The sequence below is a fragment of the Diceros bicornis genome, chromosome 8 (assembly GCF_020826845.1).
Source record: "Diceros bicornis minor isolate mBicDic1 chromosome 8, mDicBic1.mat.cur, whole genome shotgun sequence".
Lineage (NCBI taxonomy): Eukaryota > Metazoa > Chordata > Mammalia > Perissodactyla > Rhinocerotidae > Diceros > Diceros bicornis.
In genome coordinates this window covers 20,022,205-20,166,383 of record NC_080747.1, presented here as the reverse complement: position 1 = coordinate 20,166,383, position 144,179 = coordinate 20,022,205, and the positions used below count along the sequence as shown (strand labels likewise).

General features: G+C 44.5%; 2 protein-coding genes across 2 annotated transcripts in view; one reads left to right on the top strand and one right to left on the bottom strand.

Annotated features, from left to right (window-relative positions):
- The first annotated feature begins 42,969 nt into the window (after nucleotides 1-42,969).
- CCDC149 (coiled-coil domain containing 149) lies at nucleotides 42,970-138,181 on the top strand. The gene is made up of 12 exons (XM_058546821.1): nucleotides 42,970-43,051; nucleotides 76,229-76,390; nucleotides 77,906-77,944; nucleotides 91,773-91,880; nucleotides 106,152-106,268; nucleotides 107,094-107,266; nucleotides 107,981-108,053; nucleotides 109,466-109,550; nucleotides 111,803-111,947; nucleotides 120,428-120,504; nucleotides 126,751-126,867; nucleotides 135,454-138,181. Exons 1-12 carry the CDS (start codon nucleotides 43,004-43,006, stop codon nucleotides 135,885-135,887), a joined length of 1,578 nt encoding a protein of 525 aa, XP_058402804.1. The 5' UTR covers nucleotides 42,970-43,003; the 3' UTR covers nucleotides 135,888-138,181.
- A 5,191-nt stretch (nucleotides 138,182-143,372) lies between these two features.
- The window catches only part of SOD3 (superoxide dismutase 3), a 5,412-nt gene continuing 4,605 nt past the window's right edge, over nucleotides 143,373-144,179 (bottom strand). Inside the window, exon 2 of the mRNA XM_058546378.1 lies at nucleotides 143,373-144,179. This exon is cut by the window's right edge and continues 877 nt beyond it. The gene's annotated coding sequence lies outside the window, so the exon portion shown is untranslated.

Genomic DNA, 144,179 nt, shown 5'->3' with positions numbered 1-144,179 from the left:
AATGACCTAGATTTAATAGGACAACACTTCTTGGATCCCAAGAGGACACACTGAACAGACTAAAAGTGTTCAGTGATTGTTCTTGGCATGATAGCAAGAAGATGCTGAGGTTTATCAGAAGACACCTTTTAAATCAAGTGTTCTTTGTCAGTGTCCGTAGACTGGACTTTAATTTCCTTTCAGGTACAGCCGGTCATTGGGAGCTCCCTCTTGTGGCCACATCAGGAATGGAAATCTTTTTCCACCGCCCCCATGCCCCCCCAAAATCAAAATTGAGAAGACCATTTGACCAAGTTGGTGGGTCCAGGATTGGGACCTACTAGACAGCCTACTAGAGAGGCCGCTTTCGGGGAGTCTCGGAGGTTGTGCTAAGTCTTCCCGGAGCCGGGATGTCCTATTGAATCCGTGAAGCTTTGTGAAATGATGTGAATTTTCAAAGGAAATTTCTTCCTTTCTTTTCCTGTTAAACTTCTACCTTAGTTATTTTTCATAAATTATTTGTGGAAATAGTTATTTTATGTTTTATATAAAATAACTCCGTAGTTATTTTTCATTTATTGCTCTGTGAGAATTCCTCGAGCATCAAAGAAACCTTTTTTTTTTTAAGGTTTATTTTTATTTCATTTTATTTTTTTTTGTGAGAAAGATCAGTCCTGAGCTAACATCCATGCCAATCCTCCTCTTTTTGCTGAAGAAGACTGGCCCTGAGCTAACGTCTATTGCCAGTCCTCCTCCTTTTTCTACCCAAAGCCCCAGTAGATAGTTGTATGTCATAGTTGCACACAAAGGAAACTTTTAAGCCTTTGTACTTAAAAGCAAGATTCTTGGTGTAAATTCAGTTTTCTGGAATAAACGTCAATGCAGTGGACGTGGAATTCAGTTTGGAACATGGGGCTGACTGTGTTTAGAGAGAGTTAAGTGAGTTCCCCAGTAGGATCCCCTTCACTGGAATAGCAGCTGGGTCACAAGGATAACTTGGCTACCACCTCATGCAGCTCCTCATTCTCTTAATTGCACTCTAGTTTCAGGAAGGAAAAGATAGCGTGACTTACCCATCAGCTCTGTTTCTTGGTTGTGAAACCACAGGGAGTCTTCTCAGTTGTGGGAACAAAGTTAGGAAAGAAATGAGTTCAGAAGCAATATGTTGAGAAAACTCAACTCAAACCAGCTTAAACAGTATATGGAATTTATAGGCACAGGTAAATGAGAAGTCTAGAGGTTGACTTCAGGTAAGGCTTGACCCAGCAGATCAGAAATATCGCCAAGGATCCCATTTCTCTCTATCTCTCCTCTCTATCTTCTAATGTATAGCAGACATTTTCTGTACTCTGCCCATTTCCCCCCAGCCTTTCCTGAAGGTCACTTGCCAACTTTTCCTATATGTCTGAAGAGTTCCTGCATCTTTCTGCCTGAGGACATTCTCTGTCCCCAGTTGTGTACTCAACAAACTGGAAATACCTAAGAGTTAATACCCCAAAACTGATCCTCAACATCAAGGAAAATATGTTAATGAATAAATATCCCAGCCTACTCACCCCTAGTGGGGTGATTATGAGATGTTCTCTACACCATTTCTCAAAGTGTCCCCCAAGGAACTGAGCCTCCACTGCTCACAGTGGTCTTATTAATCCATCCTTTATTGGCTTCCATCCTTCCCCTGTCTCATGTCCCTACTCCCTCACAGTGCTTTTTGGGATTCCCTCTCCCACAAATCACGTACACCCAAATCCTTGTCTCAGGATCTCTTTTTGGGGGGTAACCCAGGCTTAGAGCAAAGTGCACTGCTTCCAGAAAGGGGGGCATGAACGTTGGACAGCCGACCACAGATGTCACCCTACTGAGAAATCCTGAAGACCTGTGCAAGTCAGAGAAGCAGAAGACTTCCCTTGTGGACGTGGGGTGTTTCAGGGAAGGAAACCAGTGAGAACAAGCGGATCAGAATCTGCAGCAAGACTCCCAGCGTTTCCACAGCGACCAGCACAGACGACGCTGAACCCACTTCATTCTGCGGAGGGCGGGTGGTGGGTGAGGAATGGTGGGAGGCAAGATGGGAAAAGAGAAGACTGTCCATTTTATTCACCAGGGAAATTAGAGACGACAACCAAAGGAGACTTGTTCTAAATGCCGTCTCGCCCCCACCCCCATCACCTGATCTGAGGTTAGTCTGACTTTCCTGACTGTTCCAGACTACACTCACTTCACACACCAACACACCACCCCTCACAATTTAGACAAGTGGTATCCAACAGAAATATAACACGAGCCCCAAATGCAAGCCACATATGCAATTTAAAATTTTCTATTATTCACATCAAATGTGGGAAAAGAAACAGGTGAGATTAATTTTAATAATATATTTTATTGAGCCAACCCTGATGGCCTAGCGATTAAAGTTCAGTGCACTCTGCCTCAGCAGCCTGGGTTCGGTTCCCAGGTATGGAATCACATCACTCGTCTGTCAGTAGCCACGCTGTGGCGGGGTCTCACATAGACGAACTAGAAGAATTTACAACTATACACAACTAGGTACTGGGGCTTTGCGGGGGAAAAAGGAAGAAAAAGGAGGAAGATTGATAACAGATGTTAGCTTATGGTGAATCTTCTCCTGCAAAAATAATCATAATATATTTTATCTAACCCAATATATCACAAATATCATCTTTTCAACAGGTAATCAATATAAAAATTACTAAAGTGATATTTACATTATTATTTTTTTTAAAAACTACTAAGTCTTCAAAAGCCCGTGTGCATTTTACACTGTGGCACATTTCAGTTTAGAGTGGCCACATTGTAAGTGCTCAGTAGCTTCATCTGGCTAGTGGCTACTGTGCTGGACAGTACAGATTTAGAACATAACTTGTTGCTATGTTTGCATTGGGCTTTAGTGTTTCAAAATGCTTTCATAGGCGTATTACCATTTGGTCAACATTCCTAAGAGGCGGATCTCTGCGGTATTATCATCCCCATATTGAAAATACTTTAGGGGGAGGTATAATTAGGGGAGGTTAAGCTATTTTATACCCCTTAGGGGTAGCAGGGCTGGGACTTGAGCTAGGCTCCAGTCCTGTGTGCCTTCCATCACACCACATATATTTCATCTGGGTTCATATCATCTTTTTTCATCCTCTTCCATATCTAGTAGTTGCTAGACATGTTCATTGATTAACAGATGGTATTAGTCAGGATTTATTTGGCCACAAATCACAGAAATGGAATTCAAACTGGCTTAAATCAAAAAAGAGAGAGAGAAAATATTGGTTTATGAAATGAATGCATGTGGTTTCAGGAACAGTTGGATCAAGGGGTAAAAATTGATGTTTTCTGACTCATCACTCTGCTTTTTGTCTCTGCTTAGAATGATTCTTAGTATGATCCTGTAGGCAGGATCGCCCTACAAGATGGCAAAGAGGATTACCATCCTGCCAGCTTGGCATTTTCAATGGAAAAGAGTACCTCTTTCCCAACAGTTCCAGCGAAAGTCCTGTGGAGGAGTGTCATTGGTCTGGGCCCATGCTCATCCCTGGCCCAATGACTGTGTACCAGGACTAAGTCACATGTCCACCCTGGAGCCCTGAGAGCAAGACAGGGGCAGGGGTGGTCCTCCAAAGAAAAAGGGACTAATGGGTGCTGGGCAAGCAGAAACCACAGATGTCCCTCCCCCACGGATCTCGTGTGTCTGTCTTAGGATTTGTGTAACTAGGAACGAGTCTTTTCTGGTCAGGCCCTCCGTTAACTCAAGCCTGGAAAGGAGTAACGCGAAGTGCAGGGACTCTGCTCTGGGATGATCCGTGGATACTCCTCCAGGGACCAGACATCTCCCACTATCAAGCATCACTTCCAAATGCCCCCTTGGCTCTGAGCCAGTGTGACCTGCACTGCACACTTGACAGAGCTTCTGGTGACGTCCTTTGGACAGGACACAGTGCCAGCATGGGCTATGTGATGGCACATTTGGGTAACTGTGTCCTGGTGATAGCCCTCCTCTCATTTCCACCTTCCCTGCCCCATATTAGATTCACACTTCTACCCTCCAGTCACTCCACACAGACCCAGTTCCAGGGCCAATGGGACCCCAGCAAGATGGGCAACTACAAACTGTCTTATCTGGGGGCTGCGTTGCTCCCCACGTGGCTTTCCTTGCCTAGTGGGCCCTGGGATGACTCTGTGGGGCCCAGATATATTAGCAGGATCCCTCTCAGTACAGGTACTCGCAAAGAATTAAACTGACTTAAGAGAAAAGGTAATTTATTGGCTCAAATAACTGAAAAATCCAAGGTAGGCACAGCTGAGCAGAGAGGGCTCAAGCGCTTGTTACCAGGTCTCTTCTCTCCTTTCTCCTCCCTCCTCATCCTCTCCTCTCCTCCCCTCCTCCCCTCTCCACTCTCCACCTCCTGGTTCTGCTCTCCTCTGCTCACTTCTTATCCAGTTGCTAGACAAAAGCCCCAGGATGGGCTTTGCTGGGGCCGTCCTTGGACCAGTCACTGCGGCCAGGGGGTAGAATGAGCTGAATGGCCAGTCCTGGGTCAGATGCTTACCCTGGATGGAGGGGGGGACGGGACGAGGAAGATTCTCCAGATCGTGTAGACTGGGAGTGAAGGACAGCTGGCTCCTCAAGGAAAACCAGAGATCATTTGCCAGAAGAGGAGAGAGTGGAGTCTGGGCAGACAAGACAGCCATGTCCTATGCCCAGATCACAGACTCATCTCTCCCAGCCTGTGGAGGCCTCAGTCTTAACCTGTGACCAGTCACCTATCAGGACCCCTAGCAGACCTGACTCCTGCTGCTGGGCCCCGCAGTCCAGCCCTGCCCTTGCCTGGTCTGTCCCCTCCCCCAGCCCTGGAAGCCAGGGCCTTCCAGCTGATGGCACACACCAGACAACTGCATTTTCCATGAAGCATAGAAAGCCCCAATTCTGAAGGGCTTGCTGCTCTAACCTATATTTTTATTCATTCATTCACTCATTCATTCAGCAACCAGCTTTATTGTATGCCAGCCCTATTCTCAGCACTGGGCATAAGATGAGAAAAACAGACAAGGATTCGAGTTGGGGAGAGAGACAGACGAGAAACACAGAAAAGGGAACAAGATAATTTCAGAGGTTGATATGTTCAGTGAGGTAGAAAAGACAGAGATGGAAGGAGGGTCCCCCTTGGGCAGGGAGGACAGGGGAGGACCCTCTGAGAAGGAAGCAGCCTAGCTGAGCCCTGAGTGACAGAAGGAGCTGGCCTCACACAAAGCCAGGGGCGGAACATTCCAGACTGAGGAAATGGCGGGAGGCAGAACAAGCTCTGTGTGTCTGAGGAACAGCGAGGAGGGGAGTGCTGACGGGACCGTGGGGGCAACACTGTTTGCAAAATGAAGGCAGATCACTAGGGCTTTGGCGATGATGGTGAGGAGTTTAGACTTTTTTTTCCCTAAATGCCAGGGAAAGCTACTAGAAGGTTCTGAGCAGAGGAGTGGTGTGATCAGAGTCACATCTACAGGCCGTACCTCCTGAGGTTCTTGAGGTCTCTGTTTTGAGGCATCAACCCTGACCCCACAAAGGTCTCCACGGAACAAATACAAGTGGAGATCTCCATCGACTCAGAGAAGCCTCGCACCAACTTTGAGGGGGACGGCAGAAACAGAGACCCTCAGGATCAGGGAGACCCGAGCCCCACAGCCTTGCCCCAGCTGAGGCCACGCAGTTGAGTGTGGGAAGATGTGCATCCGTCATATGCGCACTCAGCAGACACTTATTGAGCGCTTACTGTGTGCAGGCATTGGTGGGGCTGTGTAGAGATCAATGGGACATGCTCCACCTGCCCGTTAGGAAGCTCAGGATTTAGTGAGGAGAAACAGGAAAGTCACCTCGCTGGAGCACCTCCCAAGTGCTGGGGAATTAGATCACTAAGTCCTTAGGGTGGAATCCTTAGTCAGCCAGGAAGGTGCATAGAACCCAGTTCTTTCCCCGGGGCTGCAGCGGAGCCGGGAGTTGATAGCAGGTCTGCCTGGCTCCAAAGTGGTTGCTCTGCCCTCCAGATCCACGCATTTGCACTTGAAAAGACTACAGCTCCTGGAATTGCTGACAGAGCAGAACCCTGGGGGTTCACCAAATTTGGGGAGTTCAAGGGATTTTCACCCCACTGGGTTCTGCATTAGGGTGGAGGTACACCCACGTGGAAGTGGGCGGCATGGAGCCGATGCGTCCAGGGTCTCTCCCAGGCCTGTGAGTCTCAAACCACAGATGGCCGATGGGTGGGGGAGGGAGCCGGCACCTGCGGGTCACCTTCGGGAGCAAACTGTCAAAAGCAGTCGTGCCTGAGGCTGACCTAATTTGACAGCGGGAGGCACACGGGCGCTCTCCTTTTCAGGATTTGTTCCAGGCGCTTGTTTCTTTGCAAACCACTCTTTGTGCCGCTAAAAATACTCCTCCAAAGCGGATGCGCAACTGACCGTGACTCTCCGGGAAACAGCCCAGCGCACAAGCATGGAAGCCTCCTCCCCAGGCCTTTGGGCTCAGCGACCACCGGGGAGCAGGGCACGGAGTTACTGCCCTAAGACAGGCAGCATCCTCACTCACATAACCCCAAAACGAATTCCTCCCTAAGGTGTATGCCGATTAAGAAAGACCTCTCAGTCTGTCTGGCTGTGGACAGTGTTACCTGGAAGTCTTTAGCTGAGACGAAAAGCTCAACTCAGACTGAGTTAATCACACACACACACACGCACACACACACACACACACACAGATGAATTTTTGCTCCTCACTGAGCAAAAATTCCAGGGATAGTTTCAGGCACAGCTGGATCCAGGCACAATGGATCTTCAGAATCCGGTCTTTTTTTCGTCTTCTTTCAGTTTTATTTTCCTCTGAGCTGGTTCCACTCTCAAGCAGGTTTTCTCCTCACAATGTCAAGATGGCTGCCACAGCCTCAGGCTTACCTACTCCCAGCTCCAAGCTCATCCAAAAGAGAGCTTCCTTTCCTTGATAATTTTTTCACAGTTTTACTGAGGTAGAATTGATATACAGTAAACTGCACATATTTAGAGTGTACAATTTGATAAGTTTTGACATATGTATACACCCATGAAACCATCACCACCATCAAGATAGTGAATATATCCATGACCCTGAAGTTTCTTTGTGCCCGTTGGTAATCCCCCTTCTCACTCCTCCTTTCCCCTCATCCCCTGATCTGCTTTCTGTCACTTTAGATTCATTTGCATATCCTAGAGTTTTATATAAATGGAATCATACAGTGTGTACCCCTTGAGAGGAGTGGTCTTCAATTACTCTGAGTTTAATTGGCTTTTGTTTTTCTAGTTTCTCAAGGTGGAAGCTGCGATCATTGGTTTGAGACCTTTCTTCTTATCTAATATAGGTGCTTACTGCTCTAAATTTCTCCCTAAGGACTCTTTTAGCAGTGTCTCACAAATTCTATGTTGTGTTATCAGTTTCATTGAGTTCAAAATACTTTCTAATTTAATTGTTAATTTCTTCTTTGATCCACATTATTTAGAAGTGGGTAATTTCATTTCAAACATTTGGGAATTTTCCAGAGATATTTTTGTTCTTGATTTCAAACTTATTTCCATTGTGGCCAGAGAACGTATGGTATGACTTGACTCTTCTAATCATCTTTTTTAGTGGTTGTTCTAGGTAATACAATACAGTCAAATGTCACTTTACAAGGGGGATACATTCTGAGAAATGCATCATTAGTCTGTGTCGTTGTTGTGCAAATATCATAGAGTGTACTTACACAAAGGTGGTAGAGCCTCCCACACACCTAGGCTATAAGACATTAATCTTATGGGACTGCCATCATGTATGTGGTCCATCGTTGATTGAAACGTCATTATGCAGCACATGACTGTGTACCTAGAAGTCTGATGAAGGACAGACTTTTGCTGATATCTACTGGCTGAGTCATTGGTCCGCTTGGCTGTTTAATGTCTCTTCTGCAGTGGATGTGCTCTGGTGGACTTGAATGTACTATACAAAGATATACAGTTATGTCCGCTCTCATGGGACCACCCGCATGCCTCTTCCTCAGACTTTTCTGTTTCCAGGCTTCCAATCTTGCTCCTTCCAGTCCTCTTCTCAGCCACCTAAGTCAAGAGTCAGCAAACTTTTTCTGTAAAGGGCCAGATAGTAAATGTTTTAGCCTTCGCAGGCCATATGTATAGTCTCTGTTGCAACTACTCAACTCCACCATTGTAGTGCAAATGAAACCACAAGTAATATGAAAAAGAATGGTTGTGGCTGTGTTCCGATTAAACTTTTTGTTTACAAAGACAGGCATGGAGCTTGGGGATTTGGCCCACAGGCCAGAGTTGGCTGGCCCATGATCTAAGTCACTCACCATTGCCCATGAGAACATGTATTTCCTTGACTCAACCTCTTAGCGCTCCGCATAAAATGGACGCCCAGATGCATTGCCCCAAGGGAAGGTTTTCTCTCACCAGCGTCTTTCAGGGCCACCACTGACCAGGGCTGTACTGTAGTGGTCCATTTTCCACCTACAGCTACATATCAAGTCAGTGAATCAGTGGACTGAGCTTGGGCTAATTCCTCCTCCTTCAGAGAGTTGTGGGAACCCCACACGAGGTTTGAAGGGTGAGCCCTGAGAGAAGAATCAATGGAGCACTGGTAGGTGACATGAGGATCCGGGCTACTTGTCTGTGAAGCTTCCTTGTGCCCTCTGACCCTGCTTGTGGTCAGGGTCAGAGGTACCATTGAGGTACCATTTCTGTCTAACAATGGTTTGTCACTGGCTCTGCTTATTTCATTGCTTGGTTGATTTGGCAGCTTCCAGCTTATGACAGGCAGTTCTGGTCACATAGTCATTGATGTCCTATCATCAGGTACTCTGTTTCTACCAAGCCCAGTTACGTGCCAGGAGCTGTATTTTGAATGGCCTAGAGTTCTCTTCCATAGACTTCATGGCCTTGTTCCAGAACTCTAGGGATTTCTGCTGTGTCTCTACTATTGGAACAACAGGTTCCACACGGTACTTTCTCTTGCACAGATATTTCTAGTACCATGGGGTTTCTTGGTTACATAGTGCAAATGACAGGGATGCTTATGCCGTAGCCTAGTCCTACTGTAGAGCCCTTGCATGCTCTGGGCCCCACTCAGAGCTCGAAGCCTTTCAGGTCACCTGATGTGTTGGATTGCATCAGTTTTCTCAAGTGTGAGATATGCTGCCTCCAGAACCCAGAGGCCTACCAAGTTTGTGCTTCCTTCTTGGTGGTAAGAGGTCCAACTTCCAAGAACTTTACTTTGGATGGAATGTCCTGGTTTGCCTCAGACCACTGAACATCTATACAGTTCACCAATGTGGCAGGCCTCTGATTCTTTGTAGGGTTTATCTCCCATCCCCTAGAGTGTCCTACTGTGGCATCCATAGTACGTCTTGCTCATTGGGTCCAATTCATATGGTATCATTGACTTAATAGACCAATGCATTGTTCTTCAGGATGTCTACATAGCACCCGTCCCTTCAGACTATATTATAACAGAGATCAGGATCTCTCTGGGGCAAACCTTGTGCATAGCTCCAGGGCAAAACTGTGACCGTATACTCTTATCCATCTCATGCAAATACAAACTGCTTCTGACCCTCCTTCTTGATGGTTGTGGAAAAAACCACATTCACCATATTAATAGCACATACCATGTTCCCATGTTTGTGTTAATTTGCTCTAGTAAAGATACCATATATGGCACATTAGCTGAAATTGGGGCTATTACTTGATTAAGTTTGTGATCATCCCCTTTCATCTGCCATGATCCATCTGATTTTTGCAGGGGCCAGACTGATGATGGGGACCAGCACCCATGCATCCTTTAAGCCTTTGATGATGGCACTAATCTCTGCCATCTTTCCTCTCTCAGGACTAGATAGATGATAGATAGGTAGAGAGGTAGATAGATAGACACAGATATACATATTTATATTTAGAAAACTCTATATAAATATGTATATATTTTTTACTACCATGTCTTGACAGGGGCAGAGGGATGCTGAAATTTTAGGAGCTTCCGCTTGGTGTTTACTCTACGGATTAAGAAACCAATCTGAGGGTTCTATCAATTGCTTAGTATATCCATTCACATGCATTTAACCCAAGAAATGCCCAGTGGGTACTATCATGGCCCTAGTGGACCTACTGTGAAACAGACTTGCCCCAGGGTTCCATTTATCACCTGATCTCATATGTCTGCTCTAACAGTGTTGCTTTATGCTTCCGGGTATCAGCGTGTATTTAGACCTTGTATCCAAAAGCCCTTGAAATCTCTGGGTATCCACCTTCCCCAGGTTACCCAAATTGATGGATGTAGGTCCTTGAGGAAGAACTGACACTTGCTCTGCTGTTGCTGGAGCCACCCTCACCGGGACTTGGCTTCTCCTTCAGTCAATGCGTTCCTGGTCTGAGAAGTGGCACAGGTCTGGAAACTGGGCAAAGCATTATGACTTTCTCCTGAGACAGCTGACCTCAGCCTTTTCCTCATCCATCCCCGAGCTCTTGATTATACACATTAAATGGTACCCTTGCTGGCTGCCCAGCTGTCTTGCCCTAGGGTGGTTATGAAGGCATGGAGAGCTGGGGTAAGCAAGTGTGAGTGTGGGTTGTGTGCTCGGGAGAACTGAGGTGACAGATCACTAAAATAATTTACATTCATAGCCTGAAATTACCCAGATCTTGTTTGGTCCTCACAGGATGGCATTGTAATAAATTCACAAGTTTAGGCTTGGGAATGGAGTCAGACAGCTGTCAGCAGCCTTTAAACAAAACAGGACAGCTTTAGAAGTCACTTTAAAAGTCTTTACGTATGTTAATAGAGGGTCACCAAGAAGGTGAGTTGGGACCATGGGGCCTGGGGCTAAGTTCAGAGAAATCCTTGTTATGGGGTCAGGTTGGGTTAACTAGGTTTTCCGTCATCTCTCAAGAACCACTTTGGCTTCTACCTCAGCAAAGGGAGAAATGACTCAGCATTGATCCAATTAATGTGATAGAAGATACAAGAAAACCTTGAGGTTTATATCTTAGCATCTCAATATCCTAACAATTGTGCCCCAGTTTTTTCAGAACCACCTCTAGAGTCTAATACATACATTAAACTTCCTGCCAACTTCTTGGGTGAAGATTAAAGCAAATCTTCACCCTATGTTTCCCTCTAATTTTGGGGTGGGGTGGGGTGGGGGGGGTGTCATTTACTGAATTCCCTAGAAGAATTTTATCTTTGTTTCTTCAAAAAGGTTCCTTCAAATGTAACCTAGGTACGACACTCTTCCTTTTATTTCCACCAGGGGAATTTGGTCTTACTGTCTTTCATGCCTGGAAGGAGTTATCTGGGCCACTGTGGAGCCACGGGGCCTTCCAGGGTTGCCAATAACTTGGGACAGCTCCTTAGTGATCCAGGCAGTGAGAGGGGAGGTTGGAGTGAGGAAGGCCCATCAGCCTCAACTCCATTGGATCCCCCACCAGACGCTACGGAAGCATTCATTCCCTTCTCAGCTGTCGTCCACTCACCAGTCCTCTCCACATCAAATAGACAGTGGGTGACAATGGGAAGAGGAGCGTGTTCTCTCAGCGGGGGATGAGCACTTTACTGCAGGGTCAGGTGGATCTCGCAGAGCAGCACGGAAGTATCAGTTATCTCCAGTGATGTCATGATCATCTCCTAACAGAAGTTCTCAAATCCAACCTTCTTATAAAATGTCATTTACAAAAAGACAAATGCCCATGATTCCACCTATACGAGGTAACTAGAGAGTCAAATTCATGGAAACAGAGAGCAGAATGGTGGTTCCCAGGGGCAGGAAGTGCGGAGTTATTGTTTAATGGGTATAGAGTTTCTGTTTTACAAGATGAAAAAGTTCTAGAAGGGTTTGGGGGGAGGGATGAATAGGCGGAGCACAGAGGATTTTTAGGGCAGTGAAAATACTCTGTATGATACCATAATAATTAATACATGTCATTATACATTTGTTCAAACCTGTAGAATGTACAACACCAAGGGTGAACTGAGATGTAAACTACAGACTTTGAGTGATTATGTGTCAGTGTAGGTTCATCAGTTGTACCAAATGTACCACTCTGGTGGGGGATGGTGATAATGGGAGAGGCTATGCATCTGTAGGGGCAGGGCGTATATGAGAAATCTCTGTACTTTCCCCTGAATTTTACTGTGAACCTAAAACTGCTCTAAGAAAATAAAGTCTTAATTTTAAAAATTCTTGCCAAAAAGTTCTGGAGATCTGTTTCACAACAAAGTGAACACATTTAACACTTCTGTACACTTAAAAATGGTTAAGATGGTATATTTTATGTTGTGCGTTTTTGCTACAATAAAAAATATTTTAAAAAGTCATTTAAACTTCACCTACTTCCAAACCCAGGGGGCTCCAAGCAATTAATAATAGAATTTTCACATGTATGAATAAAGCCGGCTGTTCAAGGCATGTACATTTGCACACACTACATGTAGATGTGCACACACATGCCCCATAGTACTTCCAGGAGAGTGGAGTTGTGAGCATCCTAAAGCCAAATGGAGAGAAATTGTTCGGGACACTGGGAATCAGTGCTCCCATCTCTGAAGTGGTAAGAAAGTGGAAGCTCTGAGAGAAGGGCGGTCTAGTTGAGCTGAGGCAATTGGAGCAGAGGAAAATGGGATCCCACCAAGAAGAAGATTGTAAAGAGAAAGGAAAGGCCTCGCCCTTCAGGGACCTCCTCATCCTCTAGGATCGCAGGAGCCACGTTTACATAGAGCACTGACCCTCTTCGGAGTTTCAGAGGGTGCATCTGCCGTGTGGGCTTTTGTGAAGACTTGGATTATTAAGATGCAAATTAATAATCGAAATTCCTGGCCCTTAAATGGCACCTCTTCCTGAAAGCCCTCAAAGAGCTCGACTATTTACTGTTCTACACAAAATCCTGCTTTCTCCAACAACACTGTGAGTTATAAACGGCCACAAAAGCGATATAAAAGGAGACATTTTAAATACAGTCACTATCGCAGGTGCATTTGGGATGGGAAATGTATTTGGTTGGATAAATTATTATCAGCTAGGCTTTACCTTCTTCTCTCCCTTTTTAAGCCACCATAAAAACCCAGAGTAAGTTACCATGAAAAGCTATAATAATGCTCATTTTGTTCCCATTTCCTGTTTTTTTCCACTAGACTTGAGGCTCTTTAATATGACTTTAAAATTTTTTCCCATTAATAATACCCTTTCTTTTGGGCTCTGCTCTTTTGAAGTTGTGTTATTATTTCCCTCTATGACTGATTGCGGCATATTTGCTGTTTTAAACCAGCTCCTAATGCATGAAAGCAAATTTTCAAGGGCCACGCTGTCCACCCCAAAGTTTAAAAGCTTCCAAAAATGAGTGAGGATGCATCATCCTGCATGGAAACATTCTGGGGCAGCTTGCCCTGAAGCTTCCTTGGGAACATGCAGATCTGGAGCACGGGGTGCATCTCAATGAGGAGACGTGCGTCTGATCTGTCACTCGACGCCTGCGGTCCTGGTAACCACCCAGGCACGAGCCATCCCCACACGTGGTAATCACCCACCGCGGGGTGTCGAGGGCATCTGAGTCCGGATTTGAGAAGCATGGGGAGCATTAACGCAGAAGTGAGAATTAGGTCAACTCCCCGTGGCAGCTTTAGCCTGGTCTCGCTCATCAGAGGCCCTGAAGGACCATTACACGTGCCTTAGACCCAGCCCCAAACTGAGAAACAAGTTTGTTATCTTAATAAACACAGCTTATGTGGTGGAAAAAATCTGTTTATTGAATGAATGAATGAATGAGTAAATGAAAAATAAAAGAATGATTTGCATTAAACCCCACCACAACTCTAAGAGGTAAACAGTATCATTATCCCCATTTTATAGATGAGAAAACTAAAGATTGGAGAGTGTAAGCTTTTGCCAAGATCGGGGAGCTGGCTCCTGGCAGAGCTAAGATTTAAATCTTTATCTTATTCCAGAGCCTGGGATTCTCCACTTCCCCTTCCAACCTTGTGCTCACACTCATGGGCCCAATTCCCACCTCGAAGTCCACTGGATTTGGGGACGATCTTGAAGTATTTTTACAACTTGGTCACCAGTAAATGAAAATAGTAAAATGGCATGGAATCATAATAACTAACATTTATATAGCACTTATACTGTGTCAGGCACTGTTCTAAGTGTTTTGTGTATACTAATTAATTAAATCTTCACAACCCTCCAATGAAGTGGGGTTAGAATCCACCTTTACAGATGAGGAGACTGAAGACAGATGGATTACTTGTCAGCAAGCGGTGAAGACTGGATTCAGAGCTTGGCAGTTCGGCTCCAGAGCTCGTGCTCACAAGATTTGTGCTGTCATCTGTGATAGAGATAGGAGCTCTCGCATGTTCCCTCTGCCCCCTCGTGGGGCTGAGGAATGTCAGGCCATCCCAGCCTCTTCCCCCCAGCATGTACAATCTCCGTTGTCACTTCTCAGGTGGGGAGAAACCAGGGGAGAGGAATGGCCCTGACATGCAGACGGTGTCTTCAGCCATGCACCTCTGGCATGAGCCTGGCTCTCTGATGCTTGGCAGAACCATTGACTCTGTCACCCACCCTCTGTTCACAACCACCTCTGCTGCCCCTTCTGTGCACCTGCAGGTTTCTAAAGCAACCAACCACCTAAGCCAAGAGCCCTGAGAAGTCTGTGCCCGAATCCCTGACAGCATCTTGGAGGAAAGACCCCTTCTGTCTCATCCTTCTGCCTACTGCCCTCTTCCCTCAGAGGCAGTTGGGTCCTTTCTGCATAATTTGCTACTCTTGCTTAGAGGTGGGTCCTCTCTGCCACCTCAGGAGTTGACAGAGCCAGAGCCCCCTTCCGTGGTTTCAGAGCAGCCAGGAATGAGAACTGTCTACACGGCCCCCTCTCCCAGGCTCTGGGTCTTTAGTATGTGGTTTATGTGTTTGCAGAATGTGTGTGAGCCCCTTGAGACCAGGAATCACATCCTGTTTATCTCAATCTCAGAGTCTAGCACTGACTCTGGCTCACTGAGGTGTTCTATTGACGATCGTCGAATGAGTAAATAAATGAGTGTAGGAGCTCGGTATATTTCCATTACATTGGATGAGGGAGGCCCCCTACCTCTCTCCAGGTGATGACTTGGGAAGAAACAGCTTGGAAGTTTCTTCCTGCACAAGACCAGGCCCCCTTAGGCCCAAGGGGTGGAGCACATTGCGTGCAGGGCTACAGTGCCTGCTCCGGCTACAGTCAGAGCAGCTCTTCTCTCAGCTTTTACCTAAGGAGTTTCTGCGTGCATCAGTCCCAGCAGGAACGAGATGTCACATTTCTGTGGGATAACTGAGGAGAATTTAAATAAGAGGTTATTTACACAGGTGTGGGTAGGGTTAAAGAAAATGAAGCTCTTGAGACAAACAACAGTAGTTGTTCCCCATGTCTGAAGGGGTAAGGTTGGGAGATGGTTCTGGAACCCAGAGGCAGAGAAAGAGAGGTAGAGCTGAAGGAGAGGGACACCAGGCAGGAACACAGGCGCTGCCAACCAGCGGCCTGGCAGGGAGGGAGCTGGGGGAACAAATACCTTGATCTGACTCTTCTTCCATCCTTTCATCTCCTGCTAGCTCCTCCTCCTGGCTGAACCCGAGTGGAAGCAAGGGGGTCTGCTGATGTCATCCTCAGCATCCCAAAGCTCACGGCAGGGTGAAGAAGGCTGGGGTCTTAGTCCAGATAAGCTGCTATAACAAAAATACCCCTAGATGGGTGTCTTAAATAGCAAACATTTATTCCTCACAGTTCTGGAGGCTGGGAAGTCCAAGAGCAAGGTGCCAGCAGATTCAGTGCCTGGTGAGGGCCTGCTTCCTGGTTCACAGACTTCAGTCTCCTTGCCGTGTCCTCACATGGCCCAAGGGGAACAAGAGAGCTCTCTGGGGTCTCTCTCATGAGGGCACTAATCCCATTCATGAGAGCTCCACTCTCATGACCTCAACACCTCCCAAAGGCCCCACCTCATACCATCACACTGGGGATTAGGTTTCAATACACAAATTGTGGGGGTCACAAACCTTCAGTCTCTCGCAGCTGGAGTATAGGTCTAGAGGAGCAAATCAAACATTCAGCCTAGTGAGATGAATTCACTGATAACAAGCCTCCTACTATTAAAAAGGCAACACAAAACAGAACTTTGAAAACCATTAGTCTGATCTGTCTCCCTTATTTCCCAAGTGAGGAAACAGAGGTATAAAATAGGGTTTTGAATTAATCCAAATTGCAAATCTAGAACCCTAGCTATCTGATTGCAAATCTTTGATTTGTCCTCAAGGATATCCTTCTAGCTTTTTCTCACGGACACACTTCAGAGTCACATGCTTCTCTAAGCCTTGGTGTTCGCAACCACTTGCTGATTTTTCATGATAGGTTTCTTAAATCATTGCTATAACCCACTGCCTGGCCTCTCCCATGCCTCTGAATTTACAGTTCCAGTTAAAGTCACGTTCATGAAGGAGGAGGGACCAAACGGCTCTCCCCATCCCTTCAAGCCCCCAAATTGATTTGGCACTCGAAGTCACTGTTATATTTTATACTGTCTTCTGAATCAGTTCATTGAATTTTAGCTGTAGCTATATAAAATCCTCTCCAGTGAAATTATTTGGCCATATTGCGGATGGTTCTGCCATGATCTATCAATGCCACTAACTATCAGCAATAAAAAAAAAAACCTCCTTCCTCTCTTTTCATTGTAATGAATTTTCTAAACTTGGATTGAACCCTAGAATGCACTTTACTGGCTTTTTAATTTTTAAAAGGTAGCATTTTGTATTTTTCTATGAAATACGCAAGATGAGTTGTGGCAAATTTTGAAGATTTCCTATGCTGTAGAAAGGTTGCTGGGGAGATTCAAGAAAGCTTGGCTCCGATTTCTTGGCAGGAAAGGACAGGCTTGAGGAGGGCTCACGGGAGTCTGGTTTGACTTAGATACCTGTGATTTAGTGCAGGTCAGAGGGGTGGAGTTTGTTAAGCACAGAGCAGGTATGAAAATCTGGCTGGGATGATTTCAATGCATTAGTGCATTGATAAAGGGGAAAAACATGGCATAATGTATCCAATGGTCACAAAAATATATATTATGGTCCTGCACAGGCACGTGATTTCCAGGTCAGGTAGGGAGCTGTGGAAGCTGACTTTAGAAAAGCATGACAAAGTGGCTTAGACAGAGGAAGCAGACGGCATCACAAAGAGGAAAACATTCACAGTTCAGGGAGGAAAAGCTATGAGCACATGTGAATCTTAGACGTCACAAATAACTGTGTATTAAAAACCTAAGTCTTAAACTCTAAGAGTGCATCTGGCCTTGACAATAAATGAGATTTTTAAAGCAAATCTTTAGGCTAATGATGAAGGTGGAGTTAATATTAACTTGCTCAATAGGCTGGCAGAGAGGAAACTCCCACCCCTTGCTAGGATAAAGTGGCCACATAGCCACCAGCGCTCTGGTCTTTTGAGAGAGCTGTTGAATATATGTGTTCCCTTCTCAGGGGAAAGCCCTTTAGTTAATCAACAGTTTTTCCTCTCACTGTCTATACAATGGGATATACAATGGCATTTTAAACAATGGAAAGTCAAGCAAAAAGATTTTTTAAAAACCTTTAGAAAGCACTCTCCCTTTGTGGCAACATTTGCATTACTTTTGTAATTAGGGCAAAAAAAATCCAACAAGATATTTTAAGGGAAAAAAATGTTATGTTTGAATGACAGAAAATTTGACATAAAAAGTTAAGTCCTCATTCCTCTACAACCCAGCTAAGTGTCGACCACATCAAAGACACATATGAAGACAACAGATACTCTGTATTAGTTTAGGTTCTTTGGTTGCAAGCAGCAGAAACTGACTCACAAAAAGGGATTTGCTGAAGGATACTGGGGACTCACAGAATCTCCAGGAGGCTTGAGAACTGGCTTAAAAATGGACAGGATTTATCTGGAGGGCTAGGCAACCAAACCATGACACCCACGTCATGGTGATGTCTGATCATAGCACTGGGAAGAGTCAATACTGTATGTTTGTGTCTGCATCTCTTGCTTACAATCCGAAGTCCAAGGAGAAAGTGTGATTGGCCAAGCATGGGTCACGTGCCCACCTCTGTATTAGATCAGGGACAAAAAGGGCCCAGCTTCAGAGTAAAGTTCCCTGAAATGACCATTTCAGTGGCAACTCCCCCAAAGCAGTATAAGATGATTTGGCACAACTCCAAACAGCACATGTCCACTACAGAACCCAAAAGAAAAAAAGAACCAGGTTAGAACTTCTCTTTTCTCAAAAATATTTTATCACCCAAATTCTTTTATATTTTCCCCTGGAAAAGTACTTAGCGTTTTTTTCCTAGAACACTAATCCTCAAGTTGTGTTCCCCAGACCAACAGCATCAGCACCACTTGGTGTATCAGTTTCCTAGGGCTGCCATAACAAATTACCACCAACTGAGGTGGCTTAAAAAACAGAAATTTATTCTCTCACAGTTCTGGAGGCCAGAAGTCTGAAATCAAGGTTATGGCAAGACCATGCCCCTTCTGAAGGCTCTTAGGAAGAATTATTCCTTGTCTCTTCCTAGTTTCTGGTGGTTCCTGGCAATCCTTGGTGTTCCTTGGCTTGTAGTTGCATCACTACAGTCTCTGCCTCCATCATCACATGGACTTCTCCCTGTGTGTCTCTGTGTCTATTCTCCTCTTCATATAAGGACACCAGTCATATTGGATTTAGGGCTCACCCTAATCTGGGCTGGTCTTGTGACCTGTTTTCACCAATAGAATGCAGAAGAGTTGGCAGTGTGCTGGTTCCAGGACTAGCCTTTCAGAGACCTGGAAGCTTCCACTTTTGTTTTCTCTGGGGGGGCCAGTTGCCATGCTGTAAGGAAGATCAAGCTAGACTCCTGAATGATGAGACACCATGGAGAGAGAGAGAGAGAGAGGACACGTGGAGGAGCACTGAGACACCAAACACGTGAATGAATTCTTGGACCTTTCGGCCTAGTCCAGTGCCAACTGAATGTGGCCAAATGACTGACCCCAGCTGACACTACATGAAACTACATGGAACAGAGAAACCAACCAGCTGAGCCCTGTCCAAATTTCTGACCCACGGACTCATGAAAAATAATGTCATTGTTTAAAGTCACTAAATTTTGGGGTAGTTTGTTTCCAGGCAATAGATAACTGAAATATTTTCTAATTCCTCATTCTGTGCTACAGATTGAGTGTGTCCTCCTCAAAATTCATTCATTCATTCAACCAAAATAGGTTGATGGTATTAGGAGGTGGGGCCTTTGGGAGATGGTCAGGTCATGAGGGCAGAGCTCTCATGAGTGGGATTAGTGCCCTTATAAAAGAAACCCCAGAGAGCTCTCTTGTTCCCCTTCCACGGTGTGAGGACACAGAGAGAAGACAGCCATCTATGAACCAGGTATCAGACCCTCACCAGACACTGAATCTGCCAACCCCTTGATCCTGGACTTTCCAACCTCCAGTACTGTGAGAAATAAATTTCTGTTGTTTGTAAGCCACCTAGTCTATAGCACTTGGTTATACCATATTTTTATGGTATTTTGTTACAGTGGCCTGAAAAGACTAAGACACTGTTTATTTTTCTTCATAGCAATTATCTCAGCAAGAAATTACACAATTATTAGTTTATCTGTCTACTGTTGATTATCTGTCTCTCCCTCTAGAATATAAACTCTATGAAGAAAAGGACTTTGTTTTGTTCACCTCAGCATTACCAGTGCTTGGAACCATCCCTGGCCTAATTCAGGACTCAATAAATATTTGTTGAATAAATTAAAACACCAAGAACTCTATTTGATATATGAACCTTACTGATCTACAAAAATCCTATCCATCTTCATGAAAGCATTTTCCTTTAAATCCCAACATCTATTTGCATTTCTCTTTTAAACCAGAGATCTCTATCAGGCTACTAGGAAAACATCACACTTTTTTTTTTTAAATCTAGAAAATACTTTGGGTCAAGATCTGCAGTGCATTTTAAGATGACTTATTACCATTCACTACATAGTGCAAAGCAATCCTGTGGGTAGGTTAATGACAAAGTACCACTTGGTCCCCTATCCTCTCAGGATAGACTTCTCATGCCACCCAGGCCCTCCCATTTAAATACATATGAGTCCCCACTTTTAGGATAGAACGTCCAAGCAGGGCTGATAGTTCCTTTTTAATTCCTGAGATCCCACCAATTTGTCCATCAGGGCAACAGGAGAACAGCCCCCTCTTTGTTAGTCATCGAAGAAGATCATTTTCTAGTATTTTTCCTCCCTGACTCACTGGCCCTCACCATGCATCAGACGTGGGACACCGCCACATTGGGGAATGCCTTCCTCTGAAATAGGTTTACTGCAATTTCTTTCATGCCTGGTTGGAATACAGAGTCATAATTAGAGCAAGGCTCCTCTCTCAGATCATTGCTCTCACGGTTCTAAATTGGTTCACACAATCCCATTTCTTTCTAAATGATCAGGATCTTTGCCTTTCTGACTGTAAAGTGTGAGATTGACCACCGGGTCCCTGACACTGCCCTCTGACTACCATTTTCCCTGGTGTTTTCAGGTATGCTGCCCTATACATTTCATTTTGGGAGCCACATTGCTAGGTTGTAATTTAATTTTTCTAAATTTAGAAGGCTCACGGCCAATGGAAGGGGATTACAGCTTACCAGGAATCCACATTTAAGAAAAAGAAAGTCCTCCCTGGGGATCTGGATTTATTTATGGAGTCTGGGGACTCAAATGAAGACCAAATAGACTTAGCAGCCACGCTTCCCCGCTGCAATTTAACAGTCTCTTAAGCACAAAATCAAACAGAATATAAATAAAGTGGTTCGAGTCTTTCCTGAGTGTCTTACCTTAACTTCTGCTGCCTTCTGTCTTGCTGTCCCCTAGATGTCCCCAAAGACCCCTTCTATCTTCTTGAAGACCTGTAGCATTTTAAGGAGAAACAATCGCATCTCCTGAAATGCTTCCTGATACCTCGGGAGCAATCCAGCAATGCAGAAGGTAGAATTACTAACAGAGCAGATCTGTTGAAGATCTTGATTAGAGAAGGTACCAACTGTGTGCAATACCACTTAGAAAACCTGTTATGTGCCTAAACCTTACTTGGCATTATGGGAAATAAAGAAATGAATCAATTTTATATCTCACTCTCTGCTAGTAAGGTACTTAGACAAGCCATAAAGTAGTCAAGTAGTTCAGAGCACGCACTGTGAAAGTAAACTGGCTGTGTTGTTAAAATGCTTAGCCTTTTTGTGCCTCAGTTCCCTCATCTGTAAGTTGGAGACAATAAGAGTAGCTACCTCATAAGGTTATTATGGGGATTTAAGTGAGTTAATCAATGTAAACAGGAGAGTGTCTGACGTAGTAAGTGATTTCTATTTTCTATTTTCTATAGATATGGATATGGGTATTAATATATATGTGTGTGTGTATATATATATTTTTATATATAGATATCCATACAGTGTAGAAAACACCTATTACAAGGGAGGGGCACATACAGCGCTATCAGAATTCAGAGGCAGGACATTGTTTGCAGCTGCAGGGAACCAGGAGGCTTCCTGGAAGAGTGGCAAAGACAATAATGCTCACTATATATTACATTTGCTTCGCCTACTTCCCAATCCTTTTTTCAGGGTCACGTGACAAGTTCTGGCCAATGGGATACGTGTGAAAATCTGGGCTTGTTTGGTCTCTTCTCTCCTGCTGCAGTGAATGAGAGGCCCCCCATTCCAGATGTTGCAGCTATAAAGGGTAGAAAGGCCATCAGCCTGGGTACCTGAGTGTTGGTGTGGAGTAGAGACACCTCCTTTGACCCAAACACACACAGACAATCCCACAATGGATATGTATCGTAAGCAGAATATAAACCTTTCGTAAGCTGAGCCATTGGGACTTGAAGCGTAATTTGTCACTGTAGTGTAACCTAATTTGTCTTAACCAGGGTTGTGTGTGTGTGTGTGTGTGTATATATAATATTTTATATACATTAGATAATATATAAAAATATAAATGTATATCTATATATGATGGTGGTGGTAGAACAGCCCAAGACAAAGAATGGAAGTAGGGCAAAGTACAGCATACTGGACAAATATTTTTTTTTTTTTTTCCCCCCAAAGCCCCAGTAGACAGTTGTATGCCATAGCTGCACATCCTTCTAGTTGCTGTATGTGGGACTCGGCCTCAGGATGGACAAAGAAGTGGTGCCTTGGTGCGCGCCCGGGATCCGAACCCGGGCCGCCAGCATCGGAGCGCGCTCACTTAACCACCAAGCCACGGGGCCGGCCCTGGACAAATATTTTTTTGATTGGAAAGAAAAACTGGGATCAGATTATGGAGGGCGTTAAATTCTAGACTAAAGATTTACACTTTAATCCATACGGCAACAGGGAACCATTAAGTACGTTTCCTGGGATAATTACACCAAGCAGGTAGCACCAGTGGGAGCTCTTTGAAGAGCAAGAGGCTTTCATGAAGTCCAATATTTTGGTTGGTACCTTCTGGAGCCAGAGGGTCCCTCCCTTCCTCAAACAGCTCAGAACGCTAGAAGTTTGTTCTGTAAGTCAATACCAAGAAGAAGTGGGTTTTATGATCTCTAAGGCAGGAATTTCTACCATGACTCCTAACCCATTTCCATAGACTCCCTCTGTCCAGAGTAGCAGGAACCCACTCTGCGTTTGTTGTTGGAACTAGAACAATGTCTCAGTACAACAGCTTCTAGGAAGAACAGCCAAAACTTGCCTGCTTCCCTTCGCTGAGTAAAGGGCTTAGCTGAGTGAGAGTGTTCCTGGAAATGGAATGGTCTTTAAATACTTCCACAACCAAAAATAAAACTTAAAAAGGAACATATTTGTGCCCAAAGTGGAAAAGAATCAATTGCCTAAGAAAATCAAGAATTAAGGTTTTCATACTTTTTTCCAGAAATACTAAATCTGATTATATTGGTCAAGCTAATCCTAACTACTGTAACAAATAAACCCAAAACTGTGTAATGGCTCAAACATGGTAGACATTTATTTCTTACACAAAATCCCAAAATAGTGTTTCTAATTGGTAGGCGGCTTCTCTCCATGTGATGACTCAAGGACCCAGGCTGCTTCTATCTTGTGGCTTTGTTATCTTCCAGATGCAGTTTCCAAGGTCACCGTGCTAACCCGGATCAACTGAGAGAAGGGGAAAGAGAATGGAGGGTCATGCCTGGAAGCGTGAGGGGCCAGATCTTGAAGTGGTACACATCACTTCTGCTCACTTTCCATTGGCCGGAACGCAGTTATAGAGTCTCCTCTAACTGCAGAATAGGCAAATGTCCTTTACCTGTGTGTCCAGGAAGGAGAGGAAAGATGCTTGGGGAACAATAGCCAGCTCTGCCACACGTGGAATTGTTCCCCCTAAACACTTTTCCTTTTGATATATGTCTATTAAAAGAACGAGTTAGGAAACTTGTAGTTTCTTATTCTTTCAACAGACATTTATTGAGGACCTACTCTGTTCAAAGCACATGCTTGGTGGCTGGGGCAGGAGGGATGCTGAGAAGAACAAAGCAGAAAGTCTCCCTCCAGGAGTTTGTAATCTAGTAGAAGAAAAAAACTATATATGTATAATACAAGGCAGAAAATGACAAAAGCCCTAAGAGAGGTTCAGATAAGGCTTTTTGGAAGTTCAGAAGAAGGGGTAGATGGAGGAGTACGTGATGGGAGTGGGATGTTGTAGGCAAAACATAAGCAGAGGCACAGGGGTAGGTAATCAGGGAGTCTTTATGGCAGGAAGTCAGAGATTCAATTTGACTGGAGTGAAAGGCGTAAGAAGAGGAGAGAGCAAGTTTAAGTTGGAAAAGTGTGTTGGGGTCCAATGCCCACAAACTCTCACTAATCACATTTCTGAGAGAGGATATTCAATCACCTATCCCCACAGTTTCTATTTTTTCCCCATCTATTTTTCATTAGGCAGGTACCCTGCTCCCTTTCCACTTCAAATAATTATAAAGATGATTATGGAAATGATAGCGGTGGCGGTGCTAACGATTAGGAGGGAGAAGAGATTTTGCTTAATTTCCTAATCTACCCAGAAATCTGTCTGTCTCACTCTGAGAAGAATCCTTGAGATCATCATTCGTGAGCTGCCGTGCGTCGATTTCCGCTCCTTGGGAGGCCACACGAGAAAAAGCACAGCAGATTATGGACTGCTTCTGAGAATTGGCAGAGCAGGGCGGCTTGACAACCGGTTTGGGGAACACAGAAGTCACAGAGCAGCACATTTAGGCCAGCTCTGAATAGGACCAAACATCTTCACCAGACCATGGGCCTGAAAACCACTAGTGTTGAGACTGGTTTTCTCCATCCTTAGCCTTTCAAAAAAGCACCAACGGTTAAGAGCTAGGGCACTATGCTAATAAGGGCACTTACTCTTCATTTAAATTAGGCAGACTGACCAGCTAAGGGCAACTTGGTAGATAAGGTTTAGCAATAATTCAAGATCATTTCAGTTGACTACAAATATCACCTAAAAAAAGGGTGCGTGCTGCCCAGCCTGTCACATGGAGTGCAACCTGCTTCTCTTGTTATTTGCCTTCCTTCCTTACCTTCTGGATTCATCTCAGCTCCTGGACACATTAGGGGGTGACAGGAAAACACCTCAACTCTATGAAGACCATGACACATCTGTGTTAGTTTCCTGGGGCTGCCACAAAAAGGTACTTGGTGGCTGAAACAACAATTTATTCTCTCACAATTTTGGAAGAGCATTCAGAGCAGAAGGAACAATCACTGCAAAGGCTCTGAGGTGGGAGGGTACCTGGTCGGCGTGATGAGAGCAGAGAAAGCAAGAGAGAGAGTAGTGGGAACTGAGGTGAGCCCTGGGTCACCTAGTAATGGTCAGGGTCACACACCAACAGTGGTAAGAAGTCAGCGAGGCCACGAGGAAAGTGACAGAAATACGGGAGGTCAGCGCTGAGCCACGTTCTTTTACACACACCATGCACCTTGTTGGAACTCCTGCACATCCTTCAATCCATCTGGTGCCCACTTTCCCTGATTCTGCTCCTCCTCCTTCTCTTCCACCACTTCCTCCTTCCTGGGCACCGGCCCCCTCTACGGGCAGTGCTAATCTTGACCTCTTTCATACCAAACCATTCAATGTAGGTATCTCTAGAAAAGCACCTAGCATGTTGTTTTGGACATAGTAAGCAATGAGTGCTATTTCCCTTGTTTATCTCTTAAAATCCTTACTGCAACTTTCGGGATTTTCGCTGCAAATCAAATTTGAACTGAGTTTTTAGAGAAGACCTAGTTTATGTGCAAAGACGCAAAGATGTAATAGAATCCTTTCAAAGAGCTCTCTTGGTAATGCTAAATCGTAGGGAACAATGTATTTCCTGATATTTTCAGAGTCCCACACTAGAGATAGAATGTGATGGGGGAGGGAAAGTGGGGAGCAGTTTTGTAAAGATTCTTTGGTCCCATCCTTCTGCCAGACTATATCTTTATTCATGGGGCAAAAGGAAGGAATTCACATAGAGTAGAATAGATTTCATGGATGTGCACCAGCGTGTGTGCCCTGACTTTTGTCCAAGCCTAGTTCTAGCAATAGAAAATACACCTCTTCTGTAAGGGATCTAAGGAACTCCAAAGGACTCCAGGGTGGTACAGGAAAGTTTGTGTATGCGTGTGTGTGTGAGTGTGTGTACGTGTGTGTGTGTGTTTGTGTGTGTGTGGAGAGAGAGAGAGGGACTGAGTTCGTGTATGTTGGAGATGGGAGGGGATGGATCAAGTTAATATAAGGAAGTTATATTTTATATATATATATGTGTGTGTGTGTGTATATAAGCACTTGACTGCTTAGCCAAATATAGAATTAGTACCTAGAGAATACATCATTATATGGGAAGGGGGTTGTTTGTAAGAGGAGCGCTTCAGACTAGGAGAAGGTTTCAGCACCTGCTCTAATCAACCTTACAACTATTTTTATGAAGATTTACACTTATAGTAGTTTGAGTAGTTTTCTCGAGTTCCTTCCCTTTGCTTATAGTTTGGCATTTTTCCATGTTTTTGGACACAAATAAATGCAGCTGTTTGCTCTGTGAGAGCTGTGGGAAACATATATTTATGCTGCATTTGTAATATAGAGAATGTTCAATTGAGAATGAATTTGGCTTCTTGCCTTATGTTTCAACTTTTCTTTTTAATAACATAAGGTCCTTCATTCATGCAAATGATGCTGTTGATTCATCAGCATGGTATAGCAAAAGAACAGGGGTCTGGGCATAAAAACAACTGAGTTTCAAGTTCTGCTTCAGTAATGACCTTCTTGGATGTGGCAGTTTATATTTTCCAAAGATGGCCTCAAAAATCTCACATCCCATCTACTCCTTTACAATGTGACCTTGACAATTTCCCATCAGGAGGAAGAGTCTGTGTCCCCTCCTCTAGAATCCAAATGGGCTTGTGACTTCCTTGTAACCAGTGGAATGCGGCAGAAGTGACCACACATGACTTCTGAGGCTGAGTCATAAAAGGCAATGCAGCTTCTGCCTTGTTTGCCAGAACATTTGCACTAGGAGCCCTGCTACTATGTACAAAGTCTGACCATCATAAGGCCGCCATATTGTGAGGAAGCTAAGCAGCATGGAGTAGTCACCTACAGGTACTCCGGTCCAAAGTCCTGGACTTCAAGTTCTTCTAGCCCAGGTGCTAGACTGATTGAAGTAGCCTTCAAATGATCCAAACTCCCAGTCATAGAGTCACTCTCAATCCTCAAGTATCTCCATCTCCATCTGAGGCTCCAGACAAGCCAGAGATAAACTATTCCTACTATGAGCTTTCTGAATTCCTGACTCTCATAATCTGTTAGTATTTTATGCCACTAAGTTTGGAAGCAAGAGGAATAGAATTAGCAGCAATGGAAACAGAAAATTTGGAATCTGGATGTGGGGGGCTACTGTAACAAAAACTAAAACATGTGGCACTAGCTTTGGGACGCAGTGACAGGTGGACCCTGACAGTCAGGGCAGTTAGGGCAATCCGGAAGGGCCTCAAGGAGAGGGCTTATGAGAGTTTAAAGGAAATTGAGGAGCATGGTACCAGGAATGGAAGGAAAGGGGATCCTTGTTATGTAGTGGAAGAATTTCAGCAAAACTGTTCCTTGTAATAATGTACAAAATGAAACTATATCTAGTAAACTTGATTTCCAGGCAGAGTATTGAGGGTGCTACCTGACTTCTAGTTGCCTGTAACAAAATGAGAGAAGAGTGAGATAGATTAAAGAATGAATTCTTAAGTTTTCAAGTGTGATTTGGAGACTATATAAAGGTCCCAGAACGGTATTTTCAGCAGGAAAGGGTCTCAAATTGGGAAGTGTTTTCCGGAAAAATATAAATTTAAGATATGGTTGTAAGATCCTTTGTTAAATCTCAGAAAGATCTAAGGTGCTACCTCAGAGATTCTTCCAGGAAGATAAAAGGCCTTCTAAGGACGTTTAGTGTGTGCCTTGTAGATCCTCTTCATTAAACAATAAGACTTCTAAGAATCTTAAGGGCATTGTCCCACAATAGCCACACGAGGGCCGGAGAGAGAGAAGGGCCTGATTCAAAGAGATTTGTAAATGTGGCTTTGTCTAATAGAGTGGATTATATATTGATACCCAGTAAAAAAACAAAGTTTTTTTTTTTTGAGGAATTTTTTATGTCAGCTTTGACTGAAAGGAACAGAGACTGTATAAAATAAAAGGAGGTGTTTTGATCCCCAATCTTTTAAGGACAAGAGGCAGGCAGAAAAGTCTATTCAATTGCATGAGGGAGTCATTTCTTATGGAAAAGGGAGGATAATCCAGAGGGGAGAACCAAGGGCCACAAAGAAAAACTCCCAGAGAGTAGGACTGAGTCCTAATGTGCCCAGAGTTCTGAGCTGCTATGGACCAGTGACCACTGATGCCTTCTGTTTTCCCTAATTTTGAATGGAAATGTTGACAGCAGTTATCCTATGCCTGTCCTACTGTTGTATGCTGCTTGTATGGGGGACAGATATCTTTTTATCATCTCTTTAGTTCATAGATGTACAGATCAAGAGGAAAGGTACTTAAGGAGACTGACCCAAAAAACTGTACCTGAGGAGTTCCATCCACACTTGGACCTGATTTAAATGATGAGGTTCTGGACTTACAACTGAAGCAGTTAAAGGATGAGACTTTGTGTGTCGTGGGAGAGAGGTGATTCATTTTGAATGTGCAACAGGTATTGTGCCCAGTGGGTGTGGCCAATGTGGCAAACTGTATTTTCCAAAGGGTACTGCAACAATTTCTCCCATCCCACAGGCTCCTCTGAAATGTAACCTTGATACTCCTCCTATCAAGAGGTGGAGACTGGACAAGTTTTTGACTCACTCATGACCAGAAAAAAGTAGTGAAAATGATGTTGAATGACTTCCAAGGATATATCATAAAAGGCAATGTAGTTTCGCCATTGGAATAGTCATTCTTGCAACTCCCCGGCACCATGGGAGAAATTCACCACCCTGAGACTTCCATGCTATGAGGAAGAACAGCCGCATGGAGAGACCACATGTAGGCACTCCGGTCAACAGTCTTACTCTTAGAGTTCTCTCAGACCAGGTATCAGGCATGCAAAAGTATGAGCCTTCAGGTGAGTCCAGCCCCAGCCACTGAGTCACTCTCTGCCATTCAATCTCTCCAGCCGAGACCCCATGCATCATGGAGCAAGCTGGCCCTCCTGTGCCCTTTCTGAATTTCTGAACATAGAATCTGTGAATATAATGACATATTTTACATCACTAAGTTTGGGATGCTTTGTCGTGCAGCAATAGTAACTGGAACTCTGGACTTCATTTTGTTTTCACATTTGTAAGATGAAGAATTTGGTCTATATGACTTCCAAGGTCCTTTTTCAGCTACAAAGACTTGAAAGTCTGATCTCATCACTTTGTGGCATAAAAGCCTTTGGGTCAGACTGCTAGTTGGGCCCCTTACCCCAATCTCTTTTATTCTTTCTGGGCACATGACCACGCAGCTGGCAAGTACATTTCCCAGCCTCCTTTGCAGTGTTATGTGGCCATATGACTAAGTTCTCACCAAGAGAATCTGAAAGGAAGGGACATACGACATTTCCCTCTCACTTGCTTAGAAGGAAATTGCTAACCCTGGACATTTTTCCCTTCCCACAGCTGGAACACACTTGGGTCAGCAACCCAGCTTCAAACCTGCACTTGAGGACAGTGTCCGCCGTGAAGGAAGACCTACAACACGTAAGGAACCTACGGCCCCTAATGGCCTTGGGGAGCAGGGCTGCCCCGCCAGCCTGTCACGTGTTCAAGCCACTACATATTTGGGTCTCTGTTACTGAAGTTTCACTTTAATCCTAATACACCCTTCAAAGGCTCCAAGCGCTTGTGTGATAAATTCCAACTTCCTTAACGTGGCTAAAGCTCTGGCCCTCCCTCCAGCCAGATCTCCTGTCACTCTCTTCCCCACTCTCTGTGCTTGGGTTAAGCTAGTCTTCATGAAGTTCTTTTGTCTCACACGGTTCTCTCTGCCTGGGGGCCCTCCTTCTCAGCCCATCCTCTTGCCTTGCTAACTTTTACACATCCTTCAGGATGTGGATTCCCTATTATATGCTCTCATAGCATCCTTGTATTTTTCTTTCATAGCACTTATCACCTTGCTAATTAAATAATCATTTGCATAACTGTTTGATATCTGCTTCACCGCTACACTGTAGACATCACTGGGGACAAGGACCATGTCCTTCTTGTCCTAAACAATGCCTGGCACATAGTAGATATTCAGAGAGTATTTGTTGAATGTTATTGAATGAGCTTGTAAAATGGCTGACCGAGGTTTGTAGTTTAGGCTTGTGGCCATATGAACCTGCCCATATGGGTATCAACCTACGACCTTGGCTTCGTCGTTATTATGCTCACAAATCAGCTGAGCTCACTCCACCAGGCTCTGGGCCTCCTGAGTTTGTTCCTTATAGGCCATCTTGAGTGTCAACAGGGACACTTCTGATAATAGAATCTCTCTCTTTAAAAAATTGGTTTATGGATGAAAAAGTCCAAAGTATATAGGATGCTGAGTTTAGCAGAATCTGTATGTAAATTGGTATTTTGCTGGTGATCAATCTTGTGCTAAAACTGGAAAATCAATAAAAAAAAGAAAATCTAAGGGGAAAAATAAGTTGTAGACATTTTTGGTCCAATGAGTTTCCAAGGCCGAGGACACTGCATCTGAGACCAAGGTTACAGTCTGTTTGAAAGGAGTGTGCAAGAAAACCAGACGACCATCTCACACACGCAGAGTAGAGCAGAAACTCCCAGTGAGATAAAAGTTCCAAAGGCAATGCTTCCTAGAGCACTGCCTGGGAAAGGCCTGTGCAGTCTTCTCGAGACTAAGAAGGGATTCATCAGACCTGAACAGCAGTTCCAGGATCTCTCGAGCTGCAGAGTTCACTGAACTGCTGTAGAGACAAGAGCTGACCTCGTGTGCCAGTGATTGCAGAAACAGTAGTGAGATTTAGGACATTGAAGTATAGCGAAAAAGAATAAAAATGAGTAAAAACACCTCATCTCAGAGCCTTCAACTAGATATCAAAATGGGTTGGCACAATAGAAAGATATGGATTGCATGGGGGAAGGGCAAATGATGCTGAGTCAGCCCTAGCTCAAATCACTTGTGATGGAAGAAAGGCAGAAAGCCTTGGGAATGGTTAAGCACTCACTGGGGAGCTAGGAGACCTCTACACTGTGAACTTTCTCCAGATAATTTATGTAGATGCCTAATTATCTTTGTTATTAATGGAGGAAGTGTTGTTGAAAAGAAAATAGCTGTTATGGGTTAAATTGTGTCCCCCTCCCCAAATTCATATGTTGAGATCCTAACTCCCAGTACCTCAGAATGTGACCTTATTTGGAAATAGGGTCATTGTAGATGTAATTAGTTAAGTTAAGATGAGGTTGCACTGGTGTAGGGTGGGCCCCTCATCCAATATGACTGTTGTCCTTATGAAAAGGGGAAATTTGGACTCAGAGACAGACACGCATAGAAGGAAGACAATGTAAAGAGACACAGGGAGAAGATGTCCATCTACAAACCAAGGAGAGAGGCCTAGAACAGATTCTTGCCTCACGTCCCTCAGAAGGAACCAACACAACGGATTTTGATTTCATACTTCCAGCCTCCAGAACTGTGAGACAATAAATTTCTGCTGTTAAAACCACCCCCTCTGTGGTCCTTTGTCACAGCATCCCTGAAAACTAATACAGTAGCCTAGCACAAGTGCAGACCGCATGGAGCTGCGAGTCAGCTTAGTCCTGGATCCACCCCTTACCAGCTGTGTGACTTTGGTCAAGTCATTTAAAAACTCCAAAATTCCCAGCTTCCTTTTCTTGCAAATGCGGATAATCAGCAGCGATATTCAGATTATTTAACAGCCCATAAGGTACACTGAAGAGGCTAGCAGTTCCACAAATGGCCACAGAAGAGTGACTCCAGGCACATTAGTTCTTGAAGATTCATTCCAGTCTTGTTTAGGCTAGGCGGGCACCAAGCGTTTACCTGCTGAGGTGCCAGCACCACCACCAGGGCTCTGTCTACCCCTTCAGCATCCAGTCAGCTCAGGCCAGGGAGACACATGGGGACAGGAGCCATTGTGTGGGAACCCCACAGAGTCTCAGACATGATGGGGGCCCCCTGGCCAAGCCCACTTGGGCCTCTCCCGGGCTGGAGTGTTTGGTGTGGGAGAGGTGTAGGGTAAGGGATTCATTCAAGGGGCACAGAGCAGCTGTTATTTACCAATCTGTAAAGGAGTATTTTATAATTTCAATAATCAATAGGGCCTTCCTGGTTTTTACCCACTGAACATCAGACCTGGGATGATTACCAGTTACTTATACAGTTTTGTGAAGATGAAATGAAGTGACACATGTCAAGTGCTTAGCAAAGTGCCTAGCATACAGCAAGTGCTCAATAAATGCTAGTTGACATTATAAGTAAGAAGAATGGTATTTAAATAGACCTCAAGAAACATTTATTAAGCACCTGCTATGTCCTAGGTACTGTCCTGGGCAGTAGGGATACAGAGATGAATATGGCACAACCCCTGCCCTCAAGGAGTCTGTTTTTATTCTTTTTTACTTCCCTGGTTTTCATAATGAAGGGAGGTGGAGAGTCTTTTAGCGTTTCGGTGACTGTCTTTGTCGGTTCCCCCTTCCTTTCCACACAAGATGTCCTCACGCCTTCCTCATTTGAGTATTTCTTTAGGGACTCTCCTGTGCCATGGTTTGGCTTAAATAATCTCTGAACTGATAGATTCTAAAAAAACAAAACAAAAAACTTGTATTGAGGCCTGAATTCAATTGATTTTGTTTCTATTAAGATAAAAAATGTCAGGCTTGGTTAATACTTGCCCAGTATTCTTTTTTCAAACGGCACCAAAGGATCATTTGTGATAAAAATTAGATGCTGATAGCTTGTTTCCAAAGATGACGGCCATCAGATTCTTCCCTTCCTGTATGCACATGGCTCCACCATGCCCATCTAGAGTAGAATCTATTCCTCTACCTTCTTGAATCTGAGCAGACCTGTGACTACTGTGACCAATAGGATATGGTGGAAGTGACGCTAAGCCAGTTCTACAGCTGGCCTTTAAGAAGACTGGCAACTTCCACTTTGCTATGGTCTGAATGTTTGTGTTCCCTCAAAATCCATATGTTGAAATTCTAACCCTAAAGTGATGGCGTTAGGAGGTGGGAGGTGATTAGGTCATGAATGCTCTGCCCCAATGACAGGGATTAAAAGAGACTCCAGAGAGCTAGCTCACCCCTTCCATCATGTCAGATCACAACAAAAAGATAGCCATCTAGGAAGTGGGCACTCACCAGACACTGAATCTGCCTGCACCATGATCTGGGACTTCCCAGCCTCTGGAAACGTGAGAAATAAATTTCTGTTGTTTTTAAGCCACTCGGATTTTGGTATTTTGTTATAGCAGCCTGAATGGACAAAGACACACTTCCTTTCCTTGAAACACTTGCTCTTGGGAAGCTCCCTTTGAGAACCAGGCTCTATGTTGTGGGAAGCTCAACATGAAGAGACATGAGTAGGTGTTCCAGTTGCCAGCCTCAGCTGAGTTCTCAGCTGACAGCCAACACTGACTGCCAGCCATGTTAGTGAGCCGTCTGAGACATCCAGTCCAGTCGAGCCTTCAGAGGACCACAGCCCCAGCCTCTATCTGACCTCCACTCAGCAGACTGCACATGAGAACCACTCAGCTGAGCCCAGTCAACTGACAAAATTTAGTATCCCACAAGAATAGACAATAAATTGATGTTTAAGTCACTAAGTTTTGGGCGGTTTGTTGCTAGTAACCAGATTCTGCTCTTCATGAACCTCAAATATTCTCAACTTCAAAGCATTGAGAGGGAGCCAAGGCATGGGAATCAGAAGTTCTGGGCTCTTGCTACAGCTCTGTCCTTAACAAGCTCTGTGGCCTTGGGCACAGTGCTTTATCACTCTGGGCCTCTATTTCTTCTCTTGTACCATCAGGGGTCCAGATCTCTAAGATTCCTCATACTTCCAACACTCTATGGTGCAGTAATCTTTCTTGGATGATATTAACAGCACTTCCACTAACCTTTTGTAGAGAGTTCCACCTAAATGTAAAATTCTGCTTAATTTCATAGAGTCATAGACCTTCAAGGTCATCTGGCCCAATCTGTTCATTGCATGACACTAAGTCACAGAGAAGTGAAGGTGCCCCAACTCCCACACTCACTGCTCCAACCTGCTGCTCTCTTTTTAAAGTTTTTGTCCAGTTACCACTTCCTTCACCTTGGAAAGGGGTCATTGCTTCCTTTTTCAAATGTTCTGGGATTTGGTGAGTAAACTTGCTAGCGCGTGCTTCCTGTGTCTTTGTAGTCTTTGATCCTGCCCTCTCCCAGCTTTCCAAATGGACTTGGTTTTTCTTTTTGTGTGTTTTTAATTTTTTTCAAGGTTTTTTTCTTTTTACTTTTTTTATTACAGTAAAATATAGGTAACATAAAATTTGCCATTTTAATCTTTTTTTTTTTTTCATGAGGACGATTAGCCCTGAGCTAACATCTGTTGCCAATCCTCCTCTTTTTGCTGAAGAAGATTGGCCCTGGGCCAATCTGTGCCCATCTTCCTCCACTTTATATGTGGGACGCCTGCCACAGCATGGCCTGATGAGCGGTGCACAGGTCCATGCCCAGGATCCGAACCTGCGAACCCTGGGCCGCCACAATGGAGCACGTGAACCCAATCACTACGCTACCAGGCTGGCCTCAACCCATTTTAATAATTTTTAAGGGTACCAGATGGATCTAGTTTTCGTGGTTCATTCCTGGTTCCTGAAGAGGCTGAATGTATGACACGTCATAGCTGAAGAGGCCAATTCTGGAACAATCTCTCCATGTTTCTGCAGTGTTCAGCTGCTTGGAGAACTTGGCTACTAGACTAAGAGCCTTGTGGACAGAGGACCCGGTCTTAGCCTGGTTGTCATCCCCACAGCCTAGCTCAGCATATTGGACAACCTCAAGAAATGTTTGTTGAGTGAATAAATGAGCCTGTATGTTAAAGGAGACCCTCCTAAGACTCTCTTATATCACCTTAAGGTTATTTTTCCTGTCTCCTGGGAACAAATAGGGTTAATAAATGGCAACCATTGTGTCACATGTGGGCATATAAGGGGCGTATATGTGCCTCTTTTCCCAAAGGTAAGCTACTCGATGGCACGGACATGATCAGCTCGTAAATACCCTTGCTGACTGTCTCCCTTTAGAAATCACGTTTACTTGCCATGTTGTGTTTCTGTTAGAGAACAAAGAGAAACATGCCCTTAGGTGACTGAAGGAGGTCAAAGCATTATAATTGGTGTCACCAAGGGCTGACAATTTCCGCCCCACGGATGTAATAAAAGTGAGCAGATCACTGCCATCCTTTGAAACATTTGCTCAAGAACGCCCACAAACCGCGCAGTGGGCTGCAGCCAAACACCTCTGCATGTGCCCCCAGCCCAGGTGAGCCACAGCAGCTAGGGCCCCACAACAGTTCGGACATTGAAAGGAATCGCAGCTGTGGGGGAAAGCATTTGTCACTAATGGAATGAAGAGACAGTGAAACCCGTTGGTCTGGCTTTGTCTCTTGGAGTCTTGAATCTCCTCTCTCACTCACAAGTTGCAGAGGAAGGCGTGGCCCAGAGAGGCTATTCCCAAACTGTGACAGGTTCTCTTTGCTGTCGCGGTCACGGCCAGCTGAAGAGGCTGCTACCAAGTAGGAGGGGCACACCATTAGACAAACGCCATGACCCGGTATGAGGGCGGAAGATAAAAATCGACATCCAGTGTTCTGAAGGACAGCCTAATGGACAATAAATATTTCACCAGCTGCCGCCATTTATATGGAATGCCACGTTTTCACCTTCTCTATCAAATTGCTTTCTTTTTTTTTCCTCCCCCAAGCCCTGTTATTCTTGCATTGTGTGGAAGGAAAAACAACACTTCTGTCACTTCATTAGCGAATTCTGTGCACACAGTAGGTGCTTGATAAGGTTAATTCTCTTTTTTGTCTCCCCTTTCATTGAAATAAGCCTGCCCATCTCTACTGGACAAAAACTGTCCCCCCACCCTACGACAAAAATCAGACAGGAGGACAATGTGGGTGATCCTATTTTAGACTGTCATCAGACTATTTTTTTTAATAAGCCTTCCAGAGCAACAGGGTCAGTTCCTCTCTTGGCCTGCAGGAGAGGCCAGTGGCCCTCAAGTCAGACGTTTCTATTTTCAGCTCCCCAAGTCCAGAGAGCTGTAACCTCTGCCTCGCTGAGGGCCACACAGCCAACCCGTCAGCCGCAAGGGCCTGCAGCCTCTCTGCATTTACATTTCCATAAATTTACATCAAATTTGTGCTGAATCATATCCCCTCCCATGAAGAAGAAATGAAATACATTATCAATAAGTAAAACAAATTTGAATAATCTGAGAGCGGAGTGACTTTCCCTGACTCTTTTCTATTTAACTCCTTCCTTGGGCTGCAGTCTCACTCCACTCCTCAACCAGCGCGGGTTGGATTTTTCCCGAACCACCCCTGTGCCCAAGGGTTTCCACTTTTCTCCCACGGTACTTGATTTTCTAACCTCTCATCAGGAGCCCCAGGCCCTGCATCTCCCTCTGCCTCTCCTTTCCTTCCTCCCCTCCTCCAGTTCATCGCCCTTTCCTGCTGACATCTCAGTCCCTCTTCTCAGAACCCTTCCATCAGCAGAAGGAGCTGCACCTCTGCCTCCCGGCCCCTACTCGGTGCCTCACAACACCCCAGGCAATCACACCCACACCCCGCACCTCCTCAGGATGGCAATTGCAGTCCCCAGCCTGCCAGGTTGTCATCAGCCCTACTCAGTCATATTGAGCACCTCCACTGCGTTCAGCGGGGAGTTGAACTTCCTTCCACCCCCTGCTGCCCGGCTGATTGGCAGCCAGCGGGGTTTAGGGGCAGCAGCAAGCAATTGATTGTTTGCTGCTGGGCAGGGAGGGCTCAGCAGCGGCAGAGAGAGGGCCCAGGAGCTCAGGGGGCTAAGAGACAGAGGATGCTCTGAGTCAGGATTCTGGCCAGAATCTCCTGTCTGTCTGTCTGGTGTCTGGCTGCTGGTCCTGGTAGGGAAATGAGGGATGAGACCCTTTGCAGAGTATCCCTAGGTTGGGAGGAGAGAGGATGCTTATCTTTTACAGAATTGAGGCCAGTGGCCCAGGGTACCTCAGGTCTCAGGGCTCTGCAGGAGGCCAGACTGCAGTGTCCCCTGGGATCTGTAGTCCCCTGCCCCTGGATGAAATCAAGAACAAAGGAAGGCATTTAGCAACCAGCCCACGGGGGGCTCCCGGCAGGACCTGTCAAAATGGCCCTCCCTTGACAAGAGCAAGAATTGGGATCCTTGGCTCATATAGAGCTAATTAAAAAAAATTATATATATATATATATCTCACTATAAGCCACAGTCATTATGAATCATTTTCTTCCTAGGCTCATCAGACTGAGTTTCTTTTTTTCTTCTTGGTGAGGAAGATTGGCCCTGAACTAACATTTGTGCCAATCTTCCTCTATTTTGTATGTGGGACGCTGCCACAGCATGGCTTGATGTGTGGTATGTAGGTGCGCTCCCGGGATCCAAACTCGTGAACCCTGGGCCGACAAAGCAGAGTGCGTGAACTTAACCACTACGCCACCAGGCCAGCCCCCAGACTGAGTTTCTTAATTCAGGTGGGAGAAAAGTGACTGGGAGAGGTGTGGCCATGAATATTGCCCCAATTGTATAGTTTAGAGAAAAACTGAGCCAAACATCTCTCCTGGAGATTTGCTTAGTTTCCTTCAGTGAGAACTCTGACGTTTTCGCTGGGGCAGCCAGAAGCTGAACTGAAAATGCTGTCTGGAGAAGTCGCATCAAAAGCTTTAGGGCTTTCCCACGTGTCTGGGGCTATTGGGACTTGGCTAAAGTCATCTTGCAAGTCATTGGAGAACCGTGACCAGAGGCTTCGGTTTCTACCAAAAGTTCACGTCATCCTTTCTTTCCCAGTCTCTCCAGAGATCTTATGTTTTGTTTTGTTTTGTTTTTGTCAGTATTTGCTGGTTCAATTTCTCAGATTAAGCTATTTTGGAGTTTGCACATCTAAAACCCTCTCAAACTTTCAAAAGTGAAAAGCAGCACTCAAAATCATCTAAGCACTTTCTTTTAACGCTATATGTGCATAAAAATAAATAAATAAAGCTGGCCCTGGGGCTATGAATATGTGTAGAAAAACTGGGTCCCTAGAGATTTTTCAGAGAGCTGAGGGGATGTGAAAACGGAGGCTAAAGCCAGCATTTCAATATTTAGTGGCAAATCTAAGACAAGGTACCTTGTTTTAAACTGGTCCTGTGAAAATGAACTGTCAGATGTAGCATTTAATGCACTGCTTTTATCAGAGGTAAGGATAGTTGGGGAGTGGTTTTATTTTTTTCTTTGAAAAAAGTTAGCCACAGCCCACTCTCACCACTCCTGTTCAACATAGTACTGGAGGTTTTGGCCAGAGCAATTAGGCAAGAAAAAGGAATAAAAGGAATCCAAATAGGTAACGAAGAAGTGAAACTCTCACTATTTGCAGATGACATGATTGTATATATAGAAAACCCTAAAGAATCTGTTGGAAAACTGTTAGAAACAATCAACAACTACAGCAAAGTTGCAGGGTACAAAATCAATCTACAAAAATCAGTTGCATTTCTATATGCTAATAATGAACTAACAGAAAGAGAGCTCAAAAAGATAATACCATTTACAATTGCATCAAAAAGAATAAAATACCTAGGAATAAATCTTACCAAGGAGGTGAAGGACCTATGCAATGAGAACTACAAGACATTATTGAGGGAAATCCACGATGACATAAAGAAATGGAAAGATATCCCATGTACGTGGATTGGAAGAATAAACATAGTTAAAATGTCTATATTACCTAAAGCAATCTACAGACTCAATGCAATCCCAATCAGAATCCCAATGACATTCTTCACAGAAATAGAAAAAAGAATACTAAAATTTATATGGGGCAACAAAAGACCCCGAATAGCTAAAGAAATCCTAAAGAAAAAGAACAAAGCAGGAGGCATCACAATTCCTGACTTCAAAACATACTACAAAGCAATAGTAATCAAAACAGCATGGTACTGGTACAAAAACAGACACACAGATCAATGGAACAGAACTGAAAGCCCAGAAATAAAACCACACATATACGGACAGCTAATTTTCGACAAAGGTGCTAAGAACATGCAATGGAGAAAGGAAAGTCTCTTCAATAAATGGTGTTGGGAAAACTGGACAGCCACATGCAAAAGAATGAAAGTGGACCATGTGCTATCGCCATTCACAAAAATTAACTCAAAATGGATCAAAGACCTGAAGGTGAGACCTGAAACTATAAAACTCATAGAAGAAAATATAGGCAACACACTATTTGACATTGGTTTTAAAGGAATCTTTTCGGATGACATGCCTACTCAGACTAGGGAAACTAAAGAAAAAATAAACAAGTGGGACTTTATCAGATTAAAGAGCTTTTATAAGACAAATGAAACCAGAATCAAGATGAACAAACAACCAACCAGCTGGGAGAGAATATTTGCAAAACATACATCTGACAAGGGGTTGATCTCCATAATATATAAAGAACTCACACAACTGAACAACAAAAAAACAAACAACCCGATCAAAAAATGGGCAGAGGAAATGAACAGACACTTCTCCAAGGAAGATATACAGATGGCCAATAGGCACATGAAAAGATGCTCAACATCACTAATCATCAGGGAAATGCAAATCAAAACAACACTAAGATACCACCTCACGCCCGTTAGAATGGCTATAATCACCAAGACAAAAAACAACAAATGTTGGAGAGGATGTGGAGAAACAGGAACCCTCATACACAGCTGGTGGGAATGCAAATTGGTGCAGCCTCTATGGAAAACGGTATGGAGATTCCTCAAAGAATTAAAAATAGAGATGCCCTATGATCCAGCCATCCCACTACTGGGAATCTATCCAACGCACCTGAAATCAACAATCCAAAGAGGCTTATGCACCCCTATGTTCATTGCAGCATTATTCACCATAGCCAAGAAGTGGAAGCAACCTAAGTGTCCCTCGACTGACGATTGGATTAAGAAAATGTGGTATATATATACAATGGAATACTACTCAGCCATAAAAAAAGGCAAAATCGTCCCATTTGCAACAACATGGATGGGCCTGGAGCGTATTATGTTAAGTGAAATAAGCCAGAAAGAGAAAGACAAACACTGTATGATCTCACTCATATGTGGAATATAAACCAACACATGGACAGAGAAAACTGGACTGTGGTTACCAGGGCAGTGGGGGTGGGGGGTGGGCACAAGGGGTGAAGGGAGTCATATATGTGGTGATGGACAAACAAAAATGTACAACCCAAAATTTCACAATGTTAGAAACCATTAAAACATCAATAAAAAAAAAAAAAAGTTAGCCACAATATAATTAGCTTTATTTTTGTCAGCCTGGGCTGCTGCTGATGAGGTGTCTGGAGGCCTTCTGGTATAGGTGCCTAAAAGCTTAAACTGCATTTAATTATTATTATTACTCAATGTCAGGCTACATAAACGAAAAGAGATAAAACAGCATTGCTTGCAGCTGTGTCGCCTTGGTTTGTGATTTCATCACATCTCACAGGCTAAGCAGGTTCGAGCAGGCACTTGGGACATGAAACCTCGAAGGGAAACCCAGACAACTGGAGATGCCGTTTCAACTGAGTTGGCACTTTCTCCACGTGCTGGGGGAGGGTAGAGGCTTGCCACTCTTTGATTTTCCTCCCCAATTTGTTTTTTAATACCTGAATAGCTGGCTGACTTTCTCCAGGGAAAGGAAGCAAATAGGGAAAATGGAGTCACACAGAGAGTTGTCTTAAAGGTACGTGGTCTCTAACGTGAAAATTTTTTGGCTCCCAGAAGCTCTCTGATTGTCTGTCCTGCTGCCTAAAATACCAGTCAAGGCTCCAAAGCAGCAGCGGTACAGACAGCCGCAGCTAAACATGGAAACTGGAAGGGGCGGGCTGCTTTCCCACCTGACTGCCAGCAGAGAGCAAGGTGCAGACGGGAGGCAGTGGAAGGCAGATGGACTAAGTTATGCCCACTCTTCTACAGTCTATTTCATGGACAGGTCAGAATGAAACCAGATGGTCTGCCAGAGGGCAATAGATCGGCAAACAGTACCTTGCTTCTTAGCGTGAGCCATCGGGCTGTTAGGAACAAGTGCTTGGCGCTGAGTTAACCCTAGACGTTCAGCTCAGGGATGACCTTCTTTCCACCTCTTTGGATTAAAAGAAGAATGGATCAAGTGGCCCATAATGGTCAGAAGAACAGAAACCTTAGATGCATTCTAGCTCCTTCTTTTTCTCTTCTTGTTCCCTGTAGCGTTAGTTTGCAAAACCTCGATGGCAATGTTTGCAAACTCCTCCCAGACAGGGACCATGGTCTGCGATGTTATTGAATGTCCCCAGGATGAATACAGTATTTGTACGCAACAAGCACCGAATAAACATGCTGCCTAGTGGACTGGGTCCTTCTCCTCCCCCCTGGCCTGCCAGAATCTCTTGTAGAATCTTCTTTAGATGAGGACCCAACAAGCCATGACGCCAGGAGCTGTTGCTTTTTAAGGGCTGCCAAGGAGAGTTCAGGTCATCCAGGGTCTACATCAGTAGTGTCACCGTCTACATCAGTTACCACCCCAAACCTTAGCGGCTTAAAACAGCAAGTTTATTTAGTGCGTGATCTGTGCGTCAGCAAATTGGGCAAAGCTCAGGGGGGTAGTTCTTCTGCTGGTCTCAGCTGGGCCCATGCACGCATCGCTGCTAGCTAGGGGTCAGTGGCCTCACTCACATTTGTGGCAGTTTGTTAGTTGTTGGTCATGAGTCCTTCATTGTCCAGCAAGCTATTCTGGGCTCGTTTCTATGGTGGTGATCACAGGTTCCCAAGAGGGTAAGCAAGGATAAACCTCACTGCACAAGTGCTCTGCAAGCCTCATTGTGTAGCACATTTGCAGACATTACATTGACCAAAGCAGGTCACATGGCCGAGCCCAGAGTCAAAGTTACAGACAGCGGCTGGGACACGGGCAGGGAATAATTGACGCCATTTTGCAAGCAATCCACCACCCCAACAAAACAAGGCCAAGAGCAGAATGCAATATGTTCAGCTCCCAGGGGTGATGCTTCATTTTTAGGTTTCCAAGAAGCTGAAGAGGGCCCCTTGAGCCTGAAGTCCTAGTAGAGTCTCTGTTTCTCCACTTTTCAGGCCTCTGTTTCCTCATCTGATAGATGGGGATAACATCCCTCTCACAGGGCTGATCCAGGATCAACAGGGACTAAAAATAATAAATAAATGTTGGCTGTGAGGCTCCCACAACTGTAAAACGCGTTCACGACTTCACCTACCTGCTCATCTCCACAGGCAGTGCTCCCGCAAGTATGGAAAGCTCACTGTTGGTGGTGGTCCATCAGAGGATTTTAGGCGGCACACGAAGACCACCTTGAATAATATTGACTCATGTGTGAGATTCGCCCACCCTCCATTTGACGCTGTCTTGAACACCTCTCGACGCATGCTAAGCATCACAGAGCTTTTGGTCCTACTTAGAATTCAGTATTTTATTTTCAGTTTTTACATTTGCTTTCTATTTATGACAGCTGATAATTTAAGAAATAAATATAAATAAACATGAGTAGCTTTGAAAACAATGTTAAATGTATATAGCATGTGGTGCATTCACGCCCGCGTTCAACAAAAGCGTATTTGTGGAGGACCCACTGTGTGCCAGGCCCCGCACCTGCCGTTCATCAGAGAACAAAGCTGACCCCCTGCCCGGGTGGGCTGCCACTCTGGTGGTGGGAGTCGTGATGGGGGGCAGGGAACGGCTGGATGGGGGCATTTGCTTCTTGCGGGGGACGCACAGGTGCCCGCCTCCAGCCCTGGAGCGCCATAACGCTGGGGTCGGGAGTTTCCCGCGGGCGGAGACCCCGGCCGCCCCTTCCCTCCGAGGCCGGGCGCGGGGCCGGGGCGGAGGTCGGCGCTCCGGGGCTGCGCGGGTCGGGCCGGGCTGCGGCTGCGGCTCCTCCTCCCCTTCCTCCGCGGAGCTGACGTGGAGCCCACAGCGCGGGCGGCCCGGGAGGCGGCGGCGCGGCGGCTCGGAGGCGCCCGGCCCTCTCGGGGCCGCGCGGGGCGCGGTGGCGGTGGCGGCGACGGCGGCGGCGCGGCGGGAGGAGGCGGAGGCGGAGGCGGAGGCGGAGGCGGAGGCGGAGGCGGAGGAGGAGGGCGGCCTCCCCGAAGCCGGCCCGCGCCTGCAGGAGGCGGCCATGAACAGCGACCGCACCGAGAGCGACTGGCAGGGGCTGGTGAGCGAGGTGAGGCCGAGGCGCCGGCCAAGCGGGATGCGCCGGGCCGAGCAGCCGCCAACCCCGGGCCCGCGCCCCCGGGGGCCGAGCCGGGGCAGGGACGCGCGGGAGACGCGCACCCGGTGGCCGCGGCGCGCTGCCCCCGCGCGACCCGCCAGGTGCGCCGCTCCTCCCGCGCTTCCCGGTCTACCCGGGCGCCACTTTCTTCCGCGCCATCTGGTGCCAGCCTTTGGGGAGGGGCCTTCCCTCCGGCACAGGGATCCGGTGGAGAAGGAGCCAAGCCCCACCTGCCATCCTGGTCACCACTGTTTTGGAGCAGAACGATTGGACGCCCAGGGCTGAAGAGGAAAGGTGGTGCCAGGGAGGAAATCCGGGCCCTGGGGTGACACCCGGGCCAGATGGAATAACCTGCAGCGGAGGTTTGGGTGGGAGAGTTGGAGGTCCTCCGTAGCCTTCATTCATTCACTTATGCAGTTCAATCAACACATGTTTACTGCGGGCCTACTGTGTGTAAGGTGGTGAGACATTTATCAAAAGAGTGAAACAGGTGCAGAAGTCATTCGATTTGTGGAAGCAGAAAACACCATGTCCCCCAAACTATTTTGTCATAAACACCCCTGGGGGCTGCTTTTGGACCCCAGAAATGCTCCACTCTCTCCGTCAGGAGAATCATCCCCCATCCCCCAGGCCAACTTGGGCCTTCTTTTCCTTTACTCCTGTGCACACACTGCACAGTGTAATGGTTTGCTCTCTTCCTTCCTTTGTGGGGTGTTGGAAGGGAAGCCCTGTACGGTCTTCCTCCTTTAATCATTTTCTGGACCTCCAGGTCAGTCTGATAACAGTACTTAATGTCCAGTGTGTGCAAAGCATTGTATTTCTGAAGAGGAATGAGGAATGAGATGTCATAGCTTCTCCCTAGTTTAGTTTGGTTACTCTGGGTCTAGTAGTTGAAAGCTCCTAGCTGTGCAGTATTACAATACATTGTACTGCAGCCTGTTCCTATCTCCTCTAACTATCAGGCTTTATGTCAAGGGACAGATCCTCTGGGGATCTTTTCTCCTGGCCCATTAAAAATCAGACCCAGTAGTCAAGGAGGCTGGAGGTGGTTCTTCATGGAAGTCCAGTGTTGGGCTCTGAAATAGGAGCAGAATGTTCATTACTCCAACAAGTACTTATCGAATGCCTGTTAGGGGTCAGGTGCATTGCTCGGTGCCTGGGATTCAGTGGCGAAGAAAACAGACAACCCCTTCTGCCCTCAAAGAACTCCTGGAGCATATGGTATAGTTTGGGAGGAGAGTCACAGTAAACACTAAGAGAATACTAAAGAACAGAATGTAAAGGATGGAAAAACCAAAGGAAGGAAGTGCTTAATTGCACAGATGTCCTTGGAGTGTGCCTCTCAGTGGTGGGCTCACCTCTTCCTTGCCCTGACCACACTGTATTCTAGCCTAGTGGTCTCCTCACTAGGCTGTGTTTTATTTGGCTCTTTGTTCCAAGTGCTCACAAGCTGAGCTCCATGCAAAGCAGGTGGTCAACAGATGCTTGTAGAATAAGCCAAGATCCTGAAATGGGTCTTTTGGGAGTTGTCTTGCCTGTCCCAGCTGCATTTCTCCAGAGTAATGCCTTGTTGCCTTCCAAGGACATTCGTTAAAGGCATAGGATGTGGAAGGCGCATAGTGAGGGGCTGTGGGGATGTGAAAAGGAATACAACATGCTTCCCACCTTTATAATAGCTAATGGCTATTTCTTTTTCCCCCCAAAGCCCCAGTACATAGTTGTGTATAGTTATATCTTCTTCTGGTTCTTCTATGTGAGCCACCACCACAGCATGGCTACCAACAGATGAGTGGTGTGGTTCCACACCCGGGAACTGAACCCCGGCTGCTAAAGTGGAGCATGCCAAACTTAACCGCTAGGCCATCTGGATTGGCTCTAATGGCTATTTCTTGAGTCCCTCCTCGATGTTAAGCATTTTACGTGGCCTCATTCTCATAATGGTATAAGGTAGGAATTATTTCTAATTTTACAGATAAAGAGACTGTGCTCAGACAGGCTAAGGAACTTGCTCAGAGCCTTACAGCTGGAGGGGGCAGAATTTAAACGCTGGTCTTTCTGACTCATGAGCCTGGGATCACTAGGCTACACTTTGTATTTTAACCATCGATCCATCTGTGTCTTCCACTAGACAGCAGATTCTCCATGGGAGGGGACCGTGTCTTATTCATCTTTGAATCCTCAGCAACTGGATTAAGTGTTTCTCAAAGTATGATCTATAGATCGCCTGCATCGGAGTGGATTGAATTCTCCCCCCACCACAGATATGTCTAAGTCCTAACCTCCCCTGCCCCGACCCTCCTGAATATGACTGTATTTGCAAATAGAGACTTTGCAGATATTATCACGTTAAGCATCTCAAGATGAGATCATCCTGGATTTAGGGTAGGCACTAAATAGAATGACTAGTGTCCTTTTAAGAAAAAGTAAAGATATTCAGAGATTCAAGGGAGAAGGCTACAGAAAGACAGAGACACACTGAGAGGAGGCCATATGAAGATGAAGGCAGAAATTGGAATTCTACAACAACAAGCCAAGGAATGCCAAGGGTTGCCAGCAGCCACCAGAAGCTGGAAGAGGCATGGAACAGATCCTGCTTCAGAGCCTCCAGAAGGAACCAATCCTGCTGACACCTTGATTTGGACTTCTGGCCTCCATAACTATGAGAAAATAAATTTCTGTGTTTTAGGCTACCCAGTTTGTGGTACTTTGTTATGGCAGCCACAGGAAACTAATATACCTACAGCATGAAAGTGCCCAGGGGTGTAGCCTCTAAGTCTGCCTATCCCACAAACTGAGCTACTCAGGTGGTTCTCTGACCCACTCAAGTTTCACTGGCCAGGTGTGGACTGGGTCCGGCGTGGAGAAACTGTCTGGTATTCAGCCAAGCAGGATTCAAGGAAGAGTGTGGTCAGTGGCTAGTGGTGTTTCAAAATGATTTTGGAACCCAGCCGAAGGCACTGGGGAAGATGTCACCAAACACCTGACCTGGGCCAAACGGGCTTTTTGATGGGCTCACATCTTTTTCTGCGGAAGTCCTACTTCTACCTCCCGCCCTGGATCTGCACTCCTCTGCCCTTCCTGCCTGGAGCCCTGTGCTCTCTTTCCATCAGTTTGCTTCCTTCACTTGCCTCTAGGAAGCAGTTTTCATTTAAAATGATCCTACAGAGATCAGTTTTATTTTCCTATTTTTTGTATAACAAGCTGAAATTACAGCCTTCTCTTAGACCCTGAAGTAAACACGGACACGCATGTGAAAGAAGCACGGCAGGGGTCCTGTTTTGGAAATTAAATGTCTGGGGAGGGGACAATGTTCTCCCTATCGCCACCTGAGGTGATCTTTCGAAATCAGGGGGAAATCTTGAAATGCAGCTGTGCAGATATCAATAGCTTGATTTCCAAGATAAAAGTCCTGGTCCTCTCTCAGCCTACTGCCCTATGATAAACCATGCCTGATTCAATTTCACCATTTGAATTTTGGTTAATTAATTAGATTGCAGTACATCTCGTGTTCCTTGAGCATGTGGTATGCAGTGGCTGTGAGGCAGAGAGAAGACAGTTAACCCTGGGCCTCTGCCCAGAGTAGAGCCACTGGCTTTTGGAAGAGAGGGGTCGAATAGGCATGTAGTCTGGCCCTGTGGTTAAGGGTGCAGCTTTGGGTCTCGGTTGTTGACTGAGATCTGAGAGTGAATCTTGGCTCTACTTCTTTCTTTTATTTTTATTATTTGTGCTGAGGAAGATTCACTCTGAGCTAACATCCATGCCAATCTTCCTCTATTTTTTTTTTTTTTTGGTATGTGGGCTGCCAGCACAGTATGGCTGCTAACAGAGCAGTGTAGGTCTGCACCCGGGAACTGAGCCTGGGCTGTAGAAGCGGAGTGCACCAAACTTAACCACTAGGACACCAGGGCTGGCTTCTACCTCTTTCTTGATGCTAATGATCAAAACAGGGAAATTTGGACACAGATGCACAGAGGGAAGACAATGTGAAGACACAGAAGAAAGAAGGCCATATCATGACGGAGGCAGAGCCTGGAGTTATGCAGCTGCAAGCCAAGGAATGCCGAAGGTGGCTGGCAACTACCAGAAGCTAGGAAGAGGCAAGGAAGGATCGGCCTCTAGAACCTTATTAGGGAGCATGGCCCTACTGACACCTTGATTTTGGACTTCTAGCCTCCAGGACTATCAGAGAATTAATTTCTGTTGTTTCAACCCACCCAGTTTATAGCAATTTGTTACAGCAGCCCTAGTAAACTAATACAGCAGATGTGACTAATAATTCCAAGATAGGGGTGGCTTTGGGCACAGCTGGATTCAACACTCATATGGACGCTCTCTCTTCATCTTTGGGTTGATGCCTGGCTTCAGTCTCAGTCTCCCATTCTCCCAAGTACAACTCCAGAGAGGAAGACAGAAACTCTTATGTAGAGATCCCATAAAACCCCAAGAGTCATTCCATTTCAACCCACTTAGATCACTCGCCTGCCCTGGAAGAAATTGCTCGGGAGTTTAGTGATCTGATTGTCTTAGGCCTGGAGTTGTGCACAGAGCTCTGCCCAGAACACTTGGACTGTGAGTGGGTTGGGGCAGAAGAAGGGGAATGGACATGGAGGGGATCACAGCACCCTGCAACTTCTCTGAGCCTCGTTTTTCACATTTTTAAGTAGGATAATAGAGTACCTACCTCATAGGTGCTGCAATTGTGAGGATCAAATGAAATAATGCTTGTTAGTCCTTTGCTCTCTGCCTGGCAAGTAGTAAGTGTTTAGTGAATATTAGTACAGTGAGGGTGAACTTCAGGTGTTCATGACACGAAAACTTCTTTATTTGGCTATAACATCTTAATTTAGATGACAAATTCTCATTGTAAGGGTAGTGGAAATGTAATCTGGACTGGAGTTATGCCTCTCCTTTTCCCTGATTTGTATTTAAGTTCTGGGGCTTAAGTAGTACTCAGTCATTGGCAGGGCTGATGGGGTAGGGGGTGTGCATTTGGTCTGGGCTATTTTTGTTTAGCCACACTGCGCTCATTTCAGTCTAGTATCTGGTCATTGGTCACTTTAGGTCACTGTTGTGCCCTCCCTTGTTCCCCTCTTAAGCCTCTTCTGGCCCTTTGGCCATCTGTCTCACATCCACGTCACTTTGAGTGAATGAAGAACAAGTTGCTGTATTGCTCTTTCATTGCTCTGGGCATAGGGGACTTCACTCTGTTGCCCAAGTTGGGGTCAAGGTCATATTCTGCTCCCTCTCAATCACTCCTGAGCTGAGGGAAACTTTGGGAAACTATTGTGCAGTTGTCTCCATAGACACACCACACAACACAGGCTGGGCCCAGGGAAGTTGGGATTATTTTTTATTTCCTGGGAAAGAAGGGTGTATTTGTTAGGGTAAAGTCTAAGCCACTGTAACAAAGATCCCTATTCTCAAAATATTTTGTTTTAAATAAGCTAGACATTTAGGTCTCTTTCATGTCCCAGTGTGGTGGTCCAGGCTAGGAGGGCAGCCCTGCTTCATGAGTCATTTAAGAACTCAGGTTTCTTCCATCTTCTTGCTCCACTGTGTCTTAGGGGGTGGTCCTCAACTGTGTGTTAAAGCTGGGGTGGTGCCATGTTTTTGTTCCAGCTCAGGGCAAGGTGCTTTTCTTTAGTTAGGGATGCCTGGAGAGCTGAACATATCACTTCTGCTCACATCCCATTGGTCTGAGCATGGTCACATGGCCACACCTAGCTTCAAGGGAGGCTAGGAAATGCAACCTTTAGCTGGGTATACCCAACTTAAATTTGGGAAGATTCTATTAAAAAGAAAGAAGGGTACATAGGACATGAAAAAGACAAACCATAAAAGAAAAAGAAAAGGATAAGTAGAACTTTATCAAAATTAAAAACTTCTACTCTTCGACAGACTCTGTTAAGAAAATGAAAAGACAAGCCACAGACTGGGAGAAAATTTGTGCAGCACACGTATATTATATGCAGAATATATAAAGAACTCTCACAACTCAATAGTAGGAAAACAACCTAATTTTAAAAATGGGCAAAAGAGTTAAATAGACACTGCACTAAAGAAGAGATTCAGATGGCAAATAAGTACGTGAACAGATACTCAATATCATCAGTCGTTAGGGAAATGTAAATTAAAACCATAATAAGATGCCACAACACACCTATTAGAATAGGAAAACAAACAAATAAAAAAATGGATAAACCAAGTGCTGACAAGGATGCAGAGCAGCTGGAAGTCTCATATATTGCTGGAGGAATATTAAATGGTGCCAGCCACTTTTGAAAACAGATATGCAGTTTCTCATAAAGTCAAACATATACTTAACCCAACAACCCAGCAGTCCTACTCCTAGGAATTGACCCCAGAGGAATGAAGACACACGTCCACACAAAAACCCATATGTGAATATTTATAGCAGTTTTATTTATAATTGGTGAATGCTGGAAACAATCCCATTGTCCATTAACTGGTGAGTGGATAAACTGTGGCACATCTATGTAAAGGAATCTCACTCAGTGTTAATATGGAACATAACTACTAATCTGTGCAAAAATATGGATGACTTTTTAAAACATTTGGTAAGTGAAAGAAGCTGGAGACTCAAAGGTACCTACTATAAGATTCCATTTATCTGAAGTTCTTGAAAGGCACAACTAGAAGGACAGAAAACAGATCCATGGTCTCCAGAGCCTAGGAGTAGGGTGAGTGGATTGACTGTAGAGGGACATGAGGGAAATTTTTGGAGTGATGACATATTCTATGCCTTGATTGTGCTGATGGCTACATAACTGTATCAGTTTGTTAAAATTCATAGAACTGTACACCTGAAATGGATGAATTTTTATCTATGTAAATTATCCCTAAATAAACCTAATTTTTTGAAAAGGGGGAAATAGATATTCAAGACAGCCATTGCTGTAGAGAGCTTTACTCCTTACCTCTCCAGTTCTTCAACTCATCAGGTTTCCATCACCACTAGCCATGCCTCCACCACCACTGCCTCAGTCCCCTGGTCCTTGATCTGCTCTCCCCACCCCAGGCTGATTAGGCAAAACTCAGTTTTCATTCTTAGAGACTCACTGATAACCAAGCTCTCCTTCCTTGCACTCTGATTCTTCCCTTTCCTCAATTTTGGAGATCTTTTCTGGTCTTTTGGGGGAGTCATGGAGGAGGGAGCTACTGGGGAGACTCTTCTGTGGGCTGATGTCTTAAGGACCGGGCTTTCAAAACTGAAAAGCCAATCACTTTGTTCCCTGTGTTCTGCTGGGCACTCCGTTCCTTGAGACATGAAGGCAGAAGGTCTGGCTTCTAAAAAGGGACAGGGCTATGTGGGGAGAAACAGGGTAGAGGTTACAGGAAATGGAGGCAAGGTGGATAGAAAGGATATCAGTTAATATTTTAAAGTATTATTCATATTAATAGTATTATTATTAAATGGAAAAGGTGCACAAGAGTGAACAATATTATCTTAGATATGTATAAAGGCAGTTGGTGAGGCTTGAAGTGAGAAAAAGCTTCTTAGAAGAAGTGGAGCTTGAAGTGGTTCCTCCTCTTTGGCCAAAGAGAGCATGGACGATCATGACAGGCCTTTGAGGAAATGATCCAGATAAAGGCTGAAACCAGTGGGTTGAGGTATAGCAGAAATTGAGGTTGGGTAGCCAGGGTAGACCAGATGGTGAACAACTTCAAAAGCAAGACAGAAGTGTGTGTGCTAATGTAGCTGGTAGTAGAGAGGGACTGAGTGCTTTTTTAGCTGGAGTATAAGTTGATGAAAATACTTGGGATAGATTTGTTTCCACTGAACTCCATAATCATTGAGGCTTTATCATCCACAAGGCACTGTGCCAGGCATTGGGGATGTAAAGACAAATTTGGTAACTGCTGGGAATCAGAGAAAGACAAGTTAAAATGAGCGATCAGTCTTTTCCATCACCATCAACATTCCCAATTACCCCTGTTGCACCTAAGTCATACCACACATCACATGATTTTATAACTAACCATTGACTTGTCTCTCTTTCTACTGGACCCAAAAGATCTTGAGGTCCTTGAGAGTTGGGACCATATGTTATTAATTTGTGACCTTAGCACTTAGCACTGTACCTTGCCATTTGTAGGTACTCAATAAATATAGAATACATGAATGCTTGGATGCTTGCATAAATGAGGTGATAAGGGGATACAGCATCAGTGGGAATAGAGAAAAAGGGATGGCTATAAGAAAAATTTTAAAGGAAGATGCCTGCAGGATTTCATAGTCAACTGGATTGGGAAGATGGAATAGAATGAGTCCAAGATGACCCTTGATGGATGGCCAGAGAGTGGTGATGCTGGGTATGACAGAGGGTTGGGGGGTGACTGAGTCTGGTAAGAAGAGGACGAGTTCCATTTAGAATTCTGCATTGTTCAAAGTTTCCTGGGAGTGCTTGAACTCTTGTGAGGCAAGCTGAATGCTTACTGGGAACATTTTTGATGAGCAGCTATCTTCATAGTGGCAGGCTAATTTCAGAGTAAGTTTATTAAAATTAGCATGTGGGGGAAAGTGAGCACAACTGCTATTTTTAACTAATGGGATTCATGTTCTCTCCTGTGCATGGAAGTTCGCATATGTGCTTCTAAAATTGACAATTTCTACTCTTATTATGTTAAAAAATTAATTTAGTGACTTTCACATTGAATAAAATACAGTGACTGAAGATTAGAAGAGGACTTTGGCTAGTCCCTAAATGAAAATGACCAGAGTGAGTGACATTTCTCACTCACTGCCTGGTTTTCTACCAATAAAACCATACTGGGGCTTTGGGTACCTCATGGCCGAGGACTTTGCTTAGTGGAGAGTCTGCATCTCTTTCTGGCCCTTTGGGTAAAATGGCGCCAGTGGTAGGGGATACCTGGTCCCCAAGGAACGTAAACTTTTGATTGATTTATTTTGAAGTCTTCCCATTTTCATTTTACCTCTTCTAGTCTACTCTCTTTCCATTATCTTGTGCTATTTTATTGTAACAAACATCTTAATTATGTTCAGGATATCAGATCTTCTTCAAGCCAGTCCACCCTCTAACAACTAGCCTATTAAGCCACCTTAAAAAAAAGAAAGAAAAACACTTTTCCTCAGGTCCTCTTACTCAGAAACCTTCAGTGGCTCTGCATTACTGGTATTCAAGGCCCCCCTCAAGTTGGCCTTGACTTATTTTTCTAGCCTTTTGTCTCCTGCTTCCTTCATAAATTGGCTGCTCCAGCCAAACTGATGTGTCATGCGTTTTGGCTTCCACCTTATTCTCACACTCTGACCTCGTCTGGGTGGGCCTTCCACTTATTCCCTGACCACAGCCTTTACCAGTCCTTCAAGGTGGAATAGAAGCCCACATTCCTCATAAAATCACCCATGACCACCCACGCTTGAAGTGAGCTCTTTGTCTTGTTGCCTTATGTAGCTTAGGTTCCAAACCACTCATATAGTACTTATGTGCTCTCTGAGAAAGGAAGGGACCTTCTCTGTGTGTGGATCATGACTCCTGCACAATTTAGTGAGCTCCGAAGAGAAGGGACTATGACCGCTTGTGTTAGGGTAGGAGACAGGAATTCTAGAATGATGAGCTTCATGCTATGGCTCTAGAGGTATAGGTCCTAAGTGAGGATACTGATATAGTATCCCAGAACCTACTGAGTTCTGGCCAGTTTGCAGGGCCTCCACTTTGATTTCGCATTCTCATTCATGAAAAGGGTCTCATAGATGTGCTTGCCAATCTATAGCTTTATTAATGGCAGATGCACAGGTGAGGGGGAGGCCAGTAACATCAGGATGGATCCATCACTGTGTTAGGTTGGTTGGTTGACATGAAGGAAGAATGAAGCACAGCTCAGGGATATTTCAATGGGAGAAGTGGATAGCAGGGGAGAAAGTTAGCGTTCAGAGTACCAGATGCATATTGAGTGCTGCTATGTGCAAAGCCTTATTCAGGATACAGTTACTCTCAAGGGGTTTACAGTCTAGTGGTGATAGAGGATGGGGATAAGGTCCATACACTACACACTGTGATAAGTGCTCTGCAGGTTAAGGGGAAGTTAATTTAGATTGTGGGACTGAAGAAGGTTCTTGATGAGGGTAGCACTTGGGCCAGGAAGGTTGGGCAGGATTTCATCAAGTGGAGATGTAAAGGAAGGGTGTTCTGGGCAAAGGAATGGGGATAGCAAAGGTGCAGAGGTGGTAAAATGCAGGGCTTGTGGGGGACATCCCAGATTGTCTGGTCCCTGGTTGGAGACACAGAGTGGGGCATGAGGTGGTGTTTGTTAGGCAGACATGGAATGCTCTATTAGGGTATAGAGAGTGCTAGGGTCCTGAGTGTGGCCTTCATCTTGGAGGTGACTGATGGCATGATTGTACCCTTTGAGCAGCGAAGTTGCCTGGATGTATTGGGAAGGTAAGTGATCTGTCAAAAGTGTATGTGAGGGGCTAGATGGGAATGAGGGTTGAGCAGGACACAGAGGCCCATCTGACCTGTAACTCTGTCCCTTGCTCTCATCCACTCTCAACCCACCTGAGTCTGCCTTCCATTCTTTCTTTGCTCCTGAAAATGCTCTTGCCAAGGCCATCCAATACCAGCTTCCTGTTTGCCACACCCACTGGTCTTTCTTCAGGCCTCAACCTACTTGACACCTGGCTGAGCAGCCTCTGACTCTCGTCTCTTCTTTTCCTACGTGCTGGGCTTCTGCATCCCTCTACATGGCCACTGGCATGTCTCACGGGCACCTTACACTCAGCGTGCCTTAACCTGAATTCATCCTCCTTCTGCCTTCTGCGTTTCCTCTCTCTTCCCTTCTTCCATCCTATCTCAATTCATGACATTGCTATGGAGCCTTCCTTGATTCTTCCTCCCACATACCCTCCCCACATCTAATTCTTCATGAAGGCCCATATTTTCTGCTTTTGAACAAGTCCTTAAATAAGGGCTCTGTGTTGCCATGCCCACCATCCTGCCATGGCCCAGGCTTTCATCTACTCTCCCCAGAATATTTGCAACATCCTCTAAGATCTTCTTTCCTCCATGCCGTTAGTGGCGTTGTCATTCAAAGCACTGAAATGATTTATCACTCCTTTGCTTAAAGCTCTCTGATGGCTTTCCAGGGCCTGCAGAGTGAAAGCCAGTCCCTCAGTTGGCATCCAAGGGCCCTGCTCCCTCCTCATCTCCAATAACTCCCCTTATGCACCCTTATGCCCGCCACCTTGCGCACTCTCCATAGAACTCCTGACTGTTACCAGATCATTCTATGCCCTGAGGCATCTGTAGGCCTTTGCTTATGTCCAAAGATGACCTCCTACTCATATTTTAAAGCCCAGCTCAAATGTCATATCCTCCACTTGAGTTTCCTACCTCCCTTGGGCCTCAAGAAGTTGGGAAGTAGATGGTATATTTCAGTTGGGAAGATGGTGTGGGGGACTGTTGGCAGGATGAGAAGGCAAGGTAATGGGCTTCCTAAGGATGAGAGACCCTCAGAGAGGTGGGTGGTCACCGATGTCAAGCACAATCCTTGGCACATGATATATAACAGGTGCTTGTGGAAGGAAACAAGAAAGGAAGAGAGGGAGGGAGGGAGAGAGGAAAGGCGGGAGGAAAGGAGGAAGGGCATAAATAAAGAGAAGGAAAGAAGGAAGGAAAGACAGTCCACCTTGCCGTTTCCAACATTCTCTTTGAAGCCAGCCCTGCTCACCTGCTGGTGTGTCCCGCTTCCAACTTCTCCCCCAGACTGATCATGGCCCTGAGGGAGCTGGGAGTGAGTGTCCACACGGCCTCAGCACATGCCCAGTGTCCTGGCCAGCCTCTTGGCTCAGGCTGCAGTGAATTACATAAGTCATCAAGCTCTGCCACTAGGTAGCTACATGGTCCTGGGAAAATCTGATTTCTCTAAGACCTCAATTTCTCTGGACTTTATACAATGAGGATAACAATACCTGCCTTGTGTCTCTCACCCGAGATGAGGATAAAGTGAGATAATGTATGTGAAAGTGTGTTTTAAAGTTCCCAACCCTCTGCAGCCAAGGTGGTGGTCCTAGCCTAGCCTGGGCTGGAGGAAAACCCTTCTCAGGGCTTCAGAGGTGCTTCTGCAGAGGGAGGTGATGTGTCAGCTGCTGGCTGTCAACATGATGCCATTGAAAATTCATATTGATGGGGTACAGATTGACGTACCTGCTTGCTCTGCCATCTGCAGACCCCACGACCAAGCAATATTGGAGGTGGCAGGGATGGGACTCCCTTTTCCTAGCCAGTTCAATTTGCTTTTTAATTTGCTCCAGCCTGGTGAGTGCTGTCAGGGTCAATCTGTAACCTTTCGTTCTTTCCCAATAGGCTCCAGCTTTGCAGGCTACTCGATCAATTCCTGGGCACCTTCATTTTCCGTGGCCTCTTCTGTGCTCCCCTTATTCACCTCCTGACTTTATACCCCTCTTAATGTCCCCCAGTCCAGTCTCCTGCCCTAATCGTTCAGCCCCTCCCCGTTTGTACCCCTCCCTGGCCTTCAGAGTCATTTGCTGACACCTCTACTTATTTATTGACTAAGCCTCTTATTCAAGCTGATTGCAGTGCTTAGGAAAAGACACAGCACTTGCTCTCAAAGACCTACGAGTAACCTCCCGCCTGGATTCTTGCAGGTGCCTCCTTCTCAGCCTTCCTCCTCCTGAGTCTGTTTCTGCCTGACCCAGTGCCTGGAAGCAGAACTCCTGTCCTGACCCTTCCTGGCTCCATATCGCTCCTGTTGGCTCTCATTTTGGCTCAAACTCTGTTGTCATTTAAGGCCTTTCTACTTTCATCCAAACCAAACATTCCAGCCTTACTCTGTATTTTTCCTTTTCACATGTCCTGTGCTCCTGGCAAACAGAACCACTTTGGGTTTCCACACACCTGGCCTTTGCTCAGGCCATGCCCTCTGCCTGGACTCTTGTTGTCTTCTCCTCACTCCTCTTTCAAGCCTTGGTCATGACCGCCTTGCCCTCCAGCTGAAAGCTCTCTTGCCTTCTGCAATCCCACAGCATCTCCGCACATCCCCGTGACCAGTGGGTCCCTGGCCGCCTGACTTTGGAATTATTTATGTACATGCCTCGCCTCCGGCCTGGAGTTACTCGGAGCAGGAACAGGTCGATTCGTGTTTGAATCTCCCACCGTGCTCAGCGCAAAGTCCTGTGTGTAGTGAACAAATCTAAAAGAGATGACAAACCTATTGGGTTCTCAGTTAATACTTGAACTGAAAAAGTACTGAAGTAAAACAAGGACATCCATTTCTTTTTTTGTCAGAACAACATTCTCATCTGCTTCTTTCCCCAAAGTCCCCTTATATCCATTTTATCTCACAGACCTTCTGACTTTGAAAATATAGATTGTGATCTTTTAAAGCTAATAAGTCAAATCTCCTTTTAATAAGCTCTAAGGGATTTATGAATTTACTAGAAGCCAATTCCTCCCTCCCTTCTTTTCCTTTCTTTCTTCGAAACTGGAATTTTATTGTGTGAGATATATTGCTTGAAAAGAGTCAGGCAGAAGCTGTGGGTGGGAAATCATTTGGTTATAAAGAGCTGCTTTCTGTCATGGGCTCTGACCTGTATCACAGTGTGTCTGAACACACGCCAGCCTTTAACTCTGCTCTGGACTGGAAGTTAAGCTTGCTCCTATGTTGTTTGCCACCCACGGTTGACTCTCATGTAAAGAAATTGTGCAATTTCTTTGGTCCCCATGGTTGTCTTCTCATCATGAGAAATAATAAATAAAAATAATTCCTTACATTTGTCTTTCTTCCACTGATATTTAAGAGGATTTACCATGTCCCAGACGCTTTGCTGAAAGTTGGAGTGCTAAATCCAACAGGATGTTGTCCCCTTCCTCTACATTCCCTTATCTAATCCTCATAACCACCTTGTCAGTTAGAATGAGCAGCGGGTAGTGTCCTCATTTTATAGACAAAGAAACAGAAATGCAGAGTGTTTATGAAATGTTCAGAAATGCAGAGCCCTTTTTTGTGGTCACTCGGCAAGAAGTGAATGTGTGGAGCGAGTCCTTTTAGCTTCAAGTCGGATGTTTTCCCACCAGGAGCTTTGGGTTCAGACCCTCTACACACTCCACGTCAGCTGACTTAGCTCTAAATCCAAGAACTTGAGCTAAAAAAGAGACTTTTGGGGTCTGGTTCCAGGTCCTTGGTCAGACTTCAATATAGGCTGGACGTTGAGCAGAAGTGGTGTCCAGAGACCTGCAGATGTGACCATGTCCTGTTGTGGCTGAAGGCCTGTGCGCCAGGTGACCCGGCCCTATCCGAGCAGAGGCTCCGAGGAAGTGAGAGACTCTAACAAGGCCGAGGATTCACCTCCCCGCCCGCTCCTGCTTTCACCTCCAGCCCAGAGAGTCTCCCGTGCAGGGGCCCTGCCCTTGGTGGCCTAAATCTGTGAATGAGGAAAGGTTTGCGAAGAAAAGTGAGTGGCTGAGGATATTACCTAGACATAATAAAACCTTAAGTCATGAGGGATTTAATTTTAAATATCTGAGTAACATAAATTCACTGCAAACCCCTGTTTAGAAAATATAGATACATTTAAAAGAAGAAAAGTATAATTCCAGTATCTAGAGGGAACTGCTCGACATTTTAGTGTATAATCTTTCAGACATTTTCCCATGCCTTCATTTCTAAAACTGAGTCTATTGTATGCTATTCTCCTTTTTTATCTGTTTTGAAGCTAACACACGTACAGTAAATGCACACGGTGACTGCTTGATATATTTTTGCATATGCGTAACCACCACCCATAGAATCTTCCCAGCTCCCCAGAAGGTTCTGTATGCCCTTGACTGGTCAACACACCCCACCCCCGCCACCCAAGGTAACCATTATTCTAACTTTTTCGCTCTATGCTGTTTTTGTAACTTGTTCTTTTTTCCTACTCAGCAATAAGTAGTGAATAGTTTCCATGTCACTAATTTAGCAACATCATCATCATCAACATCAGTCATGGTGGCAACATAGGACCCCCCAGTATTGACAAAACACACGTTTGTTGGACTTTGAGCCTATGTCTTAGAAATACTGATTGTCTTGTTTCCCACTATCAGAAAACCCAGATGTCTGACATCAGGGGTTCTATTTAGAACAGGCTGCAGAGTCAGTGACCTCAAGATTTCCCTGTGGTTTTTGTCAAGGCCTGCTTGTGCCTTCTCTGGCTTACTTAGTTTCTTTGAATACATGTGTGTTATGCTGAACATCCCAATACCCACCCCTGTGTGTGTTGGAAAGGGCATCTCGCATCCTAGCATGTGGTATGAAGGTTTTTACAACAGAGTGGATTCTAGGTTCCTCCCATTCGTCGATTTCTTTTAAAGAATTCATTTTTAAAGGAGAAGAGAAATTCATTGGACAAGTTAAACACCTGGGTTTAGAGAGAGGTTCTTTTAAGATGTCACTGGTGAGCAAGGAAAATAGCTATTTTGATTATTGGAATCATTCATGAAGACACTGACAAGGAGAAAAATGCCACGCATGTCCCAGAACCAGTCTCCTCCTGGGGGCCGAAGAGTTAAGTCTTGATCATGAAGGCATTAACCATGCACGTTCGGGAACCTTCCCCAATTCCACCCCCTCTCGGTTTAGCTTTTGATTGTTTTGCTACCACTGTGACTATGGCCACTACTCCAATTGCTACTACTTCTCTTAGTATCATTATTATTACTAATAACAGTAAAGTTGTTCTTATATTGTTTCCATTTATTAAGCACTTGTTGTATGCCAGGCACGACATGAAGCATTTTTCATATAAGGTTCAGTTCAGGTGCATATTTGAAGGAAAAAGGATACATTATATCAAGCCCTTTTTAATGTGCCGAGTCCTGTGCTGGATGCTTTATGAATGCAATTTCATCAATTCCTCACAACAGCCTGGGAGGCAGCTAGACTTACACCACGGTGGGATAACTGTGGTCAATACAACTAAGAGATGAAAAGTAAACGTGAGGGAATATGTGAGTAATGCAAGAGCTGGGATTTGAACACCATGTTTTTCTGATTCCAAAGCCTGTGTTTTTCCCACTCTTCCACAGCCTCACCAAATGAATGAATGAACAAATGACTGAGTGAGTGAACCAACCAGCCTGCTAGAGTGAAGTACTCATTTTTAGGAAGTATGTGTTTTGAATTATGGAGCTGGAAGGAAAATATTCTTTCATTTAAATTCTATTTAATACCTTGATATAGTCCTTACGGACTTTTGTGTTGTGGATAGCCAAGGCCACTTGTCAGTGGTGACATAGAGCTCTATTATGAATTCAATTATATATTTTACTTTCTAAGATGCCAAATTTCTTCAATATCAGTTGTTTTGGCATATCAGTATATTATTTAGGATTAATTGTAATGTAATACCAGAAACAACAGTGGTTTAAATAAGATAGAATTATCTGTATTTCTTTCTCAAGTACAGTAAATTTGGAGGAAGGCAGTTCAGGTATGGTAGGGCAGCTCACAGATTGTCAGGGATCTAGGCACCTTCCATTTCTTGGGTATATTACTCCGTTCCAAGAGTGAGGCTTTCCATTTTGTGGACCAATATATTTCAGGAAGGAGGAAGACATGAAAAAGGTATGCCCCTCCCTTTAAGGAAACTTCCCAGAAATCCCACAGGACACTTCTTCCATCTTGTTGGCCAGCACATTATATAGCTATGAGGGATCATCTTAGTACCTACCCGATAGGGCCTCATTGAGAGGACTAAATGATCTACTGTGTATAAAGTGCCCAGAACAGTCCCTGGCACGCAGTAAGTGGTAGAGGAGGGTCTGCCATCTGTGTTTTGACTGATGCTTGCATGGTCATATCTGGGATCTGAGCCCACCAGGCTTGGTAGGTCTTTCCCAAGTACTTGTTTTAACTACTTTAGTCTTGGCACCCTCCCATACAATGTGGACAGCAACCAGTCCTGATAATATCCATGAAGATGATGATTATGGATGATGATGATAAAGATAATCCCTCAGTAAATGCCAGCTCCATGCCAGTTACTGGGCTAAATACCTTGTTTCATTATTTCATTTAATCTTCTCACAAACCCTATGAAGGAGGTACAGTCGTGGTCCCCATTATACAGATAAGGGGTCTTAGGCTCAGCAAGAGATGGATGAATTTGCTCACGGTCATTTGGCTAGATGTGGCAGGGCAGGGGTTGGAATCCAGGAAAGTCTAACCTCCAAGCTCAGGTCTCACTTGGGATATGCCCTGCCCTCTGTATGCTTTTAGGTCTCTCTGCCTCTGTAATTTCCTCTCCTTTTGGAGTGGTCAGACTGATCACATATTTAGCAATTCGTCACAATGCTACTGTCTATAGTGATCCTGATTATCACTGAATTTTCTTTACTGAAAGAGCAATGCCCAAACTTTGACATTACCTGCATCAATGATGTCTGTGTGCCTTTCTCCAAGGAATTTTTTAAGTGTCAGGTCTTAATTCTGTACTTGCAGAAGAGTAAAGTGGAATAACCCATTTTATTGTCATTTAAATGCTCTCCTAATGAACAGTGATGACGGAGGTAGTGGTGGTGGTGGACGAATTAACTGTCAAGGAAAGCAATTAAATTTGTGCCCAATATTGCCTTGTGGTCCATTGGTGATGTGTAGCCAATGAGGATTTTGCCATCTTCCCTGAAAGCCATAATTAACTCAGGTCACCCAGGGGAGCCTTTCGCTAACAGAATCAACCCATTTGCATAGTTACCAGCCAGAGAAACAGACCTGGACAGAGTCGCCACCTTAAGAAATGTTTACAATTTAGTCTGGTCTCTGAAATCTCCGGTGATTTGAGTCACCAGGATTGCACGCCCACCCATGTTCCAGAATGAATCTCCACCTAACTTTTTGCTGTGGGGCTGAGTTCTGAACTGACAGTTCTTGTTGAGGAAAATTTCTCACTAATCAGTACTGCCTGGATTGGCGGAGAGACAGTAAGAACGACGAAGATGAAGTGCAGGAGCAAATTAACAGTGCTCAGAAAAATATGAGCAAGGCGTAGAGAGAGGGAAAAAACAGCTCCCAGCCAAAACTTCAGCTGGGGAGACCATCCTGTAGGCAGAAATTTGGGCCCAAGCAGCCCTTTAGCGATGACTCTGTGGTTCTCATCCAGAGAGAACCACTGGGGGAGCTGTAATGATCACGATTGGTTGAAATCTTGGCAGGTGGTGGTAAGAGCTCTGTTTACTTGGATAATTAAAATGGTGATGGATTTGCATGGCTGATTTCAAGATCTCTAGTCTACAGATGACTGCCTTTTGGGGGCAGACTGGGATGGAACACCTCCTTGCTGTAGAGCACCTGCACCTGACTCAAGTATCAGAGCGATGGGAGCCAAGGAGTAGTCCCACAAATGCTCCATCTTGAGTTGAATCTTCATCTTAAGCACTCTGGCCCTCTTGCGGAACTATTCATCCCAGTAGGGAGATCATATTTTTCAGAAAGGCAAGGTCTGCTGACAAACTTAGGAATGGAGATTGTTTTCTTTCTTTGAATAGGACTAAGTTCTTCTTCTTCTTCTTTTTTTTTTGTGAGGAAGATTAGCCCTGAGCTAACATCCGATGCTAATTCTCCTCTTTTTTTGAGGAAGACTGGCCCTGGGCTAACATCCGTGCCCATCTTCCTCTACTTTACATGGGACGCTGCCACAGCATGGCTTGACACGCAGTGCATCGGTGTGTGCCCGGGATCCGAACCTGTAAACCCTGGGCCACAGAAGCGGAGCGCGCGCACTTAACCACTACTCCACCATTCCGGCCCCTAGGACAAAGTTCTTTTGATTACTGTGATCATTAATAAGATTGGTGCCTTTAGAATTTAGTGAGTGCTTTTTTTTTTTTTTACATGCATTGTCTTATAGAATTCTTACGACTCTTCTGTGAGGGAGGCAGGGCACTGTGACAGAGAGGGCATGGAACAGGCCTGGGTTCAAATCCCACCTTTGTCACTTACAAGCAGCAGGATTTTTTTTTCTCTTTTACCTCCTAGAGCCTCAGTTTCTTCATCTGTAAAAGGGGGTCATAATGTCTACCTTTTGGGGTTGTGATGAGGATTAATGATTTATATACGTGAAATGCTGAATCATCTCTGCCTCCTGGTGTTCGGGGGCAGACCTGAGAAGTTAAGAGCTGATGGATGTGCAAGGGGAGCTGTAGCTCATCAATAGTGGGGGTTTGGGGTCTTTTTATGATTTCTTTTGAGACAAGGGGAAGATGAGCCACAGAAGTTTTATAGCTTTTAAAGACAGTTTGACCAAAATATTGTCCATGCTTTGCTGGCTTTTTACTACTACCCAGCCCACAAGAAAAGCCCTCTGCAAATGAATTGCATTTTTACCATATAATGAAGTAACCAGTGAATCTATCATTACATTCCACGTGTGACTGTTATATGTTATAATATGTCATTGCATACATGAGGGTTGGTGCTGTGGGCTGTTGCATGTAACCAGCATATCCAATGCCCCTGGCAACCTGGAGAGAAAAGAGAGACCCTCAGATGCATGGATAATTTTAGTGCCCCATTCTGAACACCTGATTTTTGAAACAAACCGGAACTGCATGCCCTGCCATTAGCTTCTCAGCTCGAGGCAAGGTTGGATCAGCCTAGCACTGGGAGAGAGCAAATTCACTCCAGGCAGCAATGACTTTTAAAAATATATGCTCTCTTCAGCAATTGAGAAGGGGTTTCCTAGCCCATTTATGGCCAACTAGAAGGAAAGCCAATCTTTTCCCCTTCCGTTTCCTCCTCATCTTTATAAACCTAAAAAGAGCAAGGGCACACTCATTGGAGAGTGTAGAGACTAAGATGGTGGGGAGAGGGAGGAAAGGAGAAGTGACGGGTGTGCAAAGATTGAAATAGATATTCAGGCGAACCTTCGTTATTCAAAACTTCACTTAACCAAGACTGTCAGTGAATTTCACATACCCCCCAGCTACTATAGTTCACATTATAAACTCTTCCAATTACCTGAAATCTCACTTAACTTAAATTTCAGCACGTCCCCGGGGGCATTCAAATAATCAAAGTTTGTCTGTCGCAAGTAATACTGGAGAAGGGAAGCTGCCATGGTGACTCTGGGAAAGACAGATCATAAAAAAAGTCATCGTAGAGAATGGCGTTAGAATCATTAAGTTACCAACTTGAAATTGCTGAAGTGTTATCTAAAAATTACAGAGGCGAACACAGATTTAGAAGAAGGCTGTGGAAATGCTCAGGGAGCTATACAACTGGGGACTGGGGTACAGACGCAGACAGGAGAGGCACCAGTGAGTTAGCCTTGCGTGGTTGGGATTGCTGCAGGCTGGAAGACTTCAGTACAATGAACGGCAGTGCGTGGTTAGCCCCACAGGGCATTTTGCTCTGTAGAATTTTGCCAAACTCGGACTGGCGAGATCAGGTGTATGTGTATCTCCAAGTGACAGTCCCATATGCCTGCCTCAAGTGGTGAATCTGCAAGACTTCAGAGAGTGAAGGTGGTGAAGGAAGTATATGCCCATATGATGTAAGGTAGTGTTCATTTAAAGTGCTAAAAATGGGGCTAGCTGGTGGCATAGCAGTTAAGTTCGCGCGCTCCGCTTTGGCGGCCCGGGGTTTGAAGGTTTGGATCCTGGGTGCACCTATGCACTGCTTGCCAAGCCATGCTGTGGCGGCATCCCATATAAAGTAGAGGAAGATGGGCACGGATGTTAGCCCAGGGCCAATCTGCCTCAGCAAAAAGAGGAGGATTGGCATCCGATGTTAGCTCAGGGCTAATCTTTCTCACATACACACGAAAAAAGTGCTAAAAATGAAGTTAAAATACCAATGCCATTTTGATAATTCTATAGGAGCTATCCTGTGGCCTCTTCATACATGTTGAGTTTATGTAACTGGACTTTTTTTCCTAAACATGATGCTGAAATGGGATTTAGAGATTTAGGCTTAATAATAAATTGATAGCTACCTTACTAAAATATATATATTACATGTATATATTGTATAATATATATAGAAACAGCTATATAGTATATATTTATATATATTTTATATATAACATATGTATGTATATATTTTTTCAGCTTAGTGGGAACTGAAACTTATTTATTTCCCAAATACTCTGAGCACTCACTCTGGGTCGGGAGCTGTGCTCGGCTTGGGAGATGCAGAGGTGAATGAGTCAGACCCTGGCAGCAAAGAGGCCTCAGTCTGGGGAGGTGGACAGGTGGGCAGGTGCTGTGATGCAGCGTGATGCTCTCATCAAAGTGTACCCAGAATGCCGTGCGGCCAATAGGAGCCAGCTGTTACTCTCCCTGGGGAGTGGCAGGGGACTTCCCAGACAGGGACTTGTGAGCTGGGTCCAGGATGGACAAGAAAAGAGAGAGGTGAGGGAGAGTGAGCATGGCGTAGCAGTAGGAGGGACTGATATTAACATGGGGGGCAGGAAAAGTCAGAGAGGTCAATTGTGGCCAGATAGTGATGGGCTCTTGTTTGCCAATCTCCTTAAAAGAGATATTTTTAAAAGAGTGGCAGGACCTGATTTATGGTTTTCAAAGGGACTGCAACCTGGACTAGACAGGTAGGGGGACAAGAGAAGGCTGTCGTGATGATCCTGGCCAGAGATCGCTCGGCAGGGCAAAGAAGGGGTTCCAGGAATGGAGGGAGGGGCTTACTTGAGGATGGAGAAGTTAAGGTGGTGGTTGAACACTACTTGCCTAAAGCTGCTTATTGGATAGGGGATAGGGAAGGAGGTATTCCTGGGTGGGGTAGGCAGTAACAGAGTAGAAAGTAGTTGGGGACCAGAGGAGGAAATAGCTCTAAGGGAAGAGTGAGTCAGCAGTTGAGAAGTTTCTAAATTATTCCTGAACAGGAACCCTTCAGCCACATGTGTTTATCATCACACTGAGAAGCCTTTCAGGATGAGCAGGCCATGTTCTTGCAGTGGCTAACGAGGGCTAGCCTGATCTCATCAGTAAGTCACCGAGGACCAGGAGTCACTGTTGGTGGAGAGGGTCACCTGGTGGAGAGGTCCCCTCCCTCACACCCCAGCTACCTTCATCTCTCCTAGCAGTTATCTGGCTGTAAAGCCATCCAAATAGTAATGTAGTATGTCAGATAGCCATTTAATTATTATGATCTTCCTTGTAGCAATTATGACTTGCTTTATTGTAGATAACAGTAAATGGGTAGATAAAAGCCACTTGGTGAAAACTGTGGGTTTGGGTTCTTAGGATGATGAGCATAAGGCTACCTTCATGGCGTTTGTGTGTGGGCATGAATGAACATCAACAAATGAGTTATGAGCTCTGTTTTAAAAATATAAATGAAATGCAATTCAAAAGAAATCTGTTTTTGAGAGGACAATAAAAATATTTCATGATGTCTAGTATACACGCCAAAAACTGGGTGTATTTTACCAAGTTTATTCCATTCACGTTTCACTGATTACCCAGTATACTTGTGTGTGGTTTTTTTCTTTTCTCCATTTGGTAGGTATATACCTCACTGCAGCCACGTACACCTTATCACTGTATATGTGTTTCTGTGCATGATTAATACAGGCTCAGAGGTTAATTAAAATAAAAGGAATTGTTGTTAAATGATGGTCATTTCTTTTTCAACATTTATTCATGAGCCACTGGAAGGGGAACCTGAGCAAGGCTGAAAAATAAGCTCAATAGAATGGATTCTACCTAGGTTAGTGTGGTGAACATTTGTTGTTTTCTTACATCCCAGCATTTATTTCTCTTTCTCAACAGCACCCCATTTTGGAGGGTGTTATCACTGGATACAGTCTGGAGGGATAGCAGACAGGCGTCCTGTCCTCCCCCAGGCAAAGGATGGCACGTGATCTGCTTTAGGTCAGTTGGAGACACTCCTGAGCAGAGAGACCAAGAAACTGAAATATAAGAGAATTCAGTTCTACACCATTTGATAGTCTCTGACCCAACCTTTCTTGGGCTGAAACCTGGTGGTACCTGGTCCTTTCTCCAGCCTCCAGAGTTGCCTCGCTGCCTACCTGTTTCTAAGTCTAACTCTCTATCCTCCTGGCAATTCTCTGAGTGCAAGTATCCTTCCAATACTTTCCTATGTTAGAGTGTCAGTTACTGTTGCTTACAACCAAAGGGTCCTAATTGATGTATGCAGAGAACAGTCTGGCTCTGCCGCTTATTACCTTTGTGATGAAGGATTAACTGACCTCTTTGAGCTTCAGTGTCCTCATCTCTACAATGGAGCTAATAAAACAACCTATTTCATAGGGCATCCATCTGGATTAAATATGATGTTTCAAATAGAGCATTTAACACAATTTGGAAAATGGTAATGTTCACTAAATAGTGGCTGCTACACTTTCTGTTATAATCAAATAAAAGTCTTCTTATCATTACTCCCAACAGTACCTAGCACAAAGTAGACATTCAAAAAATACTAATTTGTTTTCTCCTTCCCCTGTCCTAAAAACAGCCCCAGACCCTTCGTTCCTAGGGTAGAAAGGAGAGCAAAGGGGTCAGCTCCCTGGCCCCTATACTGCATATGAATTTGACAAGCAGAATTGCACCAGAATTACATGCAGAAAACGGAGGCATAGGAGAACCGAGTGTGTATCCCTTGGCCCCACCTGAGTGACCAGAAAGTGGGGCGTTTTCCTGTGGGTTGCCCCTCTCAGCTCAGCCGTTTGGAGTGTGGCTGGGCGGCCACGTGACCCACTCGCCCACGGATGTGATTCTGATACCAGCTGCCGTGGCGGAGGCTAAACCCATGCGTGCATCTGGTTGCCTGGGTAGCACCCTGCCTAACAATATTGCATTAGACAAGGTGATAACAGGCCCCACATTAAGAAACAGCAAGCCAGTATGTTCTTTGTAAGCCTGACAGATCAGATCAAACCACAGGATCCAGAGGCGTGTCTGCAAAGCGGGCCCTGAACCCCAACTGCCTTCCCCTCCCCTGTGAGCTTGCCAACAAATTCCACCCAAGCTGAACAGTCCAAGATAATTTACACCCCGTGAGGTCAGGACGAAATTGTCTTCCTAAAAGGATTCTGAATGTCACTCCCCTATTCAGAGAGCCTCGGGGCTCTGCTTGCTGGAAAAATAAAATCTGAACTCCTCAGCACCACTTCCAGGCCCTTTCTGAGCTGGCCACCATCGATCTCTCTTTCCAGCTTCACCTCACGCAGGTTTTATTCCCATCTCTCCACCGAGGCCAGCCCAGTGCATCCGCTCGCTGTTCCGACAAAACGTCTCCTGGCGTCTCACCTTTGTGCTTTGCTGTGGCTGCTTCCCTGCCTGGAGTATTGTTTTCCCATCACCACGACCTGTCACAACTTCATCTCTTCCCAGACAAAATGAACCCCTCTACCTCTTCTTCAGGATCCATTTCAAATGTTCATATATTCCTCCAACTCTTTGAGTACTTTCTTGGCCAAGCTGTGATCACTCTCCTGGTGATAAAAATAATAGTAATAATTAACACGCATACAGAACTTACTATTTTAAATGTTTTACATATACTAATTCTTTTAATTCTCGCATCAGCCCTATGAAGGTACTATAATTGTTCCGTTTAACAAATGGGGAAACTGAGGCATGGAGAGGCTAAGTAATTGATCACGTAGCTAGTGAGTGGCAAAGCCAAGATTTGAACTCAGGTGTTCTAGCTCCTTCTGCCATGCTCTCAACCACTACTCTGAACTGCTTTTCTTTGTGTTCTGGGAGCTTTGTCTCGCTTTATAGCATTTAGCATACTATAGTTAGTAACTATTAGTGAGTGATGACTAGGATGCTTATTATCATCTATTTTATTATAATAATTATTATTACTATAAAAAAAGTACCAGGCACCTATCTATTTATAAACTTATAAACCATCCCTAAGTTTATGGGGATTTATATTTCTCTATCCAGGAATGTGTGCCTTAACTTGGTAGTGTGGAGAGAGTGCTGAACTTGGAATGAGAAGAATCCTCCATTTAGGTTTTAGCTCTGGTTCCTACTAGCCAGCCTTGGACAAGTCAGTTCACCATTCTGAGTCCTGGTTTCCTCTTCTGTAGAATGAGGGGCCTGGCTTAGATGATTCCTGAGGTCTTCACTAGCTGTGTCTTTGAGAATCTGTAAAATGGGGATAATACCACATGTATCACAGGTACTTTGAAGCTACTTTGGAGTAAGATAATGTATGAAGTTTTCTCCTTCATTATATATATATCGAGCACCAGCTATGTATCATACATTGTTCTTAGTGCTGGGGATCTGGGATGAAAAAGCAAAGTCCTTGCTGCCATGGAGAGAGAGATGTTGAAAATAAACCAATAATTAGTTATATAACTCAAGGTCAAGTGGTAGTGCTATGAAGGAAAGTAACAGCATATGGGGTTGAGAGACTGGGTGGTGGCAGACAGGGACAGGCTTCCTGAGAAGGAGACATTACAACAGAGATTTGAATGAAGCCAGGGAATAAGCCATGCAATTCAAGGAGAGGGAATGGCAGTGCAAAGGCCCTGAGGTTGGAGTGGACTTGATGTGGTCAAAGACTAGCAAAGAAGCCAGTAGGAACTGAGAGCAGTGAACAAGGGTAAGTGGAAGGACTTTGGATTTTGTTTTAAATGTCATGGGAGGCCATGGGAGATTTTGAGTCACCACATGGCACCATCTGCTTTCGTCTAAAAAGCATCTGTCTCATTATTGTGTGGAAAATAGACTGTAGGTGGGTGGAAGCAGGAGGTGAAGGCCACAGTCCCATCAAGAGGTGATGGTGGCTTCAATGAGGGTGAAACTGGTGGAAGTGGGTGAGAAGTATTCAAATTCAATGTATCTTGTGAGGGTAGCACCCACAGGATTTGCTGATGAATTTATTGAGGGCTGGGAGAGAAAGAGAAGAGGCAGGGATGACTCCACAACTTTCATGGAAAACCAAACATGGTTTGTACCATTTACCAACTGAGAAGATTCGGAGAGGGGCAGGTTGGAGGGGATAGCAAGAGTTCAGTTTAAGATGCCTCCCAGATGTGCCGATGGAGGTACACAGGTGGATATCAGAGTAAGAAGTGCAGGTGAGGGGTCTGAGCTGGTGGTACCAATTTGGGCGAAATCAGCACAGGGATGACGTGAAAGCCACTGCACTATATGCCATCACTTTGATGGGGCGGTAGGGGTGGGATTAGAGTTAGCAAACAGAAGAGGGCTAGGGCCTGGGTCACAGTTTCCACAACTATGTGTGCAAGTGCTCTTTGCAAAATAAAGTATTTCATGCCTGCAATTCAGCTGGTGAAGACCCCAGTGTGGTGAACCAGCTGTCATCCGATGCTGGCTTAGCCAGAACTCATTGGGACGCGGTGATCAGGGCTGATCACTGAGCAGATCTGTAGGTGGCCTCTTGTGCCTCCGCCATTCCCCATGGAATACGTTGAAAAGGCCCCAGGAGGGTGGCCTGTCTTCCAAACAGGGCCTCAGAATACTAGGAATTAAAATGCACTGCTTTCAGCTACACAGTTACCTCTGAGAGTGTCTGTTAAAAATATGGTTTGACCCAAGAGAGGTAGTATGTGGAACTGCTCATAATTTATTTGATATTAATACAGAATCGCAAAAAGAGCCTGGAATTTGTAGTTAGAAGACCTAGTTTGAGGTGACAGTTGTTAGTTACGTGACCCCGGGAAAGACATTTAATCTCAGCTATTTTGTCTGTAAAATGGGAAAAACAGTTTTTGTCCCACTTGTCACATAGTGTTGACTATAAATGAGACAGTGTCTGTGAAAGTGTTTTGGTAGCTTTAAATGCTATAAAAATAACACCTTTAATTTAAAAAAGTTTACAGAGCCTCTTAGCACAGCACCTTTCGTTTCAAGTTCACAGTAACCTCAGCGAGGCGGGCAGAGCCAAGTATTAATTAATTAGAATTGTGCCTCAATCCCAAAAAGCTCCTCCGTTTAGCTTTTCCTCCCTACCCAGCACCCATCCCCCAGCCCCACTCTGCCTCTTTTGGTGACTTTCATTAAATATTTGTGGAATGAATGAATAAATGTGCAGAGCGGCTTATTAGAGAATAGTAGTTTTCAGACTTTTAAAATGACAGTCCAGGGACCGGTGCAGCGACATGGCGGTTAAGTGCTCGCGCTGGCTTCGGCGGCCCGGGGTTTGTGGGTTCGGATCCCAGGCTCACACTGACGCACTGCTTATCAGGCCACGCTGTGGCGGCGTCCCATATAACGTAGAGGAAGATGGGCACAGATGTTAGCCCAGGGCGGATCATCCTTGGCAAAAAGGCGAGGATTGGCATTGGATGTTAGCTCAGAGCTAGTCTTCCTCACCAAAAAAAAAAAAAAAAGAAAAAACAGACAGTGCATAATAAACGTGTGAAACTATGCACATATGTGTGTTTATTTCTACACACGTACTCAAAAAGCAATGTTTCATGAAGCAATACTTACCTTTACTGCTTAGGATGCATGCTGATAATTTCTGTTCTATTCTGTTTCTTTTTTTTTTTTTAAAGAAAATGAGGGTTGCAACTAAATTGATTTTGCTACCTAGAACTCACAACTTGGAAAACACTGTTATGGAATACGCTGGCAGCTGGGAACCTTATTCTTTGCAGGTGGGCAAGTCACTTGGGTTGTCTTCGAGGTTTATCCCAGCTCTGCATTTGATGCTAATTCTAAAGAATAAAGAAATTAAGAGGCTATGGGAAGAGGTGCATAGCATTATGGCAGCTTGAACCTTTACTGTATGTAACGTACTTTTAGTTTTTGTTGGCTTACATGAGGAAGTCGAAATCTAGTGACTGCTTAGGTTTTGGACAATTACTGTTTGGGAAAGGTTTGATTTTAGTCACACATATGTCATCGAGACTATGTAGAGATTTGTAAGGGTGACTTTCAAATAAAAGCCAGGTTCTCTGTCCAAAATCCTTGGGCCCCAGATGAGTTTCGGATGCAGGAGTTTTTACATCTGAAAGGAAATGCGATAAGCATACTGTATTTTCTGTATCACCCCCAGGAGAGTTGTGGGCAGCTGCCAGTGATCAAACACATTGATTTGTCTTCAGCAAATGTATGAATATTCACACTCAGTGGCATAAAGACCATAAAAACCCTCACATCAGCTGAGGTCGTGAAGGGCATAGGAACACGTTTTCAGTTTTCAGACTTTTGAGTTTCAGAAAATCCCATAAGGGATTGTGGAAATAAAATGTTGTTGTCCAGGTATCATGTTTTTCCTTTTCACAATCAACAGGACCATTTCCCCCTTTAGGAGATCAATGCTTGGCTCAGTGCCTAACACATAGAAGGCACCCAGAAAATATTTCTTGAATGAATGATTGAGACCAACTATGGCTTCTAGAAAACTCCTGTTACCACTGGACTGCTGCTTTGGAGAAAATAGCCCTCTAGTTTTATCTCATTTCTTGTAAGTGGATGGAAACCTTATTGCTTCCCCTTGGCTCCCGCACAAGGACCAGAGGGGAGAGATGCTTATGGGTTCCTTTATTTTTTTTCCTTCTTCCTTCAGGCCTTGATACTGAGGAAAGAGGATGCAGGCCCACTAGTTTTAGAGGGGGTGAGGTGAAGAGATAAAGATTTTACCTATTTGTTCTAGGTCTGAAAAGTAGCCAAACTCAAAATTGCCCTTTCTTAGCTTTCTTGTTCTGGGAATACCAACTTGATGTAGTAACCAACTCCATGAATATTCTGATTTTTTTTTTTGGCACAGAGTGCTTAGTTTGTCAGCAATTGGGATTTCACAGGCTTGGCTCTACAAAGATCTCAGTTCAAATTCTGGCTCTGCCAACCCCCTGGCACATTACATAAACTCTTTAAGTTTCACTTTCTCATTTAGAAAATGTACGTGATGACAACACACGGTAACCTCATTATGCTGTTGTGAGGATTAAAGGAGATCGTACCTAGAAAGGATTTGTCACAAAACTTTTGTTGTTGTTGTTGTTAATAGTAATAATGATGGTGATAATATTAATCCTCTTTTTCATTGTGGTGACTTAGCAGAAGCCCACACCAGGGGCAGATAGAATCTCCACCACTCTCCCTACCCTCGCATTCTTTGATATGGACTGTATTAGTCAGGCTGGGCTAAGTTATGCTCTGGTGACAAACACCCGCGCTCCCCCCTTCCCGCCCGCCCCACAACCTCTGTATCTAACACCACAAAAGTTTATTTCTGGATCGTGCACATTTCTCTGTGGACCCAGATGACTCTGCAGGGCAGTTCTGTGCTGTGTTGGCTCCACCCTCCAGGCTGTTTTGCTCTTAGGGCTCCTCCATAGCAACACATGTTTCCACAGCTGTTGCCGCTAGGGGAGGAGACAGCTTGGCGATTCGCACCTTCACTCTTGGGAGCTTCCACCCTGGACATGACTCATGTCTCTTCCAGTCCCATTTTACTGGATAAAGCAAGTTACATGGCTCTGCCTTACTCCAAAACAATGGGGAGGACAGTCCTGCCAAGTGCCTGGAAGGAAAGGAGAACTGGAAATGTTGGAGAGAGGTGCTACTGTCGACCGCACTCTGTTGTGAATGGCTATTGCAAACACAGCTTCGGCCCCAGCACCGTTCCCAACCAGGTGGCGATCCTGAAGCTCCTGCTATACAAAGATTCTGGAACTGCCATTGTCGCAGACGATCTTTGGAAATCATTGAGCTGGCTCTGACCTAGGGAACACAGAGGAAGTAATTTCTGTGTGCTTGAAGTGAGTCATACCTGCTGGACCCGAGCCCCTCACCCCCAGCGTTTTCCCAATACCCTTCACCCCCGCCATGATATTGGATAGTGGTGTTAACATTGTTCCTCAAGTTGGAGAGTACCCAGGAACTCCTGTTATTTTCCGAGTGAGGAAACAGAGGCCCAGGCAGTCTGTGTTTTTGTTCCCTGTGTTCTGTGGCTCTCCCAGGGTCCCAGTAGCTCATGGCCCATCACTAGACCCACGTCTGGGTGGAGGCCTCCCGGTTCTGCCTGGTGACTTTCTGCTGTCCACCTCGTCCATCATCTGCACTTGTTCATCCTCCTTTAGGAGCCAAAACATCCCGACCGCGGTAACTGGGCTTGTCTGGCTTTCTGTTCTATTTTTGGTCCCTTCTAAAGCTGAGGCTGGATCCATGCTTTGCTGGTTGTTCAGAGCTGCCAACAAGGGAGGATCTTCAGGACCTTTTTATTTCCTTCCAGATTTTTTGTTGTTTGTTTCCAATTGGAGGATATGGAACATTTTAACAGCTGCCGTCAGACAGACTAAACTATCACCATTTTAGAATGAGAGTGAGAAATTCCATGAGATTCACCCCTGCCATACACACACCTTCCAGAGTTCCTATTGATATTTTAATGAAACTCTGCATTTATAGGATCTTTGGCCAGACAGTAAAATACAGTTCATGCTTGTACTTGTGTAGAATCCCTCTGTGCTACAAAAAGGGGCACAGACACCCCCGGAATGGCTCTGAGACTATGCCTTGCCCCTGAACTTGTGAGCTACTGTCACAAGTGCTACAGTCACAATGCGCCTATCAGTGTCTCCAGACTATTGTAACTGGTTCTAACTTTTGAGACACCATGAAACTTGAGGCCTCCAGAGCCTGGGTTTTCAAAGTGTGGATTGAGTAAGAATCACCCGTGCTGTGTGCTAACAATGCAGATTCCTGAGCCGGCCACCAGAGATTCTGATTCAGGGAGTCTGGGCAGGGGCCCAGGAATCGGCATTTTCACAAGCATCCCACCCAAGATGATGCAGAGCAGTGTTTCCTCAGTTACCTTGTTGATGCTGCCTCACCAGGGTGGGGAGACCACAGGGGAGGCATCCCACCTTCGGCCAGGGCAGCACCGCTTTGAGCCATTGTAGAAATGAGGCTTCAGTCTAAGGTTTGTTCTACTGATAAAAACAGACATAAAATATTTGAGTAAAAATTTTTAGAATTTTTTACTGCAGAAGAAAGAGCAGTCCAGCAGTGGCTTTCTAAAAACCACCCTTTTCTTGGTGTGGCTTCATCTTCTATACAGCATGTGTTTGCTTTCTGACCCTTTGGTGGAGTTAATATAATTATCCTGTTTTCATGCCCGAGGGGGAACTGAACTGCAGCGATTCTGCTCCTCAAATCCCAGGTCACTGGGTCTTGGCAGAGGCCTCTGTGTCAGTTTTCTGCCAGGTACCTTAGACCCAAGGGAGGAGAGGCCTATTACTGCCTTTCAGAGCTCCCGAGGCCCCATTTGGAGCAGGCCTTGGGAGAGAAATGGCTTCTCTCTTGGACTCTAATGGATTGCAGTTGAAGGTCAGGAATTTGCATTTCCACTTAGCCAATACGTGGTGGCCCTTACCTGTTCCCTTTCAGTAGGCTGGATGTTGCATCTAATCTGCCTACCGCACTTGACAAGGTCTCCAAGTGATCGGGATTTTTTTCCCCAAAGTCGGAAGGCTCTGAGAGTCAGGGGGGCCTCGTATTTGGATCTGATAAATTGAAGGGACAAAGGTGGCCATCTTGTATCACTGGTACTAAGAGCACTGACACCCCAGGCTGCTGATCATGGGTGAAGACCTGAAGGCACAGGGGCAGATGTGTTAAATTGTGTGTAAATGGTATTTTTTCCTGTGAGGTCTCAATATCTCCCTTAGGACCTTGCAGCTGATGGTTTTGAGCCACTCTCCTCTGATATTTACTCGTTGGGGATTTTACTCTTGGGAAATCGCTGTGGCAACAGAACTGTTTTGCCTCCATGAAGACGATGTCACAGTCTTAAAATCCAGGATGTTTTAAGGCAGGATTCCAACCTCATTACTGCCAGGCATAACATTCATCCAAGGTGGAAGTGTCCTCTCTTAGAACTCAAATCTGTCTCAGAATGGCTTTTCTTTCCCCTTTGTTTTTGAAGCTAAGCAATTACATTTTTTTTTTTAAGAAAAAAAAATTGTGCTAATGCACAAAACTCTCTTTTTTGCCTTTCATTTATTTGAAATTGAACTTAACAAAGTCAGTTCCAAGCAAGCACTATATATGAGTAATGCTTTTTGTCCATAAAAGAGCATTGACTCGAATGGTATGGGAGCGCTGATTCTCTCTGCTTTGTGTGAGCGTCCACAATGACAAAGTGCTCATGTCAGAGTGTATAATGAAACTATAAATTGTTTTCATAAATGCTCTGAATTTGGTCTTTTACGGGGCAAATTCAAAAGGTATTTAGTGCCACATTTCAGATATGTGAATAACACCAGAGGGTGCAATATATCCAATGAAAGTAGGGTCCCAGTCGGGCTCACAGTGGCCCATGTGGTGGGTGATCGTCAAGTGAGGGTGGTTCAGGTTGGGTAGAGGGGAGAAGGAAGGAGGAAGATATCCTGTAACTCTGAGGAAGAGTTCCAGCTAGGTACACCCAACTGTTCTGGGCTAATTCAAGGTGTGGCTAAAATACATAGCTCCTATAATCCGTCTCTGAGTGGTAGGTGCCTGTATTGGAATCAAGTTGTGCGTATTTTGGCCAAGTGCGTGAACAAAAATTCTCAAGTGAGAAAACGTCTGCTGGGTTGCATGGGCGGGTGCAATCTATTGCAGTGATTTAAGGTTCATTAAATTATATTTAATAAGATTTTTTGTATTTTTTAATTATAGAAGCCATATGGGTTTATTCTAGAAAATTGAGAAAACACAGAAAAGCATGAAGAATAAAATAAAAAAACACATGCAAATAATTTTGCTACCGAGAGGTAATTGCTAGTAATATAAAAAATTTTTATTAAATATCTTTCTGTGTATATCATTTTATCTTATCTAGATTTAGAAACCCTTTTTAAACAAAATTGGGGTCCAGCTGTCTATTTATTTATGTAATTTTTAAAAAGTATTCTACTGTTTTACTTGTTTGTCAATTAAATTATTTTATCTGTCCTAGTTTGCCAAAGTTCATGAAGGTCCAAGGTTTTGGTTCTGTCATGAGGGGAATAAGTCAGGTACCGGAGCAGACTTTAGGTACATATGTCATTCACTAAGGAATGTCTCTGGGTGTATGATCTCTAAAAACAAAAAAAGGCAACAAGACAAACCAGTCCAGGGTGGGTTAATGCAATGCGTGTTATATGGAGGCCGGTTGACCTTTCTGACTAGTCGTTTCCATTTGTTGGCTTTGCAGTACCTAGTGTGTAAAAGGAAGCTAGAGAGCAAAAAGGAAGCCCTGCTGATCCTGTCCAAGGAGCTGGACACATGCCAGCAGGAAAGGGACCAGTACAAACTCATGGCCAACCAGCTCCGAGAACGCCACCAGTCCCTGAAGAAGAAATACCGGGAGCTGATCGTACGTGTTAACGTCACGGTGACGTTCTTACTCCCTCATTGAGATAGAAAGAGGGGATTTTTACATGCTGTGTCTGCAAAAAAGGATTGAATCCAAACAGTTCCAAAGTGGAAAAATTAAGAAGTGAAGGTTGTCACTCCTGTTTCCTCCACAAGCCAGTGCCACTCGCTAGTCGAGATGTATATGCTTCCAGGCTGCTTGCTCGGGCACCTGTGAAATATACACATGTACGTGTGTGTTCGTGTGTGCCTCTTTACTGATTAACCTATTTATATGGAGTTTTTTAAGAGGATTCGTCTGCACTGTCTAATACAGAAGCCACCAGCCACGTGTGGTTATTTAAATTTCATTTTAAATTAATTAGGATTAAATAGAATTGAAAACTCAGGTTTTCATCTCATTTATCACGTTTCATGGGCTCCATCACCCTAGGTGGCTGGGGGCTACTGTAGTGGACAGTTAGCTATAGGAGATTTCTATCACTGCAGAGAGTTTTATTGGACAGCATTGTATAAATCTTGTTCTACAAGTTACTTTTGTCACTCAGCACTTTATTTTGGACATCTCTCTAGGCCATACATAGAAATTTGATTTGTTTTTAAGAATAGTTGCATAGTAATATTTCCATATTTTTCTTTAACTTTCCCTTATCCTGGGCGTTTAGATTTTTTCTAGATTTTCATATGGTAAGATTTTTAAGGATGCAAATTATACTGAAATGGAGGATACCAACTGCATACTGCTATTTTGCATTCTTGCTCCATTTTTCCTCACTGATGCAATCTCTTTTTTAAGTGCTGACACTATTGCTAACATTTAACCATCTGTGCCGGGATCATTGAACTGACCTGGAACAGAAATAGAGTAGAAAGATTCCTCAGGTTAAAATAGCGTTGACCTCTATGTAGACTGCATCAGATAGAAGAATACTCGTCTACTGAGCATTTACTCGTTCACCTGAGATATTTGCATTCCCAGATGGCACACAAAGGAGAGGAATTGAAGTTTTAAGACAAAAAGTCTGATAGGACTGGAAGTTGTCAGTTAATTTTCTTTTATTTTGAGCATATCCTCCTATCCCCACCCCCCAAAATTATTTTGCCGATAGGAAAGACTCAAGTTGTGTGTGTGTCCGTCCATTACTATTTCTTTGGATCTAACTATTTAAAAGAAGACCTCAACTCAAACCAAATGAAATATTTTTTCAGTTTAGGCTCTGCTCAAAAAGAATTTTGATAAATCCAATTTATTTATTTATTTAGGTTCACATAGTTTTAGAAAGTATATCCGTTTGGTCCTAATTGAAACTGATTCCCTAGAGGTTTTCCCAAAGTAACTCTGGTTCAGTTTACAGTTCATTTTTTTAAGTATACTTGAAGTTGGTTCAGCACATTACTGGTTTCAGGGGGCAGGAGTGGAGAGGGTCTGAATTTAGTTCATAGTTTGATTCAATTCCTTGAATTTAAGCACATCTATATTTTTTTAAAATAAAGTGTAACCTTTGTTTCTTTGTAGGATGGAGATCCATCACTTCCCCCTGAAAAGAGGAAACAGGTAATACTTATTCTTGATTTTTAATAATTCTCAGATTGTGCATATTGATGCCTTACAATTGGGGAGATTAGGGAATCCCACAATGTATAGAGAAATCTTTGAATTTCCCAGAATCCTTTTGTATTCCTGCGGGAGGAGTGGGTGGTAGAGAGATACTGATTACAGAGAGGGGTTAGGGTTGGGGTGAAGGAAACCCAGTGTTGTCTGACAGGGTGGAAGAGGACCCCAGTTGACTGCATTCCCTTTCTTGTTGGGAATCCTGTTGGGACCCGTGAGTGAGGGCTCACAGCTGTTGCACTTTACTGTTGCTGTTACTTTACGCTTCACTGTTCCAGGATGGATACTGTTCTGCCCTTTAGCTTCTGCCGCTTTAGACTTTTAAAAGCCATCCTACTAGCAAAACTCACAAGCCATTTATTTTCTTTTCTCCTGAATGGTAGCCAGCATTGCTTATTGACGAATCCATTTTTTCCACACGGATTTTAGATGTCCACTTTTATCAATGAACAAATTCTTATATGTACACGTTGGATCTGTTTCTGAACTTTCTGTTCTGTTCCATTGAGCTTCCTGTACAGTCCTTGTCCCATATTGTTCTGTTTTTGCATGATAATACTTTTAATATCTCTTTGGGCTAGTCTTCTTCCCGTTGCTCTTCCTTTTCAGCTGTTTCTTATTTGTTAGTTTTTTTACATAAAACTTACAAACATTTTATCAAGCACTCCTCTGACTCCACCAAAAAAACCCCCATACCTATTGGTATTTTGATTGGGGTTTTGTTAAATTTATAGATTAATCTGGGGACAGAACACTTTCATAACATTACCTCCAGGAATATGGTACATCAAATTTCTTTTAATCCAGTTGCATACATACATACATGTATATATTGCTTTTTCCAAAGATATCTTTGTTAGAACTTTCCTTAACTCCACAATTGTTCTGTATACTGACATGCCCTGAATTACAGCCTTTTATGGGCTTCAAGGGAGGCTGGATGATGATGATGTTAATGCTGTGTGTTCCATGTTATGGGGAAGCCTCTGCACCAGAGCAAGGCTTCAAAACTCGTAGATGCAATAAGGGCACATGTATTCTTTGGTCTCTTCCTAGCTGTAATGGCTAACTCAGCATCCTGTTTTTGTTCATTGATCATATACATGGCACTGCATATAAACTCCTTGAGTTCATTACCTTGTGATTTTTGATGCTGAGTAAACAGTATGCCCAAGACACGCATACACACACACACGCAGTCACACAGAGGATGTTTACCCTTAAATAGCAATTCAGTCCTATGGTCATCTATTCAGTCACTCAGTTCTGCTCACTCCTGTACTCCCTTTCTATTTTATTTGATTATTTTCTAATGCTCCAGGTTTGATCTAAACTCCGATTTTTCTATGGAACTAATTGATGTTTTTTTCTAAACAAAATTACTTGGAAATTTATCATAAATGTTTAAAAATTAGAATCCTAAATCTGGAATTGCTAGATGTTTTTGTATTTGTGTTTTTGGTGGCTATAAGCAGTCATCTTTGCTGTGGTTTTAGAGTTTGTTAGTATTCATGGAGGAGTTTTACAGTTTAAGTGAATTCACGTTCCGTGACTTTATAATAAAAAATTTACATCGACTGAGGAGAATCTGATGAATTCCAGTGAGCCTGTCAAGCTGCTTTCTTACAGCTCTGAAAAAACAAGTTCAGTGTCCTAAGCTCTGGCTTTGTAGCTTTTAATGTCGTGTTTAGTTTCTGTCCCTTTAGGATTTGATATGGTGGTATGAGTTTGGACTCTATGGCCTTCTTGCTGGGTTGGAACCACCGACTTGCTGCATAAGATAGGATGCATTGGGGTGCAAGTGACAGAAATTCTAAACTGGTCAAACAATAAAGGCATCGATGACCTTACATAACCAGAAGTTCAGAGGTAGTACGGGCTTCAGATGCTGTACAGTCATCATATACTTACTCTCTCCACTGTGCCACACTTAGCAAATAAAAAATACAAGACACTCAGGTAAATATGAATTTCAGATAGACAATGAATACTTTTTTAGTATACAAGCCTGTCCCACACTATATTCGGGGCATACTTATACTAAAACATTATTCATTGTTTATCTGAAATTCAAATTGATCTGGGCGTCCTGTATTTTATCTGACCGCTCTACCATTGTGCCACTTTTAACATCTGCTTCTTCTTGAATTTAGCATCAGCTTCCTCCTAAGGCTGGTTTCCTTAAGCAGGAGAGGCAGAAAACCCAGCCATGGAACATAAGTCCTTCCCTCCAGTGTGACTGGGCTGGTGTAGGACATGCTCCCATTCCTGGTCTACTAACATTCACCAGGAGAGGACTATACATTAATTGGCTCAGATTAATCACCTGGGATGGAGGGCCATTAGGGAGCCAGCAAACTAATTGTGTGGCCTTGGGAAGGTTCTTTTGGGTGTCTGAGTCTCAGCTTTCTCATCCATAAAATGGCAATAAATATGGTGCCCACCACATGGTGTGGCTGAAAGGAGCAAATGAAATAACGCAAGTAGAGTCCTCAGCACAGTGCCTGACACAGGGTGAGCATAAATAAATATTTATCGTCCTCTCCTCCTCATCATCATCCCTTTTTTAAAAATCAATTGTGTATTAGTATGTTGATTCTGTCCACCACTGCCCTTGTCAGGACCGTTTTGGTTACACTTGGCAGCTTGAAGTATCTTGGGCCAAAGAGGACTTTCCTGGCTCATAGGACCTCAGAAGGGTTGGTTGAGCAGCCACCATGGGAGGCAGAAATGCAGCCGGGCCTCAGGAACAGCTACCACGAGGGCTCGGGTGCCCCCAGGTCCCTCCACTGCCCTGAGGTCTCTCTGTGTCAGTCATCATCTCTTTTTCTGGACTTCCTTTCTCTGTAGACTGGGAAACATGGCTGCTGATGGCACGAGGGCTACAGACTCCGCATCTTTGATCACTAGAAAAAGCTGCTCCCTGAGTCTCAGGGGAGAGCTCCCCTAGGCCAGGCTCAGGCCAAGGGCCCGTTTCAGAGTCAGATGGGCATGGCCAGGCATCCTGTAGACACAAGGCAGCTTCTACTACTGTCATGTTGAAAGGGTGCTGAGTAGACAAGGTCATAACCATCGACTCTACACGCCTTCTTAAGACAGTCTTGGAATGACAGATAATAATGATGGCAGCCGATGTTTCTGAGTGCTCACTCCTGCAGTGTTCTGGACCCTGTGCCCAGCGCTACACGGTAGATGATCTCATTTAGTTCTCACACAACATATGAGGTAGGTGCTCTTATTATTATGGCCATCTGACAAATGAGGAAATTGAGGCCTATAGTGGTCAAGGAAATCACCCAAGGGAAGTGATGTAACTAATTGGTGATGGAGCCAGAGTTTGAACCCCTGCGGTGCACTCAGAGCTCATGCTCAGAACCACCATGACTCGGTATTTACTGAGCACCTTATGGGCGTCTTGTGCTAATTTAGACAGTAGGGACACAGGGGTGGAAAAAGTCAGATCCCAATCCCAGAGCTTACGGAAATTCCGTTGTATTTAGGGTGGCCATACGTACGGTTTCCCAGGACCGTCTCCATTGACACCTCTTCTCCTGGCATAATTGGTATTAGTGCTCTCTTTTGCTCTCGAAGGTGTCTTGGTTTGGATGATAAATAATATAGTCATCTTAATTTTTGTGGAGATGCTATGAATTAAATATATAGGATGTTAAATGGTGATCAGTGCTACGGGAGAAAGATATAGCCCAAAGCAAGGGAGAGAATTCTGGCTTAGTAATGGAAGGAATGTCTTGATAAATAGTGGGGGAAAATCATTCCACTACTTGGAAAAATGAAGAATCTTACTCATTTAAAATGTATACCTTTAAATTTTGTTTACCTTTAGTTAGTTAATTTATTTAAGCATGTGGTTGCTTTTTGGGTAGAGGGTGTTAAGATGCCCTCTTCATTAGCTCAGTGTGGGGAGGGAAATGCACCATTAAATTTTTAGGCACTGGTTATAATGAAACCTTCCATTTAGCCAGAAGCAGACAGCCTTGGCACACATATGCCAGTATTGGAAGAGAGGCACAATTACTTTCTAAACTTTTTCATCAGCAGGAAGTGGGTAGAAGTGTGCACTCTGACCTAGTGTCTCCTATATTACATTGCATGTTTATCCCAAAGGCAAACAGTGGGTGAAGTATTTACCCCTCCAGCTGCAAAGCAAATGAAGCTTGTGTAAACAGAAGGCCCTGGGACAAGAACCAGCAGCCTGGTTAACAGATGGGGCAAGGAGGTCAAGAGATCCACATATTGGAAAAGGAGAGGATGCCACATTGAGCATTTTGTTGCCCATCAGCCTTGAAGCTGTGGGGCAACTTTACTCAGAAGGAAGAATTTCTATGATCTCTCCTTACTGGATTCTTCCCCTGTTTTTTGACTCAGGGGGAGAGATTGCTATGATCACTCTGTTTGTGTCCCCCAAAATTCATATTGAAACTCTACTCCCCAGTATGATGGTATGTGGAGGTGGGGCCTCTGGGAGGTAGTTAGGATTAGATGAGGTCACGAGGGTGGAGCTCTCGTGAATGGGATTAGTGCCCTTATAAGCATCACGAGAGAGCTTGCTTTCTCTGCTCTGCTCTCCACCATGTGAGAATACAATGAAAAGTCTGCAACCTGGAAGAGGGCCCTCCCCTTGCTGGCACTCTGATCTCAGATTTCTGGCCTCTAGAACGGTGAGAAATAAATTTCTGTTGTTGATAAGCCACCCAGTCTGTGGTAGTGTGTTATAGCAGCTCAAGATGACTATAAATGTATTGAGGGTTCTTCTCAAACGTAGGTAGAAACAGTACCACATCTTCAGTCTTTGTGGTGCTTTGTACTTTTCGGAGACCATGTATGCATGCATGTATGTATGTGTGTATGTATGAAATCTCCCAACTATCTTCTGAGGTCACACTGGCAAGTTTGGTCTTCCATAAATTTGCAAGGCAGCGTCATGGGTGGCAGTAGATGATAAGAGCTTGGGTTCTGGCATCCAACTGTATGGATTCAAATTTAATCCTTCCACTTGCTGCCGGGGTGATCTTGGGTAATCTATGTCACCTTTCTGAGACTCAATTTCCTTCTCTCCAAAATGAACATAATAATGAGACACATTCATAAAGTTCTTTTGAGGAATTGGTGTGATAATGCTTATAATGTTCTTTGCCTTGCACTTGGTTAGTGCTCAATGGATGTTGGCTATTTTTTCTTCTTCCTGTGACTTGTCAAAGGTCACACAGCAGGTTCATAGAACAGGACTAAAATCCAGATCTGCTAACTTGTAGTTCAACGTTCTAGTTCGGGTTTTTTTGTTCTATGTTCGACTCTTAGACTGATTGAGCAGGGAGGAAGCATAGTCAACATTTAATCCAACCCATTTTGGAAGTCCAAAGATTAAGTGCTTTATTCGAAGCCATCTGCTTAGGAGTGGTGGAGAACCAGAAACTGAACCAGGAATTTTTGCCTATTAAGCTAGTGTTCTTTCCTGTGGCAACCAACATCTGGCCATAATATTTTCCTGTTTGTTTTTTTTTTGTCTCCTCCTCAGAGGACAGACCAGAACTTTCATGTTTGTAGTTCTAGAAATACAGTTGTCGAGACTTTCTTTTAGAACTTAGAATCCTTTTTAAAACAACTCAATTTCCAATGGCAAATTGTCCGTTAAAGAGGCTGTGAAGAAATCACGACAACAGTGATGGCACTAATAGCTTCTCGTGGGATATTGAAATGAAAATTTCCTCTTGATACTCCAGGCAGAACTGTACACAGAGCACCTCTTTGCACTGCAGTGAAGATCACCAAAAGATCTCAAACGACCTTTTAAATATTTCTCTTTCGCTAAACAAGCAGTCCCTCCAAAGGAGAATTTAAATTATCTTGGGTTAATCTTCTTATAAGATAGGATTCTTTGGGGTCACGGCAGCACATTTTCTCTATGCAAACTCCTCCTTGAATAAACATTCAAACACGTCTTTGTCTTTTCCTGTTTTGATTTCAAGCAGACGTACCACGGGAGGTATTCCTCCTGGTCTAGAAGGGAGCCCTTGCTTTCTTCCCTTAAAAAGCAGTGGCTTATTTAGATGGTGACACGCACCAGGATGACAACCCTAGAGAAATCAGAGCATAGAGTGGCCCTTTGTGGGATGGGAGGGAGCCTTTTACTTCAGTAGGAAAGTCTTCTTGGTCAATCTTAGTTTAGTCCTTCACGACTGCAAATCAGAGCAACTTTGTGTATGCGTCCTGGTTTGATGCTCAGAACCTAAATCTTCCTTCAAAGATCTCGAGTGCTTTGAGATGTTTCTTTTTATAACACTTTGAACAGTACAACTTTACTGTTACACCAGGGAAGCTGGGAAGAAATCCAGGGTCCAGCCTGTGGGAGCCCTCCCAAATCATAATGGTAACTTCATTCTGAGCACTAATGCATCCTATTCTAAGCCCTTTGAATACTCACAATGATTTTGTAAGGAAGGTGAGAGTGTCCTCCCCCTGCCTCCCCCCATTTATAGATGAGGAAATTTAGGCTCAATGAGTCCAAAGAACTTGGGAGCTATTAAGGGAGCCACTAAGTGGCAGATGCAGAATCATAATGGCCAAGATTAAGCAAACATTTATTTAAATAGCAACTTCCCAAACCTATTGAAGAGTGTTTGCCTGTGGGCCTGGAAGTGCATTCATTGGCAAGTGTGTGTTTTGAGATTATGAGCTGGGAGTAGACTGCTGAGGGCTCCTTGCGCAGCCAAAAAATATGTACGGAGTAAGCTCTCGGGTGGTTGTTTTTTGTAAATAAGAAAGCTGTCGCTGTAGCAGAGGTCATCGCTTTGGCAGTTGCTATGAATAGGGGGCCCTTGCTCAGCAAAGCAAGTTTCACTCTATTACTGTTAACACAGGAGTCGCCATAGACCAAAGCAGCAGAGTAGAAATTGCAATTAAATTTGCTATCAATCACAATGCAAGTACACTTGATGTTTCATCAAACATTTTTTTTTTTAACATAGTCTTGCATAATCTAGTCATTTCCCCTATTGAAGGTGTGGGTTTAAGGGGTCCAGACCTTCTTAACACCATGTAGTTGAGCAGCATTTTCTAAATCTCTTCTTCTCTCACACTCTTTTTTTCTCCTTACTCTTCTTGAGGAAATGCCTGGGTCAAGGTTTTACCTGTCTCTCTCTTATTTTTTTTCCCTCCCATTTTTGAATTCCAGTTTTGGTATGTCAGCAAATTGAGAAGTACGTTACAGAACTTTCTGGTATACATCGTTTTTACGTTATGATGTAGAATAACTTTTCCATGGCTAGGTTACTGGAATGATGTATGTCTAATAAATTACAAATATTTGGGATGACTCGAGGGATTGTTCCAGGAATGTTGCTCCTTTCCCCTCCTGGTCACTGGTCTGAATTATTTAAGGACTCAGGTGAACACATGTGGCCTGACCCTTTTAGTGCTCTTCCCAGGGTCTGGGCTAGCACAAGGTTGGAAGGTTAATCTTCAAATGTCATCATTTTCTTTCATTTTGTTTTTATCTGTTGGAGAGGCGAAACTTTTCCTCTACCCTTTTAGGTTCAGTGAATGGGGGCCTGCGAATTTAACTGACAAAAGATAGATTAACAGGAGAAAAGCATACAATTTTATGACTATTTTACATGCACGGTTGTTCACAGAAAAGAAGAGAAACTCAAAGAAATGGTTAGACTTGGGGGCTTATATACCATTTTAACAAAAGAAAGGAGGTTTGGACTTCAAGGGATGATAAATTGTGGGAAAGTGACTAGGAAATATATGGGGAAACTAATGGAAGGTAAGGGTTATTTTAGTAATGTTTGTTTATGCAGACTCATTGTGGTGCCAACTCTCCAGTGATAAGAGTTGCTCTCCTCTTCCTGATACAGGAGAGAATGGGACACCCTCACAAAGGGACATTTATGCCCAGCTTTTAGGCCTAAAAGGGGAAGGAAGAGAACTCTCTGTATCTGTTGATTCTTAATTGCCTTCAGCTCAAAATAATCCTTAGGGAAAGTAGCATACTTTGGAATGGCGTATTCTGATCCTCTCATATCCATCTTTTCATTTCTTACATCAGAGAGAGAGCTGGTATATAGTGGATCCTTTTCCCCCCATCTAAAAGATTTAGGGCTGTTTCTTACGACTAGTCTCCTAAAATCCCTTCCTCATGAACCAGTGTTGATTACCTCATCATTGAAAACAGGAGTCCTTAACAGTGATTGTCATTGCCAAATGTGATATATCATTCATTTTTTTAAAAATTTCCCATCATTTCTTATAAGTTTAAGAAATGTATTACACTTCTTGTGTAAACTGTTCTGACATACTGTGTGGGAATTGAAACACAGTCGCAGAGGCAAGAGCCGGAGTCTAGGATGCAGAGGGACTTGAAGAAAGGTGGAGGAACAGCTCCCCCGGCTCATGTGAGTGACCTGCCTCAGTGAGGATTTCTGCAAAAAGGCGGAGGGGTGGGGTGAGATCCACACTGCTCTCTCAACTCCCAGACCTCTGCCTTCACAACAGCTGTCAGGATTTGTGGTCTTCATCTCTGTGCAGAGAGAGTGTCCAGGAGTATCGCAGTTCCCACGCTGGGGCTGGCCTCCGCGGGGTGCTTCTGCAGGCATCAGTTGTCATTGGGGGTTGCAGTCTTCCTTGACAAAGGAAGGTATGTCACAGTGGAGAGCTGTAACATCCTTTCAGCCTCGGGTCTCCTGGCTATAGTTTCATCAAATCTCTCTTCCCTCCCTTCCCCATCACAATTTTCACAGAAAAACTCCTCCTAGCTAGAGTGACTTAAATGTATGGATTCTACATTATATTCCACTATTTTTAGCATTCCGCTATTATCAGAGCTAAAATGTCAGCCTTTCACATCGGCCCTGGCTAGATTTGAATATTTAAAAGAGGCTTCTTTTCAAACCTTTTCATGTTTTGCTGTTTATGCTACCCTTTGCCCCAGAGACTTAGAGGAAATAATCACTTGGTTTTGTTTTCCTTGCCTGTGAAATCCTCCCCAGTGTTAAGACTGTCTACCACTTTTTCCCTGACATTTTCTTTACATAGTGCTGCTTCTCTAAACTGATGGTCACAGAGTCCTTCTCAATAACATGGAGACAAAATGCTCTGCATAGCTGATAAATTATGAGCAGGTGCCTCGTGTTAGCTTGATGGATTGTTATAGTGAATGTGTGTGAGTCATGGGGGTTATTTTTGGTCAAAAGAATTGTGTGAACTTTTCTCCTCTATTTTGAGTGCTTTGAAATGTACTACTTTTCTTTTTTTCTTTCTTTTTTTTTTTTTTTTTGTTCTTTAAGGTGTATGTCAAGGAATTAGGCACCATATCAGAATTGTCATTTTCTAGTTTTCAAAGTTATTGTTTTAGAGTTGAGGAGGTGGAAGGACTGAAGAGAAAAGAATTGTGTGTTGACAAGTAATCCAGCCTGTGCAACGTAAAAGAAAATTACAGTCACCTGCTTTAAAGGGGGACCTCCCCCCACCTCACCCTACCCCAGGGGTCAATTTTAAAGCTGGGGTAGATGTACTGTGAATTCGCTTGGAGGCGATGTGATTCTAATTAACCATGGTTTTGCGGCTCCTGTAGAAATGCCTGCCTTTATTTTGGTCGATTTCTTTCCAGCCAGGCTGCAGAGTAAATGATGTTTGGCGATCACATCACTGGGTCTCTGAATCGCTGCTACCTAAAGCACCTCTGTCCTCTGCTTCATGCATCTTTCTGGCACCTTCGAGGTATATACGGGGTGTGTGCCCTGCTCTATTATCCAAATACCTGCGAGCATCCTTGAGCTCAGTGCTATTCATATAGAGGCCCAAGGACCAGTGCCAGGCTGCAAGCTACTGTTTCTGGTCCACGACAAGATAAGTGCGGAAATTGAGAGTAAGTGTTCAGGAACTTTTATAGCAATCTGACAGCATGATTTGATGTCTGTTGAATCTAACAACACTTGAGGTTTTATCTTGATGTCTTATTAAATTCATTCTCCTAGTAATTGATTTTTATTGTATTTTGCAAAAAGTACAGGCCTGTGATGGATTGGAGGTAGAGAACCAGCCTTTTACCACTGACAGATCAAGTTGTACTGGTCTAGCTTCTGCTGTTACCTTGGTGAGCAAACGTCAGGGTCTTCCCACCCACCTGGGGGGCTCAAGCCATATTGATTCAAAAAGGGAAGGTTAGGGACGTTGCAGATTTTTTTTTTTTTTTTTTTTGTCTTTTGTTAAGTTTTCACGGTTACAAGCATTTCTTTCGGAGCATCTCTTTGCCGCTCAGGAGAAGGCAGGCTCCTGTGAAGGTGAATTTTGCTGTGTCTCCTGCAGATGGGGCACTGCGAGGCCTGAACGTGTGCAGGCAAGGCCGGCTCCCTGGAGGCCGCCTTCAGGCCAGCGCTGGGCTGCTCCTCCCACCCCTCCTCTGGTCCAGTCACTTCGCCCTGGGGGCCTGCCCCTCCATCTGTTGGGGAGGGATTATGCTTGCTGAGCTAATGTCTGGGACCTGTTCTGGAGTTCTGAGGAGGAAAAGCAGAGGCCGCCCACTTGTGATCCCTTGTGCTAAGGAAGGAGAGCTGCGGGACTGAGCGGAGGAACCAGGAAAAGAACATCAGGAACTGAGTCATCTCCACTTCACTGCAGTCTCGGTCCACCTGCTCTTGTGGCCTTGAACTGCTCTCCAAAATAGAAGTCTTGGATGTGATGGGGGAGAGGGAGGGAGGGAAGCCAGTGCCTTTTCCCCAACCTGGAACTTTCCCCAGGATATCCACAAGGCTCCTGCTCACTCTCTCTCCTCTTTCAAGTCTTGGTTTAAATGTGGCCTTCTCAGCGAGGCCTCTGTGGGCTTTTCCCCCAGCACACTCAGTGCCCTTTGCTGGCTTTATTTTTCTCTATAACGCTTATCACCCAACTACTGGGTCATTATTTATTTTATTATAAAATAATGTAGTCCATGTAATAGCCTCTGTTAAAATGTAAGTTTACAAGGTCAGGGGGTTTCATGTGTATTGCTCGCTGCTGTGTCTCACAGTCTAAAACCATGCCTGGCACATGGCAGGTGCCCAGGAAATGTGAGTTGTATAGATTAATGGCTGAATGAGGAACAGTGAAGGGCAGGTTCACAAAGGAGCCAACCGTGTCCAAGGAGGCATTCGGCCACATCCACACAAATGTCTGTTGAGTGATGGATTTGGAGCCACTGGAAGGGCACAGTCAAGGGGAGGTAATCAGCCTTCAACCAGCACCTACTGTATGCCAAGCACAGTGGTGGGTGTCCTATGTTCATTATTCAATTTAAGTATCAAATCACCACATGAAGTATGTATGGTTGCTCCCTTTTACAGATGGGGAAACTCAAGAGGTTAAGAAACTCACCCAAGGTCATCCAACCCTGTAAGTGGCAGAACTGGGATCTGACTTAGTCTATTGGATTCCATCAAGAGAAATTTCCAGAAATAGTCAGTCGGTCATGGTGTCTCTTGTTTCTTTGCTTTTCTTTCTATAAAATGGGAATTAATTTTCCTCATCCTTCACCAGATTTTTCTCTGATGAGAACGTAAATCTGAGAAAATTGGAGTACAGCTATTACAAGATATGAGCCTTGCAAATATGAGGCTGAAAATTAGATCACGTTATTATTGAGTAAAACTGGGTGGAAATCAGGGCTTGGTTAAATCCAGCCAGTGGGGATGAGCTGGGTTTCTATGCAAGACTCCATGCCAGGCACTGGTTTCAGTGTTTGTATGTATTGTTATTATTCCAGATCCCTCCCTAGGCTGAGACCACAACCTCCAGACTCAGCATATTGTCTCTCATTTTAAAAATATTTAGGGAGCATCTACTAGGTGTTTGGGGCAGGTCAATAGAGAGAACAGAGTTCCTTGCCCTTTGTGAAACTTCTGTTTTAATAGGGAGAGAGAGACAGGACATAAACAGTAAGCAATAAACCATGAAGTAAATTACATGGTATGTTAGAGGATGGCATGTGCTATGGAAAAAAAAGAAAAAGTAGTGTAGGGGAAGGGGCTTGGGCATTCAGGGGGAGGTGGGCAGGTTGTAGTAGATCGAGTGGTCCAGGTGGGCTCCACTGAGGTAGTGAGCTTTGAACAAAGGCCTGAAAAAGAAGAGAAGTGAGCCAACAGGTATTCTAGAAGGAGAGCATTTCTGTCAGAAAGAACACTGCAGCAGAGCTGTGATGGGATCGTGCCTGGTAGGCATGGGGAACAGCAAGGAGGGGAGCTTGGGGGGAGCTGGGTGGGGTGGGGGCTACCTAGAGGGTAGAGACAGCCAATATCCCGGTAGGTGGGATATGTGAGATGAGATAAAGTGAGGCGTCAAGGAGGAGCCAAGGTTTAATCTTTACATTCTTTCCCCTCTGTTCCCTTTTTCGTACCTAACGTAATCAAGTACTAGAGTACTACAACCAAGAGTATTAGGTTGCAGTCTTTGGAGATTTAGCCACCACAGTTACACTAGTCTCCTAATGTCTCTGGATTTGGGTTTCTTCATCTATAATGTGAAGGTAATCTACAAGGTAATCTTTAAAATCCCTTGTATCGCTATTTCTGAATGATTCCTTCCCAGGAGTCATATTCTGCTTGCTTGCTTCCCTCCTTCCTTCATCCATTTATTCAACATGAATCTTTAAAACATTTGCTGGAGCACAAGCACTTCCTGGAGCAATGTACGCGATGCTGAGGAAGTAGAAAAGAGAACCGCTGCCTTTCGATCACTCACAGTCCCCTTGCTAAGGTTAGATAAGAATGCAATAAGCAAGGTGAGAATTAGAGCAAGTCACAGCTAGCAAAACACAAACGTACCACAGAACAAGAAGCCATGTGAGGCAAAGTGGAATGGTAAGTTAAAGGCTTCAGTGAAAGCTGAAATATGAAATACAATACAATACAAAATGAAAGCTTGTACAGAGTTGGAGAGAGTTAGCAATTCCAGCTCAGGGAATCTGTGAAAGGGGCAGAGTGTGGTTAAAAGGTGGTCTTGCCCCCACGTGCTCTGGGGAAAGAGGCAGTGATGGTGTGAGATGAAGCTGGATTGAGATGGGGAGGCTGGCTGATAGAGAACCACCCACGTGGGCCAGAGGGATCTGGGTCTGAGCAAGAGGCAAATCTTAAGGAAGGGATGACGTCATGAAGATGCAACTGGAAAGTGATCATCCTGGCTCACTGGTATTATGGGCACTAGAATAGAGGAATAAGAAGGTGAGAAAACCAGCCCAGGAGACTGTTGAGTTACCTCTGGATCCTGATTTCTGAAATTGTTGCACATCACTCATCTCTTCTCTGGCTGCCTCATTTTGTGATCTAAATTCTGGGCATTGGGGTACTAATGAAAAGTTCATTAAACAAGATCTACTTGAAGAAAAAAACTGTCTAAACGAGGAAATGAAACTTTTCCTATCTTGTTGGCCCAAATTTTAGAATTGAACTCTATGTCCATTTCCAAGATTTTTAGTGAGGAGCACTTAAAAATAATTTTTTTTAAAGCCAAATCTGACTGATGATTCCATTACTTGTCTGTGAGTCATCCTGGAAACAAAGAACATCCTCAAATTGAGGTTCATGGCCAACTTCATTTCCCTCCACGCAGTTGTAGTGGTGTGATTTGCACACTTGCTGCATTCATCTATGTGTCTACTCTAATGGGCTTTGTTTGGTTCAGCTGGGCTTGTATGCCAGCCTCAATAAGCCGAATAAAGCCCCACACTTATCCACTCCTCTGTTTCTGATTGTATTTCATAATGTGTTAATATTTCCAGGCTAATCTTGCACAACTATTGAGAGATTGTCAGGACCGAAATAAACATCTGGGAGAAGAAATTAAAGAACTTCAGCAAAGGCTTGGAGAAGTCCAGGGCGACAATAAGGTACCATGAATATTTAAAGGGAAAAAGCTGTGTTGCATAATTGTGCGCTAGGGGTTTATGTATAGCACTTCAGAAAAATGTAATGCAGCATTTGCTGAAAAATTTGTTATAGATTTTTACATTTGCAATGAAAATTCACAGTTTAGCATTTCTTATCTTTATTACATTCCCTTTGTGGGTGCACGTGCATGCGTGTGTGTGTTTCTGGTTGCTCTAAAATATTGTCACAATCCCTTGTCGAAGTTTCATTATGTTCAGCTTGGTGGTAAGTAACATTGTGGTTGAGGGCAAAATAAAACCCAAATGCTATACTTTCCCCCTTCTATACAAATAATGGATTTGTGGCTCAGATGATTTGGAATTATTCGCATTCGGTTTTGAATTTTAAGTAGTCATCCTACTAATTATGTTCACATAACCAATTTATTTTATTGCTAAATTTGGCAATTTGTATGGAACATTGCTCAAAATCCACTGCTTGGTATTAATCAAACTCCCCTGTTGGCAACGTTAATTATAAAATATGAACTCATAAACTCCAAACTAAATGTGTGCACTCTCTCCCAGCTGAAGCTGTGAACAAAAGTACAATTGAGAAAAAGAAGAAAAACTACTGAAGTTTAATTCTGTCCCCCAAATAATTTCCCGTTTTGCCAAGACAGATTCATTTTCAACTCCTTGCCAGAGGCGGCTTTCGCAACAGAGATGGCCGTTAGAGTTTGACTCAAGAAAACTACATGGCGGGGAGGAAGTGCTCTCTTGGGAAATGTCTTTTATTTATTTATTTTTTGTGAAGAAGATAGGCCCTGAGCTAACATCTGCCAATCCTCCAATCCTCCTGTGTTTTTTTGTTTTTTTTTTTTTGCTGAGGAAGACTGGCCCTGGGCTAACATCCATGCCCATCTTCCTCCACTTTATGTGGGACTCGGCCACAGCATGGCCTGACAAGTGGTGCGACGGTGCGCGCCCGGGATCCAAACCGGCGAACGCCGGGCCGCCGCAGCGGAGCGCGCGCACTTAACTGCTTGCGCCACTGGGCCGGCCCTGGAAATGTCTTTTAAACATTACCAAATTCCTTGACAAATGGTGGTGATGTTCATCGTTTCTGGGAGTTGTTGGTTATTGGGAGGCGCCATTTTGAAGCATGCTGGCTCTTTAAAAAATGCGCAGCAGTATCTCGGCTATCCAGAGAACTCTTCCGTAACAAAAGATCAGAGAGGATTTTGTGCATAGTGCTGGCTTGAGAGGCTCCAACTGAGAGTATACTCGGAAGTCTTCTTTATGTAGCCTTTTCTCCACTTAATCTGCCTTAAAATTTTTTTTTAACCTCTTGGATTTAACATATATTTGAAAAATTAGGCTCTACTCTTCTGGGTCATGAAATAGGGGGTGGGAGAGAATGCCTAAGAAAGGTTCTAATTAACACTGGACAAGCTAATCAGGCCCCTGGGGTGGTTTTGTGCATCGTTAAAAGGATTTAAACTCTGTAACCTAGGTGTTTGGTCAATAATTAAAGGCCAGATCTTCTTAGTCACTTCCTCAAATGATAACAGCAGGGTTTTCCAAAGAATAAAATGAAGTGTGTGCAGTAGTTTCCTTTAAACCCATAAAAATACTACAGGAATTTTGGAGACATTATAAACCCACAAAATACGGAAACATTTTGAAATGTGATTTTTGGATTCATGGTTTTTCTTGACTGACTGATTTTTTTTTTTTCTTATTTTCTTTCTGAGCTACCCCTGCCCCTAACCTCTGCCCCATCTTTGGTCGCTTTTAATTTTATCACCTTTTAGGCATGAGATATTTTATGAATTGATGTTTGCAACTTATACTTCAAGGAAAGAAAGGGAGGATGTGTGTGTGTGTGTGTGCACGTGTGTATATGACTGTGAATGTGTGTGTATAAATGTGTATGTGTGTATGCCCACATGTGTGCATGTGTGTATGTGTATATAGGAGTGTGTGTGTGTGCCCACGTGTGTGCGCATGTGTGTGTATGTATACGAATGTGAATGTGTGTATGCCCATGTGTGTGCATGCATGTGTGTGTGTGTAACACTCCGCATAGGTCTGGGGCTTCTTTGGCATTGGCACAGTCTAAACTCCATGATTTCTTGTGCTCTGGGTCTTTATTCCAGAAGCTGGACACATTGAACAAACTCTATTTTCTCACCCAAGGTTTAGGATTTAGTGACTCATATTCATGGTTTGTGAAGTAATTCACCTGCCAAAAGGTGCAAGGAAGACGTTATAATGTTCAGCAGACCCTGTATCTCGGTATCCAGCCTCTCCCACTCAAAAAGACTGCCGTGAGCTGCAGAGATCCCATGTATTCTCATTTGCATCTGAAGTTATAGGGCTGGTTATTTTCAGCCCCTGTGAGTCACGGTCATCCCCCCCCACCCCCAGTCATCAACATTAAGGCCAGATTACTCATTTGATAATGGCACCAGCATCTTGAAAATCTCAGAGGCCCCTTTTCAAAGGTGGCTGTGACTGTGTGATGGAGAATAGGTTAACCCTTCATTTGTTTTTTTGTTCATCATGTCACTCACTGCTCCAACCTTTCCACTCCCGCCCAAATCCAGTCCCACCTCCTTGCCATGGTGTGCCAGGCCCTCCATTATCTGGCTGCTGTTGATTTCTCCAGCCACATCTCTTGCCATTAGTCACCTCACACTTCAGCCCTGCAGTGCTAATATCAACCACTTTGCTGAGCTGAATTGCCCTGTGCCTCAGGGCCTTTGCACCTGCTGTTTGCGCTGTCTGGAACACTCTTCCCCTTTGCTTCCCTTATAAACTCCTGCTCATCTTTCAGGTCATAGGTCAAATGTAGCCTTCTCTAATTCGTAGGGGCAGGTCCTGTGCATGCCCACAGTGCCCTGCTCTTTCACCTTTGCTTGCACTGTGGCACCCCCACCCCCCAAGGGTAAACTCTGCAGGCTGAACTCCTGACTGGTATACGACTGTATCCCTAGGAATTAGCATTCTTAGTTCCTGATACTTAGACATTATTTAATAAATCTTTATTGAAGGAATGGGATGGAATAAATGAGTGAATGAATAAAACGAATGAATAAAGGGAATGAGAAGAAGAGCATAGAGATCAAGAAAGAGGAAGAGAAAAAGCAAAAGGAAAAAGAATACAAGAAAATAAGCAGACTGCCACTCTGGTTGTCATCAGTAACTCTCTTTATGGGGGAGGAGTAGTTTAGAACTTTGGAGAAAGGAGCTAGAAAAGCAAACCGTTCCATCCAAGCAAAAACAAAACAAAACCAAACCCCATGGTCTGAGGCCTTGGGAAGCCCCGTGCAGAGAGCACGGGGTCTGACGCTGAGCCTCATGGACACGGGTAAGGGTCCTGCTCATAGGCTGCTCAAGCCTGTTAAATTCAAGAACACTTACTTAGTGTTATTGTTGGACTCCAACTCCTGCCATTCCAGACAGAGGGCTGATGACATCGTTTTATGAGTGACTGTTAAAGGGGAGGATTTTTGTCTCCAAGGTGCCATTTTAATTCACGACCCTTATCCATATTTTGGGAAGCCCAGATTCTAGATATTAAGTACATTTAAGAAGCAAAGTGATAGGAAATTACTTGCCTTGGGTATTTTAAGGTAGACTAATTTTTCCATTTGTTCAGCTAGAGCCTAGTCACATTATGTGCCATAAAGCATTTCCAAATAGCCTTTTGAAAGATTTGTTGCCCCCTGGTTACAAGCAGCTTAGCACCCACAGGGGGTTGGGGGGTCTTGTGACAAGGCGGGTGGTCTCCTAATCAAACACCACCTGCCATCTCTCTGAACAGTGCCCAGGAATTTCTCGGGGCTCCCGGACAGACACAAATCCCCAATCCACACCAGAAGAGAGGTGTGAAAGGGAGCCCTATGGACCCTCCCCTTCCTTGATAATTATAGCTCTGAAAGCTTACTGAGGGAAGAGGAGGTCTATGGGAAGGGAGGACTCACATGTCTGCAAATCACCCTGGGAAAAGCTCCTCATGGATGGTGGGTTGCCCAGCGCTCTCAGTGTCAGTCTGTGGGGAATAAGGACCAATTACGTAGAAAGACCCAGACAATACTGGCGCTGCAAGTCTGAAAAGCAGACCACTGAGAGAATTGCAGCTTGCCTTCCAGCCCCAGAGGTATGCCTGCTTCCTCTTCTGAGCATTGAGAAGATTGGATGGTGACAGATAAAAACTGGACTGTCACTGGTGAACATTATGCAATCTATATAGAAACTGAAATATAGCAATGTACACTTGAAATGTACACGGTGTTGAAGGCCAGTATGACCCCAATAAAATAATTAAAAAGAAAAGAGTGGATTCAGGGAAAGGGAACTAGGAAGAAGATCTCTTAGAATTTAAGGATTAATAAGAGTCAATCAACAAAACTAGCAGAGTGCATTTGAATCACAAATATCAGAGGTGAGCTGGTGAATAGCTGTCTGAAAGAGGAAGCCTGGGTGGTAGCACTTTGCTGATATTCGTGGTATAAATACTGATGCCATGACACATATCAGGCTACCAAAGTGACATCACTAAACTTGGAGTTGGAAAGATTGGCACTCCAGAAAGAGCCAGCTCCAGCCTGCCACTGCCAAGTGGTGTAGTGTAGTATTTTCTATCTTTGGAAATTGCTAGGCCCAGGTTTATAGTCTAGCCCTGCCAGTTATTGGCTGCATGGCCTTGGACAAGTCAATTTTCTCTTCAGGCTTCAGTTTCCTCATCTGTAAAATGGGAATAATAATACCTCATGTAGAATTATTGTCAGGTTTCATCATTTTTTCATCAGCACATAACTGGGAACTTGCTATGTCCTGATTAATGTTCTATTTTTTTTTTTTGCTGAGGAAGACGGCCCTGGGCTAACATCGGTGCCCATCCTCCTCCACTTTATATGGGACGCCGCCACAGCATGGCTCACCAAGCAGTGCGTCGGTGCGCGCCCGGGATCCGAACCAGCGAACCCCGGGCCGCCGCAATGGAGCGCGCGCACTTAACCACTTGCGCCACCGGGCCGGCCCCTGTCCTGATTAATGTTCTAAGAGCTGAGGATACATCAAGGAATGAGAAAAACAAGTTCTCACACAGCTTATATTCTAGTTAGGGAGACAGACAATGAGAAAATAATAAGTAAGATCATCAGACAGTGGTTAGTTCTGGGAAGAAAAGAAAGCAGGACAATGAGATTTCATGATGGAGGTGTGTGTGCATGCAGTATTAAGTGTTTGTAAAGGCTGTAGCATCGGGCCTGACATCGGGCCGTACAGATGTAAAGCTTACGTCTTTATGGAGGCATAAAGAGTAAGTGTTGCTAGTATCTTTAGCACAACCTGGGCCCAGATTGGCTTAGAATCCTCTTGTACAAAAATTCCACCAGAAATCTCAAGGTCTTCCTTTCTCTTGATCGACTATTTCCAGTGAACCGGGTATTGCCTCCAGTAGAGACAAAGATTGGGGTAAGATGCCTGGCATCTGGCAGATGGATCCCAAAATCTCAGGCCCCCTTATCACCACCCCAGACTTTGCCAGCACCAGGCATTATTGCTTTGGTGCCGAGCTCCCGGAAGCTTCCTTGCATCTTGTGTGTCCCTTGTGGAATAGCACCTAACAGGATGTGCCAGGGAGAAGCAAATCCTCTTCCCGTTGAGATAGCCAGCAGTTGCTTTTCTTGTCTATTTGCTTTTGTTTTTCTTCATTTTGCAGATTAAGGCACTTTAGTGCAGAAGAACAATAATGCAATGAGAGGTATTCGAAAGCATAGTCCGTTCAGGTGAACAACTGCTCCTACCAGTGTCACGCATCTGCATTTCCTGGGCCCCCGCTGGCCAATTTCAATGTAGCTGTTTGTGATATTACATAAACATGGGGTTTTGCCCTTAATAATGAGCTTTATGTGGCACCAGCTGACAGTCCTTAAGTACCTCTGTTTTATCTGGTGTTGGCGCCATAAAATGATAGAGCCCTTCTGTGAACATACCTCTATTGACATGGGAATTTTGGATGGATTCGGCGAGCAAGCCAATAAATCAAAGCCACGAGCCAATAAAGACAGACCAATGAGCATGCAGGTGACTAATTAAAATATACTTTGTTTAAAAATAGTGCTCAGCTGTGGATGTTTGTAATGGTCCAGGATGAGGGATCAGAGAGCTCTCCGTAAATGGTTTCTCTTTGCGCTTCAAAGAAGCACAGAGATGTCCTCGCCTGTAGGAAACCCAGATGAAGAGGGCACTCTAATGAAAAGCTCTCACCTTGGGGCATTATACAAGTTAATTACGAAGAATTAAAATGAGTGATAAGGGCCCTTCACTCGCTCCAGCCCCATCGTATCTTATTCTACCTGGGATCTTGGTTGTGAACTATAGGTAGTGCTCAGCTAGTTCGGCAAACAGCCAGACTAGTTCAGCATTCCTTAATGTTTTCTTGGCAAACGAATTAGATGCATTTGGTCTCAGAGACCAGATTTGAGCCTGTCCTGGTTTATATGAGCTCGTAGCCTGTGTGGGCCATGTGAGCAAAACAGCGAGGTCTTGGACATTCGTCCTGTAGACCATGCATTGTAATTACGCTGCTTCGTAGAGAACTGGTTCTGAAAGGTCTCTCTGCCCGAGACTTATTGTATAGTACACCATATCCAAATTACACTAAAAGAAAAAGATATTGAAGCAGCTTTAAAACTGCTTGGTGGGACGCCATAAATATTGTGGTTCTGGGAGCAATGCGTACTGAACTGTGTGAAGGTAATTCAGGGGCTTCCTAGCTGTGTGATCTTGGGGCAGTTCTCTGACTTCTCTGTGTCTCAGTTGTTCTCATCTGTACAATGGAGATAACGGTGGTACTTGCCTCATGGGGGGTGTTTCAGTTCAATTCATTTCAACACATCTTTATTGAGGACCTGACTATGGTCTGAGGATAGGGCAGTAAACAAAACCAATGAGTCCCTGCTTTCATGGGGCTTCCATTCAGGTGGGGACAGATGGACAATAAGCAAATAAACAAATAAACAAATAAATATATCTCACAGATTCTGAAATGCACAATTTTTCACATTTGAACATCTCTGATATAGTCGACAGTATCAAGTAGTCATGATTGGTACTTTTTATTCTTTTTAGATGTGCACGTGGTGGGTCTTAAAGTTGTGGAGTCTTATATTTAATGAGATGCAGTATAATACGTCAGAAGGTGCTAAGTGCTAAGTTAAAGAATTAAAGCAGGCTAGGGGCTGCAGCCTGGGCAGAGTGGAGGGCACTGTATTGGGTGATCAGGGAAGGCATGTCTGTTCACATGCCCTTTGCTCAGAGACCTGGAGGAAGTGTGGTGGGAGATGGTCAGCTAACTGAGGGACAAGGTGCAGAGACCCTGAGTTGGAGGGAGTTTGGGTGATAGAGGCACGGCAGGACGGCCAGTGCTCCTTCGTGAGGATTAAATACGAAAAGTTATACAAAGCACTTAACACAGAACATGCTGCCTAGGGGGAGCACTGTGCAATGATTGCTAAAGTTGTGGCGAGAGGCGGCAGAGCGTGAACTCCAGGACCCTCTACTGCCAGGGTTCAACCCCTGGCCCTGCCGTTTATAAGGTTTGTGAGGAGTTACTTTACCTCTCTGTGTCTCCGTTTCTCATCTGAAAATGGAGGTGGTAACAGAACCTCATGGGGGCCTGCTGGACTGAAGTGCGTTAATGTGTGTAAGCACCCGGGACGGGGCTCGGCGTGGAGGTGGTGCTGCACTCGTGTTTGCTCTGTGTGTCAAGAGACTGAAACCGTTGGTGAGGGGCACTGTGGCCCGCTGATCTGAGCATGGCCCAGGGCAAGGAGACCTGGCTGCAGAGCCCATGTCAGCCTCTCTGGGTTTCTCACCTGTAAAGAGGACAGGGCGGGGTCTGCCTCCTGGAGTTGTGGGAAGCATCCAACAAGAGGCTTCCTATATTTAAGACGCTTTTGAGCACTCCCTGCCGTTAGCCAGCCACTGCTCTGGGTGCGGGGTATTCCAGTGCATATGACAAGTGGAGTCCTGCTGTGGTGGAGCTGCTGGGGAGGGCATGAGCAGAGGAACGAGATAATTTCGGTAAGTACGATGAAGACAGGGGGGCAGGCAGGTGTGAGGGAGAGCCCCTTGGGGGTGAATGGCTTCAGTGATGGTGTCCAGGAAAGACTTCTCAGAGGAGGTGACATTTGACCTGAAACCTGAAGGAGACAAAAGAAGTGGGTTCTGGGCAGACCTGTGGACAGGCTATTCCAAGGGCAGAGGAAGTGCAAAGGCCCAGAGACGGGCAGGAGCATGGCATGTTTGAGGCACTGAAGGGAAGCCGGTGTGGCTAGAGACAGGGGAGATGATGGGAGATAGGGGCAGGAGGAGGGCCGGAGCAGCTCGTGCCGTGCCTCATCAGCCCTCGTAAGGGCTTTGGCATTCTTTCCAGTGCAGTGAAGTCACTGGAGGTATCGTGAGTAAGGAAAGCTTCTAGCATGTTGTTTGGCCCGAACTGGGTGCTCGTTAACCAGGAAACATTAATAACACTAATGGGTGTGTGCATGATTATCTCCAGAGCCTTGGGAGGAAGAGAATGAAAACTGCTAGTGTGTGTGTTTTAAAGTAACAAATTCTTTTGTTTAAAGCTAGAACTGGACTGTCATATATAGGTCTGGGAGTTTCGACTCTGGTTTACACAATAGAGTTCCCACTTGGAGCCTGTTTAATCTCTCGCGTCCAGTTTTATCAAGGGTATTTCAAAAGTTCAGGGGGCAGCTGAAGAGGATGTGGAGAAAACCAACAGGAAGAGAAAAGAAAAGCTAGGCAGGACCTTGTTTATTGAGCCGCCCAGCACAACACCGTGCCACATGGACGTTTAACCAGTGCTTTCTGGTGCTGACCTCTCCCTGGGCGTGCAGTTTGCAGCAGTGCACAAGGACTGTGGGTGGGGAAGGGCTGGCGTCCACTTCCTGTTAACAGTGCTTTCATCTGGTTCTCCCGGTAACCCTGGCAAATACAGTCACTGTGTATGACTTGTCACCAGACCAGCTGTCACTGGGGAGCACACTTTTAAAGCTCTGTGGAGAAATGCATCAACAGTGATCATTGCATCTTCACGTTGTGAGGATGGGGACCCCAGAGTGGGAGTTGTGCAGTGTGCTAGCTGGGCAGCCAGTGTCCTGGGCAGGACATAGCTGTCCTGTCTACAAGATAGCTTTTATCCTTACTATAGACTGAATGTGTCCCCCCAAAATTCATATGTGGAAACCTAATCCGAAACGTGATGGAATTAGGAAGTGGGTCCTATGGGAGGTGATTAGGTCATGAGGCTGGAGCCCTCATGAATGAGATTAGTGCTCTTATAAAAGAGACCCCAGAGAGCTCTCTCATCCCTTCCGCCATGTGTGGACACACTAAAAAGATGGTCATCTATGAACCAGGAAGCAGACTATCACCAGACACCAAATCTTGCCAGCACCTTGGACTTCCCAGCCTCTAGAACTGTGGTAAATAAATGTTTGTTGTTTATAAGCCACCCGGTCTATGGTAGTCTGTTATAGCAGCCTGAATGGACTAAGTCAATCTCCACTTTCAAAAAAAACTGCTTTCGCTTGGGGCCCAGAAAGGTTAGATGACTTGCAAAGAACATATGACTAGGATTAGCAGAAGCAGGATCTGAACACAGATAACACCTGGAGAATAACAGCTGTTACTGCCCCCCGGCTGCCTTTCACTGTCTGCTGGGGAAATGGATTCAGGCAAATGAAAGCAAGATGAGAGAGAGAATGTTTGAGGGCTGTGAGGGATGCAGCCTTCTCGAGAAGAGATCAAGGAAGGAGGAGCAAGTCCTTGGGACTGGGGGACCTTGAGGACCAGAGTTTAAGCAGACCCTTGGCAGAGGAGTCAGACTCAATTGGCAGGGTGGGGGAAGGGCATCCAAGAGCCATTTTGCCACGTTGTTTCACAGCCATGTCCCTCATCCGCATCGCAGCTGCAGCTGTGCCTCATCCATGAGCTGACGACTCACACCCGTAATTCATTCATAAACATTTATTTCCATCTAAATCAGCAAATGAATGCATCTATTGGTGGCAGTGCACGCTCCTCTCAGGGCACTCATCCACTTCGAGGGTTGGCACGGGGAGGCTGGCCGTGGAGCTCTGACGGCCCTGTATGAGGGAATTAAGTGCCCCAAGCAGTTGCTTCATAGCCATTTCCAAGGTGGGAAATCAACATCATGGCCTGCAGTCTACAGATAAGGTTGGCCCAGGAGCTCTGCTTCGTCTAGCTTAGAAGAAAGATCGGACTTCCCTGTTAGGCGTATGTGTGGGAGACTCCCGTGGAGGGTGACAGTGATGATCATCATAACAATGATCGTCATAGCAGCTAACACTTATCAAGCACTTTTTATGTCCAGGGACTGTGCTAAGTATCAGAGAAATTCCATCTTCTCTTACTTAGGATTAGATTCTGAAGTCAGCATGTAAGAGACTAAAACTTGTGTCTAGCCACAATTCCCCTTGCTGGCCCCTGAAATTGTCCATAAAGTTCAGGGCACGTGGTCATGTATCCTTCTGAACAGTAGAATTATGTATAAATATGAACAGCATGATTTTGCCTAAATGTGTTTGTCAGTCCCTCTCCCACCTTACTCTCAGTCTGGGACTTTGAAAGCAGGGGTGAGTAGAGTTACCCAATTTTTAAAATTTTTATTTTTCTCTCATCCTCTCTTCTCCATCTCTCTCTTCCTCCTCTTTTTTCTCCCCTTCATCTTTTTGCCAAGCACATATATTTGAATTCCCCCAAGTTAAATGCTCATTTAATGCAACTCCATTCTCTCTCACTTCATGCTTACATACCCTTGACAGTAAAAAGCTATGCTGTTACCATCGTATTCTTACAGTGGAGGATGCTAAGGCTCAGAGAAGTTCAGGCATGTGCCCGAGGCTGCACAGCTTGCAGACTGTAGAGCCAGGACATGAACCCTTAGGCAGGCTGACTGCAGAGCCTGTAAGCTGTCAGCTGGGAAGGCCAGAGAACTCGCCTTGAGGTTCCGCCGTCCCTCTTTCAAAGCCCACTTGGGCCCCATCAGCTGATTGCACTTGAGTGTCAGACCCAACCAATGATCCAGCTGTTACCAACTTGGGCCTCACTTTTAAAAATAAGTGTTTCAACCAGTCCAGCCCTGAGATTTAATAGCCAATATTGTATGCACATTAAACACCAAATGATTGTTAACATATTTATTGAAGCTTAACAGGCATCCAGTATATAAAAGATGACTCTCTTCGATGGCTGTCAGACCTCAATAAACATGTTTAATAATTAATCGGCATTAAGCAAACATAATTGTGTGATTCTAAATTAAGTGTTCGGCAAAGCGTATTGTGAATGGAAAACCACAGTGGTGTTTTATTACTTAAAGTTCAAGCTATCAGTCTGGCTTCTCACATATCAAGAAAAGAGCCCTGCTTTCAAGGCCGTGTCACAGGCCTCCTGTTGCCTCATGCCAGAAAAGTCACGAGCCTTCTTATTCCAAGACCCGTTGATCTGAGAAATGGTTCTTAGATGGTTACCTGTTTGTCCTTCTGTATATCTACCTGGGGTTCTGAAGTCCTAAGCCAAGAAATTGTGTGACGTGAAAGATGTTTACACACATCAGCTTCCAGTAGAATTAACGGGTTCTGCCAGAAACTCCGTTCACCCCAAAACAGTTGATTCTTGTTATTTGCTGGTGTTAAATTCTCCAAAGCTGCTGTGAACGTGGAATTAGGGAATACTGAACCACTGCTTCTAGGGGAAATGTAGTATTGGGTTCCTGCAAGCCTCTGGTCATGACATTTTTGTCAACTGATCAATATGCAACCTTGACTTATGTGTGTTTCTGTTTAAAGTCACCTTTTTAAATGTATATTGTTGATTCTCACGGCCGTTAGCACTGTAACTCACATTCGAATGAAGCTTATCTAACACACCTATTTTCTCTGTAAGACACATCACAGCCTTCTTGTGCTTAGGAATACTGGACAGCACGTCAGCACTGTGTATGGGGGCCATTTTAAACAGCAAAACACCAGCAAAAAGCGCAAAATGTGAAAAAAGTGGCACTAAATAGACCACGAAAAAGGACACTTGTTCACAGTAGAGAGCTGAAACAAGAGGCAGAGTACTGCCCTGTTCAGCCTCAGCTGGAAACCTGGCTGTCAGCTGATTCACGTTTTTCACAACTCTGCGCTTGTACACCCGTATCCGCACATGATTTGAAAGCGCTGTGAGTCTAGATTTTGAGGTTATAAATAAATGTATGCATAGGCAAATTCATAAATACAGAATCTTTGAGTAATGCAGATCAACAGTAATCAGATTCCATTAAGCACAGCCTCCTATATACCTAAGTGTTGTACATCCTCTGCCAGATCTTTACAAGCCATTCCACTGCCTGGAACGTTGTCTGCACAATCCCAATGATGCTTTACCTTGTATTTGGTGCACAATAAATATTTGTCCAATTCAATTGAGTAGTTTTCAAATAAGGACCCAAAATAGATGTCATTTGAAAATGCTCTTTACTTTTCTTTAGTCATCATTTCTTTCAAAGTTCATTGCTGTTATTTATTATTTCAATGTAGCTAATACCTTGACTTTTAACTTTCTATCTCTCACCTGCCCTTAAATCCTTCAGAGATCTGAAAATACAGCCATTTTCTCACTGGCAACGAATCCCTTAAGACTCATGCAGGAACGAGGAAGAGCATGCCCCAAACAGGCACTTTTAGCTGGGTCGGATCCGTGTCACAGCAAAAAACTGTCCCCAGGAGTCATCCGTATATGAAGCCCATCTACACACACCCTATAGGGAGGTGTGGGAATCAGGCTTGCAACCTCTTTTTAGAAGAAGCGTCTGGAAGCAGTGCCATAATTTAAAAAGTCACTCTAATGGCAACCTGCTTGGCAGTGATGGACATGTAGGGGATGCTCTGGGACAATGGGAACTTCCTGGGGACTCTCACATAGCTCCCAATGTGGCCCTATCTGGAAGGTTTGGAGCTGCACATGGAGCTTGGCCCCGGAGTCTTGGGAAGCTACGGGTTCTGTAGGGATCCTTTGGAAAATTACATTTCTGAAGACTGGAATTTTATCCTTAGGGATTTTAAGACATATAAATAGAAGTATGTTATGAAAGTCACGCAGACTTATTTTAAAAGTTAGAAAACAGGGGCCCACCCGGTGGCGCAAGCGGGTAAGTGCGCGCGCTCTGCTGCGGCGGCTCAGGGTTCACAGGTTCAGATCCCGGGCGCGCACCGACGCACCACTTGTCAAGCCATGTTGTGGCGGCGTCCCATGTAAAGTGGAGGAAGATGGGCATGGATGTTAGCCCAGGGCCAGTCTTCCTCAGCAAAAAGAGGAGGATTGGCAGATGTTAGCTCAGGGCCGATCTTCCTCACAAAAAAATGTTAGAAAACAAAGAACAGATAGCATACGCAGTCTCACCATCACCTAAACATATACATTTTAATATTTTGATATATTTGGTAACTTTTTTCTTTTGTGCGTGGGTTCTTAGTTTAATTTTAATCATACTGCACATAAAAGTTAGTAGTCTACTTTTTTTCCCGCTTAACGTAGCATCCTAAACCTGTCTGTGGTATTACATAGTTCATATCACCTTCATTTCAAACAGCTGCAAAGTAGCCCACTGATCAATTGCATTATAGTTTGCTAACCATTCCACTGTTGTTAGGCATTGTTTCCAGTTTTTTTACTCTTTTTTATTAGTAACAGTGCAATCTACTTTTTCTTTTTTCGTAAAGCTTGTCCATGTCTGGGATTATTCCTAGCCCAGACTGTCAAAAGTTAAGTTACTGGATCACTGGGTAGGGACGTTTTTAAGACTCTTGGTAATCTAGCTTAATTGTTAAGAATATGGAAGTATTCCCATCTCAGCATTGTGTTATCATTTTTTAGTCTTTGCCAAGTTTAAAAGAAATCCAGAGTTTGTTTCCTCATTGCAAAGGTCGTCCACCTTCAAATGCACAGACCTGTGTTCCCATTAGCCTTATACCATGTGTGCATGCACACGTGTGTATGTGCATGCATGTACAAAATACTGTATCTACTAAAATTTTTTTTTTAATTCTTGATATTGGCAAGAAATGTCTTGTGCTTTTTCCCAGTATTTCTTGAAAAACCTTCTAAAACTTTCTGCCTAGTATGCTTGAGCTTTTGTTTGGATCTATTCATTTTAACACGTGCTCTCTCTCTCTCCTTTTCGATGAATGGAAAATGCAGCTCTTGAGGATGACCATCGCCAAACAGAGGCTCGGAGACGAAGAAATCGGTGTGCGGCACTTTGCGGCCCATGAGCGTGAAGGCTTGGTTCAGCAGCTGGAGAGAGCTAAGGAACAGGTTATTGCTAACATCCGTCAAGAGCGGGAGATGTGTTTGCACAGCTGGACGCAACACAGAGAAGAGTAGACTGTGCCCCCTCTTTCTCAGAGAGTGTGGGGTCCCGAGGATGCAAGTCAGAGGAGGAAAGAGGATACAAGTTGAATGCTTTTACCTCCTAGGTACTCTGATAGGTTCCCAAGCTGCCTCTTGTGTCTCTGGCTTCCAGCAGATCTGCTCTCTTACTTTGGGTACCATTGTTCTGAACACAACAGGAAACTCCCCCGGCCCCAGTCAGGATAGACAGGGAGAGAACAAAACATTATGACAAACTGACCTTAATTTGCAAGTTTCTGCTGAAATGCTGAGCGATGCTTTTTAGGTAAAATCTTAACCGGTACAGAGCCCTAGTTAGACAACAGCTAAGAGAGCCTAGACTTCGTTTTCCTTCTCTTATTAAATGGTTTTGAAGAGCAGAACAAGATTTCTGGGTCTAGAGTGGTCTGAAGAGTATGCTTTTGTAGACACTGGCTCCTGTTCCCCCCGATGTCTGGATTTGCTCTCTCCGAGCCTCTGGCTTTAGGGCGCGCTGCAGTTGGTAAGGGGTCGCTTCTGTTTCCAGTCTGCTGCGCCCTTCCCATCTTAGATATAGTAAATCTGGCAGGAAGTCATACCCTTGCTTTTAGCTTTCATCATATTCTAGTGTGTGGTGCTTATAGTTTTATAGCATGCAGTGGTATTAATAAGCTCTGTAAAAGTCCGTCAGCCAAGCGGAAGTCTCCATCTCTGGCCATAAAACCAAGGTCTGAAGAACATCTTGAGTAAGGGCACTTCCTTTGGTTTCAGATTGAGTCTCTGGAGCATGACCTGCAGGCCTCTGTGGATGAGCTTCAGGATGTTAAAGAAGAGCGGTCTTCCTACCAGGACAAAGTGGAGAGGCTCAACCAGGAGCTAAACCACATCCTGGGTGGGCACGAGAACCGCATCATTGACGTGGACGCCCTGTGTATGGAGAACAGGCAAGTGGCCAGACCCGGGGCCGGGGGTGGAATGCTGGCTCTCCACCGGCCTGCAGGCTGGGAGTTATTTGCAGCCCTATTTACATTTGAGAAAATTGCCTTACAATGAAAGAAAAGTCACAACCCCCAGATGATGATATTAACATCACGCATTAGTTGTAAGTCAGAAAAGAAACACTACACGCCTACACACCTATACATGTTCCCCTTTCTCCCTTTCCCCCTACCCTCCCCAGCTGGGCGAGAAGGGTATGGAACCAGCGAAAGCGGCTTGTTATTGCTCTCAAGGAGAGAGAAAAGAATAAGAAAATAAATTGAGAAATTCCCTTAGCTGTTTCTTTTCCCCGAGGCAAATTTCAGTGTATGTGTCTAACTCAATGTTATGTCTGGTGTTGCTTCTTCCTGCCTTCCTTCCCCAGTGGAATCATCTTAATGAGAATTATGTGAAAACTGTGTTGATATTCCTTAGGGAGATCTCTGCAGAGGGCTGTTCTAAAGTGGGGTTTCTGTAATTTGGGCATATTTGACCTTGATCGTATCCATTTAGAAGAGGTCGCTGAGATGCACTTTTCTCCTCCTCTGCCTGGTGCCGAGAAGGCATTCTGCGTAAAGACAGCTCTTTAGCCATGTAGTTTTGGTTTTTTTCCTCACCTACTAGAGTGTATGTTTTTTATTTTGCAGACACACTTTCTAGTTGCATGTATTCTTTTCCAGGTACCTTCAAGAGAGATTAAAGCAACTTCACGAAGAGGTCAACCTCTTGAAATCTAACATTGCCAAATATAAGGTAGAAAATCATGGGGACAACGGTGATGGTTCGCTACTGTTCTTCTAAATGTCATTCTATTTTAATTCTCTTTTATGTGCCAAAGAGATTTTAGTGCTTGCTTGCCCTCCCAGATAGAGTCCAATAAGAGCTTTAACTGAGATAACTGGTAAGAATTCACCCCAAAACAACAAACAAAAGCAAAACAGCTTTTGCAAGAGCTCCTGCTGTGGCTGTTATCTGGACAGGGCACACTGAAGCCACTAGAATCTGGACGTGGTCACCATACAACCTCGGTCCCTATGAAATTAGGTTTCTTATCCAGCTTTTCTGTGAAATGTTCTGCCATCCCATGCTGTTTGTCTCGTAATCATCCCTAAGAAAATGGTTTCTGAGCGGCGAAGAAACAAAGATTGGGAAATTGAGAAATCACAATCTGAACGAGCATGTTCACGTCACATGGAAAGGACAAGTTCTCCCCACTGTTATTTTGTCTAATTCCAGCACCATTAGTTTGATAATATCTATTTCTGCAGATGTCAGTTGTAAGTGTTATAATTAGAAAAGTCTCCTGGGTTTCTCTGCTTTGAAAATAGATTGATTTCTCTTCCTGGGGGTGGAGTTGTACAGCAGTCTAGATGCTTGGAGAACCTTCTCGTTTTCCTGGATTTTGACTGTCGGCTTTTTGCTTGGAAGTCTCTGTGCTGTTCTTCCTCCCCATTCTGTGGGGGCCACACGTTAGTGTACACCCGTCTATGTATACACATGCAGCCAAAGAAGAATACAGCTTTTAAAGTTGTATAATTAATACATAATTTTTAAAAATGTGCGTATGCATTCATTTAACAACACATTCACTTCTTCCACGTGCCAAGCACCAGCTTCGTAGTACGTAGCAATGTTAATGTAAGGGTCTGTTTGAGAAATGACACTTAGGTGGCACATTTGCACTTCCTGAAACTTGTGTCCATGGCAGATATCACTAATGGATCATGCCTTATTTTCCTGTTCAGCCGTAGAATCCTTCCAAAAATCACGAAGGCTCTTTTGGCATTGGTACATAAAAGTAAACCTATTCTCCATCTCCTGTCTGCTTGAAAGAGTTTTCCGTACTAGTGACTTTACACATGAGACTGAATTCTTGCTTCGGATTTGATTTAATTTAACGAATATGAATTGAGTGCCTTTTATATATAGGAGACTGCGATTGCTGTCATTCTGCCGGGCACCAACTTTTTAGAAAACTCTTTACCAGGTCCATAAAAATCATAACTCTTTGGCAGGGACTCAGAATGCTAAAAGTTGGGTCAGTATTTGGAGTTTGCAAGGGGTTCTTGTGTGCTGGATGGGAGGATGCCTCTACTGTAACTAGGTATTTTTCTATTATTGGCTTTTCTGACAGAGGTTTTTATTTTCTCCCAATGCTGCTTTAGAATGCTCTGGAGAGACGGAAAAACTCAAAAGGCCAGGGTAAATCCAGCAGCAGTGCTCTGACTGGAGTCCTATCTGCAAAGCAAGGTAGGGTCGGTTCTCCAGGAGGGACCACTTATGAGCGTAGAATGCTAGAACTGAGAGCCCACATCCATCCAACCTGCTTGTTTGTGGATTGGGAACCGAGGTGATCCTTAGAACGTGGTTCCCAGACTTCTGCCTGTATCCGAATTGCCTGGAGGGGAGGGCTTGTTAAAATACAGATCTCTGGACCCCACCCAGAGTTTCTGATTCAGTAGGTCTGGGGTGGGAGCAGACAGCATGCGTTTCTAAAAGGGTCCCAGGTGACACTGATGCTGGTTTGGGGACCCTGCTTTGAGAACTGCTGCCTTAGAGATTTTACTAATGACTGGACCCTGTTTGCGGATATTCCCATATACATGCACTCCTTTCAAGAATGTTTTCCCTTCTCTAATTACCAGTTTGGCATCTCCAAGTATGTGTTTCAAGCTCGTCGACTTTCTCCTTTTCCTGGCCTCCATGACCGGAATAGAAAAGTCTTATAGCTGCTGAAATCATTTTATCATGGAACATGTGCCTTTTTCAAAGAACCTTTTATTGATTGCAATTTTATTCCTCCTCCTTGTCGATTGCAATGAAAAATAATGATCTTCCAGGAACAGACCAGGGGATAAATCGCAAAGAGCTTGCTTCTGACACTTAATATTTGGGAATTCAGTTCCAAATGTAAGCCTCAAGTTGAACATGCTCGGTTGGCGCACTTTTGGGCTGTTGGCAGTGCAGACCAGCAACGATCAGGTGGCAGTCTTAATCAGAGCTAGAGTGGCTTAAAAAAAAAGTGCTAAATCTTCAGCCTACCTAATAACCAAGGCACTTTTCCAAGCAACTTCTTTTTTCCACTCAACTAGAAAAGGACATCCTAGAATCGTTTTTTTTTTCTTTAATAATTTTATTTATTTATTTTTCCCCCAAAGCCCCAGTAGATAGTTGTATGTCATAGTTGCGCATCCTTCTAGTTGCTGCATGTGGGACGCAGCCTCAGCATGGCTAGAGAAGCGGTGTGTCGGTGCGTGCCCGGGATCCGAACCCGGGCCGCCAGCAGCGGAGCGCGCGCACTTTACCGCTAAGCCACGGGGCCGGCCCCCTTGAATTGTTTTTAAAAAGAAAACTACAATACTCTATAAAAATGTGAAGTCACCCATCTAAATTTAGCTCTAGATATCCTTGGTAGCCCAACATCTTTGAATGTTGAGACCCAGTGTTATCACTGACATGGGGAGTGCCAGCCACACTCAACCACCGTAGCAGAACAGTAAACCTGGCACAGCCTTTCTAGATTACCATTTGGCAACCTATTATGAAAAGCCTTAAACTGATCTCCTTTGAACCAGCAAAAAACAATTACAGACATTTGCAAATATTTTGCTTCAAGAAAGTTCTTCCTACATTAATTATAATAAAACACATTGGAAACAACATGAACGTCCAGCAATGATTAAATAATTTGTTCTCTGTCTACACCTGGACTATGAAGCAGCAATTACATTGTATGTTTTAGGAGATATTCATGATGAGAAAAAGGGTTAAGTGAAAAAAAATCACGGCTTTTTCCCAGTTTTAAAGAATAACGTATGAATTTGTATATCTACATAGGTGTATAGGAAATGGCGTTCAAAGATATATAGTGAGAGATTTATACTATTTCTTTTCTTCTGTCTGGTAGGAGTACAAGTGGTTGTTGTCTTTCCGTGTTACCTCTTAGTTTATCTATCCTTTCTGAAAATGTGCATATGCAAAAATATTTCATAGTTTTATTATCTCCTAAATTATCTTGCCGTCCACTGAGGGTACCACACTGTGGGAAACTCTGATATAAAGCAGGGACCTCAGGGCTAGAGTCATTGTCACTTGCATGGGTGTGTGACCTGTAGCCAATATTTTTAATCTATCTGCACCTTGCTTTTCTGTCCATGAAATGGGAATAAATACTATTTCCCAGGTGGGTTTTTAAAAAAAAACTTTCAATCTCAAATGAGTTAGCCAGTATGAAGGTGTAAAATACTGGACAAATGCAAAAGATTATTATCCTTTTAAGAAATTGTTGATAAAAGTCCATGAGGACTTCCTCCTTTCTGTTTAACCCTCACACTGAGTTTTATTTTGTTTTACTTTTGACGCTGGAACTGAACTCTTCAATACAACATAGTTAACATTTAGAAGCTGGGAACCTATCATTATCCAGGAAGAACTGACGTGGGTTTGCATTCCAATGTTCCAGAAGGATGCAAGACTGAGCTGTAATTTTATATCCTACCTAGTTCAGGATCTGTTATCTGAGGATCACGGATGCAGCCTCCCAGCTACTCCACAGTCCGTTTCTGATCTGAAATCTCTGGCAACAGCCCTGTTGGAGACGATCCACGAGAAAAACATGGTCCTCCAGCACCAGAGGCAGACCAACAAGTAGGTGGCTGGACCTTTGGGTCAGGGGGTAGGCGGGAGAGAAGTGGGTCCGAGGCCACCAGCAGTGGGTGGAAATGGGTGGGACTAGAGGCCTTAAGGAAAGGAGATAAGAGCCCTCAAATTTGGAAGGAAACTTATCAAACCAGAACTGTGCTTCTGCCTTATGTTAGCATCTTGGCTATCAGCCGGAGCCAAGCAGGGAAGTAATACCAGACATTGCTGTTGAATGCTTATCTGAGCCACTCACTGAGTAATGCACAGGACATGGGCGATTTTGATAGTGTCATTGCCTGGGTAACTTAACCTACCTCTCCTCTAGGTCTCCCTTAGCGGAGGCACCTCCTCAGTGCCATTTTAACCGACAGCATGATTTTGAGGGGCTCTGAATGGCAGGAACACCCAAGTATCAGCTTCCACAGGCAGCTGGGCCTGGAGAGAGTGTCCTGTCTTCTAGATCCTGTCCTCTAGATCAGCAAAAAAAGGTGGTGGAAAGGAACAACACTTAAAACAGAATTCTTATTTGGTTTTTATAAACATATTGACTATGTTGGGCAAAACTAAGCCAGTTAAAGTAGCAGAAATGACAAAAACAAAATTGAAAGTGTTCAGAGAATGGTGAATAAACAATAAATTAAAGCAACAAACATTGCAATCGGAACTGGCTTCAAGGGCAAGTGACCCACACAGTTGCATAGGGCCCTGTGCTTGGAAGGGCCCTGCATTTGGTCTAATGCTCTGTTATTGCCATCTTGAAATTAATTATTTTTTAACAAGGGGGCCTTGCAAATGATATAGCTGGTCCTGCTTATAAGACCTACACCCGGAACCAAAATGAAAGTGTGGAAAAAGTGAGCAGGTGCCAAAATGCTGGGCTTCCAGCAAGAAGGGGAGGGCTCGGGGGCCTGGCGAGGCGGGGGCACAGGGAGAGGCAACTGGAAAGTGATTGAGAGTATTGTAAAAACAAAATAGAAAAAAGAGAAGCCCAGAGTAAAGGGAAGATCGAGCAGGAGATTAAGATATATATAAAAGAAGGCAGAGAGCAGTGGAGGGCGTCTGGGCAATCTTGGAGGGATGACAGGGGTAATTTATTGACAGAAGAAGTTTTAAAAATGCTTTTAAAAGAAATCTTAACCAAGGAATGAAACAGCCAGATGCTGAAATGCAGATACTTCTCAGGGGAGGGAGAAGAAATGGAATCTCCCCAGAATAGGTATGACGTCTCTGTTATTCAGGCAGAATCCCTGCAGCCAGCAGTGTTCCCCATGAGCCTTCTTTGTCCTCCCCGACTCCTATAGACCACCCATCAGTGCTCTTTCAAACCTTCTCAGGTCTTCTAAACCCTGTCTGTTCTCAGCAGGTGACCCCAACTCCTCTTTTACTGAGAAAACAGAAGCTACTCGTCAGGAGCCCCAAGACTTGCTGCTCCCCTGAAACCAGTGTCTTCCACCCTCTGTCTCCCTCCTGTCTCTGAGAAACACTCCGGCCCACCGTCCAGTCGGCCCACACCATCCTCCCTCTTCTGGGGCCTGGCTCCCCTAGGGCTTCCTATTTCAACTTCTGCCCCTCCTCTGGCTGCTGCCTCACAGATCTTCCTGAACCACCAAAGTCTTTCCTCAATTCTGCAGCTTCCCGTGAATTCCACTCACCTTGAAGCTTTGTAAACAGGAGGCCACCTCCACTTCTTCAACAGACACCCCCTCAAAGCGTTTTCTGGGGAGCACCTAGGTCAGAATTACGTGCATGGGGCGCTTGTTGAGAAATGCAGATTCAGGGGAGTGTTTTAGGAGGGAATGTCTGGATTCTGGATTTTAGCAAGCCCCTGATCATGCCATGCACAGGAAAGAAAGATCATGTTGGCTTTGATACTTCCCAAGACCTCTTCCCGAATTTTCCATGGCAGTCTTCCTTCAAAGGTCACCAGTACCCCCAAACCCTACTTTCTGAGTCTCCTTCATTTATAATTTCTCTACATCTCGATTCCCGTCTTGAAACCCGTCTTCCTGGATTCTTCCGACTTTCTCCACTGTCTTATTCCCTTTTCCCCCATCCCTTCCGCCCCAGCCCCGCCATCTTCTCTTTGTTCTTTGCTCTTCTTACCCCACGGGGGGACCTCATTCCCCTCTGTCTTTGCCTCTCCTTCTCTGCAGACTCTTCTCAGAACTCTTGTCTCCAGCTCGCCATCAAGAGCAAGATCCACATTTCTAACTGCTAGGTCGACAGTTTCCCCTGATATCCCTTTAGCCCCTCAAATTCAGCAAGTCTAGAGTCTGGACCATCCATTCCTTAGTACATTTTAAGACACTTTAAAATGCTTGTGCCCTTTGACCCAGGTGGTCTGCTTCTAGGAATTTATCCTAATGAAAAAAATCAGAATGATGTCCTAATTTATACGTAAGGTGATGGTTCATTGTGGATTCGTTTATAAGAGTGAAAAAAATGGAAACAACCCAAATGTTTTTAAGTTGGAGAATGGTTAAGATTATAGTAAATCTGTAAGGTAGACTATTATGCAGCCATTAAAAGCATGATTTGAAGAATATTTAATGGGCTCTGCCCACCGTCTTAATACTCAGGTTCAGCAAACCTCCATGTTACTTGGGTTGAAGCTCTTCCTCGGGCCAGAATGCTTGTACATTCTGGTCACTGTTCTCTCTCAGTGTGTAGGACAGTGCTGGGCCCACGGTGGGCGCTCATGATTATTTGGTGAATGGGTGATTGAATCTTCTAACCCTTTGTTCCTGTTCCCTTAATACTCACATCCCAATGGTCATTAAGCTTTATGGTTTTCATGCACTCATTTATTCAGTGTATATTTCCTGAGTGCTTCCCATGGGCCCTCAGTGTACATCTGCTACCTGCCCCATCTACTTTCTTCCCACCAGACCTCCCGTCAATCCTCCATCCTCAGATCCCACTACCCCCCATCCTCCTGCCCAGACCTCCCCAGGCACTGTCACATCCACCTGCCAGCTACAGTTCTGATCATGTCACAGGCCATCACAGGCCGGGCTGAGCCCACTGCCTGCCAAACTCAGTATCCCCAAGCTGTCGGCCTGACACTCGCACCTCTTGTGACAGACTGATTTTTTACCTTGTTCTTATCATACCCCACTGCAACCACACACATCCCCAGGTTCCGTGGGCTCTGCTCATCGTCTATTGAGAAAAACATTTTCATTTTGCCTGGTTTATTTTTGTTTTGATGCACCTTTCCATTTTTAACTGTTATTTAATAATTTTGAACCATGTCATGGTTCAAATTTTAAAAGATTAAACAACAATATATCTCCAATTATCTCTCAGCCACCCAATTCCCTGTCCTAGAATAAACCACCATTCCTCATTTCTTATGTAACCTTCCCAAGGATGCATATATAAGCAAATGCATAGTACATTTCCATAGATACACATATAGATATTCTTTTCTCTTGTTCTTTTTTTTACAAATAGTAGCTAGTATTCACCAAAAAAAATAGTTTTTTTCATTGTTCTGCACCTTGCTTTCTTCCCCTCACAATAATAGATCTTGAAGATTGCTTCATATCAGTACATAAAGTACCTAATGTGCCATTTTTAATACTTAGAAGGTTTTAAGTTTCATACTTTCAATAAATGTTTTATTTGGGGGCATGTTAAGAAACTAATTATACAACCCATGGAGTGGGATCTAAGAATAGAATGTAAAGTTGGTCTGCTTGCTGTTATCCCCCATAATCTAGCTTTTGTATCTAAAATAATAGAATAGCTTTGTTTGGGTGGAGCATTGCAAGTAGGAATAAAGGTATTCTGTTCTGTAAGCATGTGCTCCCCCTGCTGGTTTTCCACTGCCTAGCAGTTACTCCCCTTTGAGAAGGCCCAATGGGAGCCATCTTGAAGAACTGATGAATAAACCTAGGACTTTACATTTTGAGAGGATGTTCAATTAATAGGCATTTTGCTTGAGGTACTTGTTGCCAGAGAGTTGGCAGTTGTCTGGTATTGCTAAAGAAGGGATGAGGTTCGTTTGTCTTATAAACAGGTGGCAAAGGGTTAATAGAAGAGGCGGATGTTAAAGTACTGTTTCACTGAATACCACATTTAGTTCTCCAGTTTTTCCCAACAAGCCCCCCTTAGCCAGTGGTGGGGCAGTGATGGCGGTGGTGAATACATGAGGACTTATTGGCCTTTTGTTCTCCTTCCCGTTATGCCTAAAACTGTCTGCTGCTCTTCTCCTTCCCTGGCCAATGGTAAATAGCTTGGAAGTTCAAGATCCTGGTAGCACCCTGAGCTGTCATGGGTCAAAGTAGAGATTCAAAAGAAGGCCAACTGTGGTGAAGCAAGGGTTATCTCCAGGTCCATGTGGAGCCACGGCCACCTCTTCCTTTTTGGGATCAGGCTCTCCCCAAGGACCCTCACTCAGGGATTCCTCCTCCCTGGGTTGTCCCGAGAGCAAGGACAGAGGCACCGTGGTGGCCAGTTCCTGAGTTAGTTCCATCTTTGCAGATCCCCTATGATGTTATTATTGTCAGAAACTACTACTGAAAATCTGTCTAGAAGCCTGTTGTCTTGAGGATTTTCCCAGACTACGAGGTAGACATATGCTGAAGTCTCCCCATCTGAAGACAAACCACAGTTAAATAAAAACTTTATTTTAAAATCTCCCCTATGCTACAAAAAACAAAAATAAAATCCTCTCTCAAGCCTGTTTATGCCTCAAGCTACTGCCCTCGCTGTCTCCTTGGATTCCCTGCTGAACTACTTGAAGAGTCATCTATGTTCACTGCCTCAACTTTCTAGTAGTCTGCTTTTCTCAACCCTGTCACTTGGATTCTGAATTTCACCCCTTCCACTGTCCTGAAACATCTCTCTCAAGGGTCAGGCACATCTTCTAAGTAGCCTTTTTCCTTCTGTGTGACTGCTTTCTAGAATAAGACAATACTGCCCACGCAGTCCCACCCATAACTCTCTCTCCCCTCGGCTTCCGGGCCTCACATGGCCCTGGCTCTCTTCCTCTGTCTCCAACTGTGCTTCTCCAGTCCTTTCTTGCCTTACACAGGAGGGACTCTAGTCCCTGTTCTTCTGACTTCTCTCACTCTGTTGGTGAGTGGGCCCACCCCCCAGCCCACACTCTCATCTCTGCACTCCCACATCTTTCCTTCCTCCCATGGGTCCAGCTGTCTACCTGGATACCTGTAGGCACCTCAAACTCCTCGCCTATCTCCTTCTTATTGCCCATTCCCTTGGCTTCCCCACACCCCACTGGCTGAGTTTGGCCACCACATCACTGACCTGGACGATACCCTTCTAACTGGTCTTTCTGCTTCTACTCACACTCCTTCCAGTCCATTCTCAACTCATCAAGAGTTGAGATGCATCAAGGATGCGTTTCCTAAACGGCACTATGCTGCTTCTCTGCTTCAAACCCTTCAATGTATAAAAGTCTGAACATTCTCAACATGGTAACAAGATCATTCATCGTTGGGGTCCCTGGAAACCATCTTCCATTTTCTCTTCACTTCTGCTCTATCGTCTTCTGCTGAAGGTCTTGTGTGTTTCCAGAGCCCGGTTTTGATTCTGGCCCCTCTGCTCACCAGCTGTGTCACCCTGGGCAGGTTAGCTGACCTCTCTGAGACTCACTTCCCTCATCTATAAAACTAGGATAATAAGAGCTGCCTCGTTGGTTGTTGCAAGAGGCTAAGGGAAATAATATCTGTGCAGTGCTTAGAATAATGCCTGGTGTGGAACAAGTGATTAATAAATATCAACTGCTATTAAAGCCTCCCAATGGCATTGTACGTGTGTATGTGTCTGTGTATACCCATCTGTCTGCGTCTCCCGCCAGACTTTTAGTCCCTGAAATACAAGGACAGGGCCTGCTTCTCTTCATTATCCCCTACAGCCTCAATAATCATTTGTTGAGTTAGTCAAACTGAATTGAACGGACCCTGTTCCTACTACTACCGTCTCCATCTATGAATACTGCCAGCGGTTAAGACTCAAATAGCCCTCTTCTCTCCCTGGGCTGCATCACGCCACGTTCACTGAACCACCTGCCATATTCATTCAGTGCGAAACCAGTCAGGAGGTCACTCTTTGTCATTTGAAGCATCTTGGGTTATATTTTGCAAGTCAGCTGTGGCTTCATCCATATTTCAATTATGAACGGTTTTTAAAGAGTACTTGCTCCAGGCATGAGAATGCTTGTTTTAAAGTGTTATTATGGGATATTGGTTAAGAACGTGCACTTAAGAGGCAAACTGAAGTGTAGGTTCAAATTCACACTCATCACTAGATGAGTCCTGCGTGCAGTTTTGGTCAAGTAAACTAACCTCCATGCTTCTGTTTACTAAGGGAAAGAGTAGAGGGTGGTGGGTGAGAGCATTGGGGGTTGAGAAAAGACACAGCTTTGAGATGAACTGTGTGTCCTTGGGCAAGTTGCTTAACCTCTCTGTTCCTCAGGGTCCACATGTGTAAACAGAGGATAATAATACAGTGTATACTGCAGAGATTTTATCACGTCAGGTGAGATCATGCAAGTTTGGTATGTACTCAGCATGGGCTCCGACTCATACCCAGGACTTAGGAAAGCTTAGATGCTGTTTGTCTTAACAGTAGTGTGGTGCTGTTGTTATTGATGTGTTATTGCTGTCATTCCTACTACTACAACTTCTACTGGGTCCCTTTTACTACCTTCATCCCTGCATCAGATGCCTGTGTCAGGCCAAAGAAGAAAACGGTCATCACTGACAACTTAGGCAGGATCCCTCAAAGTAGAGTGCTGGGGACACCAGCAAATTCACCTCAGTCCGTTTCTGGGAGACAGGGATGTGTTGTCCAGGAACATCAGAAAAAATACAACCAAACGTCTCTTCACCACGCCTTTGAACAGTGCCCTGATGGCCTCCTTCAGCGTCCACAGAAGAGTTAAGCCTTATCTTTTGTTTCCAAGAGGCAGCCACATACAGATGATCTGATCTCATTAAGAAACAGGCATCAACTTAAACACCGCTGTGATTGCATCTCAAACCCATCAGCTGGTGAAAAGGGAGCTCGGATCAGGAGGTCTGAGCAAAATATTGAAAGCGAGATTCCGAATAATGGTGTTTATTGAAGGGTCAGAGACATGACAGCAGAATAGACCCAACAAATGGAGTGAAAATTGAAAGTAATTAATAAAGACTATGCAGAGTTTAAGACTTAAGGGAAAGAAGAAAAGAAAAGCTCTAAGTACCTAGATGAAGAAAACCACATATAGTAACGTCAAAGAGTTTTCTGTGAACTCAAAGGGAATATTAATTAAGATGCTGCAAGTCAATTCAGGTAAAATAAGGAGGAATCCACAGCCATATATATATGTGCAGATAAATACATATTCATATCTCTGTATGTATGTGGGTGGGAGCAGCTATCTCTGGAATATAAAGCGAGGTAGGAGAACAATTCTGGTGTTCTGATTTCTCCTGCTGAAAGGAATTGAAACTTTGCTGTTAAGGTGATTTCCACATCATTTTAGCACAGCAGTGCCAAGAAAATCCCCCAAATAATATAAAGACTGGTTCTTCAATTTCCAGGCCAGTGGAAAGTGATTGAAGTTTTAGATGACTATCAAATCATTTCCCAACTATATTTAATTTCATGTAGAGTAAAGGAGGGGAAATATTGCCCATATTTATGTCTTTCCACGCGTATAGACAAAGTTTGGCTTCCGAGTAAACAGTGTAATCTTTTCCAATATGCGTGCCAGAACTTACATGTCATGGTGAGTCAGAATGGTCACCTTGGAAAGCAATATAATTATTCTAGTGATTCTGCAATTAGTGAAAGTTCTTTTGAAATGTGTATTTTTTAATTCTCTCCGTAGATAATCACAAGCCATAGAAAAAAGGAAAGCATTTATTTAATCAAATCTGTTTATTGAACACCTACCATCCACCAGGCATTATGCTAGATATCAAGGATATGGACATCAGTTAGTAACACACAGGTTAGGTCTGAGAAGGCAGATCTTGTTATTTTACTGACTCAGAGTAACATTGCCAAGCATATTCACTCATCTTATTTGTTAGACTTGGTTGTGTCCAAAACTCCGATCCGTCCTCAAAGAATCAAGGTGTGATACTACTAAGGCTATTCAAAATTAATTGTCATCTTTAGCAATGAGCAATTCCCAAATAGAAATTCTGTAAGACATTTGGGCAATGGTGGAGTAATTGTTTAGCTTCCCAGGGGAACCACCTTTGTGGGAGAGGGCAACATTTTAGTATTTTTTTAATCATTCACTTTACCTTTTCATATGTATTTTCAATAGAATATATATATATATATATATATATATATATATTATTTACACACACACACACACTTCATTTTTAGCATAGATCTTAAATCTCAAAACATTTTCTCTCTTTTAGGACACAAGTGTGTTTCCCTAGTAGCCTGCTCACAGCCCTGAGAGCTGATGAGATGCTCATTAATCCATCTGCTGTCATTTTCTTTTCCAGAATCCTAGGGAATCGAGTGGCTGAACTGGAGAAAAAATTAAGAACTCTTGAAGTTTCTGGTTTGTGGAGTCTTCCAGGTAAGCAGAACTTCATGAAAATCATGTTCCTTTTTTTAAAAAAGGAAGCTCTCATATGATTTGCAAAGAAGATTCTACCTTTTTAATGTCCTTTTATTTGAAGATCATTGGTGAGAAATCTATAAGTGTTTTAAAATTAGAAACCATCATTTTGGAAGGAAATCAGGAAAATACAATAAATAGGCAGGTTCTCATCAGTGGAACTGTGAAGTTTTGGTAACCTAAATTCTGAAATTGTCATTGTGTGTGTCTGTATATGTATTTTGTTTTAACTTTTGTGAATACAGTAAATTGTTTTATTTTTTTTACTCATAGGTGTCTTATAAAGGTTTGTTCAGTTTACTCATCATCCCTACAAATGAAAGTAAGAATGTACAGTCATGCGTTGCTTAACAATGGGGATACATTCTGAGAAATGCATCGTTAGGCGATTTCGTCATTGTGTGAACATCATAGAGTGTACTTACACAAATCTATATGGTATAGCCTACTACATACCTAGGCTATATGATACTAATCTCATGGGACCACCATTGTCTATGCAGTCCATTGTTGACTGAAACATTGTTATGTGGCACATGACTATACAAAGATTTATTCAATTTATTCACCAATCGTAAAAATGAATATAAGAACTTATAAAGATTTGTTCTATTTAATCATCAGTTCTAAAAATGAATATAAGAAAAAAACAATTGTTCTAACCCCAAGGCATTTTACAACCTCCTTCTCTTCTCTTCCCCCATGCCATTTTTTATGTGGCTTGAAAATCAAAATTTCCTGTGGAGATTTTTTTCACAGTTGTACATGGTGTGAGGAAACTCTGACTTTCCCTTTAATTAGCTATTTTTATCATGTTTGTCTTGGTAAAATACCCCCTTCCTGAGACCCCCATCAGCTCTTCCCCTTTTTCTCTACACTCTCCAGAAACTTGTATTTATCATTGTCCACCACCTCCTCTTTCCCTGGAAGCAACGTTGTACATATATTTTTAGTTACTTAACCTTTCTGCACCAACCAGTCTCCTCTACCCTTGAATCATTTCGGTTGCTGCCCTGTAACGTATGAGAAATGAAAATTGCCACAGGGATGTAGACAACAACGTGTTTTCTTAATGTAATCTGAATACCCACCTTCAGTTGCCTGGAATTGCGTTTCATAAATTGGAATTTTTAGCAGATTCCTTGAACTTGATGTCAAAAGACCGAACAGAACTAATTAGTGGCGAGTGCCATCCTGGGGATTTGAATGATCCATTTTGCACAAGAACATTTTGATGCGGTAAAACCTTATCTTCTTTGAAGGCCTTTCTTTTATTGCATTGAATTTCAACGCAGTCAGGCAAATTTATCGTTTATTTGTGCAGTCAGATTGCTATTTCTGTACATGTACTGGAGTTTTGATTTTTTTTTTAATCTCCAAATGACTTAGTGAAATTTCACAATGTTTTATTTCTACAACTTATGTAAAAAGATGGAAGTTGAATAAGTGAAGGAATGCTGAGAATTTTCTTTCTCTGGTGTTGTTTGGTCTAGATTAGAATGGCTATTATGCAATAACAATTGTTTCTTTCCTTCTTTTTGCTGCCTGAAGGCCTGAGCTACAATGTTTCAGTAGGATTTGGGAGTATGTTCTATTTGAAATATCTGTGTTTGTGACTAATATCAGCAGTGCACTAATATCATCCCTGCATGGAAATAAATAGAAATGCATTCTCTGTGTATCCTTGCACTTTTGTGATTAGAAGTCAATTGAAATAGAGAATTCAATTAGTACAAAGCAAATATTAAATGGTAAAATTAGCTTTGAGGGACCCGGCTGCCTGGATTTTATGCCATGGCTATGTTTGTTTTAATCTCTGGCCTCCACATAGATACAAAGTGGGAGGACAGGGAAAAGAGTGGCAATTCCCCATATCTGATACAGTTTATGTAAGGACAATAGCATTGCCCTGGTACAGTGATGAAGGATGTTACAATGAGGCATTGCCTTATGATCATTTCCAAACCATGGTGGGGGGAGAGGGGAACCTCTTCAGGTATGAATGAGACCAGTCCCTTCTGTCTGCTCCTTGTTTTATGGTCTCTATTTAACCTACCGAATAGGGGAGCAAGAGGAAGTATGTTCTTTTCTCCTTCGTTCCTCCCTCTCTTCCTCCCTCCCTTCCTCTTCCTCCTCTTCTACATTTTCCTCCTCTTCTTCCTCTTCCTGTTTCTCTCTCCAAGTAGAAGCCAAATCATAGTGTTTCAACCAATTGGAGGGGATTGAGTCCCAGTGGTTTCAGAGAATTGCTAGCTCTCTCATATTTACCAGCATCTTGAAAAGGATCAGTGCCTCCTCCAATAAGTCAGTCCATCAAAACATTGATACCTTTTTGAGCACCAACTTTGTGAATTCAGTTCTGTCCCAGGACTCGCCCCCTCCAAGAATCCCCAGTCCCATTAGGGAAGCAAGATGAATAGGTATCAAGCAGTGAGGGGAAAGCACAAATGATACATAATTAAGTGCTGAGTGATAAAGATGTTAGCGTTTGAGGGAATATGTGATGAGTCATTGAATGCTAGACCTGGAAGGATAGTTGAGAGCAAAACATTCCAGGCTGGCAGATACCTGGTGTATATTGCACAACACCAGTTTCTTTGCCAGTGGCAGACATTGCTAATCAATCACATCTCTCTTCCTTGCTGATCTCAGATGTGGCCCTCAGAACAGTTTTCCACATTGGCTTTCCAGGAAGCCACCTCCTGGTTGGAGTTGACATGTGAAAGAAAACATTTTCCCCTTTCCTGATCTTGTCTGACCCCCTCATTTTAGGTAAGGAACCAGAGCCCAGGAAGTTAGCTGATACCTAAGGCTAAAGAGGCTGGTGTCAGAACGCAGGTGTTCAGATCTTCATTTCAGTGTACCAGCTCTACTGGGGAACAACAGTTCAGAGAAGAGAGGGATGAGGTGGACCAGATCTGCTGGGGACTGGTTCTCAAAGCAAGTTGGGTTGGAGAAGAGGAATTCAGAAGCCAGAACAATCTCTTCTGAGACTCTAAAAGATGATGGTGGAGGAGCCCACCCCTCATTCCTACAAGGCAGAATTATTGCTGGACTTGGAGCATCCTATGATTTTTCTTTGACTCTCTTCTCCCTCCCTCCTCACTCTCTCAGCCACAATATATAGCTCTTGATGTTGTTTGATAGAGTTGGGGCAAATTTCTGATCTTGCTGGGAAGTACCCAAGTTTGGCAAATGTCACAGCCTGCATGAAGAGATGGTTTGGATGGCAAAGCGTATTCCAAACTGTTTACCCAGTCCCTGAGAGGTGGAGAAAGTGTGGGGCTATTGGGAGGAAGCCAGAGGATGGGCCGGGTAGACCACACCCCTCAGGGAGGAATGGCCCTCCTCCCTCCCCAGCTCCCTCCCTACCAGCTTCATTCACCCAGCCCTTTACTGGCCTCTGCAGGGAGAACGGTGCTGGGGGCACTTTGAGGGGAGGTTTCCTGGATGTGCTCATGCTCTAAAAAGAAACACCGAAAGCCAGAAAAAAAGTCTGGCAAGAGAAGAACCTGACGCTTTGAGTTTTCATTTTAATTCTCTTCTCCACTCTAAGCATCATCCTGAGAGGAAAATGTCCATTTTGAAAGTACTTGGTGCATTTTGGAGAAGAGATGAGGATGTCGTTTTTCAGAGAATTGGGGGGCTTCCAGAAACTCAAACACCAGTTGAATGGAAGCGCCTGTGTCACCTTCTACACTAGTTGTGGTTTGACTGGTGTGTGGATCACCCTCACCCCACTCCTCATCCTCCAGTTCTAAGAACCGAAATGAAGCTATGAAACAGCAAATCATCAGACCAGAGCTCACTTTAGTCAACACAGATGGAATCTGAGCTGAGTTAGAAACAATAGAACTAAGAGCCTTCTAAGGAAGGTCTTCGAATCCTTCAACTATTTTGCAAGAATGACCAAATCTTGGTATTTTATCTTAAGATTAGGAAATGATCTCTCCAGGCAGAAATTTCAGGAGATATTTATCTTCTCCCCAACTCTTACCTTGATTGGACTTGGATGAGTGGTGGCTTCTATTTCCCTTCTCTACATGCTTGTTGCTCAGATTCTCAGAAAGATTTAATGTTGCTGGTACCAGCATCTTTGAGGAGCCGTTGTGAATGGATGATGCCCTATGGTTGCAGAGGGTCACGGAGACATTCCGCCTTAAAGAATACCTCATGACAGGAAGGGCAGAGGATCTCCCTTGGGCTGCCTTAGTCACTGGGCTGCAGCCAGCTCCCAATTCTGCCCATAATTCTGATTCTTTGGCCACCAGGGCAGAGGAGACTTGGAAGGCTGAGTGGGACACTGAGGGGCAGAGTGTGTCCATCTCTGAGTCCCCTTAAGGCTAGAGAGCTGCCAGCCTACCTGCTAGAGAGAGATGGGTCAAGAAATGCAGTCCTGTCCCTGACTTGAGAACAGTAACTATTGCCTTGGTGGAGAGAAACAGAAGAAGTCTGCTCTGAGGCGTCTGCTCTCTGTTCATGATAACTGCTAATCCCTCAAGGTGTTTCCAGATTGTATCTTTGCAGCACAAAGGGAGACCTGATTGCATTGACTTCGTTCTGAGAGCCCTGTAACAGTATCCCAACCTGTAGATCAATGGTTCTCTTTGGGAAACCTCTCCAGACTGTGGCCCTGAAGATTTCTGGATTTTTTCCACGTGAGACAATAGCTGTGCTGGCGGAGAACTTCAGGGTCGGCTCCTATTGGATTTCTATTCTTCTGGGATGACCCTCAGATAGCAGAGAAACCAGAGTGCTGTGGCTGCTAATAACATACTCCGTCTGCCTGAGGCAGCAGCAAGCACTGTGCCCACCAAGGCATCAGGATTCCCAAGAATGTGCCAACCATTTAGTCAGACATTTATCAGATATTTATTAAGCATCTACCATGTGCCAAACTCCCTACTACATTCTTGGAAATCAAGTTAGTAAGACATGGCCTAATGGGAAGACAGTATTATAAACAGATAGAGGGCTCAGAGGTACAGTGCAAGGGTCACCTGGTTCTCCAAAGGAGGAGTGGACGTCTACACAAATACCATTCTGTGCTCTGCTGAGCCTGAAACTGAGTGAAATCATCAACTTTAGAGCCTCTGACCTGATCCCCCGAGATTTTTAGTGACTTGGCTTTAGAAGCTAAGGCTGGAGCGTAGGCTGGGCCCATGGCCCCTGGGGTTATCGTTTTTGTCGTAGTGGTTCCCACCAAGAGAAGCCCAAGGGCTCATGGACAGAAGATTGGGATCAAGTCTTGCCTGTTGGGCTCTCCTGACCACTGGGGCAGCTTCACTTTGTGTCCACATGTTTTGTGTCTGTGTGTCTGTGTTCATCATGTACATGTTGCGAAGCCACACTTCCTTGCTCCTCACCTCCATAACTTGCCAGGGCCTCAAAAATAGAGTTGTAATGGTATTCATTTCCTCCTCCTCTTTGCCTCAAACTTTCTCTATCCCCTTAGGGAGTTCATATGAATAGATAAAAGGGTTTGGTTGGTATGGGACTGTATGTTCTAAAGTGAAATTTAGCTGTGATAATTTGGGAGACCTGATACTATCTGCCTTATGACGGAGTTATTATTCAGTCTAAATGACCAAATCAAGTTAAATCAGATATGGTGTGTACGGCAGTGCTATCTACACTGTAAAGTAATCATTTCAGTAGACAACATTTACTGAGTGCTGACTAAACACCTAAGCCCTTTACATGAATCGGTTCATCAGAACCGTCCAATGAGGTGGGTGCTGTTATGTGTCCTCATTTTACAGATGCGGGTTATAAGACTCAGAGAGGATAAGTGACTTGCCTGAGGTCACCCAGCTAGCAAATAATGGGAATCCAGAACACAAACACCGTAGTGTGGCTTCAAAGCCGCACCCCTAAGCACTCTGCTGTTGTTATTATTGTTATAGTCTCACCCAGACCAAAGCCACTGAGTTTTTGGCCGACGTAACAGGCTGCCCCTTAATGGTGGCATTTGTGGGCAGCCATGTCCTGAGCAGACTCTCAGGACTCATAGACAGCTGGCCCTGGACCTCACTGTGCTGTCTTCACACTACAGAAAGGATCTGCTGGCCATTTCCCCTCCACAGCGTTCCCTATGATTGAAGAAAGTGCCTTGTTCACCCAAACAGCCAGTCCGTTGTGTGGGGGTGAATGTAACCACAACTCCACTGGTGACATAACGCATTTTCCCCTTTTCCGTGACAGGGGGCAAGGACACCATACTCTTCACCGACCCTGCTCTTCCCACCATACAGAGGTCGAGATCCCCACTGCTGAAGTTTGTTGAGAAGCCCACTGAGAGCAAAGCAAATCCCAAGGACGGTAAGCCCACCTTGACTTCTCTGTCTGCCTGGCCTAGCCTGGCACGGAGGAGGGGCTCGGTGGACATCAGCCCCCTCCCCTTCCCGCAGCTTCTGTGGCACTCTTGGGTCATTCTTCGTGTTTCCTCTTTTTGCTTACATGAGTTTGTCTTGTTTGGAGTTTCTGGCAGAAGAACACAGGCCCCTGCACTCTCGGCACGGTGGAGTAGAGGCTAAGAGTGAGGGCTCAGGAGTTGAACAACTTGGGTTCCTATTCCAGCCACATGTTGTATTGGCTGTGAGAACTCGGACTAGTAACTTCAGCCTCAGTGTCCTTACCTATAAAATGGTGAGATGAGGGTGCCAACCTCAGGGAAATCTTGGCACATTGCCTGGCACATGGTAAGTGGTCTGGAAATCAATTGGAATGGAGGAAAAAAGCTTCTCTTCTGCCAGACACACTTTCTGGGAGCAAGGGGTTTTGAAGAGGATCAAAGACTCGTTTAGGGTGCCAGATGAGCCAACAGGTATGAGAGCCAGATCTCTTCCCATGTGGCAGTCTTGTTTCCCCAGCTAAACTATCCTTCGCATCTTTCTAAGCTTTACTTGTCTTCTTCCTCCATCCCCAGTGTGGTTGCAAGCTTCCAAAACGGCCCCTAACAATCCCCACCTCCTGGTATTCATGCCCTTATGTAATCCTCTCCCACATTGTATCAGAGTTGGTCTGTGTGACTTATAGACTACAGTAGAAGTGATGATGTGTGAATTCTAAGGCTAGGTCATAGAAGACATGTGGCATCTGCCTTGATCTCTCTGTCTTGGTTCGTTTACTCTAGAGGAAGCTGGCTGCCGGGTCATGAGGATACTCAAGTAGCCCTACATGCTAGTCATGTGGTGTGGAGCTGAGGCCATCAGCTGTGTGAGGGGGCCATCTTGGAAGCAGATTCTCCAGCCCTTGTCAAGTCTTCAGATGACAAGAGCCCAGTCAACCTTTTGAATATGACCTCATGAGAGACCATTAGCCAGAATCACCCACTTAAACTGCTCCCAGCCTCCTGAGTCTTAAACTGCTAAATTTTGAGGTAATTTGTTACACAGCAGTAGATAACTAACACACCCAGCATGCAGGTGTCAAGGTTCTTTCCCTAAACATCTACATTTCTTCTTCATCTTTTCTTGTTCAGAGTTATGCCTTCAACCATCAACTCTATGAAAATATTCTCAAAATATTCCCCCCCCCAACTGGGTCCATCTGAAGAACTACAGTTCCACATTTCCCAAAGCTCATACTTTCCCACCCAAATATTCTATGGACTTCTCAAGTATGACATCACCAACTCTTCTTGCTTCCCCTTCTTTTGTCACCCTCTCAGCTACCCAGGCTTTAAATCTTGGAGTCATCATTGACTACCGTCAATTTTCCTTCCTCATCTACATCAGGTCTGTAGCCAAACTCTTTCTTCAGAGTTTCTCGCCCCTCCATTCCAACCACCTCTGGCTTGGTTCAGGCCCTCTTTACTTCATCAGCAGGGCTTCTGTCCTGGTTTGCCTGCCTCCCAGACTCTCCTTACTTCATTCCCATCTTTATCCTGCTGCTGTAGGATGAAACTTCTAGATCACTGCTTTCCATCATGTTTGTACCCTGCTCTAAAATCTCGAGTGGTTCCCAGCTGTCTTCCACTTAAAATCACAACTCTGCAACCTGGCCTAGCCTATCTCTCTAACCTTCTGATTATCTGATGTAAAAACTGTGCTTTTATCAAACTGTACTAACCAGTTGGATCAGTTAGCTATTATTGTGTAACAAACCACCCCAAACTTAGAACTGAAAGCAACAACTATGTATTATTTATCGTGAGACTTTGGGTCAGTTGGGCAGTTCCGCTAATTGGGCTGGGCCTGGCAAGGCTCACTCATGCATCTGTACCACTGTGTTTTGAAGCCTGTCCAAATCACTCATAATAGTGCATAGAATGGTAAGAATGGAAGCCAGGACAGATCTGGGATTTCAACAGAGAGGTTCCCCAAGCACATGGGGGGGGAATTCTTGGAAAAAGCTCCTGATTTGGGTGGGTTCCACACTGGCCAGAAGGCAAGGCAGGATCGTTCCAGCCAGCAGCATGTGGCTGTGTGCAAGGCTGGCCTGTAACACACCATGGCCCACTGTACAGTCTGGAACATGTCTTACCTTGTGGTCATCCCATGCTGGCGTCCAGTGTCCACGTGGAGATCCGAAGTACGCTGTCTCCTCTGGGCTCGCTGAGCCCATGAGTGGGTCTGGGCCTGCTAAGCTGAAGTGGAGCATGAGCCTGGCTTGATTTTCACAAGGGTGGCATAAGTAATGGCCTGATTCAAATGATAGCTTCCAGAGTTCCATCATTAGCTCTCATTGTTCCAACCCAGTCCTTCCCCAGCGCTGGTGGGAACAAGGAGGCATTTATGTAGCGGCTGTCAGCGTCTGGGCTGGCCTCATCACCGCTGCATATCTGATTAATTCCAACTGAAAGCAGCTTACACTCAGGAGGACAAAGCCCATCAGAGACCAGTTAACAAAAGAAGACGAATGTCCCCTCTGGGCCAATCGGGGGGAAACACATTTTTAGGGAACTAACAATCTTTCGTACAAAGAACTACTGTTTTTTCATCTTTTGGAGAAAATATTTTTTCTTTCCACACTATTTGTGTCATAATATGTTTGTATCAGTTAATTGCCTCATCGTTATTGATATGTGTATTGTTATTAATAAGTATTAATGATGCTAATTCTGTTTGCTAAAACAGCACAGAATAATTACTATTATTTGTAATAGTATTTTCCTATTCTAAGCTAGTTCAGAAATCTTTCTGTTATGGAAATGGCAATGCTACATGTATGTCTGTTCTCAAAAGGAAAATAAAACTCCCACAGCTTAAGAGTTAATGTTCCAGAATCACAGACTTAAAGGAAGATTTTGCTCTCACAGCAAGTAACCGGAGGTCCTAGTTGTAGCTCAACAGTTGTGACATTTTCACTAACTTCTCTTTGTCTCTTGATAATGACAGAATATACTTTTTAGATATCTTTTGGATAAATAAAAGGGAGGAGTGGATTGGTAAATCCTACTGTTGACCCATAAACTAATCCTGGAGCCTGGCCCCTGTATCTTTCTGGTCTTGAAGCTCTGAAAATCGTGCCTTTCTTAGAAAAAAATCCCTGATAGGACGAAACAATAGAATTACAGCCTTCTCATCCCCTTAGTGCAGCTGTGTTTTGACCTATAATGATGACAGCGGTGTTGCTCCCTTCCCCTTGCCCCCAAAAAAGTTAAAAAGTTCTCCCTGCTAATCTCAGAGATTTGCCATTTAAAAAAGATTCATACATTTGGAAATGAGTGGAATGTCATCTAAAGAAATGGCACAAGGCAAAGTACCAGTGACCAAAGGCCCCAGTGTAATTTAGACCACCCTCACTTAGATGTAAATTAAGGTAGAGAAGATTAACCTGACCCACAGTAAAAATACCGCAAATGGTTTAGGGGTTAGGTTGTTACGAGTAAGGTTAATTAATTTTTCAGGGGCACCAGAATATAGTATTAAGTGTCCTGGAAGAAGTAATTTCATAAGAGTAATTTCCAGAAGGAGTGTATTCATCTCACGTTGGTGGAAAATTTTGCTGCAAAAAGGACCGTAATTTACTCCTTTTGAATAAAGCTTCTTCCACTGTGCTGGAAACTTGCTCATTTTGACTCAAGGTTTTCCACATCCCCTGTACAAGCACTATACAAATTTTCATTTGCTAGTATTAAAAATATGTAGGGGGCCGGCCCGGTGGCGCAAGCGGTTAAGTGCGCGCGCTCCGCTGCGGCGGCCCGGGGTTCGCTGGTTCGGACCCCGGGCGCGCACCGACGCACTGCTTGGTAAGCCATGCTGTGGCGGCGTCCCATATAAAGTGGAGGAAGATAGGCACCGATGTTAGCCCAGGGCCGTCTTCCTCAGCAAAAAAAGAGGAGGATTGGCGGATGTTAGCTCAGGGCTGATCTCCTCACAAATAAAAAAAAAAAAATATGTAGTTGCTTCCCTGAGCTACTTCAGATATAGCTTAATGCTTGTGTGAGTTAGAAATCTCTTTTTTTCTGAAAGTGCCATTTTAAGAATTTTTAGGGTAGCAATCTGGAACAAATACCATACATTCAAGGATTTCGTTTGTTTATGAATGCACGGTATTTAAATATATGTACAAATATATTCACTTATTCGTGCATTCGTGTATATGTCCATAGATGCAAACCTTTACTCAGCTGTGTATTGAGCCCCACTATAGAACATTGGCAAAGTTAGTCAGGTAAGATTTTATACTTCAGGTGGTTTTTATAGGCTAAATATATATGAGTAACAATGTAAAGGTAAAAAAATAAAAAACACTAAGTTCCCTTGGAGGTCCAGACACAGCCTTGTGGGAATTTGGACACTGAGGAGATTAGTTCTGGCCGGATTTAATCCAATAGTCTTCACGGAGGAGGTGGCAGTAGAGCTGACTCTTGAACCTGGTCATCTGGATACATAAAGGAATGATAGTCGTGGAGGAATCAACCACCTAAGCAGAGGCTCAGCAGGTGGGGCTGGGATGCCATGAAGGGTTCAGTGTGTCTGGAGCATAGGGATACACGGAGAAGAGTTGAGATGCCAGTAGAAAGGTCGATGGATGTTGGGTCATTGAAGGCCTTGAATGTCAGGCTAAGAGCTTGGGTTTTGTTCTTGAGAAAGTGGCAGACTTTGAAGGTTTTATAGCTGGAGAAAGGCATGGTCAGATTTGTGCTTCAAGCTCACAGTGCTTCTCGAATTGTCATGTGCGCCGAAATCGCCTAGGATCTTGTTAAAATGCAGATTCTGAACCAGCAGTTCTGGGGTAGGGCCCGAGATCCTGCTTGTCTGACAAGCTCCCAGGTGTTGCCGCCGCTGCTGGTCCACGGGCCCCACTTTGAGTAACAAAGCTTTAGGGAAAGTCCCTCTCCCCACAGGGTAGATTTGAGCAGGAGGAGACTGGAAGCAAAGAAACCTACTGGGAACTAATGTGCTTCATCCTGGCTGAACAGATCTGAATACATAGTTTTTTTTTTTGTTTTTTTAAATCAAGGGCTTGCTTTATTCACTCATTTATACATTCACGAATTTCATTGTAAGCACAAGTAATGGTAATGGTCTTGTTCTCAGGTGCAATACTTACTGAGTCAATGAGTTCTTAGGAGAGCAATACCTAGTTGTCCATGACTAAATGCAGGCTTTAGAAAGTATAAAGTAGATTTAGTCGAGCTTCTGTTCCTGAGATTTTGTCTATGGACATCAAAAAGGCTAAAGAGAAAGAAAATAGCTTCTTTTGAATGTGAGAAGCAAATTTGTATCAGAAGACCTAGAGATATGGGGCGTGGGGACAAGCGTCAGGGCCGCCTGCCTGAGATGGGACGCATAGTGCTCTTCCCCAGTGATTCCAGTCTGTAGATTATCACATCCACCAATTCTGTCTATAATCATTTTCTCTTTCTTCATCGTGCTCCAGCCTTCTTCGTCTTAGTAGTTCATTTCAGTCTTATGGTCCATCCGATCTCACTAATATTTCATATCTTCTAGAACCCGGGTTCAGCCATTTTTAAGTTTCTTAAAACTTTTAAACACTTGATTAGGTAAATAAATGCTCAAAAACACATACGGTTATTTAATTAAATAAATAGATGCTGGGCCAGCCCCGTGGCTTAGCAGTTAAGTGTGCGCGCTCCGCTACTGGTGGCCCGGGTTCGGATCCTGGGCGCGCACCGACGCACCGCTTCTCCGGCCATGCTGAGGCCACGTCCCACATACAGCAACTAGAAGGATGTGTAAATATGACATACAACTATCTACTGGGGCTTTGGTGAAAAAAAGGAGGAGGATTGGCAATAGATGTTAGCTCAGAGCCGGTCTTCCTCAGCAAAAAAGAGGAGGATTAGCACGGATGTTAGCTCATGGTTGATCTTCCTCACAAAAAAAAATAATAATAAAATAAATAAATAGATGCTAAAAATATATATTATTCTTATTAATGAATACCTTTATGCATTGTATGAAAATGAAAATGGATCACACATGTAATAATATTGTTACAGGTTGCAGAAATTCTAAGCTGCATTTTAATTCAAACTTTTTAGATTATCCTGGATTATCCAGGTGGGTCCTAAGTGCGGTCACATGTATCTGTAAGATACGTGTGTAAGAGGGAGGCAAAAGGAGATTTGACACACATAGAAGAGAAGGCAGTGTGATCATGGAGGCAGAGATTAGAGGGATGTGGCCGCAAGCCAAGGAATGCCAGCAGCCACCAGAAGCTGGAAGAGGCAAGGAACAGATTCTCCCCTAGAGCCTGCAAGGGAGTGTGACCTTGGTTTTGTAAAGAATGTGAAAACAAATGTATTCATTTGTAGTCAGTGAATACATTGAATACACGTATTCATGTATGGCCCAGTGAAACCCGTTTTGGACTTCTGACCTCCAGAACTATAAGAGAATGAATGTGTATTCTTTTAAGCCCCTAAATGTGTGGTAATTTGTTGCAGCAGCCATAGGAAACTAATACAGCGGGCTCACAGAACTAGATGGGAGGAGAAACGGAAGAATATGGTGTTGTTCTGGAAACCAAAGGGAGAGAGACAGCTTGAGAGGAGGACGTGGCCAGTGGAAACACACGCTGCAGAGAAGCAGCGTGGATGTTTGCCATCCATTTGTATTTCTTTGTGAATTGCCTGTTTTCATTCAATACTTAAATATTTGTTGAAAATTGTGGTGCATTCAAATGAACCAATTGTACACCTAATAACATGGACCAATTGCATAAACACAAACCAGTACAGACACAAACCAGCATATACAGTACGATTCCAGTGTATGAAGTTCATAGACCAGGAGAAACTCGTCTTTGGCATCTGACGTAGGATAGCGGTCACCCTTGGCAGAGGAAGTGATGGGAAGGGGGCTGGGGGACTAGACTGGGCAGTGTTTGTAGGGGTTTCTTGTCCTGGCTGCTGGTCACATGGGTGTGTTCACTTTGTGAAAACTCATTGAGCTGTAGACTTAGGATGCGCATTTCTATGTATGTTATACGTCTATCAAAAAAAAGAAAAGTGAGGAACTATTTTTATTAACATTCTTGAATGCTTAGAATGTGCAAGCACTGTGAACAAGTCAGGTGAGGACTCTGCTTACATTCTAGAATAAGATAAACGTGTAAAATGCTGAGGACCAAGCCTAGCACAGAAAAGCACCTAACAGGCGTTGGCTGGCATGGTTCACCTTAGAGAGGGGAGAAACCCGTGGAGCACGCAGAGACTGAAAGATAGCATCTAATGGACAGGAGGACGCGTGTATGTGAGGGAACGGTGGGAAATGGGGCTGCAGGTTGTGAAGCAGGAGCAGATCAGGTAGGACCTTGTGAAGGACGCAAGTGAAAAGAATTGAAATTTATCCTAAAAGTGACAAGGCTCCAGCGAAAGGTTTTAAGCAGGAAAATGCATGGTCAGAACAGGTCAGCTTCCTTTCTGTCCCTCCTGCAGTTCTCCCCCAGCTCCCCCAGGTTCCAGCTTTCAGCCTGAAAGCGTGTGTCTGCGTGTATCTGATGCAAGCCCATTGCAGCGGGGTTCTACTCTGGTTCCCCCGGGGGTACCAGGAGGTGTTCCCTGGGCCCTCACCCCGGGAGACCCCTACCCAGGCTGAAATCAGCCCGTGAGGCTCTTGCATACATTTCATCACTGTTTGGCCTGAGGGTTAAGAAAATCTTGCCTTCTGGGAACCTCAGAGTCTGGTACTGAATGCACAGTCTGAGTGCTGAGAGCTCGCTCCCAGTCCCGCAGAGCCACCGTTGCTTGTTAGGTCTGGAAGGAACATCAGCGAGTCCTGCCCCTCATTTCGTATCTGACAAAAGGAGGCCAGACAGGTCCTCCCAATCGCAGAGCAAGTGAGTAGGAAAAGGGGGACTAGACGCTGGCCCTCAGGTCCCCGTGTTCCCTCTCGTCCCCCTTCCGTGGCAGCTTGAGAATTTCTATTATATAGAGAAGGGGTTTAGGGACAACATTCAGTTGGGAGGAGAGGGAACTTAAAGCTGCTTTTGCATAGGATGTTTTATTTGAAATTGAGGAAGCATCAGCAGTTGCATCAAAGAATGAGGTGCTGATGGAGGATGGGGGGATGGGGGGTACTACATCCCTTTCACGCTACTCCTTCAGTTTCCCACCCTGAAGGCAGCCAGCACCTCTTTTCATTACTAAAGAGCCCCAGGTCTTCCCTGAGCTATAGAACCTACAAAACCTTTGTCCTCAATCTAAATATTTAATGGGCACGAGGAGTCACTATTAGAGAGAGAAGCAGGAGATAACCAGGTGCTAGGAAAAGATGGATTATGAACACGGTGCACTGCTCCCTGTCCCTCTGTTAATGACACAGTGATCATCAGAGTGGCTGCTTTCTTCTGTTATGTAGGTCCTGTGTTCCCTTCAGCAGCCTTTTCTATCTCAGAGGCCCTGTGACAGTGAGCCGGAGGTTGGGAGGAGAGGGGAAGTGAGGGCTGACTTCCTGCCAGAGGTTTGACGCTGTCCTCGGTCTGTTTCAGGGGAGATTCAGAAGCAAGAACGAGATGAAAGTTGTGCTGCTGCTGAGGCGTTGACAGCACCAGAGGATGCTGGGAGGCCCGCTGTCAACTCCCCAGCAAATCCAAGCCAGGGGAACCAACGCAAGCACTTTCATCCTTCATTACCCCAGTTACCTTCTGAGGAGGAAGAAGTAAACAGGCTTGGAAGGGAGATAATGAAACTGACGGAGGAGCAGGCAGCTGCAGAACCAGAAGGGGTCAGAAGGGGGAGTCCCGTGGAGGGTCAGAGGAAGGAGATGAGGCCACCCCTGCCAGGCCCTGCCTCCGAGGGGGAGTGCCCCAAATCTTGCCAGGACTCCTTTGAGTCCAGCCAGCCAGTGGCCCAAGCTTCCACCCTGGAAGATGGCAAGGAGACCACAGAGGGTGGAGGCACGAGGAGCGTGGTGAAAACATGAAGGGGAAAGGGATCGGACATGACAACGCGTCGAAGGCACCAGGGACGGTAAAGAATGAAGCGTCAGAACAGCTCGCCGAAGTCGCTTTGTCCTAAAACACCTCCAAGTCTGCAAGTGAGAAAAGACACCGATCCTGATGCAAACTCTGAATATTCTGATGATGCCAGCACAGTTTGATTTATTAAATGCGGGTCCTCGAACTTCTCAGCGTCATCTCTTTCTGCCGAAGACACACTGCTGTGAACATGGCCAGGAACGGAATCATGTCCACCATATGGCTGGGTTTTGGCATCTGTCTTTCTGTCAGCATTTGTTTTATTAGAGATAAGATGTTTTTCTATTACCGTTTAATGTTGTCGATCAAAATTATGGGAAGAGGTTGAAATGGATGGAGTTTTTAATCAGGTCGCCATCTTTGTAATGGTTGGGCGGCTGAAGAGAAAGGTGTAATTGAGCAGAATGGGTCCAGAGGGCCCACTGCTCCACTTCATCATGTCCGGGCCCCGTGGGACCTCCCGGTGTGGGTGTTCTTGGCATCCTGCCTGCAGCACTGTCTGTCATGGCACCAACTGGCAGGTGGAAAGGGGCTTGAGCAGTCTCGGAAGGTTGGGCTTCCAGTTTGAAATCCACAGCCCCTGATGAGACCTGTTTGCTGACTGCTAGAGCTGCGTTTTCTAGCCTGTAATTCCAGAAGTTTAATTGACCTGAAGTGATGGGAGGAAGGGGACTCCAGTGGTATTTTGAATTTTTATTTCTGAGATGAGATGAGTACTAGAACCTGGAAATGCTTTCCGTTCCACCTGTGCTGCATATAGGACTTGATGACCATGTGGGGTTTGGGCAAGATATAGCTGCTTAGGGCCAATCCAGTTTTCCCACACCACCTGAAACCTCGGACCCTTCACTCCTCCAACAGAATGTCAAGGCTGCCTCCACTGTGCTGCCAGGCACTGGGATTTTAAAGACAAGACACAGAGCTCTTGGCCCTATAGTGGACCGAGAGAGGAAAACACAGTCACTTCATTGCAGCCTGGTACGGGGGACTAGAACCAAGTACAAGCTCCAAGGGTGGGAAGGAGGGAGTGCCAACCCTACCTGGGTCTTTCCTTGGGGATAACACTAGCTTTTCTAGGTGGCATCTGGCGCTGCAGGAAATCGAAGGATCTAACAATAGACCTTTCTTTGAGCTGAACTCAGTTCATTTCCCCAGGAAGGCCTGACACCAGATCCCAAAGCTCAAAGCACCCCTGAAAACCAGAATCACTCCTTTGAGAGACTCTCCTGGAGGAAAAAGAGGAGCTTCTGAGGTGGCAGAGGTTGAAAATTCATCCTAAAAATCAGATGCTTATACCAGGCTTGTGATCCCAGGCGTGAAACCTGCCCATGCATGGCCAGCCCACCTGATGTGTCCCCGCCGCATTTCATCTCCTGGCCTCACTCTGCCAGCAGAGTGGGAGCTCCATCAGATTTTGTGCTGTTTCACCCTGAAGGAGGGCAGAGTGCAGACAAGAAGGTCCAGTCCTTTGCCAGATGCGCACTGTGTGGACCTCCAGCTGTTTTCTTCCCACTCAGCAGAGGTCCCCCGCCAGTGGAATGGGAGTGTGCCCAAGTCAGTGCTCCATTGCTCCTGGGGAGCTGGACACACCTTCCGCCCTTGCCCTCCAGGCCCCAATGCCCCATTCATCCCTCTGTGCTCCAGCCTCTCCCCTCTCGCCAGGTCCACCCCCTCCACTTCCCCATTAGGGAGGCTGCTTCTGCAGCTGCAGAGCTTGCACAGGTCAGCAGCCACAGAAATAATCTTCCTGCCGCACTAGGCCTTAACTGTCTGCAAATGTTCAGTGCTGCTGCATATGACGCCGGAGCCACCAAAGGAAAACATGGCCAGATTTAATACAATAGTAAGAAAAAGAAAAATCTCTCCCTGCAGAAGCTCTGGTTTTGACACACAGTCAGCCAGGTGCACATCTTTAGGGCCCATTCATCACCTCCTGGAAAGCAGGGCTTATAATAAACGCCAACACATTCCATCATGGGCAGGAAAACTGCCATGAGTCCCAAAGAGTCTGGGGTTCAGGGCGGGGAGGTCATAGGGAGCCATAACCTAAACTCTGTGTGTGCAGTCAGCCCGGGAGGGTTCTGTGTTATTAGATGAAATTGGAGCCAATGAGTTGATCCTGTCACATATGTAACATTGACAATGCCCCATACACGCATGTAACACTGTCCCACGTCTGCTATCCCAGCCCAACATAGTTTTTCTGTTCCACAGACATTAAAGAGACTTTCGGCAATTACTTATGGTTGTCTTTTGTCTTTTTAAGAGTCATTGTGAAAGTGCAGCATTCTCTCCCCTACTCCCCCAGGTGACCCTGCATCAGTCAGAGTACTCTCAGCTATAATTCACACTTTGAGAACTTAAACAAAAAGGAAATGAATTATATTGCATAATATGAACTTCAGAAGTAGGGCATTCCAGGGCTGGTTCATTTGAGAAAGTTATTAAAGTTGTGAGTTTATGTCTTCCTGCTCTGCCTGCCTTGGTGTCAGCTACTGCCTCATGCTAACAAGATAGCTGCAACAGCTCCAGGCATCACCTGTTCTCACATGTCTGTCCAAAAGCAGAAGGAAGTTTCTCCCCATGTGTGTGTGTTTTAAGAGCAACACACCCAGTTCTTGTCACATTTCAATGGCCAGAATTGTCACATGCCTATGTCTAAACATCCCTAGCGGGGGAGATAGAATTACTGTGATGGGTTTAGGGTAATCAAAACCACGCTTTGGATTGGGAAGGAGCCCTGTCCCTCAACATTCAGACTCTAAAAGGATGAACACCAAAACAAAATCAGGTCTTAAGAAGTATAGGCGAGTTGGGAATAGATTTGAGTAGGCCACCAACAACATTGTCTTGTTTTGTTTTAGTTTTTCCCTTAAAAAGCCAGAATATTATGTTACTGATGAGTTGGGGGGAGGGGCAGAGGTTGTTGTTTGTTAGTTTGTTAAGAAAAATGCCCTCTCATCCCTCCTCCTCCTTAGCTTCTTTATCATTTGTTCTATTTTGTAGCTGGAACGTTCCCACCTTTGTTTACCTCTTCAAGTGTGTCTGTCCTTCCATTATTTTTCTAGCTCGGTTGCCAGCAGAATGCAGAAGAGTCTGGATAAATGAAACAGAGCTGACAGGTCTCTTAATGAAAGCTTGTTTGCACACGCTGCATTTCTTCTGATTGCTCTGTACCCGTGAGCCTTTAGGTGTGGATTTTTACATATGAGCATTTGTCGTTCTTTTAATTAAGGCCCGTGGAAATGGATTGGTTTTTGTAAACCAGGCATTTCTCATCCCTTACTCCTCCTTTTTCCATGCCTCCTCTGCCCGCCTTCCGCTCCCCCTCCTCCTGTCTTCTTCGCCTGGCACAGCCATGCCCGAAGCCTCTAGCTAGGAGGCTCCTAATGGCACTCAGCTCAATCCCTGCTGGAGCCTCCTTCCACTTGACAATCTTCAGTAAGGGAAATTCATTTTCCATCATTGTTCCTCTTCTGTGCCCTCGCTCCCAAACACACCACTATCACGATGCTAAGTTCCAGAAAAGGGTTCTGGTATCAGTCATTCACGTGTTGGAGTGAATTTTTGGATGTGTTATTCCTACTGGAGCATTTGCACCCCGATTCACCCTGTGACATAAAAAGTTCAATCTCCTCTTTAAAGAATTTCAAAGACCAGCTACTTGCTCACTGGGGTCATCTTCCGGTCTCTCTAAAATGACAGCATGGCTTTGCCTCTCTTGGTTTCCTGCTCCTCCAAAAAATGGAGCTCTCTCCTGGCTCAGTAGTTTTCCTGCAGCCCTGTGGATGGCTTGGTCCCCTACTTCTCTTTGAAAAAGCTCTCTATGTAAGCACCTTCTCCCTCTGCCTTCTGCTTTCATTCTGGAAGCCTCCATTTGGAACAATCTTCCTCCCTATTAATACTGAGGGTACCTTCACTTGGCTCAGTTAGAATGTCAAAAAGCCAAACATTCCCCTCAACTTACTACTTTAATATATTCCGCTTTTCCAGATGTCTTTCTGAACAGAGAAAAATTTGAAGATCAGAGAGATGCAATAGAGAGCTCAGTGGTGAATCTAATTAGAAATGAGAAGCAGAAAAAACAAGAAGAACCCGTCTCTTGATATTATGTTTGCTCACAAAAACAAAACACATTGATACAGCACGAAGGCAATTTAAAATGATGGATATGGATGTGCTGCCTCACATCTCATACCACCTCTTTACTAAATGAGAATTTTGGGGGGACGCATCAGGAAAGTTTGCATAATACTGGCAAGTTGGACTTTCTGGAATCTACGTGAGGCCAAGAATATATTTTGGGATCTTAGCTGAGGCCAGTGATAGCCTATTAAATTTAAAACAACTGGCTTTAAAAAAAAAAAAGCAAACCAGCTGCAATTTTGTAGTTTAACTTAAAGAAAAAAGTAACTTCTATTCATTTGTAAATCTTGCTTTATTGGATTCTATGATCATCATGTATCATAACTATATCATTTTTGTTACCTGAAATAAAAACGTGGTAATTTTCCTGATATAGATGATTAATTATCTTTATTATTTGCATCATTCTCCCTCTCCGCCCTCGCCACAGGCCAAGCATAGGCTGAGCATTGCTTCTAGCATATTGAAGCAACTTATCAGTTGCAATCTGTCACCTAATCTATTAGATCATATGGTCGTCATGAATATTATCGAGAATGTAAAGATTTTATGCGTTCAGACAAAAACGCCAGATCTAAAATCAGTTGGTTTATTTCCTGCAGTCTTTCAAGTTGACCAAAGCACTCACTGATTTGCTCTATTTTCTTACGTTTTTAGTACTTCTGTATATACATGCACTGAAAAGCCCCACTCAGAAAAAATTCACTGCCATTCTGAGAAAAAGCTTATCCTAAACATCTAAAGATAGCATTTCTAATTATTGTCTACATTGTGTTTAAACTGTGCAAACTTGAGCATTATTCTCACTTTACCAGCTGTGTCTAGGTAGAGTCATTACATCAAACGCTTCTAATTTTACAAAAAGAAATCAAAACAAGTGTGTGTTTAAGCCTCAGTGACAAACGCAAACCGTGTGAGTCAAAGAGGCAAACTGATTAGCAAGCTGGCTGGGAAGTCAAAACAGCAAATATAAGGAGATTAACAAAATTAGATCTGTAAGATGAGAGGAGTAAAAATAGCCTCCGAGGGCCAAGGGAGGTCAGTGGACGGGTTTGGTCCACACATCAGGTTCTGTGCCAAGAACCAGATGCCCGCCTTTGTGGCCCACAGTCTTTCCTTCCCCTTAGGTCCCCTCCCCGCAGGAGCTGGGATCACAGAGTTCATCTCAGCCAGCCTCTTAATGGGTGCAGAAATCCTTCTTACAAACCTAAGAGGTAGCAAACTTTCTTTTACTGGAATCCTTCTAGTTGCATGACACCACCTTACAAGGTAGTCCAATCCATTAGTAGGTAGCTATTTTTCTGACCTTAGCCATTGTTATTAGTTAGACATTCATTAGATCCTTAGATCTTCCCACTGTGCTATATACTTCTCATGAATAACACTTGATTTAATCCTCACAGCAACCCAATGTGATAGTCTTATTTTATAGATAAGAAAACCGAGGCCCAGTGAGGTGAAGTGACTTGCTCCAGTCACACAGCTTGTAAGTGTGGCAGAGCTGGGTTCCAAAGAGGCCTTTCCACCTGAGCCTGAGCTGTCAACTACCATGCTATATGCATTCCTTTGCCCTTACAGTGAGCTGCAATTTGCCCCTCTGTTATTTCCTCTCTTTGTTTCTTGGCTCTGGAGCCCCATAGAATAGTTTATCGATCCCATTCCCATTAATGGACAGACAGAAATGGAGTGGGTCTGCTTGGGTGTCTCTTCAGTCGCGGGACTAAGGGTAGTGAAGGGGGCAACTAAGAAGAGAAGGTGCTGTAGTCTGAATGTTTGTGTCCCCCCTCAAATTCGTATGTTGAAATCCTAACCCCCCAAGATGATGGTATTAGGGGTGAGACCTTTGGGACGTCCCAAAGTCAGGAGGGGGGAGCCCTCATGAATGAGATTAGTGCCTTATAAAAGAGGTTCCAGAGAGATTCCCAGCCCGTCCCATCACGTGAGGACACACCAAAAAGGCACCAGCTATGAACCCCAGAGGGCTCTCACCCAACCATGCTGGTGCCATGATCTTGTACTTCCAGTCTCCAGAACTGCGAGAAATAAATTTCTGTTGTTTCAAAACTACCTAGTCTGTGATATTCTGTGATAGCAGCCTGAACGGACTAAGACAGAAGGTAAGTGATGAGAAGCACCAGCCTCCTTCTGAAAAATAAGTCCAAACTTCCCTTGATGATCCTGAATTGACCCATAATTCGGGCAGCAGAGTCAAAGATAGGGTGTTTGGCATTGTGTTCCTCTCGGTCGTGTGTTCCTACGTAAATGCTGCCTTGTTTTCACAACTTTTAATTGCGGGGAGAGGCAGACACATCTATTTGAGCTCAGGACATTTAAAGACTCAGTTTGCTAATTCCTTTTTGGTGCTGACCTGTACAGTTCAAGTTAATATTTCAAACCAGTGAAAACCAGTTGGTGGAGCAAAGTCACCAGGCAATAGCCTTTCTGTCCAGTTGTCCCTTGGGTTCAAGGAAAGATTTTTAAACAAGTTAGTCCTCGTAAGAAGTAAAAATAACCACTGGGGGTGGGTTTCTGGCTAAGGTTCAGTTAGACTCACTGCCATAAGAGTCTGCGAGGAATGGAGGCCGCCTCTGAGTAACCAGGGTGGAAAAACTGCAGCTAGGAAGCAGGTCTACCCCAGAAGGTTAAAAAGTTATTATGAGTACTTCCGTTTAGTCAGTGAAGATGAATACCAGGACTGATGTAGTCTATGTATAGGTTATCATTTTCAAAGAGAAACGCTGAGCCCTCAACTAGCCTTAATCAAACTCAGCCTGCCTTTAGACTCCACTGCTTGTGGAAAAGGCCGACAACTTCAGATACCAACACCAACCTCCCTGTAACTTGCCGGGTTGACTCTGCTTCACTGGCCCTGTCTCCACCATCTGGGAAATGGACCTCAGGCTGCACAAAGAGACACATGTGAGAGGCCACAGGGCTGGGTGAGTCGGTGCTCGCCTCACGCCAGGCCAGCGGTTCCAGCACCAGAATCACTGGGAAGCTTGTTGCAAATAGATTTCCTCCTCCTCCTTTGGATTCCACAGCTCTGGGATGTAGCCCAGGAGGCTGTGTTTTTGTTTTTTCTCATTTCCCTGAGTGATCCTGGTGCCCTCCATCTGAGGAGCCACACCCAAGGGCACAGCAGTCAGTGACGGAACACTGTGGCCAGCAGAGTTGGGGAGAGGAGAAGTCCTGCAGGGATTTGGGAAAATATCTTTGCCATTTCCAAAAAATAGCTGAGCCCAAAAGAGAACAGACAAAAATACTAACCAAGGCCCCAGTGCAGTACTGAATTGCTGAGTTTTTAATGTGCAACATGAAGATTGCCAAACAGCCCCCAAAGGAGCAGCTCTCTGCAGGGTGGCAGTGGCTGGAAAGAGCTGAAGATGCCTGGCAGGGGTGCCTAACTGCAGGCTGCATGTCATGGCTGAGTGCAGAGGTGATGGGTGGGGAGAGAGGGGGGTGCTAGGCAACTTCAGGAGGGGTCTCAGAGTGCCTAGGAGGAAATTAAGGGGTGGGGGGAGTTGGGTCCTTAGGGCATAGAGGAATCTCAGGGCTCATGGGGTGAGGGTGGAGGTGTCAGGATGGAAAGGGACCTCAGGGAGTCTGGAAAGACCTCAGGGTGGATAGGGGTATTTAGGTACCTCTGGGGGTCCTCAGAACTAGGGGTTGGGGGCTCAGAAGTCATAGGCTGCCCTCAGGATAGAAGGGGGTGTCTCAGCATACATGGTTGGAGATCTCAGGGTGGAGAGGATTTTCAGGGAGCCCTCAGCCATGGCAGAAGTGGGACCTCAGGGTGGAGGGTGTCTCTGGGAGCAGAGGGAGAAACTCGAGGCGGGGGAGGGGGGGTGTCTCAGTACTCATGGAAGGGTCAGGGGATGAAGGGGGTCTCAAGGCTCATGGAAGGGTGTCAGGGCATGGAGGGGGTCTGAGGCGCATGACATGGTGTCAGGGCATGGAGGGGATCTGAGGTGCATGGAAGGGTGTGGAGGGGGTCTCAAGACTCAGAGAAGGATGTCAGGGCATGGAGGGAGTCTGAGGCGCATGAAGGGGTGTCAGGGCGTGGAGTGGGCCTCGGGTGCATGGAGGCATCT

Coding starts and splice junctions, on each gene's coding strand:
- CCDC149 (XM_058546821.1), top strand. CDS start 43,004: ATGAACAGCGACCGCACCGAGAGCGACTGGCAGGGGCTGGTGAGCGAG. Junction 107,267..107,980: donor GCCCTGTGTATGGAGAACAG/GCAAGTGGCCAG, acceptor ATTCTTTTCCAG/GTACCTTCAAGAGAGATTAA. Junction 111,948..120,427: donor CACCAGAGGCAGACCAACAA/GTAGGTGGCTGG, acceptor TTTCTTTTCCAG/AATCCTAGGGAATCGAGTGG.